At 48.0% G+C, this 131,926-nt stretch overlaps 2 protein-coding genes and 1 long non-coding RNA gene across 3 annotated transcripts; 2 read left to right on the top strand and 1 right to left on the bottom strand.

Moving 5' to 3' along the window:
- Positions 1-32,916: 32,916 nt before the first annotated feature.
- On the top strand, positions 32,917-72,071 carry SLC25A33 (solute carrier family 25 member 33). The gene is made up of 7 exons (XM_074975397.1): positions 32,917-33,041; positions 51,544-51,723; positions 61,747-61,824; positions 63,371-63,471; positions 65,955-66,021; positions 67,576-67,859; positions 69,932-72,071. The coding sequence occupies exons 1-7, from the start codon at positions 32,992-32,994 to the stop codon at positions 70,132-70,134; spliced, it is 963 nt and encodes a 320-aa protein (XP_074831498.1). The 5' UTR covers positions 32,917-32,991; the 3' UTR covers positions 70,135-72,071.
- Positions 62,271-65,657, bottom strand: LOC142000813 (uncharacterized). The gene is made up of 3 exons (XR_012642325.1): positions 65,161-65,657; positions 64,998-65,063; positions 62,271-62,499 (listed from the first exon to the last, which is right to left on the bottom strand). It is a non-coding gene; the product is annotated as an uncharacterized LOC142000813 (long non-coding RNA).
- Positions 72,072-77,352: 5,281 nt separating the features above from the next.
- TMEM201 (transmembrane protein 201) lies at positions 77,353-127,427 on the top strand. The gene is made up of 11 exons (XM_074933975.1): positions 77,353-77,477; positions 88,752-88,872; positions 91,125-91,319; positions 97,907-98,083; positions 98,931-99,316; positions 100,014-100,217; positions 113,343-113,566; positions 119,449-119,520; positions 122,027-122,317; positions 122,899-123,030; positions 123,487-127,427. The coding sequence occupies exons 1-11, from the start codon at positions 77,365-77,367 to the stop codon at positions 123,582-123,584; spliced, it is 2,013 nt and encodes a 670-aa protein (XP_074790076.1). The 5' UTR covers positions 77,353-77,364; the 3' UTR covers positions 123,585-127,427.
- The last annotated feature ends 4,499 nt before the right edge of the window (positions 127,428-131,926 follow it).

Below are 131,926 nucleotides of genomic sequence, written 5' to 3'. Positions count from 1 at the left end.
GAAAAGCCTCAGAAACAACCATAGAGAGATTTTCCAGCTGCACAGGGCTACTGCTGGGCCATGCTCAGGGCAGTAGCATGACAGATGATGTCCCTGAACAGAGAAGGGCCTGATCTCCACTTCATCCTGGGGCAACGTGGCAGGACATCCATGTCTGCAAGGGCTTCAGCTGAGATGGAGGTATGTTCTTGCGGTTAGGACACTGGCCTGGGACTCTGGAGACCTGGGCTTAAGTCCCTTTGTGACCTAGGGCAAGTCTTCACTGCAGAGTTAGCCATGGCTCTTACTCAGGGCTCTCTCCAGCCCTCCCTTTGACATGTGTTTAGTGGTGTTCTCAACCCAGGCTAGCTGAGGGACTATAGGCTTAAACCCAGTTGAGTGTTTCAACTGGGCTGGTAACACACTGACTTTTCAGGCTAAACCATGGAGTGCTCAGAGTCCTCCAGTGTATTCCCACAATTCCCCATGTGCCCAGACACATTCTTCTGCCATTCACTGGGAAAGAATCAGAGCATCTTGGGTTTACTGCAGCACAAGGACCCCTGGGAGATGCCCCCAGAAGTCCTAGTGACACATACAGGGGAGAGCAGCACCAGTGAACACACAGTAACTTGGGGCCTGGTTTTGCAGTGTGGCTGCTCTTACCCAGGGTAGGTTGACCTGGGTGCCAATCACCCAGGCAAACTCTCCATGGGCAGAAGAGGCTCGAGTGTCACTCAGGCACCTTTTGGGTCTAGTCTAGGTTGCTGAGGGAGTCTGGACTAGAGTCACTGTTACGCTCTGATGCACCCCAGAACAGCAATCCCAAAACACAAGAAAATCGAAGCCAGACACACAGGTAGATGGTTCATCAAAACATGTAATAACCATGAACCAATTAAGTCATCAACAGCCTGAACAAAACATAACAGCAGTCCTGATGGCAGGTAGGAAGCAGCAGGCCCTGAATAGCTGCTCACACCCAATGCTACCCCCCCGCCACACACACACAGGAAGAGGACTTGGAAGACTGAGTTCAGGGAGCGGGAACTAGGCAACATACAGGAACAAGAACAGGGAGCAGGAAGCAATAATCACGAAGGCAAGACACATATACCAGTCATCACAATCACCCTGACTCCTCCATCTGAGCAGGGGAATAGCATGTCAATGAGTCAAAATGACTCTCTTCCCCTTTAAACATGGGGGTTTTCTCTGCACGGCTCTCTGCAAGAGTTTCAGGCTGAGTTAGTTACAAAGCCTGGCACACGAGCATTCAGGCTGGAAGCACTTACACATCCCCAGATGCACGCAGACACGCTGCGGGTCGGTGACTCACTCAGCCACCCTGCGGTGGATAATTGTGGCTCAGCGTGCAGGTGCACAAGAGCCTCAGCTGACATGCTCCCAGCACAGCTGCTCTCTTGGGGATGGGAGCTCCCGCTCCCTACAAATGTCTCTCTGTGCATCCCTGACTTGGCACATGTGCAATGCTAAAGGAGGCATGTGGTGCCCTCTAGTGTATGTAGCAAAATGTCACAGGGCCTCAGCGGCATGGCCAGGGCTGGTGATTTCTGCCCCCTGCAGCTGAATAACCTTTTTAAGGTGGTAGAGAATTAATTCTTCCCTCTAGTGCCTCAGCCCACTGCATGGCTTATGGTCCATGGGGAAGGTTGCCAATCCTCCAGGATTGTCCTGGAGTCCCCAGGAATCAAAGATGAATCTTTGATTAAAGATTGTATCATGGGATGAAACCTCCAGGAATATTTCCAACCAAAACTGGCAACACTGTCCATGGGCCAGAGGCCGCCTTTGACCCATGAGATGCAGGGTTCCTGTCACTAATCGTGAAGAGTCCCCCCGCTAGTTTGAGATGGCCCAAGTGAAGTTCATGGTTATACACAACTGCCACCATGCCTGAGCTCCTCACAGATGTTCATGGTGCAGCTGCGCGTTCGTGTCAGGGGGCGATGAGGCTACAAGTCTGACAAAGTACCTATAAGGAATGCCAGCTGCAACAGGGGATATTCGCCCGTAGAGATGTACCCCTGTATCTGTCCCTGCATCCTCGCAGTGGCAGAAATCCCTTTAAAGGAATGTGGGCTATTAGACCTAAAATACATAGCTGAACAGTGGTTAAACGATGCCATCCGCAGGCATTGGCCAAGGCAGCATCATTTGAGACCTGGGATTGAGTTCAAGTCCCACACAGGGTTATGGTTCGGAATTGGAGTATGTTTCAAAGGTACAGCAATGGCGTGTGAGCTGCTTGCAGTAGATCTTAGCTTCAAGTTGCGGAAGTCTGAGATCAACTGTTCTCGGGAGACTTCAGCAGGATCTGAACTAGGAAACAGACCTCCCGCCCCACACACACTTCTAATTTGGGATCTGACAGAATGGGGGTCAGGTTTGAACCCAAACCTTTCGTGCTCACACAAACTCCCGCGTGGCTGGGACTGGAGGTTCTGGTTTTGGCACATCTCACAGAAACAGTGGCAGGGTTTAAGAAGGCAGCATGATTCTCTCACCCTGACCAAAGCAGGGCTGTAAACTGAGGTGCAAAAGCACATTTTTATGCAGTCACACTTACACAGCATGCCCTGCCCTTCGTGCAATTAGAAGTTATCTGGTGACTGCCGTGCTGAACAGCCAGTTCATAGGCGTTCACTGCTTGCTGGCAGGCATCCTGAGGCATGGTTAATCCTGTTGCTGTGCTCTCCAGGAAGGTTCTAAGCAAGTTCCTTCTAGGTGATGTGGATGGAGGATGTTCTTGTGGTTAAGGGATGGGAGTGGGAAAGACGATTTTTGGGTTCTGTTCCTAGTACTACCACAGCCTTCCTCAGATGCATCAGTGAACCTCACTGTGGCTCAGTTTCCCTATTGTAAAAGGGGGCTAGTACCCATCTCAGAGGGGCGTTGTGATCACTGATTGATGTTTGCCAGGTGCTTGGAGATCACTGGATGGTGAGTGCTATGGAAGTGCAAACCATTGTCACTACTGTATATGCCCACTGAAAGCTGGCAGAAGTCTCCTCTCTACTCAGCCAACCCAGCAGGAGGTGCATCTGCCTCCCCAGCTCCTGCTTGCCCCCTTTCCCTTCTGGGGAATGAGACATCAGTACCCTCCACTCCCAGGAGAGGCCCTCTCCTCCCAGCAGATGCAGAGCTGCTCCCTGCCCTGCCTGGCCTTTCTGCTCTCCTGCCCGTGTATCATTGCTGCCACAGGGCCGGTTCCTCCTTGCCCCTGCTCTCAGCTGCCAGGCCCCAAGAAGGGAAATCTGGCAGTGGAGTGGGTCGGGATAGGACTGTCTCTGTCCTGTCCCCCTCTAGTTGGAGACCTTCAGTGTTAGAATCTCGATATCCAGTGGGGAATACTGGAAACAGGCCAGTCCTTCAGGTATAAACCTCCGCCCCACCACAAGGTTCCCAGAGCAGCTGCCAGGAGACGGAGCCATAGTCTTTCTCATGCTGAGTGACTTGGAATTGCTGAAAGGAGAGATCAGCCCTGGCAGGGTGCACAGGGGAAGGTTCTGCAGGTTTCAGTTACTTTCTGGCCCTGACTGTTGAGCTTTTAGGCAGGGCTGAGTCTGGCTTCTTGTTTGTTATTGAAATGCAAGGATTCCAGAGGCCTTGACTGGATGCTCCTCTTGCATTCAGGGGAATCTCTCTTTGCATGGAAGATTGCAGCAGATGAGAGTGCATTGCTGCATCCAAATGCTGCTCGTCCCCGAGCACCTGCTGCCTGCTCCAGCAGTCGGAGCTGGAGCTAGCCCCTTTGGTACTGCTCAAAGCTGCTCCCAGTCATAGTGTTAAACATTGCTTCAGAGCAAGGATTCCAGCAGAGGGACAGTCAAAAAGAATTGCATAATAGTTCAAATAAGAAATACTTTGGAGCCTCACCAGACTCGGATGCTAACGCAATTGCAGAATTCCCCAGGTTTGCTTTGCCAATGACTGATTTTCAGCATTCAGGCAGGGACGGAGTTCCAAGCAGTGATGATTTTTGTAGGTAGTGGAAGGACTTCAATGTGTATAATACAACAGGCGCTGTCCTACATTCCCTGCACACCTAAAACTATTGAAACCAGGGCATGTCTTGTCTGCAGTCTCCTGCCCTAACTAGGCCTGGTTGCTATTTCACATGTATTGTCTAACCTTAAAGATGCAGGCCTCAGTCTTGGCTAGTGCAGCACACAGCTGGACAACCCACAGCCAGCAGCGTGATCGTGGACCAGAAGGTAGCTGATGTTATTTGGGCCCCTCTGTAACCTCACAGGGAGGCCACTACATGTGTTCGCTGGGCTGGTGCTGTAGAAGGACATGCTGGGATGTGGCTTGTTCATTTGCCTGGTGCCTCATTTGACACCACCACTCCCATGCTCGTTATGTTTACCCATTTGGGGTGAGGAGAGGGAAGAGGAGGAGGAGCAGTGTGGGGTGGAGGTAGGTCACAGCCAGCAATTGACCCAAGTGTAATTGTACTCTCTCTCACATGCACCACAGTTGTCCGTTTCCAGACATCTGCCAGAAGCCAGCTCCTGGCACAGGGATATTAAGAAGCTATCCCTCCGTAGGTGCTTGGATACCATGATGGTATGTGCAGAAGAACCTAGACCAGAAGATGGTTGTGTCTCTTCCTGTGTACTCCTTGCCTGGTCTATTCTTTGGCTCCAGGTGCCGTATAGCACCAAGTGTGCCAGTCATCCCAGAGCCTTCCCCCCCCCCGGCACCACTCCTCCCCCCAAGTTCTGCCCGTATTCTGGCTTGATTTGTCTCCCTACTTTGGCTAAAGTAATACCCATGTGTTGCTGGTGCTAGTGTCGCACGCAGGACCCTGGAGGCACGGAAGAGCAAGCCCTGTTCTTATCCTCTGACGGCATCACCTCCTGCCTCCTCTTTATCGGCAGTGATGTGATGAGCTCAGTTCCTGATAGCAGGCGGAGCATGCAGTGCTGGAAGATCTTTGTTTTGACTTGCTAGCAGAACATATTTGATATGGAAACCTTGAGCCTGACCCCAGTCTCCTTACGCAGGCAGGGCTCCTGTTGACTTCAGTGGGAGTTTTGTCTGCGTTAGGAGTGCAGGATTGCTGAGGGATTGGTCATAGCCTGTGCCCAGGCTAGATAACCCCTCAAGTGAACGGAAGGGTTGTGTATTGGGTTCATGCCAGTTAGCGGTGTGTGTCAAGAAGAGGGGGACGCATTGGAGGTTGGATGTGCATGCATGTGAGAGGAGTGCAAGTTGAGGCTCATGGTGTGCGTATATCTTGGGGTGGTTTGTGCCTCTTAAAGGTGTGTGTTGGGGTTTGTTTGTGAGTGTTGCAGGTTCATGCCTGCTAAAGAGGTGTGCTTTGGGGGGGGGGGTTGTGTGTGTGTGTGTGTTGGGGGGAGGTCACGTGCTACAGGGGTTGTGTAATGGTGTGTGTTAATGGGATCATGCCTACTGGGGGGGGTCACACCTTCTAGAGGCATATGTTTTGGGTGTTGCATGTGTGTGTTTGTGTTGGGGGGGTGTCAGACATGCTGGAAGAGTGTGCGCTGGGAATTGTGTGTGTAGGGGGATGGTGGCGTCCACATTTGCTAGAAGTGTGTGTGTGTGTGTGTGTGTGTGTTGGGGGATCATTCGGGCTGGAAGGTTGTGTGTGTTGGGGGATCATGCCTGCTAGAGGGGGTGTGTGCATGTGCTGGGGATTGTGTGTTAGGTGGGCATGCTGAATGAGGTGACTGCCCAGGAACCTGGCTGGGGATGTTTCCCATCTCAGGTCTTTGCCCGGGGGAGGCTGCCGAGCTCATTTCCTCGGCGCCTGGCACTGCCTCTGCTTCCCAGCTCCCCAGCAGCCCTGTGAGGCTGCAGGGAGGCCATGAGGTGAGGCATGTTTGAGCCGTTGCCTGGGTGACAACTAAACATTTGCTTCAAATAAGAATTGTAAAATAACTTTGCACTGGGGCCATGGGCAGGGGGCTTATTGTTCTAGGGAGCCCCATAAAATCCTGAGTGAAAAGCTACTGGTGCGAGCCAAGTTGTCTGAGCCTCAAAGCTGACTCAGAGCCCTTTTCCTCTAGCCTTCCTCCTGGGCGGGAAAAGACAAGTAGAGAGGGAAGCACATCTCTGAGAGCTCCGTGCAGCGCACCCGGCAAAGCACCAGGCTGCCCTGGCTCTCATCCCCCAAACTCAGGGCGGGGGACCCTGTCACTCTGGCTCTGGAGACACATGGCACCCTGGCTCATTTTCCCCCCAGCCTGGGTACGGTACAGCCTCTGGGCAACCTTCTCCCTGCCTCTGGGCACCCATTGCCCTCTGGCCTGGCTCTGGCCAACTGCAGCAACCTGGGGCACTGCGATCCCCAAGAGCTTTGCCAGCTGTTCACTCTTTTGTTTCCTTCTCTGGGGCTGCACAGGTGTCACTCAGATTGGTCCCAGGAGGCTGTGTGTGATTGTGGGCTGGAGTCCAAGCCTGCCCTTGCTGAACCCAGCTTGGATGTTGCACATCCGGCTCAGCCGACACTTGTCTCACTGTGATGTGGCAAGAGAGGGCTGGCTGGGTGGGGAAGCAGCAGGCTCTTCCTGTGCTTGTGTGCCCTGGATACGCCTGTCTTCAGAAGTCAGGTGGCAGGGACGTGGAGGAGAAGCCTTCCTGGGGAGAATGCGGCCATGTCTTCTCCTTGCCCTTTGTGGATGTATTCCTGGACAGACAGCGTGGAGCCTTCTTGCAGCTCTGACTGCCATTTATGATGCTTTCCCTCTGGCCGTGGGGAGAGCTATGTTCCCAGCAGATGCAGCATTGCTCAAGTAGCTGGATGCACCCTGGGCATGGATTACACCTTCCTCTCTAGCACAGGGTGCTGGAGGCATGATGCCAGGCTTGATAGGATTTGTCAGCCCAGATCAGACTGTTATGGGGGATACCCCTAAAAGCCAGCTCCTCCCAAACACTAGTATGTGGGATCATGGGCCACCAATTATTGAGGTGTCATTGCAGGAGTGGGCAGGGATCATCTCTGTGTTCTTTCTTCGTACAGCACCTAGCACTGTGGGGTCCTGCTCCCTGGCTGGGACTTCAAGGTGCTAAATAATAAAGGACTATAACAGTATCACCAGGTAACATACTTGTGGCTGACTGAGCCCCACGTGACTTTGCATCATGGGTGAACCCTGCAGCACAGGACCCAGCGTTTGGGGACTGTGGCTATTTTTGCTCCTCCCGGCTAAGTGAAAAAAGTCTGTCCCTCCCTGACCAGAGTCAATGTCAAAATAGATAGCCAGTACAAATTGCCTGCCTGTTCTGCTTTGTGGCAAAGCTGGCCCTGGGTGTGGTGTATTGTGGGGGTCATGCCTTCAGGCAGACAGAGCTGCAGTAGTTTGTAGTCATGGGATGGACTGGGCTATAGCTCACAAGTAGCAGGCAGTTACCCACCTTCCTTCCACCCTGTTGGGTGAGATGTATCAGCAGGCTGCCATTTGCCCTGAATGCAGCGATTCATTTCTCTTTAAAAATCCACACCTGTTGCTGCCCCTTCCAGCTTGACTCCTGGTCCCCACAGATAGGCCCTTTCCCTCCCTGTGTGAGCCCATGCTGGGCCAAAGCTGGAGCTACAGACCCCAAACTTTGGGGTTCAAATAAACAAGAGGGGCCCGAATCACCCACCGTTTGAATTTAACCAAATCCCAACTGAAAGCAGCTTTGCAAGCCCCGCCCGCCCTTCCCTCCATCTCCCGTTTGGTTGCTTTCCAGTTTGAATCAGTTTCCAGTCTCCAGGGCTAAGTGCTCCCCAGTTACACAAAGGCAAAACCACTGTAGATAAAGTGGTCCTCAGAATAGAATGGATGCCCCAGAGGCTCTCCTGGATAAGGCAGCACCAGCAAGTGGTGCTGTATGACTGACTAGAGGAAAAAATAATGTGAGAGGCAGAGGCGGAACCAGAATCCACCCCACACTCTGATCTTCTCTTGGCCTCATGTCAGCTCCAGAGCCACACGGTGGGGTTGCAGGTAGGGCGGCCACCTCTAAGAGTGTGATGTTTGCATGGTCACAAGTTGGTGTGATACTGTCACATCATGATGCTATGTTGAATCTACAGGTACTCTCATGTCCTGCACCCTGGTTGTAGCGTGTGTGGCATAGGACATCCTTGTCAATACCAGAACTGTCCCATAAAGAAAAGGAAGACTTGTGGCACCTTAGAGACTAACCAATTTATTTGAGCATAAGCTTTTGTGAGCTACAGCTCACTTCATCGGATGGAAATCCGGTTGGGTCGCATCCTGAGGCTAGAAGATCCCTAGAGGTCCAGCTCAGATAGAAGGGGTGGTCTTGCATTGAAGAAACTGGGCTGGGCCTTAGGAGACCTGGGTTCAATACTTGGCTCTGCCACATGCTCCCTGTGCACCCTTGGGGCAAATCATTTAATAGCTCTGTTCCTTGTCTGTAAAATGAGGCTCCTCCTTCCTTTGCCTGTCTTGCTTATTTAGAATGTAAACTCTCTGGGGCACAGACCGATTCTTACTGTCTGTATAATGCCTAGAACGGTGGAGCTCTGATCTCCGTTGCCACCGCTAAGGACTATTATCATTCCAATAACGAGGGATCAGGATACTCATGGAATTTGGAGCCCATCCAGCATTTCCTTACCTCTAATTATTGAACATCTTGGTGAGTGAGTTTGAGGACAGAGTGTGCATTAAGTGACCAAGTCTGGAGGAAGAGCAAGTTAATTTGAATTAGAGCTTTAGAACTCCCCTAAGGGCTGGTCTACATGAACACTTAGTTCGCAAAAAGCTGGGGTGTAAATCTACCCTGCACTAGCCTGCTGCACATTAAGTGTCCGTGTGGACCCTGCTGCTGCCCACTAAAAGTTCCATAGTGCACGTTGCTCCTCCCCACTTTGAAATGGGAGTAGATTAAAGCATGCTATGCGACTTCTAATGCACGACAGCAGGGTCCACACAGGCACTTTGTGTGGTGTAGATTTACACCCCAGCTTGGGTAAGTGTTCATGTAGACAAGCCCAAAGACTCTAGAAAGCCATGTACAGAATCCATTTACAGCTGGGGCCAGAGTTCAGAGAGTCTATGGAGCAATTTTGCGGGGGTGTATGGAGGAAGGGGAGCAGGAGGTGGTTTGTGAGGCTGCTACCCTAGCAAATTCCGGTGAGCTAGGATGGTAACTGGCATCACCTCGTGAAGGGATGATTCACTTTGAATTGCTAGGAGCAGAGCCTGAAATGAAGACCAGTAGGGCTGGGAGAATGGGAAAATGCAAAAGTGATTGCAGAGCCATGAGTAAAAGCACATTCCTCTCCACCTGCACCTCAGCCCTAGTTTGGAGAGAGAGAGATAGAGTGTGCGTCTCTCTCTCTCTCTCACTCATACAGACAGAAACACCAACAGGGTAGCCCTGAGCCAAACTGCTATGGAAATAAACCCCAACTCTTCTCCCTGGAGGGCTGGGACTGAAGTCTGATTTGTGGATGGCTGACAGCATCTTACCCCAGCTGGATTGAGACAATAGGTACCAGCTGAAGTGGCGTATTGAGGTGGCATATACTGCGAATAAACCCACTATGAATCTCTGCCTCTGAACAAGACATTCTTAACATCTGACTGGAGCTTGTCCTACTAGGTCTCATTAAAATACAGCTATTCTGCTTCTGTGTAAATCATGCAGGCTCCCTCCCTGGGAGTGGATGGCTCCCAGAATTACACCGGGTCATGATCTCTGCTGCTGAGTCCTCCGTATTGAACTACTTGTGGGGAGGAGAGGAAGAAACCTAAGTTAAACTCTAAAGTTAACCATTTTCTGCCTAGCTGGCAATGTGATTTCCAGTGAAATTCTGAGTGCTGGTGAAGGGCTCTGGACTGACAATTCTGGAAACTGAAGGCCTCTGCCCCCAGAATAGGTAGTTAGGGCTGGCTAAAAATTTCCCATCGAAAAGTGCCTGCTCTCTGTGGAACGTATTGATTTTTTTTTTCCAGTGAAAAAATATCAAACACCTGAAAATCCAAGTGTCCTTGCTCCAGTGTCTCATGGAAGTTGCTACTCAGTTTCCTTGTGTCTCCATTCTCTTCTAAGGGCCTGGCTCCCCAGCCAGGCCACATCTCCCATGATGCGCCATGACCTGGGCCTCCACTCACCAGTAGGGGAGACTGGTGCATGATGGGAGAGGTAAGCAGGTGTGCAGTGGGCTGGGCTCCTGGGTTCCATACTCAGCTCTGCCCCTGCTGTACAATCTAAGGCAAATGACTTAACCTTTTAGGGCCCAGTCCTGCTCCCAGTGAAATCAATGGCAAAACTTTTGTCGACTTAAATGCTGAGATCAAGACCTTAGTGCTTTAGTTTATCCAACTGTAATAATAACAGCATTCATGTCACACTTTGCATCTTCAAAGCATATCCAGGCACTATCTAATTAAAACAAATTAACCAATTAATACTCAGTACAGCTGCTTCGAAGAGTCACTGTGCTGCAGCAAAAGACTGAATTCTCCGTTTGTTTTCATTGCAGAAATCTTCAAAGCAGCTTTAATGGTTCCTCCCTGGTGGGGGCCAGGGAATGTGAGGGTTAATTAATGTTTGTAAAGCGCTTTGAGATTCTTGGAGGGAAGGTTTTGTAAGTGTAACACACTGGCCAAGTGTGTCTGTGTCCCAGTCTGTAGCTGATTCACAGGAGAGAGCCATCTGCTACTGCCATCAACCCTTTAGCTCAAGTGAATGAGGTCTGTGCATTGGAGGTCCTGTGATTAATCCCTGCTGATGCCCCAGCCAAGGGGTCATTATATAAATATTACTGTTAATTTTGAATTACTCAGGTAACTGCGAGTGCAAAGAACTCTGCCCCAAGTGAACGTCTCTTGATGTTCTCATGCTCTCTGCTCTGCTCTCATGAGGAGAGAGAGCGGAGAGGATCTGACAAAGGGATATAGGAGTAGGAGAAGTGCAAATATAAAGGCTGCACTGTGTTCCTCCTTGGTTTGATTGCTCACCAGAAGGGAATGTCTTGCCCTGGGTGGGGGGGATGATGAGTGGGAGGTGTTGTGGGTGGGCGGGTGGAGAAGCCTCTCCCACCAAGAATGTGTCTGTGTACCCTATAGAGTTCTCTACTTTTCAGCCAGCCTGTGAGATGGGAAACATGTGAGAGGCTGCTCAGCAGAGCAGGGATTTAGGGATTGTTTTATGGGAGATGATATCAAATGCTTTCATCTGGAGTTCTCTGATGTCTATGTTTCCTCCCTCTATCTCTTTCCCCTTCCTCTTTAACCACATACACTCAGAGGAGAGAGGAGCAGGGCCAGCCCCTTTGCAGCCGCAACATGAAGCTACCGACAGATCCCATGTGGCCTGTAACTCGCACACCCCTTTGATCACGTGACATTTACATTGGCCATCTGATAAAGGAGACAGAACTGGGTTATGTGTATGCTGCTGCCTCTTCAGCCCATGCTGTCTCAGCAGTGTTCCCAGTGGTTTTGTATAGATGTTGAATAATATGAGGAAGAGGATTGAGCCTTGAGGGACTCCATTGGTGTGGAACCATCATCCACAAACATCCCTTTGGGTTTCAGGAGAAAGATCTGAGCCATTTCTGGCTATTACTGCTCACCTGTAGCATGTTGGAGGCAGGATGGGAATATCCAGTGATCAGATGCACAGGATCAGAGGACCAGGATGAGTCTGGGTTGTTTTCCCTTGCCAGTCTGTGCATGCAAGGTTAGCATCCACCGGAACAGCAAGTGTTACCTCTGTACCATGCCCTGGCCTGAAGATTGACTGAAACAGATCCAGGATACTGGCAGCGGGTCCTGAAGGCCTCTTTTTGGCTAGCATCTCAATTTGCTTGCTTAGTAAAGGGGTTAGATGCTTAGAGGTGGTTTGATGCTGTGGCTGGATTTTAAGGGACACAGATAGGACTTTTAAAAATTAGCCTTACTTGTGTTTAGAGTTGGTCAAGTATTTTATTTCTGTTTTAAATTCTTTTAAAATGATAAATTGACTTCAAAATATGAAAAAAAATTCTACTTTTTTTTTCAAAACAAATATTTTTCAGTTTGAGTTTTGGTTTCTCCTCTTTTTCAGTGGAAAAAAGGTGGCAGAGGAGGAACAAAAAAGCAAAACAAATGTTCTGTTTTAATTTTTTTTAAGTGGCTATTTTTGGTTACATTTTTTTGGTGAAAAATTTTGCAATACTGAAAAATATTTCCTTTTCTAACCCCGTGGAAAAACAGTTATTTCACCGTTTTCAAAAATGTTCACAAAAACTTAGTGCTTTTCCATCAGCTCCACCGGTATTACTTAACACCTGCGAATATTGAAAAGTAAAGAATTTTTAAAATAGAATTTACTTCCCTCCATTTGTGCTTTTTGTTTCCTTTTCCCATCACACTCGGCGTGGACAGTGAACCTAGCTTGATGTGTTTCCCTTCTTCATTCCTATATACAGACTCAATGGGGCTCAAGCTGTGGGATGTCTAAATTAAGTTAAAATAAGTTAGATTTTCTGAAACAACATTGAAGCATTTGCAAATAAATAAATAAAGTACATGCAAATAAACTTGACCTCAGGCAGAATCCCTTCAATTTCCCTTTTCACCCATGGAGGGAGCCAGAGAGCTTCACTTCCCCGCAATCCCTTTTGCTGTAGACTTGCATGTGCTACTGATGGTAAAAAGAAAAGGAGTACTTGTGGCACCTTAGAGACTAACCAATTTATTTGAGCATAAGCTTTCGTGAGCTACAGCTCACTTCATCGGATGCATACTGTGGAAAGTGTAGAAGTAGCCCACAACCAGGTGGACCACACAGGTTAGCTTCAGCATAGTATCTGGATAAGAGCCCATTGTAAGTTTAACTAGTGATGTTATAGATGTGATGCACCAAATCCTTTGGAGTCTGAGATATAAAGGCTGAGAACAGTTGTGCTAACTCATTGCTGCTGTATTTAAGTTGCAGTGCGTCAGGGGAATTTTTAAAAATTCTGCATTCACTGAAGAAAAACAAAACCTACCTACAAAAACATGTCTGTTAATAGTAGCTATTGTAGCTCTTATTTCCACAAAGCTTAATTCTAGTCATGGACTATTAGGGAATGGCTTTTTAAGCCATCTTGGACCGGTAGGTTTAATAGCTAAATCATAAAGCCAAACACAGGTTTTGGTACTCTGATTGGATCCTCATTTTTCAGTGGGTATCTACCTGGGTTGGATTGCAGGACTGGCACCAGGGTGGGTAACTAAAACAGCCCCTAAATAAATCAGTCTAACAGCTGGCTAATAAGGAATCTGAATGTGTCCTGATCCATCTTTGACTTTGGATGCTGGAGCCAGGGCAGAAAGAGTCAAGAGGATGAGAAAGGTGGAGGGTCCTTTCAAGCTAAGCTAATGATAATAAAAAAGCAAATGGGCAGGGTAATAAATCTGATGGGATGGGTAGCTATTTCACGGAGCATTTTCTGCCGATATTAGCTAATAAAAGCAGCAGAGTGCTTGGTAGCTGAGGTCATCCCCTTAGCACATTACACCCATCTATAAATGAATTTTTTCCTCACTTTAAAAAAAAGTTCTTTTTTTTTTTTTAAGGAAACATTTCAATCGAGTGGTGGTGTGTAAATTCATTATGAAGGGCGCTGTCAACATGAAGCACATTTTGGCCTGGGAGGATTTCATTATTTTTTAATTAAGTTGCAGTGACACAATTGGAAAAAAAAACTCTTCAGATCATTGTTGCATCAAAAAAACTATCTCTTGCACAGCTTGTTGCTGTTATAATTACAGTGTGATGACGACAACAATTTGTAGGATGTCAATCACCATGACATTTAATTGAACTGTACATGGCTTAAATTGGGAGCAAGCCACATTATTAAAGTCTTAGGCCTAGGGTGGCCAGACATCCTGATAATAGTGGGACCAACTCAATATTAAGAGGCTTTGTCTTATAGTTGGAATTATCTCCCTCCCCCCCCCCCCCCAAAAAAAAAAAAGGTGTCCTGATTTTTCGCTCTTGCTATCTGGTCCCCCTGATTAGGCCTGATTAATTTGTATTACACTGGCATCTCAAAGCCCCCACCAAGATTAGGGCCCCCTTGTGCTAGCCGCTGGACAAACCCATAATAAGAGACAGTCTCTGCTCCAAAGAATTTACAACCTCAATAGACAAAGTGTGGGAGGGGAAACTGAGGCAAAGTGTCTTGTCCAGGTCTCCACAGAGGGTCAGGAATAGACCACAGGCCTGCAGAGTGCCCGGCCAGCTCTTTAACCATCGGACCACACTGCCTCATCTAGCCCTTAGTCATGTGAGTAGCATTGCTGAAGTGCTCAGGTGAGCAAGCATTTGAAAGCAGTGTCAGGCCAATTATCTGCGTCTGTATTACAACATCCCTCGCATCTATCACCACAGCTTTCTGGGACGGAGATGGGAAAGGCAATAGCTTAAATGCCATGGATTCCAGAGCCCGCAGCAAGAGGGAAACTTGGATAAAGAGATGTCTCCTGTGCTGGTTTGTCAGTGTGGCCAGGACTTAGGCATAACAGGTGCTGGATAAAGCCCCTTTTTCTCAACCAAGTCAAGCACTAGGATTTCAGTTCAAAGATGTTTGAGTCTAGGATTCCGGTTTGGGCCCACTGTAGAAAGAGGTGTGAGCTATGAAGTTTAGATGTGGATCCAAACAAACTCTCCCCAAGGTAGGAGACATTCGTACAGTCTGGGCCTTTCTCTGTCTCTCACCCCACTGAGATTTAGTAATTCAGGGCCTGATCCTCATCTGGTGTAAATCAGTGCAGCTTCACTGCTGATTTACACCAATTGAGGATCAGCCCATCAGACTTCAAGCCACTTCTCTTGCCCCCAAAATATCCATGCCACCACAACGGTCCTGGTCTATTGAGTGGCAGCACTTCCGTTGTCACCTGCATGCCACATCCGATGCCCCGCTGGATTTTATTTATTTTTATAGCACTGTGCTTTGTTGTGGACTGGGTCTCCATGGCATGGGGAAGGGGAGAAATTGGAAGGAAAAGGAAAGAGGAGGAAGAAAGTGATGGCGTGGAAGATGAGGGGGAGGCACGTATTGGGTATGCATGCACGTTGGCCTGTTCTACACTTCAGAGGTACGTCGACATAGCTACGGTGGTCAGGGTCAGGGTGGGGGGTGAGAAAATCCACACGCTCGAGAGCTGCAGCTATCTGAGCCTAACCCCCCGCGCAGACACGGCTAGAAGCATTTGGCCTTGCTTCTGGCCCATCCCTAGCACATACAGCAGCAGTGAAGCACCCTGAGGATGGCAGGTCTTGAGGGAAGAGTGGATCAGGGGATCGGAGCCCTGAACTGGGTATGAGCCTGGCTCTACCTGTTTGCTCTGAGTCTACAGTGAGAGCTGGGGGAGGGCGGAGGGCATTGTTAGTGATTCTCATTCTTTCATTGTTATGGACTTGGAATCCTTTCTCCAGACTGGATTATGACTAATTATTTCAGCAGGAGGGTGGGGAGCACTGGAACTGGAGCCACGTACTTTTTAATCCCTCTCCCCCCCGCACCCTCCAAGCCCACTCCCCATTCATGAGCTATTTGATCAATTAACACATTCCTGAGTGGGTGCCAGGCTGTTCCTCAGTGCCTCAGCTGCAGCTCCTGAAGCCCTGGGTCACAGGCTCTCCTCCCATATGCTTTCTATTAGTCCAAGCTTTGCCTGCAGAGAAGCCGACTATGGGGATGGGGTGGGGCAGCTATGGGAGATGCTGCTCCCCTTCTACTTTGCCACTGCCCCTCATTCTCATCCAGGATTCACTCTGCCCTTTGGGGTCTGTACTTGCAATGCACTGTCTTCTTTGTGAAATCTGCTCCAGGGAGTGTATGTGAATGACTCGTTCTAGATCAAACTGGGTGTCATTTCTGCCCCGCTCTGGAGGATGACGGGTTTAGTGAGGTTTGATTCAGTATAGTAGCTAGGCTCCAGGTGCTTCTCACAGACCCACATGAGCATGCCCTTTACCTGTAAAAGAACGTTACCCAAGGGCAACTGGATTGATGAAACCCAGAGCAGGTGCAGGGAGCATATGCTGAATACAGTGGTGCCCTTTGTTTGTGGAAGCTAATGGTGGAAAATGTTAAATAATGCAGGCCATTTCCTCTTGTGCCCCCTCTGCGTCCAGTCAGTGTCCGATTGCTCCCTGCAGCACATTCTAAAAAGCTTTGCCCAGTCTAGTTTCACAAGTCCCAAACAAGAGGGTTTCCAGCACTCCCTTGGAAGATTATTCCACAGCCGAATCCCTCTCTCTTTTAGACAGTTATCCCTCCTCGTCACCCCACATTTTCCTTTTCCTAGGCTCAGTTTCAGCCCATTGCTCAAAGTTACACCCCCTTGCAACACGTTGACCAACTCCCCCCGCCACCATGTCCCTGACCAATTAGTCATAGCTGAGCTATATGCATTAGCCCTTTGAAATTTTCCTCATAAGCCAAGTCACTTGGGCTCTGTACTACACAAATGTAGTTATCCATATAAGTCATTAATCTATTTTTGAATCTTACAAATTCTTAGCCTTAACAACTTCCTGCAGCAGTGAGTTCCGTTGCTTAATTGCACATTTAATGGAAAAAGCATTTCCTTTCATCAGTTTCGAATTTGCCACCTTTTAATTTAATTGAACGCCCTCTTGCTGACAGCGTGCTGCTCCCAGTGTCACATCAACCACTCCTAGGCAGGGTTAGATGATACAATGCTTAAAACACCTGCAGCTGCCTGGACCACTGTGTGTACTAGAACTTCCTTCACAGGTGGAACTGAACCTATCTTAGCAATGGTAGGAAACTGAGTGCACAGCATCCAAGTATAGATAGAGCCACTGGTATTTAAACCATCATCAGCAACAGGGCAGCTGATAATGGGTGCAGAACATGCTAGCATAAGCAAGGCTTGTATGCCCTTTGGATTAGTTATTCCAGCCCCAGCCTTATCTGTCCTAACTCATTTTGTGCCTGTTGGCTCTCTGCCTCAGCTTTCCCATGTGTAAAATGGGAATAGTCTATAATCACTCTGCTTGGCAGGCTTGTGCAGTTTGATTTATTCAAGCTTGCAAAGTGCTGTGAGATCCCAGGAAGAAAGGCAGCTATAGGAGTTAAAATAGTTTGTATTAAATAAAGTCCTGAGTGATTTTTATTAAACCATGTAACGTGGCTTAAAAATGATACATTGACGGAATCTCTAGATGACACACAACCCCCTTCCTGCCCGTAATACTCCCCACTATTCACTGTGCTTCCATCCTCCCAGACATGCACCTCTCCCCAAAAGTGGAAGCTGCCCCCAAACTGACAAGGAATGACCTCAGTCAGCCATTCCCGGGACAGTTGAGCTTTATCAATTCCTTCTTCACACCATGGATGTTTCCCTGCTGCTGCTTCTGGCAGGGATGCAGTTTGGAAAAGGAAGGAGAGCTTCAGATACACATCAGCCTCCATGATACACATCACTGGCCAGATTCCTTTCACCAGGTGCTCTGGCTACTTTAGCTCAGACATTCAGTGTCTTCAGGGAAGCATCATCATTCCGCTTGCTCTCTCCTGGCTCCACTGCTGATTTGTCTTTGAATGCCAGCAAATAGCTGAGCCGCAGCCGTTGATCTGTTCTGCTGTGTGAGTGTTTTGTTACAATAATCCCTGTGTTTCCGCTAACTGAGGTCTTGAGACAGGACTGCTGTGGAAAGGTCAGATCCAGCTCCCATTGAAGTCAATGGAAAGACTGCAGTTGTCTTAAATGGGAATTGATTCTAGCCCTAAAACAGTAAGTGGAATGGGGGGATTGTAATGGGGTCGCTCTGCCTTTCAGCTGTGTGTGGCTGGTTTGAATCTAACCCAGGCTGGTAGTGATTGAAAAAGCTGCCACCTGGTAGCTGAGGTGAAGTGAGTTGCTGAGTTCTCAGTGTAGTTCCCACCAATCCACTTTACAAAACTGCTGCCTTGTTCCAGCACAAGGACCAGAAGTCTGAATAGGCTTGGAGAGCCTGAACTCCCCCTGGTTTCTCCTGATCAGGTTTCAGGCACATTCTGTACCTGTTCTTTAGATAAACAAGCTTTAAGGTCTCTGCAGGGCATCTTTACTGAGCATTAACTTCACTAGAACCACCCCCAGCCCTGCCATAAAAATCAGCTGGAATACGGTGTTTTTCCATGGATGCTGGTTCTGACCCACAATGCTGCTGCTTTGACACTGTCCTAGGATTACTCCAACAGCTCTCTTAGTTCCCTGTCTCTTACCTTTGATTGCAACTCCTTGAACTGCTGCCTGTGGGCCCCAATGTTTCCTGTTTCAAGTTCTGGGTGTGGCACTCAGCATGCCAGAATACCAGATGCTCCTGAGCACGGAACTCCACAATAGGCCAAACCCACTCAGAGTGTCTGGCTGGCGCAACAGAAAGATTTGGGCACTGTGGACAGTGCAGGAGTCTGGGGCATGCCATGCCTATGGTTGCAAAGAGACCCTACAGTTTTTACAGATCCCTCAATTTCAGAGCAATCCTGAAAGAGGAGAATGGAAAAGAAAGGAGAGCCAGTAGGTAAAGCCATATTTGCATCTCTGGGGTGTGACATGAACAGTGACAGAAAGCCAATAAATACAGGCAAATGCAGTAGCTTGTTCTCACCATGGTTAGGAAGAGAAAGTGTGGGGCCAGGATACTGATCTGAAAGGGGCACAGAGGAAGGCTGTAATGGGATCCTGATCGCTAATGAAGCGGAGTGAGACGCTTGAGGAGTGATGGGGGCTCTGCACTCCTGATTTTCAGATCTACTACTGTTATCACCTGAATTTTTATGCTGATATCTCTGGCGTGTATCTTGACCGGAGCAGTGGCCATTAGGGAGGATGCATAAGGAGGGCTCTGAATCCATGGAGGCTGGTGAGACCTGAAAACATGCAGATAAAACTGACCCAGAGAGGTACAGGCAGAGCTAATTTACAAGATCTGGTAAAGATCCTCCTGCATCTGGCTCTAACTCCTACACTGCTCTGAGTTGTCTGTGCTCCTGACTCTGGTCTTAGAGTGCTCTCTGGTGGTGACTGTGAGCTAGAAGGCAGCTGGATGGTAGACATTCTTCATCGGCATGCACACTGGGCTGGGAAATGAGCAAAGGAGCAGTGTTTAAATTTGGCTTAGAGGTTGCTCCAGCTAAATTGTTCTGCAGTATGGTTTGGCCAGCCAGCATGGACTGGGCTGAACTGTGTTTGAGAAACACATTCTAGCCAAGGTAAGGATGAAATACATGAACATCTGCAGTAATTCTGAATATAATTGCCAATCTCTGCTAGCTTTTAAGTCAGAATGGTGGTGATCTCAGGCAAAACATGCTTCCAATGCAATTTGGCTACATTCACACTGACCAGCCAAGCCACGTTACAAACCACTTAGCTGGAACCATATGTAAATAGGCTCCTTGATGAGATCTGAAATCCAGTGTAAGATATGGCTTTAGAGAGCAGGCAGTGATTCTTACCTGAGCACCCTACTTCCTCCCTGTGCTGGTGACAAAGAGTAATTGAAGTGAAACGAATTAAAGTGATCAAAATATCTGCTCCAGTCAAGATCCCATTATAGTCCATTGTTCAGTATATTCCTCCCCTCTATTTAGGGATTTAACTCCGGAAATAAGACTTCAAACCATGGAGGGAAAAGCAAAAATCCTCCAGAATCAGCTGGGCTGGGGGTTTGGTTTTGCGTTTGTTAATGCTGAGAATCAAAGGGTGACTTTAGAGGGACAGGATGGCTCAGAGACTTGCTAATAATAGCTGAACCCTCTAGGCCATGTGTTTACATCCACGTCGGGCTGCTGGTATCTGAAAATGGCTGTGGCATATATGAAATGAGTTGGAGTAGCCCAGTTCTGTGGCCTGGGTGTCTAAATCACCTCTTACTATTTGTTTGTATTGGGGTCGTATTTAGGATCCCAAGTCATGGAGCAGGATCCCCTGAGGCTATTCTAACTTATGCTTGGAGCTGGGTATGTCTTGGGTGACTCCAGAATACAATCAGCACAAAGCTCACGAAAGCTTATGCTCGCATAAATTGGTTAGTCTCTAAGGTGCCACAAGTACTCCTTTTCTTTGCGAATACAGACTAACACGGCTGCTACTCTGAAACCTTACCTGTATGTGCCCCACTGCATTCCTTCCCAGTGCAGGAATGGGGAAACTGAGAATCAAGCCTACAGCTTTTACTGAGTATGTTGTAACCAGACCTCCCTGATGCATTTCTAGCCCATCCACGCTGGTCAGGCACACCATGCATGACAGATCTGTGTCCAAGAACAGTTCAGTTCTCAGTGCAGACAGGGCCTCCCCCTCCAAGTCCCAGGATCACTTGCAGCCTGTTAGGACCCCTGCCCAGGGGCTCTTCCTAGAGCTGCTTGCTGAGTGGCTGTCTTGAGCCTACGCCTTCTTCACGCCCTGCTGCACCGGGCTGTGCCGTTCTCCTGGGCAGCTGGTGTTCTGGGCAGCTGGTGTTCTCCTCATTCCTGTCCGTCGCTCTTGCTCCTGTTTGGCCACTTGCCATCATGGCAGAGCTTGCTGCCCAGTGAACTGAGTGACAGCCATGGTGGACTCCCCCTCAGGCGTACGGTTGGGACAGAAATACAGCAATGGGGTGGCTACTGAATAAACTAAACTGGGGGAAAGACCCCGCAGACTGAGCCATAGCCCATCTCATCCACGCACCCTACTGGGACCCTTAAGCTGGGCATGCTTCTCCCATCCCCCCTGCAGCTGCAGCTTCTGCTCCCCCACTCCACCCTGCATCCCTAGACATGAGCAACTTCATAATCCCCCTCCCCCATCTGACAACTCCCTCCTTTTCCTATCAGGAGAAACTTTTCCATCTTCTCCTCCGTGCCAGGGGAGCAGCCATTTCTCCCCCATCCCTGACCTGCCAAGGCTGGCTCCTCTCCCGCATCCCCACCCCATCACCTGGGTATCCCCGCTTCTCCCTCTCTCTCCCCACTCCCTAGTCAGCTGCTTGGTGTGGCTCCTCTCCCCCACACCCTCCATCACCTGGGCATACTGGCTTCTCCCTCCCCTCTCAGTCACCTGGCAGAAGCAGATTCTCCCCCCTCTCTCACAGCTCAAGCTAGACGATCCAATTTCCTGTTTCCAGCTTGTGAAAAGGTTACTTGGCACCTCCCCAGGCTGAGCAAACCGGTTCCATCCAGGAGCTGCTCTCCTGAGCTAGCTTCTGGGTTATAACTAATCTCTTGGCACTGCTCTTGGCACACACTGGTGTGTGTGGGGCAGGGGGACCTTCCCATCTTTGTGGGGGGTGCTTGAGGGTGGCGGGGATGGCATTTGTGCCTGAAATTGGGGCTTAAAAGGGGCTGGTTTTTTTTTTAACATGGTTGTATATGTAGAAAGGCTAGCCCTGCTCTGTGTATGTTTGTGTGTCTGTGTACACATCTGTGGTTGTGTGTATATAGGAGAATAGCTATCCCAGCTATGTCAGCTTTGTGCATTTGTGTGTACTGGGCACGGGTGGGAGGGAGGGTTATGTAGAAGAGAGCTTATTCCACAGTTGTTTGCATCAGTGTGTGGTTTTTTTGTATGTATTTGTGCACATTTGAGAGCTGTGCACATCAGTGAACTTGGTGCCTTTAGCTTTTTCACCCTGTAGCCTTTGTTCTGTGGCAGTAGCTTGAGCTGAGCTGTAATTAAATGCCAGGCAAGCAGTGGATAGTGAAAATGTCCATCTAGTTCTCCTGGATGTTGATGGTTTAGTCATTGGGGATGATGTTTTTCTAAGGTTGGCCCAGAGCCCAAAAAGTCATCCCAGCAGAAAGAGAGGGTTGGAACTCCATTAAACTGGTCCCTACTGGCTCTTTCAGAGCCCAGGGGATTCGAGCTGCTTGACGTTTTTTTGCCAAAAAAAATGTTGGGGGGTCAAAAATGCAGATTCAGCAGCTCTGAAACGTTTTGCAAATTAGTGTTGATTGCACCAAATTGTTCACTTTGGAAAAAAAAATTCAAATTTTTTTTTTGGACATTTTCTAAATTAAATCTTTTGATTTTTTTAAATTCAGAATGACTTTTTGTTTCAAAATGTCCTTTAATTGTACTTTTAAGTAAAAACAAAAAAGTTCAAAATCAAAACAAAACTTTTCATTTCAATTATTCTTTTTTTTTACTTTTCAGGTAGATGAAAAATGTAATTTTCAGTTCAATCCGAAACTCTTTTCCCCCCATAATTTTTTGGCACTGCCAGCACAACAAAAAAATCTGTGATTCACACAGCTCTACAGGGCACTGCAGCAGGTTTCTCATATGGAAGCAGCTTTATTGCAGCTCTTCGCACAAGCTGTGTACAGTGCACCCTCCCAGGGCCGTCCTTAGGATTTATGGGGCCCTACGCAGTATTATTAAACTGGTGCCCCTATGCTGGCGCATTCAGCTCTGTGAATATGGCCCCTGGCTTCTGCCTAGTAAGGAGACCGCAGCGCGCGCTGGGTGTGTGGGAGCCGACCTGCTCTTTCCTGCTATCCCAGTTATAGGCACGAACTCCGTGGGTGGGTGCTCCGGAGCTGGAGCATCCTGGGGAAAATTTAGTGGGTGCAGAGCACCCACCGGAGCCAAGCTCCCCCTCGCCCCCCGTGCCTCTCGTGTGCTGGCGACCCTGCACTCACAGTGCTTCTGGAGAGTCACGAACAGCTGATTCACAGCGTTCAAGCTCTGGGAGGGAGGGGGAAGAGTGGGGATGGAGCCACTCGGGGGAGGAGGTGGGGAAGAGGTGGGGCAGGGGGGCTTGGGAGAAGGGGTAGAGTGGGGGTAGGTCCTGGAGCAGAGGCAGGGGGGGTCGAGCACTCCCTAGCAAGATGAGAAGTCAATGCCTATAGTCCCGGTGGTGCCCCAAATTTTTGGGTGCCCTATGCAGCCGTGTATGCTGTGTATGCCTAAGGACTGCCCTGCACCCTCCACCTTTAGTTCAGTGTTTTCCTCTCGATAGAATTGCTTGTTGACTTCATGGGCAGCCAGATGAGCACCTGGGCCTCCCTTCTTGACTGGACAATGGGCACTCTTCCTCATACCCCCATCCTGGAAGTTGGATCCTTCTTTCTGGGCAGCAGGCACCCATGCCCCTTGGGAGTCATTCCCTTCTGGCTGCATACTCACAGTCCCCACCTCCTTAGGAGCCAGTCTCTTGTCTCTGGGCTCACACATTCCCAGGAGCCAAGAGATGGAATTAATTGCAAAGTGTAGAGGAGAGCACTGTCCCTGTGATTAGATGGCTGTTACCAAGTGGCATAGACACATGCTCTCTATGTGTTGATAGTTAACTGCCAGGTTAGGAAAAGTCTTATCAAAGTTAAAGGGTTTATTAGTTGATCAGAGGCTGTCGACCCTAGGAAGATCTTCAAAGATCACATGATGGTTGGATCAATACTGTCAGCAAATAAAAGGGAGAGACACACTAACCAGGCTTGCTTGTTCACCTACATTCTGATAAACCTGCAAAGGTCACCAGATCAGTTCTGAAGCTGAATAAGCTGCCTCTTTCCCAGACTTTCCTATCTCCATACACTCACATGGCCCATCAGGGTCACTCATAGGGAAAAGCACTCCATTGTTCTAGCTGATATAATTCACATAGTTCAGCATTCCCAGCACTGGTCCTTAGATATATTTGGGACTGGCACATCTACAGAGCTCCATGGACATACCCAAGATAGCTACACAGAAGATGCAGGAACTGCATGGGGTCTGGTGGGAGCAGAGAGAATACCCAGGATCCTGAGTTGCATGGAGACCAGGCCGTCAGTGTGTATCTTCAGGAGTTCCCTCTCCTTGTGCTCACTTGTCTGCAACCTCAAACAGGCATTTACGCATGCAGGGAGTGAGTCACTGTGCTTCAAAGTACCCAAGTGACAGCCATGGGTCCTGTAGCCACTGAGAAGGCACAAAACAATGCAAACCTTCACCCAGTGCCCCGTTCAATCCTTAGGGTATGTCTAGACTGCAATCACTAGGTATGATTGCTGCTCGAGCTGATATACCTGAGCTAGCTTTAATCTAATCTAGAGAAGCCATGGCAGCATGGGCTAGCCCCAGGAGTACTGTGCAAATTTGGACAGCCTGCACTGAAGCTTGCACTGCTGCAGCTCGCTCTGGGACTGAGCTAGCGAGATTAAAGCTAGGTCGGGTGCGTGGCCCTGAACTGCAATCACACCCACTGATTGTAGTCAAAGCAAACCCATAGGGCTGGTCTACACGGAGAAGTTACCCTGGCGTACCTATGTCTCTCAGGGGTGTGAAAAATCCTAACCCCTAGCGTAGACAGTGCGAGGCCGGTGGAGCTACCCACTTCCTGGGGAGGCGCATTAACGGCAGCAATGCTCCCATCTCTGTAGTGAGCATCGACTCTGACCCGCTACAGCGTCACAGCTGTAGTGCCGGAGCTGCACCACTGTGGTGGTTTAAGTGTAAACATAGCCACAGGCCATGTCTACACTACCACCTACGTCGGCAACATTTATGTCACTCAGGGCAGTGAAAAAACCACTCCCCGGAGTGACATAAGTTTCACCGGCATAGTGGCAGTGTGGACAGCGCTGTCGGCGGCGGAGCTTGGCGCTTGGCGGGGCTGGCAGAGGCGTCTTACCCGGCTCCTCATCCCTGTAGCTCCTAGGCGGCGGAGGCAGGGGCCATGGCTGAGACTCTGCTGCTCCCGCCACATGCACCGGCTGCCACAGTCCATGGGAGCTGCGTGGGCAGGGCCTGCAAGTGCAGGCAACGCAGAGACCCCTCCCCCGCCCAGAGGAGCTGCAGGGGGGCCATGCCAGTGGGAGCTGGGGAGCACCCCCCACCCTGAGGTAAGTGCCTCCTGCACTCCCCCAACCTCCTAGCCCTGAGCCCCCTCCCACACACCCAAACTACTGCTGCTGGCCCAGGGGCTGCCTGAGCTCTTCAACCTAGCAGACAAAAGTGTAACAAAACCCAATGGCTGGAAGTTGAAGCTGGACAAATTCAGATTAGAAATAAGGTGCAAATTTTTAACTAAGAGGATAATTAAACCTTGGACCAATTTACCAAGGGTTGTGGTGGATTCTCCATCACTGGACATTTTAAAATCAAGATTAGATGTTTTTCTAAAAGAACTGCTGTAGTTCAAGCCCAGCTATTGGACTTGAAGCAGGAATTAATTCATGGAAATCCTATGGCTTGTGTTAGGGAGGTCAAACTAGATGATCACAATGGTCCCTGCTAGGCTTAAAATCCATGAATGTGTTGAAGACATCTCACGCAAGCCACCAAACAAGGTAGTTAAAATCTAAAGCATTTTTCCAAAATAACTTCTGACTTTTGTGAGCATCAGCAGCATTGTCAGTGCAGAGAGATACAAAATGGCCTAACATGACTGCTCTTTGGAGTTTGAGGGGCAGGGACAGGGCTACAAATTTGGAACCCCATCATACTGGACTGATCCATACTCTGGATCCAGATAATGGTTCTGAGTTCACTACCTGAACCTTTTTGTGCAGTGGGCTGAATCCTGAAATTTGGGGAAGTTCAGATCCAGATCTCAAACACCCAAGTTTGGAAGCATTCAGAGCCAGCGGTTTGGTTTGTCCCGTGAGGGCGACATGAAGTTCAACTCTGGATTCAGGCTGCAGGGGCATTAGTTCCGAGCTATTGTCAGGAATAATAGAAAACCTGTGTTTATGGAAAATGTGCAGAGTGAGGGTCTTTCTGTGGACTTTAATGTTTTCCCCAGGATTAAAACATCTATGTATAAAGCCAGACATTCCTAGCTCAGTATCACCAACCCTAAATGTTCAAAAATCATGAGTCGGTCTCACCAAAAATCATACGATTATGTAAAAATAATCTATTTGGGGTTCTTTTTATTTGCCTTCTGCGTTTTGAGCCTTTAGGGTGCACATTTTGAAGCTTTCTCCACAGCCACAAGGGCTAGAAACTTACTTTTCCTTTAAGAATGAAGGCTGAAAGCATCACATCTCCACTTGACTCCAGGAGCTGGGGCTTTAAGGAAAACAATAATTATCATGTGACTCATGACAAAATCATGAGAGTTGGCAACACTGCAGTAGCCCTTCTGGTTGTGAAGTAAACCCGCAGCATATAAACTGATGGCATATTGTGTCTGTCTGTGGAGAGCTGGGTGTAAACCATTGCACTAACATAAGGACAAAGTTCCTCCGTTGAATTCAGTAGGATGTAAACTTTGGAGCTTAATATCATGTGTCCCTGAAATATAAACACTGTTAATCACTGTTGATATTCCTCTCAGAAACATCCAGCTAAATCACGTGGCCAGAATGCAGCTGTCTGAGCTTTCCCCAGGCACATCAAAGGATGGGGATAAAGCTGCCTGGTTTGAATAGGTAAACAGAACTGTTGACTCTTCCTTGAATTATTCAAATTGCTGAGATGCTTCCCCTTATTCTTACAATGTACATAGATGCAATAAGTCAATTTTGCAACATGAGACTCTGATATCTCTGAAGTCCTCTGGGGACCTGGAAGGGTTCGGAAGGGACCCACTTAGTGGAGTTCCACCCCAGGACAAGTGGCAGCTACAGTTTTGTCAGGAAAAAAAAAAAGTGTTGGAGATTTTTGTGGTTTTTATGTAAGATTTGGGCCAGTGCTGGCAATTCACAATAACATGCTAATACATATTGCTAGTGATTCTTTGATAATGACACATGATACTAAACTGTAAGGACCAAGCAGACTAGGAAACACCTCCCAGGTAGGGCTGTCATTCGCTCAGGATATTCCTGATTGTGTCGGGGCGCTCCTGCATTGGCTGTGTCAACGCTAGACTTTTTGGGGCGATCTACTAGAAACAAATCATCTAGTTTGACCTGCATCGCCACCTGTGCCTCTCCACCCGCAGGAGCGATGATAGGGATTCTAGTGTAGACGGGGCCCTGGAATTTTCCCCACTGTGTTTTCTAACCCTCCAGTCCAGAGCCTAAGGCCTGCCTGCATTAGGCAATCCCATCATTGCTACCACCGATGTAGCTGTACATCTACAGGACAGTGCAACTTGGGTGAGTTAGTGAACACAAGGCCATATTTCCAGCAGCATTCATATTAGCTCTGCATGGATCCCAAAATATGTCAGTGTGATGAAGTGGTTTTCACTGCACTATGCTGGTGGTTTGGATGCAATGTCGTTGCAGCTCATTAGGTTTGCCCCAGGAGATAAGAGTAGCTGGATTTGTTCTGTTGGACAAATTCACCAAGATGGCAACCCTGCTTCCCCTGCAGGAATTCAATACACTGCAATTAGACACCCGGGCTGGCCCATGTCAGCTCACTCAGACTCACAGGGCTCAGGATAAGGGCAGTTTAATTGTGGTGTAGATGTTCAGGGCTCGGGCTTGGGACCCTCCTCCCTCAGACCCTGGGAAAGTCCAAAGCTTTTTCAGACCCTGGGAAAGTCCAAAGCTTTAGCACCATTCAGGAATCTACCCCTATGATTCTATAGTGAAAACAGAGCCATCCTTTCACCATGTTAGATGACTACTGTTGTAACCAGGTTCTGCAATGCAACCACGAGTACAGAGAGGGCCTCAGTCTTGGGACATGTCTACATGAGCACTTACTGTGTGGCAAGCTGGGGTGTAAATCTACAATGCTCCAGTGTGCCACACACTACGTGTCTATGTGGACCCTGTAGCAATCTGCACTAGGGAACCTATAGTGCACACCAGCAGGGTCCACATAGACCCTCTTTGTGGCACGCTGGAGTACTGTAGATGTACACTCCAGCTTGGTGGGGGCACAGTAAGTGCTTGCATTGATATGCCCTAGGTCTCAGGCTAATGCGCTTTTTAAAAATCTTGGGTTGGCTGCAGATACAGAGCAAGTGGGGGAGGGCAGGACAGAGACTTTGGACCCAGAAAAAGTGTCCCTCGTAAATTGCAGACTGGAGGATGCTGCCCAAAAATCAGACCAGAAAGTGCAAGAACAGTAGAGCAGGGCCAGATCATCTGAGCCAAGGTAAGATAATGAACTTGAATGGGAGAGGAAAGGATGTCACATTACCTTTGACATTAAACTGCTAGATAGCATCGTTCTCAACAGGGCTTCTGTGGAGCTCTCCTTCATTTTGGGAATCGGAACCTAAGTCATCTTTCCTTGTTATCCATCTATCTATCACAAACACATGTTTCTACTAGCTGCAGTGTCTTTGCCTATATATAACATGATATCCTGATTAAACATTTTTCCTGGATTGTCTGTATTGCCTCTTCTCCTTCCCTCTCCAGCTTGGTCCCTCATTTAAAGTAAACTACTTCCAAAATTATCCCTGTGCAAGGCTTGTCCCATGACTGACAGCTGCCTGTCAGGAACCATGTGAGAGAGGGCATGATTTTCTGGGACTGCAGTTGGTGGCTTGAAACACATGAAACTGAGATCCCTGCTGCTGACTGGTATTAGAATGCGAGCAAAGTGTGTCACAGGTTGGAACTGGAATGGGACCGTTTATAACACAGACATATAGTATGGGCATTTCAAGGATGACTTTTAAACTTCCCCACCTACACCTTTCCATTCTGCAAAAAACATTTACAGTCAGCTACTCCCTGAATAACATATACATAGTCCTCTTCATAGCACTTGAGTATAGTTGTATTGGTATGCAGGCTTACTCTGCTGCATAGATTAGGTTTATAATTGCTAACAATGTATGGATTCTTATTTCTTATGATGACATGGACTGAACCAAAGTGCAAATATAAAAGTACTGGTAAAATCTGATGGCACTTTTTGTAATAGTTGGGTTTTGCCCCCTATGTGCATAGCCAAAATTTATTCCTGTGTTCAACTTATTTGCCTGCCTCTGCCCCAGAGGTGGCTGCATTCCAATGGGTTGTATGTAGTGTGTGTCTGATCCTTTGTAATGAAAGACCCTAATTATTACCCTAGTAAGAAAATCAATGTATCATATGGGCATTCCAGAGAAAACATGCAGTTACTGACCTGAGAAATACCTTAGTCTTTAAACCACAACATTCCTGTGGGTGAGTGGTTTGAAATATTTTTGGCAGTGAAAGGGTAAAATGAACTAGAGGCAGAATTGTCTGGTGGGTAGATCAGATAACTGGGCTACAAGAGAACTGGATTTTATTCCTGACTCTTCCACTGACTCAGCATGCAAACTTGGGCAAATGGCTGCCTCTCAGTTCATCAGTTTCCACATCTGCAAATTAGGGATATACCTAGCATTTTGAAGAGTAGCAGCGTGTTAGTCTGTATTCGCAAAAAGAAAAGGAGTACTTGTGGCACCTTAGAGACTAACCAATTTATTTGAGCATAAGCTTTCGCGAGCTACAGCTCACTTCATCGGATGCATTCAGTGGAAAATACAGTGAGGAGATTTATATACACACAGAACATGAAAAAATGGGTGTTATCATACACACTGTAAGGAGAGTGATAACACCCATTTTTTCATGTTCTGTGTGTATATAAATCTCCTCACTGTATTTTCCACTGAATGCATCCGATGAAGTGAGCTGTAGCTCGCGAAAGCTTATGCTCAAATAAATTGGTTAGTCTCGAAGGTGCCACTAGTACTCCTTTTCTTTTCACCTAGCATTTTGAAGAGTTTGCAGTTAGAGTGCTGTTTCCTTTGGTTGATGGTAGACATTCACAAGTGGTCAATTTGTTCCATAATCTAGGAGTACTCTTGGATTCCTTGCGGATGCTAAGATCTCACATAACAGAATCTGCGAGTAATACTTTCTGTCATATCCATCTGGCTAAGAGACTCCGTCCCATCTTGGCGGATGATGATTTGGCCTCAGTTATTCATGCCTTCATCACTTCTCAACTGGACTACAGCAATGTGATAAATTTTCAGGGCATGAAACCTTCAGCACTTGGGAAACTCCAGCTAATACAGAATGCTGCAGTGTTTCTCCTCATTAGCACAGTCTGCTGTGAGCACCTCAGACCAGTCCTCTGCTCTCTGCACTCACTTCCCCATACAATTTCAAATCAGTTTCAGAGTCTTCTCAGTCCTCTTCAAAGTGCTTCATGGCCTGGGCCTAGGATATCTAAAAGATCACCTAACACTCTGGAATGAAGACCATGGTTCACAACTCAACTTCTCTCCACAATAAGGGTAAAGCCTGTCTGTGCAGGAGACAGAACTTTCTCAGGGGCCAGTCTGAGACTGTGGAATGAACTCCCCCACAAGAACCAAAGACCATCAAAAACCTTATTGCCTTCCACTGCAAGGCACATTTCTGGGAACTGCCTTAGGCAACATAAACACACAGCAACAGGCCTGTTTAAAAATAAGAACAGTAAAAAAACCTACCAAAACAAGACACTCCACTGCACGTGCTTCTTCCCCTGGGGACAGGATGAGACAACAAACAACCCATGACAGATGTGTAGTCACGTTGCTTTATGCGCTAGTGAAAAGAGCTCAGACACTACAGTGATAAGCGTGGTATAAGAACTTTCATAGAACAGGATAGAATAGAATGCCTTGGTAAGCTGCTTTGAAGTCCGTGGAAGAAAAGTGCAACATAAATGATCATTAAAGTGATTCAGACCCAAGTTCCTAGCTCCAGCTTTAAGGGTCAGGTTATAAAGAGGCACAATGTAGATGTTTAAAGGAAGATGTGGGTGCAGGAGGTTAATAGCACTGCTGGCTTGTACCCCCTGAGTGTCTTCAGTCCAGATGCTACATTGATAAGCACTTTAAAAATACCTGTTATAATAATAATCCACAGACTCCCGGTATATTTGTGAAATAGTTCTGTGTTGAATGACAGTATTAGAAAGCATGCTGACTCTTTAAAGAAGTAAATGTGTGACGCAGGCGGAGTTGTTAGCTGTTGATGTGAGCTGATATCTGAGCCAGGTGCCCTGTGTTTGACATCTGTCTAGAAATGCCTGTGTTTTTGGCAAGTCTCTGCTTCCCCAACTGTATCTGGCAGGATACAGAGTATGATCTGATTATTAATTACCGTTTACATATGCCCAAGATACTTAAGCACACACCTAGCTTGAACCAAGTGAATAGTCCCATTACTTTGCTGAATCAAGGTCGTAGCTCCACATGGCTCACAGTAGGTATCACAGGAGGCAAGGGCCCAGCCCTGAGTAGCTTCCATTCTGATTTATACAGGTAACACAGTCAATAAAGACATTAAGGATCCAGATCAAGTACCTGTGTGTTTGCTCTGGAGGGGTTAATAGGATAAAGGGAGAAGTTTTTAAAGGATCATAGTTTGTTTTGCATGCCCACATTGTGAGTTACAATCATTTGAATAGCCATGTTTTTTGGGGTGCGACAGTGTGGCCAACTCTTGTGATTTTGTTTGGTATTTTTCTTAAAGCTGCAACTCCAGGAGTCAAGAGATTGTGAGAAAGTCAGTGTACTTTTTTTTTTTTTTTTAAGTTGAAAGCCTCTAGCCCTCATGCCTGTGGAGAAAAGCTGGCAAATATGACCCCTAGGCCCCTTAAAGATTCAAAAAACAGACTGGAAATAGAAAGAACATGAAATGTGTTATCTTTAAGCCAAACTCATGATTTCTGAATTTGGGGAAATTTGGGCTGCCAATACCAAGTAGAGGGTTTCAATCCTGCCAGGTCAGGCAGATGAATGACCATAGAAAACACCTGGATAGAGCATGATGGGAAGGGGATGTCAGCTGACAGTTTAGTTGAGAGATTTGAAGGATAGGTGAGGGAGATATTAGGTGTGCAAAATATGCTGACATTACACTCAGGGAAAAGATGCAGCGTTTAGTTTATTTCGTCTGAAATATGTCAGTAGCAAAATACCTTTAGGACAAATTGTGCCACTGCTTTCATCCCCCCCACCGACTTCACCCAGGTATGGTAGCTAGCAGTATAATGCACTCAGCTCTAATACCCAGGAACTCCACTCAGCAAGGCAATCACAAGGGAGGATCAGATAAGATTTTCTTATCTCAGGAAGGCTCTGAATTTATAGCCTGGAACTGTCCTATCAGACACTATCATTATGCCTCTGATCTCAAATCTCCACCCATCTCAAGGCCTAAATATCTGCAACCTGGTCACCACATTGTAGCATCAATCTGCTTGAAAGACTGCAGCCAACACTTTGCACAGTTGCAAACAGTTGCTCTATTGCACCCTAGGTTCCAGCTGTCCCAACAAGCCTGCCCCATTGAACCTCACAATCCTGTTATACGAACTGATTTGGCTGCTTCCTTAATGTAATCAAGCCCCACTGCAAGAGCTGCCTCCTTGGTGTACACACAGCTTCTGTGCACTGCCTACCTGCTTGCTGAAACCCCATTCCCACTGCACAGTCTTCTTGCTGCATATCTAATTCCAGTGCACCCCTACCTGATTGCCCCTGCAGCCCTACCTTTGCTGTGCTTCCCAGCCCCAATGTGCCAGCCCTAAACCCATACCCTTGCATACCCCTTCCAATCTCACTGCACCAGCCCCAAGTCTTCACCCCCATCCAATGCACCCCCATTGCACCAGCCTCTGGGCTGCACCCCCCATCTCCCTACACTCCCATCCCATTGTGCCCCCAATCGCCCTGCACCCCTATCCCATTGCACCCCCCAATCTCCCTGCACCCCCTATCCCATTGCACCCCCAATCTCCCTGCACCCCATCCCATTGCACCCCCCAATCTCCCTGCACCCCCACCCCATTGCACCCCCCCAAACTCCTTGCACCCCCAAGCTCCCTGCACCCCCCATACCATTGCACCCCCCAAGCTCCCTGCACCCCCCATCCCGCAATGCTCCAGGCTCGCCTCCTCCGCATTGTAGCACCAGAGCTTTCGTTTCCCCCTATGACGTCAGTGCCAGCGCCCCCGCCCCGCCCCCGAAGATCCCGCCCCACTCAGTCCCTGGTTGGTGGCTTCACATCCCGCCGGCTTCACGTGATTCCCGAGGCTCCGCCCCCGCCAGGCCCTGGTCCCGGGCCCGGTCGGCGCAGTCGCGGTGAGGAGGCAGTCGCGGAGCCGGTAGCAGGAGCCGGCGGCGGAGCCATGGCGGGGGCCCCGCAGGAGAACACGCTGCTCCACCTCTTCGCCGGGGGGTGAGTGCCCGGGCCCAGCCTCCCCGGGGCTCCTCCCTCCCCCCATTCCTTCCTGGGGTGTCCTGGGACCAGCCCCCCTCCCCCCTCCTTCCCCTGTTGCCCCCTCTCCTCCTTCACCCCCATTCCTTCCTGGGGTGTCCTGGGACCAGCCCCCCTCCTCTCCTCCTTCCCCCCTTCTCCTGTTGCCCCCTCTCCTCCTTCCCCCCATTCCTTCCTGGTGCCTCCCTGGGGTGTCCTGGATCAGCCCGTGCCCCCCCTCCTCTCCTCCTTCCCCCCTTCTCCTTCCCCCCATTCCTTCCTGGGGTGTCGTGGATCAGCCCCCCCTCCTCTCCTCCTTCCCCCTTCACCTGTTCCCCTCTCCTCTCCTTCCCCCCATTCCTTCTTGGTGTCTCCCTTGGGTGTCCTGGATCAGCCCCTCTCCTCCTTCCCCCCCCATTCCTTCCTTCCTTCCTTCCTTCTCCCTCAGGTGTCCTGGCTCAGGCCCCCCCACGTCCCCAGCCTCCTCCCCCTCATTCTTTCCTTCATTCCCCTTGGGTGCCCTGGATCAGCCCCCTCTTCCCTTCCCCTGCTCTCCTCTCTTCTTCCCCCCCATTCCTTCCTTGCATCTCCCTCGGGTGTCCTGGCTCAGCACCCGTTCCCCCTTCACCTGCTGATATCTCCCTTCTCCTTCTTTCCTGTCCCCCCTTAATTTTTTCTGCCTCATCTTCCCTTCCTCTCCTGTTGATATCTCTAGATATTCTCTTAAAAGGTTTCGGTTATAAAGAGATTTTGTATGGGGAGGGTGGGACTTGAATAGTCTCACACGTGGGATGGGGGGGGGAAGGGGAAGTATCGCCACCCCACCCCCCCATGTCCACCGAAATGTGCCTCAGTTCAGAGAGAAATACGACTGAGGAGCGGGGGGAAGTGGTATGGGCAGGGATGGGGTTAATGAGGTTCACATGACACACACACACGGTAGAACATGCCTTTCAGCAGCAGCCAAGGCTGGGGTTAGGGCAGACTGGCTCATTCTCCTACCTGTCTTTTAAAGCCCTGGCTGTGTGGACGTGGAAGGCACAATCCATGACCCAAAACGTTCATGCTCTAGTGCAGGCACACAGGATATACCTGCTGACAGCATAGGCCAAAGTGGCGGTGATATCTGGAGGTGCTCTGGATCACAGTGCATGCCTGCTGCTACCATTGCAGTTCTGGTTTGCACTGAGTTTGCATTATAACCTGTTTTCAGCTGCTCATAACCTCACTCGAAACTTTCCCTTTGGGCTGCAATTGCTCATCCTTTTATACATATTTTTTGATAGTGCAAACTCTTGATGCTACGGTATTGTTGCTTTCTCTGTCTCCTGGAATCAGATATTGGGTTGTTATTGATCTGCTGTTTTTTTTCCCCTTCAGTCTTTTAAATCTCCTTGTCTCATCTACCTCCTTCCCCTGTATTCTTGTTGTTTGTGCCATTGCAATAAGGCTGTGTAAGGTGGTGCTGCTGCCTCCCTGCAGTGGAACTGTATTGCATCTTAGCAAAATAAAACATCTTTTCCAAATATTGCATCATTAGGGGCAAGCAAGTCTAAAGCCTTATGACTGAGAAGGAAATGGGGGTGTTTTTGGTACAGTATTGATGGTGTTGGCAATTGAGAAGGTACTAGGGAGGTTCTTAGAGCCCTGGTCAGCCTTTGGTGTGGACTTTGTGGGCATTTGATACTGTGGCCACTTGGCTGGAAACATGACTGCACTGGAGTGCCACATCCCAGGGATACCCTGAGCAGCAATTGCCATTAATCTGCAAAGCCAGAAAGAGCCATGGAGTAGCAACATAGCAATCTGTGTTCATTCCTCCGGAGGCTGAATGGTTTAGTGCTTCTTCCCCCTCCCACACCTCAGTGACAAAAAGTGTTTCTCTTCCTTGTGAACGTCCCCATAAGAGTGAAGTTTGGACTCTGTGTAAATGTCACTACCTTCCTGGAAGGGTCAGTGTAATAATCTATTCTTTCTAGACCCTGCCGTTTGTGGTGCATATTGACTAGTCCTGGTAGAGGAAAGGAGCCTTCTGAGGACCTGTATTATGCATTCATGCTGTAAGGCTGGTGCAGCCTGCGGCAGGCAAAGGGAAAAGAGCAGTTTGTGATGGAGTCACTAGGTCCACATCTGCAGTATAGAAGAGACCATGTCCTGAAAAAGTGCAGAGGGTTTATGTGGCAGGGCAAGAATTTCCTTTTAATACTATGATTGAATGCCTGGAATCCTCAGGTTTCTTTCATATACAGGTGCAGGGATGTCCCGGTGGGGTGGATTTTGTTTTTCTTGATCTTAGCAGTGGGGATTAGCAGTGTGTGTTCTATGAGGATGACTTGGGAAGGGTAATGGCAGTTGATAGTTGTGGTTGACCACATGCTGGAATTCAGTCTTGTCCGAAGCGAATTTCAATAGCTTTAAGGCTTTGTGTTTTGTTTCTTGATTACATAAGAGCACAGTTCAGAGGCTTTTGCTTGAGACATGAGACTTAAAAAAGCAGTATCTACCCAGTTGTGTGTTTCTGTACTGACCTGCTAGGTATTAACACTAAAGCCTTTTTGTGTGTGTATTGATCAGAATTATGGAAGTGTTGTTTTCCCATTGTCTTCATAATAAAAACCAATGGATTCTGTGCCAGGGCTGGCAAATTATGACTGGTTTGCAAGGCTGCTCTAAGGCAGTAAAGGTAGAAGTCAAAGGTCTTGTCTACGCTGCCACTTTACAGCGCTGCAACTTTCTTGCTTGGGTGTGAAAAAACACCCCCCTGAGCGCTGCGAGTTTCAGTGCTGTAAAGTGCAGTGTAGACAGTGCACCAGTGCTGGGAGCTAGTCCCCTCATGAAGGTGGTGGGTTTTTTAACAGTGCTGGGAGAGCTCTCTCCCAGTGCTGGTGCCGTGACTATGTTGCTAGTGAAGAGAGACCCTAACTTAGTGGGTCCTGGGACCGGACTGAGGGCTCGTCTACACTGGCAATGCTAAAGTGCTGCTGTGGCAGTGCTTTAACGTGGGCCTTGTGTGGTCGCAGCGCTGGGGGAGAGCTCTCCCAGCACTCTAAAAAAACCCACCTCAATGAGGGGTGTAGCTCCCACTCCCAGTGTTGGGGCACTGTTTACACTGGCGCTTTACAGCACTCTGCTCGGGGGTGTTTTTTTCACACCCCTGAGCGAGAAAGCTGCAGCGCTGTTAATTGCCAGTGTAGACAAGCCCTTAGGAAAAGTGAGTTGTGTTCGCTATGATATCCAAGTGTGTGTAATTACAAAATCATATATAACTGTGACGTTTTGCTGCATTTGTTAAATGAATGACTTGAGGCTAAATCCTGCCCTTATGTGTGCCTCCTGTTGAAGTCAATGCAGGACGCCATACAAAGGCAGAGCTCAGCCTGTGGTCTTTAGGCAACTTGCCTGAGCATCAATTAACTGAATTCGGGGTGGGGTGGGGGGTGGGAATGTTTGCAGAGCATATTTAGAACTTCTTGCATAGGCTGCGATTAAAAAGTAAGGCTGTGAAACTGCATAACCTAATATTCCAAAAGATGCCAGAAGACAGTGGAGACTGAAGTCCTCTATTTAGCAACAGACCAATGTTCTGAGAGGTAAGCAAGGCTCCACTATTAACTAGATTAAGACCAGCGATCAATTTCATATAGTCTACTGAAGTACTGTCAGTTGGCAAGTACTTTGGAAGAAGGTTCTGTAGTGCAGACAGATGAACTATCCAAAAAGATGGGCTTATAATGGAAATTGACCAAGCTTCATGTAATTACTTAGTGCTAGCATTGCAGGATTTTTCTCTAAGAATGTCAACCATAAAATGAGAGAGACACACCATATTTTTAAATGTTATTGCAGGAAGTTATTCAGGAGGAGAAAAGAGAGTGTAGCCTTTTCATCATTTAGTCACTTTTAGAATATCTAGGATCCTACATGTAGTATACTGAACTTTCACATAAAAATAGGGAAGAAGTTTACAACTCTTTAAAAGGTGGAGCACAGAACTCTCTGTGAAGGTTATTTACTCAGAAATGCCAGGAACCATTACAACTTTTTATACTCTGTTTTTCAAGTTAGCAGTACTGATTCATCCAGTAAATTAAAACCCACAAAGCTGTTTTCTGAAGGCACTACCTCTTCTCCTTCTGGCTTGGAGTAGTACATGTTGACTTAAGTACAGTAGTATCTGGATCCCGCCACTGAGATGTGGGCCCTATCAGTTCATTTATGTAGATAATAAAGATGCTTATCCAAGGTTCCAGGTGTCCCAATGTAATTGTACAATAAATATAATTAAATTGATCCTCAGCAGCATTAAAATCAGTTCCACAGGACCTGAGCCATCCCCTTCACCACCTAACCTTAGCTTCTCCAGAGATCCTATTGAACAGGTGTCTTTGGCAGCGTACCTAGAAAGTCACCAATCTTGGGCTGTCACAAGAAACACCCTGCCAACCATCCCCTCTTTTATAATGAGGGGATCTAGTTCAAGCACCCTTGAGACCACAGGTTTGGCAGTAAGGCACAGGGAGGTAGATTTCAGGTAGGTTAGGCACTGTACAGACACACTAATAGAAGAGGATCCCTATGCTGAAGGTCTCCCATCCATCCTTGCTGTCGGTCATCCATGTTTCATGACTGACTGTTCACAATCAACAGCAGTAATGGTACTGTAACAAACCAAGCTAGTGCAAATGTGCACCACTACCCTGTATTGGATTGGGCTGGAAATTGCTCAACTGTGTGCTTGGTCCCTGTTTTGCGAATATATGATCGTGATGAACACCACAGAAACATCTATAAAAATGAAAATAACAAAGTAGTCGTGGAGTCTTTCCTTCAAGCTCATAGCCTGCACTCTTGAGGCTAGAGGATCTAGGTGAAATTCATAAAGCTGTTTTATGCAGCATAGTGGTGACAGTGAAGTGCCTAGGTGGTCACAGTGTGGTTATGCTATTTAACAGTTACAGCTCTTAACCATGTGACCAACCACTCCTCTTCTGCTGTGCCGGAGGCTCCGTCTGCCCCTGTTCATTTCTGTCTTCCTGCTTTCTTCCATGTGAATTCTTAATGCACTGAACTTAAATTCTTCCTCTAGACCTGCTTCTACTAAGATAGCCGAGAAATTAGCCAGCTCAATAGGGAGCCTGTTGGGGATAGCTGATATGTCTGAGTTGTGTGCTGTATCTTTCTTCTACCCATTGTTCGTTGCTTGAGGATATTTACAATGAAAGATTGTTAGGTGCTATGTTACTATGGTGATAAAGTCCGTATGAAAACCTAAGACACGTAGATAGTTATGGGTGCTACTGTGCTATCTGCTAGGCATTGTCCAAACTGTTTGGAAGAGCTCCTAATCCAAGGTCCCAATCCTGCATACACTTAAGCATGTGCTTAATTTGTATGCGTTTATCCCCATTTTTGCAGATGGGGAACTAAGACAGAGAGAGACATACTTGCCCAATGCGACATAGAAAGTCTGGGGCAAAGCAGGAATTTAAATCAAGTCTTCAGTGTCCTGGACTGGCACCCTAACTACTGAATTGTTCTTTTTCTCTTCACATATGCATAGGAAATCTGGTGTGTTTTGGAACAGTGACAAGATACATAAACTTGGGAAACCAACATCACCTTGGATTAAGTGTTATAAACCCTGCTATCCTTATGGGGTTTTGCTTTTTAGCAGTATAATAAACTTACAGCACATTCCCTTGAGAGACAAAATCTGGTTAAAGGAAAACTTCAGTGATATTTATTTTGCTAACTATATTACGCTATCAAAGCAATTTTTGTAAACCATTGTCACTGCTTCAGCTCTTCCATTCAAGTGAGGGGCAAAGTTTCTTGTTTCCCCTCCATGTAAACTCTGTGGAGGAGGGACTGTCTCTTTGTTCTGTTTGTACAGCTAGCACAATGGGGTCCTGGTCCATGAGTGAGGCTCGTAGGTGCTACCTCAGTACACACAAATAATAATAATTCCCATCAGGGTCTCTTTGATGGTGCAAACTAGGACTCCGGTCCTGCAAGCGCCTCCACCTAATCAGATCCTGGCATGATGATCCACTGAAGTCAGTGGGGCTCCCTAGATGTAAGGGTCAGCCCACACAGAGTTGGTTGTAGTACCAGGGCCAAGAACAAAAAGGTTCCACTTTGCCAGTGGAAAGCATTAGAAAGTGGGAACAAATAAAGTTTCTGTAAGATAAATTCTGAACTTAAACCCCCTTTTAATGACAATTTTGCAGTTGCTATAAGAGCCACTCCATCACTTAAAACAATGTTGTTGGTGATTATGGCGATGGCTGCGGGGCCCTATTGTGCTAGGCACTGTGCTTATACAAAACTAAAATGGTCCCTGCCCCAACCAGCATGCAAGTTTACCTAACCTTACAGCTTTGAAGCTATCCAGCACTTAATGCAGATTAGGAGTGAAAGAATGGACTTTGACACTAGAAAGCATCTTTAAATTGTAGAGAGGTACCTTCCTATTAGCTTTAGTGTATTTATAGGCAGTCACAGTGGTTCTTGCTGATTTCGTCTTGTTCGTTAGATGGAGTGTTCCTGTTAAGGATCACACTAATAACAGCAAAGCAAATCCTCCTGTGCTGTGGATTGGAAAGATGAGTCTGAGGCAAGAAGGATTTAATCAGCAACAAACAAGAATGAGACCTGGTAACGCCTCGAACACCTTGAATGGGTGATCTGTGTGACATTGCCGTGATCGCTCACGCCTTCTGACGTGCCCGGATGCCACGGTGAGGAACATCGCGGAGAGTGCTCTGCAGGATGCTGTCAAGAAGCGAATCGCAAGGACCCCCTCCAAACAAGATGTCGCCACCTACCTGAGCGGCTCACTGGAAAGTGAATTTGGAAGAGATGGGGAGACTTTGCTTTGCTCTGGACTCATGCCCGCAACGCTATGTGATGACTGGAGAAGCGTATCAGCTGCCACTGGATGTGCGTGCAAGTGGGACGCCAGCAACCACTTCCTCCCTGATTTGCCGACTGGAGGTTCATCCACAAGACCTGGCTCAACTGCATCCCACTGAACGGAGCTGTCCACCATGGGAATTGGAACAAGCGATGCAGGAAGTGCGGCTATGCCAACGAGACGCTACCCCACGTACTGCGTAGCTGCAAGCCCCATGCGAGATTGGCGGCTGCAACACAACGCCATCCAAGATCACCTGGCCAGAGCCATTCCGCGACCTGTGAGGAAGGTTGCTGTAAACTCCGCCATCCCTGGAACTGACAGCCAACTGCGACCAGACATTGTCCTCACCAATGAGGACTGGAACAAGACCATCATGGTGGACATCACAGTGCTGTTCAAGAACAGGACCCCAGCCTTCCACGATGCCCGAGCTCGAAAGGTAAAGAAGTATGCCCCTGTGGCCGAAACCTTGAGTGCTAAGGGTTAACAGGTCTAGACATGTGCACTGATCATCGGAGCCTTACGCTCATGGGACCCCAGTAAGAGTGAGTGCTGAGAGAATGCGGAATTGGTCAATGCTACGCCCAGCTGATGCGGCAACTCATGGTGTCGGATGCCATCAGGTGGTTGACGGACATCTACATAGAACACATCACTGGACATCAGCAATACCAGGAGGAATGAGCTGGAGTGCTGATGAGAAACACAGTCAGGAAAGGTTTCAGAGTAGCAGCCGTGTTTAGTCTGTATTTGCAAAAAGAAAAGGAGGACTTTTGGCACCTTAGAGACTAACCAATTTATTTGAGCATAAGCTTTCGTGAGCTACAGCTCGCTTCATCGGATGCATTCAGGAAAGTAACAAATACTGTTCTCATGGATTGTATTTTCTAAATGGACAACCAACCTAATTCTCAATTACTGAGGGACAGTCTCCCCTCATTGAGATGTGCTTTCCATAACCAAATCTCTGTACAACATTTCATGAGTAGTGTACCTGAGTATTCGGATTCTAATATCTAAACTGTATTATTCAATCTATTCACCTAAATTTGGGTTATTGCTGATTATGTATTCTCTGTATCATGACTTTTAAAAACTAACTTTGTGTTTGTGGATACTCTACGCACTATACCTAGATGTATAGACGCTCTTTCCCCAACCTATGTATTATATAATTTTTTCAACATTCGCTTTAATAAAATTTTTAATTTGTGTGTGCGCTTAAATGTTTCAAGGATTGGGGCCCAATTCAAAACCTCCCCTGCTTCGCAGATTCCAAAAGGAAACAGCCAGCAAAGCCCTCTTGAAAAGCCTGCTGGAAAAGATTGGGTTTGCAGTATGCCCTGGAGGTTAACCAGCTCAAGCTATTTCAGACCAAAGGTGTGGGGGCAGATTCCAAAGATGAGGAAGATACAAGGAGTCCACATGGAGAACCTTCCTGGCTGCTCTCAGTTGCGTCCAAAGTTGCTCTAGTTTGATCGCTGCATCTGCAAGAGGTGTTTCAAACAGGTGAGTCCCAGGCCATTTAAGGCTCTATTGATCAAAACCAACACCTTTAAACTTCACATGGGACCACTGGGTAGCCAATGCAGGTCACAAAACATTGGTGTCATGTTTTTATGGTGAAGGACTCTATTTAACAAACAAGCTGCCACTCTCTGCACTAGCTTCAGGATTTAAAATATTGCTCCATGTAGAGCACTTGCAGTAGCAGGTAGATTTGTGGGGTTTTCTGAAATCAATAAGGAATAGGGCAGAGGAGACCTCCTAATAAATTGCTCCAGCAGAGGTTAATACTTGTATAGTGCAGTGCAAACACTAATCCTTACAACACCCTCTGGGAGGAGGAGAATACTAATTCACCTACCTTACAGATAGGGGAAACAGAGACTTGCAGGTTAACATGACTTGCAGGGCCACATAGCGAATCATGGGCAGAATCTGGATTAGAACTCAAGAGTTCCTGGCTCCCAGTCCTATGCTTAGTCCACTGGTCTGTGTACACTCTGATAAGAAAAAGGTCTTTCTATTTCCTGAGTAGTGTCTAAACACAGCACTGATCTGAACACAGGAAAATGCTTTGCAAGAATTCATGTACCTGGTAACAAAATTATTAGTTGGAACTTTATTGAATGCTTAATATAATTAAGGGGCTTGTCTGCTTGTCCTTATTTCATTACTTATTTTAATACAAAATCTGCTTCAGTCCCTGAGTTTGCATCCACTTATTTCACTTAATGCAGTGCTCAAGCATTGAAGGCATGACCTGCTTAACTGTCCCCACTGAGTATTCATTGCTGGAGATTGTGGCATGCTGCAGAAAAACGGACAAACTTTCCACCGCAAAATAAATCTGGGGAAAAGCTCTGTAAAGAGCATTCACTTCAGAACCCCCTAACTTTGAGATGATTCAAAATTCAGCTGTTGGGGACGCTTCTCAGTGCTTCCAGTTCTCCTAGGACGAAGATGGGCACACAATGAAATGTTAAGAGAGAGATATTGAGCCCCTTACTTGTGTAAATGAGCAATTATTTACCTGAGTGGTCCCACTGAAGGGAATGATTCTATTCCCGACTGCGCCATTGACCTGCTGGGTGACCCTGAGCAAGTCATTTCCTTTCTCTGTGCCTCAGTTTCTCAATATTTAAAATGGGGGGTAAATAATACTGACCTCCTTTGCAAAGCGCTTTGAGATCAACTGATGAGAAGTGCTATATAAGAGTGAAGTGTTATCAAATGCTTGACAGCATGAATAAGGGGGCTTCCAATCTGGTCCTCTCAAATTATCCTTCATTATAGCCTTGGCTAGGCTCGTAGCAGTTTTTGACCCATTCTATGTCTTCTGGGATTACACCATTTACCATTCTGAATTTTCCCCAACAATTATGCTTGGTCTAGCAATGCTGAGTTTGGGTTTCCTTTCTAGTTGAGTTTTGGTTTTAAGTTTTGGGAGTCGTGCACATAGACTAGGTTGTTGGGCTGCTGACAGCTTCTTTAGAATAAAGTCACTGTGTACTGGGGCAGACATTAAGTATGAATGTCAAGGTCTTTGCAAATATAGAAAGTGGGAGGTAAAAAGAGAAGCACAATCAAATGTTGAGCCTAGCAACCAGGACATGATTTTTAAATAAAGCTTTTGCATCTACAGTAAATAAACATGCTTATGTACACAGAGGTACGGGGGGTGCTACTGCACCCCCTGGCTTCAAGTGGTTTCCATTATATACAGGGTTTACAGTTCAGTTCAGTGTCTCTCAGCATCCTCACTATACAAATTGTTCCAGCTCCCCTGTATGTAGTTACATAGGGCTTCCCATCAGTTCTTGTCATAACTGCTTACTAGCTGCTTTGTGGCCCTTCTGGCACTGATGGGAATTCTTGCACATCATGGGAAAGATCCATTTCTGTTGCGATCACGTGTTTCTGCTGCCTGTAATTCTTAGGTGAGGGTGGAGAGAGTAGACGCTACTTTTAGCTACCTTTAGACCTTTCTGATTCTGGACTGCTTTCTCTTTCCTAATGAAGAACAAATCGATTGTGAAACCCTTTTATTTTGATTTTACAAGAGGCTGATGCAATAAAAGCTGTGTATCTTGTCGTGAGAACTAAAATTTTGCAGCTGGTACCTCAAAGTAATTTTAACCAGTATGGAGTCTTGGTGGACACGATAGCTGTAACTTTTACTTTGGAAACTCTGATCTGGCTGCATATTCATAATCCAGTACTGCAAGGGTTTGGCTTTGTTTGCGTAGCTGTTTAAGGTTGTTGCTGTTTTTTTTCCTTTTCCCAGATGTGGGAGTATGAGACACTCTGGGAATACTAGAAAGTATTTCCTTTATGTGCAGCAGGCTATTTTCAGCTGTCTTCCCAGGAAATAGAACATCACAGGGAGAGATGATGCAAGGAAACCTCATGTGGAGGAAAATCAGCTGATCAGAGCATAGTGTTAATATACTGAAGTATTTACTGGAGCTGACCTGCAGAGAAGTCCAGAGATTTGCTGTGCTAGATAGTGTTGTGTTTAAAGTCATGCTGGTAACATTTGCCCTGAGCGGTTAAAGCTGATTATGTGGATACTAACTCGTGCTGTGTATGAAAAGGTTACACACTTATTCCAGGAGGTACTTGCACTTAAATGGTAGAGGCTGCATACGTGTCTGAGGTTACTGAATTGCAGGATGGAAGGGCAGTCCCTGTGTGTGAACAGGGCAAGATGGCAGAGGAGGTAGCTAGTGGCTGGAGGAGAATGGCCAGGTTTCCGAGAAGGTTGGAGAAATTGCATAACGAGATGTCACTCAGTGTAGGAATCGTAATGCTCTCCTGTCAGTCATGAGGGCTGTGGTAGTACACATACTCACGTAAAACCCTAGACCGTATATTTTTAGAAGCAAGCTGCACAAAATAATCATAGAATCGGAATACCTTTTCGTATTGTGTAATCTATTGTCTGTAAGTAGTTAACTTCGTTTTATCATGTATATGAAATAAACAAGATGTAACTAGATGTTTGGCATGGTGCAGTGTGGGCTATTCCTGGTTCTAGTGCAGACTTCCTGTGTGACCTTGGGCAAGTCACTCGATCACTCGGTGCTTTGGTTTCCCCATCTGTGAAATAGAGATAATGGCTCCTTTCTCACACCCATTACCTGTGTTGTATGTTTAGATTTGTAAGCTTCAGGCAGGGAAAGTTTCTTACAGTCCCTGTACGATTGGGCCCTGATCCCAGTCTAAGTGCTACTGTAATATAAATCAAAGCATAACATTGTGTTTTTTATGTTTAACTCTAACAGCACGAAAGCACAGATTAGGCAGCAAGTGCTCATGTTCTTTGCACTGCCACCTGTTTGCTTCAAGATGCAATTCAGAGTTTTGGCTACAGTCCTAGGGCCCTGAATAAAAAGGGACCCCAGTAGCCAAGATTGCCTTTTGCCTAGCACCCTGTTGTAGCAATTAAGGTCTGAAATTCTTGGATGGCTGGTTAGTTGCCAGGAGCAGTGAGAGGGCTTTCTCTGCCCTCTTTGCAGCCTGCCAGAATCCTAAGGGCATTGCCGAGCATATAAACTCTGGTTTTGGGGATTTTTTTTTTTTTAAATATTTAGTCTCACCAGCATCTGGTTACATAATGTGGATGTGGGTGACACACTGCAAAAATGGTGGTTATGAAGCTCTGCCTTTTTTGAGTGGCTTTACATATAATTTTGTGTATCTCCATTTTTCCCCCCTGTAATAGCACCTAGCAGTTAAGACACTCTATAAAAAGAAAGCCAGCAAAGAAGCTTGTATGACTAAAGCATCTGTCCCATTATTTATGTAAATAGGGAAGGATGACTTTCTTTGGTGAAAGCAGAAACCTACTACTATGCTTATATAATTTTTCATTTCAAAGGGAATTCATTAATCGCTTCGGTTTCTGCTCTTGGATGATAAATTCTTTAAGATGGGGGTGTAGACAGGCTGAGTCAAGTTCTCCTCTCACGCCATTGATTTCAGCGGAGTCACGTATGATTTACACTACCATAAGTGAAGGTAGAATCTGGTTTGTTGTGCCAGTGTTGGATCCAGGCATTCAGGAGCAGAGGGAAGGACTTGAGGTAACTGTCAGATCCATGCCCAGAATGCAATTCCAACCCCAAACTATTTTAAAGTCTGTACTCTGGGACCGGACAAAGGTTTTGTTGTGAAGGGTTTTCCCTGCCCAGGGCCCCAGTCCCTTCCCCCTCCACCCTCTCTGTGTTCAGGCAAGCACATGGGCAGCACGCACAGTTCATGCTGTCCATTGAGGAAGATGTGCTAAAGCCTTGCGCTCCAAAGCTCTATTTGCAGAGCAGATAGCTAATGTCAGGCCCAGGTTCTGTACACAAAGTGAGCAAAGTGCTGATAACAACCAAGCTGCTTGTTCAGTCAGTCTTGTGTCAGTTTTTCTGTAAATGTAGCTCAGCCTCCATCCACGCAACAGAATTTCAGCTGCTGTGTGTGTGCCTAGCTTCCTAAGCAGCTTCAGTGCTTTATTCTACAGCCAAGGTCAAAATCAAGTGGATTAAAATGTCTGGAGGCAAAGCTGTTTCTCAGAATACCTGTTACTGTAAAATGCATGGATTGCCACTGGTTTAGGATAAGCTCTTTTTGTTTGTGATAGGAAGGAGCAAGAATCAAGAAGACGAAGGAAAACACACTTGACTGATGTTATTACTCATAGTTGAAGGCTCTAAAGTTCTCAGATTTCACAGGGGGGCTGTTTGCATGGGGGAGAATTATTAATGGTAAAGGGAGGAAGAATCTTGCAGCCTATCCAGCAAATGCAAACAATAATGGGGAAACTGGAATTAAAGTACCCTCTTTGTTTCCAAATAGTCCTGGATGTTCTGATCATCTTTACAGTAAGGCCTAGTCTATCCTTAAGTTTTACTGTCAAAACCCCTATAGTGTAGATAGATGCAGCTTATACAGGCAAAAAGAAATGCTTTTGCCCTTATAGTTTATATCAATTCAGTAAGCAAAATTAGCTCTACCAGCAAAAGCACATTTATGGCCAGCTTTTCTCAAATGCGGTCACCAGGGGATTTTTCTGTGGCCTGGGTGGAGATTGGGTGGAGGGGCGCAAAGCAGTTGCTCCTGGCTGCCTTGGTGTTTGCTAGCACTGCCAGCAAGGGATCAGCGCTCTTCACCACAGAGCCTCTTGGGGGCTCCGGGCAGCGCCTCTGCAGACATGTGGGGCCAGTGTGCGTGCTCAGGGGGCTGCAGGCTTCAGCCTGGGGCAGTGGGGCTTAGGGTTGGAAAAATAGAGCAGCCACCAGCAGGGGTTGGTGGCCGCACTCTGAGGCCACCAGAAAGAGTTGTTCAGAAAATCCCTCGCTAGGTAGGGGCTTGCGTAACAGGGGGCAAGAAGTGGCACAGGCCCTCCTCCAATCAGCAGGGGCACAGAACTCCGCTGGCCCCCGGGGCGGGACGGGGAGAGGCGAGTAAGGTCCACTGACTCAGGGGAAGGGGGGAAACCAGCCTCTCGAGCCGTGGACAGCACAGAGAGTGCCCCTCCAAAAGCGACCAAACTTTTATTCTTGTGCATGCCCCTAACACTGGGGCATTTGCCTGCATAGAAATGTCAGAGAAAATCACCCCTAACCAGCCTGGCTATAGCAGCAAAAGTTCTTCGTGTGTAGACCTGGCATTAGACTTTACTCTGGTGCTTATGAGTTTTTCCAGCAAGTTCCTTGTAACTCTAGCAGGCACTGCTTGGCCTGTGAGTAAGATGAGGGGCAGTTTTTTGCTTCCTTCTCATGGACAACACCTAAATTGCAATTTCGCCATAAGATCCACTGAATTAAATGGTGCTCTCCAGAGGGAATCTCATAGCATGTTATCACTTCAAGAAATGCTGAGACGCTTGTGTAAACAAAGAAAATGCTTCCTTCCATTGAGTTTAGCTGTGGAAGATCTCTCCTATTGTAGAAAGTTGAACTTTTCATTCTACATCCTAGCTAACACCTATAATAATATCTTACAACACACTTCTTCAGTAGATCACAAAGCACTTCACAAAGGAAGTATCCTACTGAGGTACACAGGGGCAAAGAGTCTTGACCAAGGTCACTCAGCCAGGGCAGTGGAAGAGATGAGAATAATACCCAGCTCTTTTGAGTTTTAGTTCGGAGCTCTATCCACTTGGCCACACTGCCTCTGTTGATCATTACTGGCAAGGGTTAATTCTGGAGCAGAGAGCTTCAGCATGATTGCAAGAAGCAGCATGTATGTAAGGTGAGGTGCAACACACTAGTTCAGGGGGTCTCACACTCAATTTACCTTAGAGCCAGTGCCAGTCCTCAAATCCTCCCAGCAGGCCAGTAATGTCACTGACAACGGTGTTCAGAAAAGAAAATGTTTATATTTTGTTTTTTATTTTGAATTTCTTAGCAATAATAAAACTGTCATACAACTTTATACAATTCTTTGCCTGCCAGAGAGTTTTTAGTGTTTGCCAGTTTGTTGATGTTTGGCCTCAGTGACTGAGCCGTTGAAACCTTCAGGATTACGGCAAGGTGTGCATCAGATAGTTGTGGTCGGTATTTTGACTGGGGGGGGGAGTGACTCTGCCTGGCAACTAATGATGCTGCCCCCATGGCTGATTCTGCCCAGTGATTAGTGATGATATTTCTGTCCCTCTCCCCCAGCCAATGGGAGCTGCAGGGGGCGGTGCCTGCAGAAGACAGAGCCGGCAGCGTGGCTATATGGGTTTCTCCTCTATGGGCTGCAGTGGGGAGGCCACTTACATAGCAGTACAGGAACTCCTCACTTAACGTTGTAGTTCTGTTCCTGAAAAATGTGACTTTAAGTGAAACGATGTTAAGCGAATCCAATTTCCCCATAAGAATGAATGTAAATGGGGGGGGTTAGGTTCCAGGGAATTTTTTTTTTTTTGCTCTACAGTACAGTACAGTACTATAGTTGGGAGGTGCCCCCGCCTTACCCCACACAGGCACAGCCCACTGGCACTGGAGACAATGAGGCAGGCAAGGAGGCTGAAGGTGCTGTAGGCTAGGAGAAGCATGTTGCACAGCTGCAGCTTCCCCTACTCTGCAAGCACCAGGGGCAGGGCACTCAACCCTCAGCCTGCCCACTCCACCCCTTCCCCCAAGCCCCCACCCTTGACCCGTCTCTTCTACCCTCCCTCCCTCCCCCTTCACTCCACATGCCACATCCTTGCTCCTCCCCTGCCTCCTGCCTGCGGCAATCAGCTGGCTTGCGATGTTCAGGGGGCAGGGGAGGGAGGGAGGGGGAGCCTGTGCACCGAGTCCTCACTCCTCCCCCCTCCCTCCTGAATGCTGAAAGCCAGCTGATTGCCACGGGCGGGAGGAGGGGGAAAGCGCTGATCCACAGGATCTGCCAGCGGGTGGGAGGTGCTGGGGGAGGGGGGGGCATAGGGGAGCTGATCGGGGGCTGCCAGCTGTGGACAAAGTAGACAGCCAAACGACGTTATAGCAAAGCATTGCACAACTTTAAATGGAGCATGTTCTGTAATTGAGGAGGGGCGTAAGATCGAAACAACATTAAGCAAGAGGATGTTAAGTGAGGAGTTACTGTAGAACCTCTCTGAGCCACAAACTTGCATATTGTCCTAACCAGCGGCGTTGCCGCACTTCTCAGCACAGCTGTAATAGCAGAATGGTGTTGTAAGCTTACTGGAAAAGTTATGCGTGTTACTGAAGCTTTACACAATATGTACTATGGGAAAAAAAACATTTACTAGCATGTAGTGAACTGTTTAAATCATTGTAAACATTTGTCAAAATAAATGAACCAGCTACATCTTGCAATCAACTATCCTTGTTTTTCAATCATGTTTGTTTGTTTTTATTAATTTCCAGAGGGTTTCCCAATCAGTAGTGTGAGTTAGCATTGTTCATTGCTCAACGTATACACAGTAGTTGCTAGCCCTTGGGGTGGGGTGTGCATGAGCAGGTTTCAGGGGGTCTGCCGAGCAGGTACAGCATTAGACTTTCTGGGGCTCATGACAGAAAGCTGAAGCCCCACCACGTGTAGCCCAGGGCCCCAAGCCCTGCCACCCGGGGCTGAAGTTGAAGCCTGAGCAACTTAGCTTCACAGGGCCCTCTGTGACATGGGGCCCCGGGCAGTTGCCCTGCTTGCTAACAACTAATGCTGGTCCTGGCTTTTGTATGCAGAAAACCTGTTGTTGTGGCATAAGTGGGACGTGGAGTTTTTATAGCATGTTGGGGTGGGGGCTCAGAAAGGAAAATGTTGAGAACCCCACCCCCGGACTTACGGTATGCCTGCACTGCACACTAAGCCCAGGCTCTGATTCAGGTTCAGCCCAAGCCCTCCTTTCATCTGCACACACAAATCAGTCTAACTCATGTCAGCAAGCACTCAGGACCTGGGTCATAGGACCCTGCTAGGGCTTTGGGCTCTCACCCACCCCCCGAATGTTTTGCACTGTGGATGCAGCTCAAGCTGTAGACCCAAGTCAAAATGTCTGTGTAGTGCAGTATTGACACACATTAGCATGGCTGTGATACCATGGTCCAGCAATTGCAAACCCAGGTGTACAATACAGTGAAGATGCTTGAGCACAGGCTTGGAAGCACAGGTCCACAAGCCTGGATCCCACTGACCTGGATTTACGATGCCGTGTGTAGACACCCTTAAGGGCTTGTCTACTCAGGGACATTCAGGAAAGAAATGCACACTTTTAGTTAATTTGGAATTAAAAGTGCATTAGTTACACCACATTAATCCCTGGGTGGACACTCTTTCAGAATTTAAATGGCCTTATTTCGGTTTTGTTCACTAGTGAATTAAACTAAACTGAGATAAGATCACTTAAATTCTGAATGAGTGTGTCCACTCAGGGATTTAATGCAGTTTAACAAATCCACTTTAAATTCACACCATAAATTAATTCACATTAATTTTTCCTTTGTCCCCAAGTAAACAAGTCCTCTATACCATTTGCTAACAGGAAGAAGCCATTAGTCAAGAAAAGGAAGGCGAAGAAGACTAAATTGGGTTTTGTCAGCATGTAGATAATGGTGGGGAAAATAAGAGTTGAACAACAAGAGCAGCAACCATAGCACATGGTGTTACAGTTGAGAAAACAACAGACAAACTGAAATAAAACTAAATGCTTTTATTACACTTTTTTGTTTCGATTCTATCAGGTGGCAACCGTTTGTGTCAAGGACAAGATTTTCTTGACCCTTGTGAGTAGGGGCTAATGCACAGACTTGGAATTCATGGTTTGTTTCTTTTTAAATTGTTAGTAAAGGTGTTATAGTTTTAATATATAAATTACACCTGAGCTTCCCATATCGGAGTCAGTGACCCATCCAATTTGACCACATAGCTTGTCCTTTTGCCCCCCTGTCTTGTTCTCAAATATTAGCTAGTTTTTCAGGGCAACTAACTTGGAGGTCTGAGATTCCTCCACCTACCACTTCTCAGAAGAGAGCGTATGAACTGCTTTTTAAAACGACTGACTGAAGGAGAGAAGGCTTTGTCACATCCCTTTCGGCACAAGTCCCCTACAATTGCTATTTTTTACCTTCTCTAGCTAGGCTTCCTTGATGGAAGAATCCCCCAAGGACATAAATCTAGAGCCTTCTTTGTAATAGGGCTAGTGACCCACTAAAAACTGGAATTACTCCACTCCATTCAAGAAAACCAAATTCTCTTGCACAGTAAGATCAGGTGACCTGGACAAACAGGAACATAGAACACGGGACTAAGAGCTGATCAGTTGCTATTGATTTGGGCGTTTTGCTGACCTTCAGAATCCTCCTGCCACTGGTAACTTATGCAGGCATTGAGTAGAAAATGATTCACTAAATCTTTTTGAGACAAGGAAGCATTAGTGCTCCTGAATCTCTTTCTGAACCCTCCTCTTTTACCTCATGCCAAAAATTCCCCTTTCCCGGTATTGACATAAACACAGTTGTAACTCTTTCTTGCAGTGGGAGAAGGGAGGGGAAAGAACTTCACTTGTTATATAACGGTGGTGTTTCGATATGACCTTCTTTTGCTTACACTGTATTCTGTTTGCATTGTGCCATACAGGTGCGGGGGTACAGTTGGTGCCATTGTTACATGTCCCTTAGAAGTAATAAAGACCAGGCTCCAGTCTTCAAGGCTAGCTTTCCGGACTATCTACTATCCTCAAGTCCAGCTGGGGACGATCAGTGGGGAAGGAATGGTCAGGCCGACATCTGTATCACCCGGACTTCTCCGGGTTCTAAAGTGAGTACAGCTCTTGTCATTCATAGCATCCTGTGCAACCAGTGGACTTGACTCTGATTTCATTGGCACTGGTTTTACACTTGAATGGTGTCATTCTGGACTCTCACTGGTGTGAGATGGGAATTGGGCCTTATGTATTCAGCATCAACTGAAAAGTTGAATTAACCTTTAAAAATACATCTTGTGGAAGCACCTCTGAATTTTCAAAGGAACTTATTTAAAACTGCACTGAGAAGCTTTCCAAAGAGTATTGGTTTGGATAAGTGTCTGGAGGTAGTATTTTTAAATAGACTTATTGGCTCTAAGCTTTCTGGTAAGTATGAAGCCCCAAGGATCAAGAGACGGTAGTATTCTCTTGCTAGGTGATATGTATGTCTGCTTGCAGGAGAAGTTTTAAAAATATGCCTTTCCTCCGTAGCACTTCCTGTAGCTCAGAACATGTGGATTCTCACCCTGTTCATCCTTTTGGATTTCTCATGTTTCTCAGTCTTTTGCACTGGAGCAGTGTGATGGGCAAGTCCTGCTGGCTAGGCCCCTGTCTTAGCAGTGTGACTGAAAGACTGAGTGAGCCACTGAGGCAGAACTCCTCCCTCTCATCTCTGGAGCTGGTGACAGTCCTAGTTCAGAGTCGGAGCAGCATGGGAGAAAAACTTTTCATTGCTGCTGTCTGTGCTGTGTACCTGTTCTGGGGACCATGGACTCCAAGACTGTCACTCTAACTGGGGTCTACCCCTCCACCTGTTTCAGGGAGCCTGGTCCCTTTTGTTTTGATGGGCTGTACCCACCTTTCTAAGGTTTTGTGGGCCCCCCTCCCGCCTGTGTGGGTGGGTGTTCAGTTGCTTTGATGGGCAGAATCCACAAACACCAGTCATCAAATAGTGTGGGGCCTTGGCCTAAAATTCACTTAAAAAAAAAAAAAGAGAGAGCCAAAAGCCCATCAAGTGATGAAGAAGGGAAGAGTGTAAAGGCCATAGCGTGTGGTGTCTTGCATTGCTCGACTGGCACTGTGTTTTAGAGTATTAGACTGTAGTTTAATAATATTGGAATGGTCCAAACTAACCTCTGACACCCTCTGTGCTGGAGGGTGAAGGGGTGTGTAACACACCACTGCTCTGGGTTTGCAGGGCAGTAGCGCAGTGGTGTACACTTGGGATTGCTTTTCAGAGCAATCTATCCATGTCTTTCTTTTAAGGCTTAGATTCTGCCAAAAACTGCACAATTGGCAGCTTCAAGACTGAGCTTTTCCAGTGGCGATCCGGCTGCCAGGTATCCTGTTCCCAGCTTCTTTGAAACAATAGATTGATAAAACTAACAATCCATTTTATACAAGCTTCCTATCTTTCATGTTTGCCACATCATTCATTGCTGTCCCCCTTCTTACATTCCCAGCTACGTGCTACAAATTAGATGAGACTTGGTTTCTGCCCAAGAACCTGAACTGATGCAAACAGGATCTACATGATGTAATCTTTGCTCAGTACCTGGGGTTGGAAAGTCTCGGGCAGAGGTGGGCAAACTACGGCCCACGGGACCGTCCTGCTCGACCCTTGAGCTCCCAGCCAGGGAGGCTAGGCCCTGGCCCCTCCCCCGCTGTTTTCCCTCCCCCGCAGGTGTGCCGCTGCGCGGGCAGCACATCTTGTGCCCGCCCACCTCCGAGGCTTTCCAATAAGCCCGTCCCACTGCTCTGAGCGGCATGGTAAGGGGGCGGGGGGAGTTGGATACGGGGCAGGAGGTCCCAGGGGGCAGTCAGGGGACAGGGATTGGTTGGACGGGGCGGAGGTTTTGTGGGGGGGGTGGAGACACACACTGGTCAGGAGACAGGGAGCGGGTTAGGGGATCCCAGGAAGAGGGGGGACAGGGAACAGGGGAGGTTGGATAGGGTGTGGGGTCCTGGGGGGGCAGTTAGGGACAGGGGTCCCAGGAGGGGTCAGTCAGGGGACAAGGAGCCGGGGGGGGGGGGTTGAATGGATCAGGGTTTCTGAGGGGGGCATTCGGGGGCGGGAAATGGGAGGGAGGCAGGGGCCAGGCTGTTTGCGAAGGCACAGCCTTCCCTACCCAGCCCTGCATACTGTTTCGCAACCCTGATGTGGCCCTTGGCCCAAAAAGCTTGCACACTCCCGGTCTAGGGTGATCTTTTGAATTTGGAGGTCTTTCTGGTACAGGTAGGGCGCTGGTGAATGCGTGTGAATGAGGGCTTCTCTGCACTGTTATGAAAGGCGCTGATTGTGACGTGCCACACGGGAACTCATGGGGGAGGAGAGGGAAGAGGAAGGAGACAGTGTCTTTCACAAAAGCAGTCCCTCAGACAGCCCTATTCTTTCCTCCTCTTTTGCTATTTCTGACTGAACGAGCAGCCTTCTGCCTGCTACTGATGTGTGGTTTCAGGCAGTGCACATTATATGGTCATTCCCATAAATCCTCAGCTGGGAGTTTGAACTCCCCCCTGCATATCCCTGTTGGAAAATCTCCAGGGCTCGTCAGATGCCTCTGCAGACGCCTCTGCAGACAGGTAGGAGCAGCATGTGTTCAGCCTAATCTTTTCATGACATACATCCAACAAAAGAAGACTGGATCGAAGGCAAGCCAGTGCTCCCAAGTTAATGGTTTTGTATGGCCTAACCTGAGGCCTAGGTCTCTGCTGCTACATTTCTGAAGAAAGCAAAGGCAAAATCTAATCTGCACCAGGTTTATGTGGATCTTTGCAAATAAATATTTGCACTTTATTTTCGTGTAACGATTTTTTGTTTACATCAGGAATTTTGGTCCCCCCCCCCCCCCCCAACAACAAAAAAAAGCCCAGCAAAACATGTTGGTTGATTCATGTAATACTGATAAATTTGGCACATTGCCCAGTGAAGTTGCGTGAATTAGATAACAATACAGTGGCAATCAAGTCCTCTACAGACTGTGTAGCTTGCGTCACGTCACAACTTGAATCTCATATTATAGATAAGCAATACTTCTCTCTCACCCTATCCCCCAAATGCCAAGCACTCCTCTTTATAACATTTTTTTTTTTTTGGTCAGATTGAGTCTAGAGCAGTACACGATGCACAACCAAGGTAACTGGAGCAAATCAGTGCATTTTGGATGCATCTAACTCCCCTCCCTCCTGCGACACAAGGCAATCCTGATTAAAAGGGAGTCCAATAAAATCATTTCAAGGTAGCCAGCTCTTGTGACAGTATTCACCCGCTCTCTCTCATTTTCAGGGTTGTCCTTTGTGGGGAGATAGAAAGTTGGCTAAAACTGGGTGCCCTTTTACCATCCTTATAGACTCATTAAAGTCAGCGTTTGTGGTCTCGATTTATTTAATCTTGTTTCATTTCAGCAACTGCTCAAAGTCTGTAGCTTGCCTGGCTCCTTTTCCAGATGTCTGTGAAGCAATCTTGCAAATCGATTGTACTGTTTGTATTTCACAGACAATAAATTCTTCGGAGTCTATAATTGATTTCACACGAGACCTCAGTACACTCTCCTAAAGAGACAGTGTACGCTTGCCACTGGCTCCCCTTTCCCATTTTGATGAAATCAGACCCCCTTGATGCTGCAGTAACCACGACTTTGTGTAAATGGGCACATTCTCCAAGGAAAGAGTAAACGCCTTCCTTGCTGCCACCTCCACCAAAGAAAGTTTTCAGAGACCACATTTGTAGAGCGTTCCCTATAGATAGGAGTGCACTTTCCTCCCAAGACTAATTGCCTTCTCTATAGCAACATTGGATGAAGGGGTATAGAGGGAGCATGGGCTCGTTCAGCATTTTTCTTAGTTATATCATTGGAGTCAACTGTTCAGAACCTGATTCTTCATGATTAAGGCTACATTGAGGTCATGGAATCCCTGACTTCCAGAGTCCTCCGTGACCGTCTCTGCTTCAGCCCCAGGGGCCGAGGGACTGGAGCTGGCAGCCAGCGGGGCCCCAGGAGGGTTCCAGCAACAGGTGACAGCAGTGACGGGGCCCCCTGCAAGTTTCCAGCAACAGGCAACAGCCTCCTGAGGGGGCCCTCCTCAGGGTTCCAGCGATGGGCAACAGCCTCAAGTGGAGGGGTGAGGCGGGGAGGGGGCCACCTTGGGCAAGTGGCTGGGGGTGTCCCATTTTCTCTTTGACAAATATGGTCATCCTGCAGCTCCCAACATCTGTGGGTGAAAGGGGGGGTTCCCCTGCAGCTGCCGCAGGCAGAGGGGGTTCCCCACAGCTCCCAGCTACCACAGTGGCGGGGGAAACCATGGAGCCGCAGCAGCAAAAGTCACAAAGGTCATGGCTTCCCTGAAGTTTTGTTTATTGCCCGTGACCTGTCCATGACTTTTTTTTTACTAAAAATAACCATGACAAAATCTTAGCCTTATTCATGATTGATTCTTCAGAGAAGATGCTGTATTAATAGCTTTCGACTCAAGCAAGCCTTCTAGAGGAGGCAATGAGCGGTGATGACTTTTTGGGGCTCCTCTTACTGATGTCTCAGTGTGTTCCAGGCTGCAGAATACTAGGGGTTTGGGGCATAGATTGTCTTTTTATTGTTGTAGATGCTGTGCAAACACACAACAACCTCAGTGGGGTCCTGGTCCATGATTGGAGCTCCTAAATGCCACTACAATTCAAATAATGCTGCTGGTGGCGATCCTTCCTGTTGCTGTGAACTTGAAACCTTAAAGCAGGATGGAGAGCAAATTGGGTCTTTTGCATTAATTCCCTCTGCCCTTCTCTTCTGAAACTGCTGAGCTGGGGGCGCGTGAACTAGGTGCTTTGCGTGGTATGATAATTCCATTGAAAGGGAAAAAGCCTTCAGAGGCCTCTGTCAGATTGCTCCCAGGGAGTTGTGTATTGGCTATGAAAACACTGACTGTTAAGGCTAGAAAGAAAATAAATGCCCTGGACAGACCTGGTTAAACTTGCCTGTGGAACCTTTCAGAATGGAAAATGGTCCCAGAAGGGCAAGCTGCTTGTGTGTAAACCAGATTTTGGTGAGTCACCTCAGCTGGAAGCCACAGTCGTGACTATTAAAGTGACAAAGAACAAGCAGTCACTGGATCTGTTTCCTAGGAGACACTTAGCCTTGGAGTTTACAGAGAATATTCGGCTCCGCTTTGGGGATGCATTTCAGAAGCTTTCTAATGAGCTTGTTTTTTGGGCTCTGCGGCAAACATTGCCAACAGCATTAATGACCTGGAAAGTAAACTTTGCAAAATGGGAGACTTAAACCAAAAGAACAGGCACGTGTGAAGGACCTTTGGAAGCAGGAGCTGTTTGAATTTCCTCGCATGTTTTTCACACGCACTTTTTTTATTAAATAGGAGGGCTGCTACTGCCTTGCAGGCCACCGTACTGAAATCCAAAGCAGCTCCATGGCAATAAAAGTGGCTTTTGCTGATGGGTGAAATATGGTCCATGGATACTTACTAGGGCTCAACCATTATTTTCTTTCTTGTAAATGACAGGTTTCAGAGTAACAGCCGTGTTAGTCTGTATTTGTAAAAAGAAAAAAGAAAAGGAGTACTTGTGGCACCTTAGAGACTAACCAGTTTATTTGAGCATGAGCTTTCGTGAGCTACAGCTCACTTCATCGGATGCATGGCATATTGTGGAAACTGCAGAAGACATTATATACACACAGAGACCATGAAACAAAACTTCCTCCCACCCCACTGTCCTGCTCGTAACAGCTTATCTAAAGTGATCATCAAGGGAGGGCCATTTCCAGCACAAATCCAGGTTCTCACCCTTCCCCCCGCCCCCCCCACAGACACACATACAAACTCACTCTCCTGCTGGTAATAGCCCATCCCTCTTTGAAACCTCTCTTTATAATGCGCATGATAATCAAGGTGGGTCATTTCCAGCACTAATCCAGGTTTTCTCACCACCGCCACCCCCCCCCCCACACACACACACACCCCCCTCCAAAAACCACACACACAAACTCACTCTCCTGCTGGCAATAGCTCATCTTACAATGTGCACAGCAATAATCCAAGTTTAACCAGAACGTCTTGGGGGGGGGGGAGGGGGAGGGGTTGTAGGAAAAAAAAAAAAAAACAAGGGGAGATAGGCTACCTTGCATAATGACTTAACCACTCCCAGTCTCTATTCAAGCCCAAATTAATAGTATCCAATTTGCAAATGAATTCCAATTCAGCAGTTTCTCGCTGGAGTCTGGATTTGAAGTTTTTTTGCTTTAAGATAGCGACCCTCATGTCTGTGATTGCGTGACCAGAGAGATTGAAGTGTTCTCCGACTGGTTTATGAATGTTATAATTCTTAACATCTGCTTTGTGTCCATTTATTCTTTTACGTAGAGACTGTCCAGTTTGACCAACGTACATGGCAGAGGGGCATTGCTGGCACATGATGGCATATATCACATTGGTGGATGTGCAGGTGAACGAGCCTCTGATAGTGTGGCTGATGTTGTTAGGCCCTGTGATGGTGTTCCCTGAATAGATATGTGGGCACAGTTGGCAACGGGCTTTGTTGCAAGGATAGGTTCCTGGGTTAGTGGTTCTGTTGTGTGGTATGTGGTTGTTGGTGAGTATTCGCTTCAGGTTGGGGGGCTGTCTGTAGGCAAGGACTGGCCTTTCACCCAAGATTTGTGAGAGTGTTGGGTCATCCTTCAGGATAGGTTGTAGATCCTTAATAATGCGTTGGAGGGGTTTTAGTTGGGGGCTGAAGGTGACGGCTAGTGGCGTTCTGTTATTTTCTTTGTTAGGCCTGTCCTGTAGTAGGTGACTTCTGGGAACTCTTCTGGCTCTATCAATCTGTTTCTTCACTTCCGCAGGTGGGTATTGTAGTTGTAAGAATGCTTGATAGAGATCTTGTAGGTGTTTGTCTCTGTCTGAGGGGTTGGAGCAAATGCGGTTGTATCGCAGAGCTTGGCTGTAGACGATGCATCGTGTGGTGTGATGGAAATTGTTGAAATCATGGTGGAATTCCTCAAGGGCTTCTTTTCCATGGGTCCAGATGATGAAGATGTCATCAATATAGCGCAAGTAAAGTAGGGGCGTTAGGGGACGAGAGCTGAGGAAGCGTTGTTCTAAATCAATTTCCATCCCACCATCAACCTCAGCCTGGTCCAGTCCACACAAGAGATCCACTTCCTGGACACTACAGTGCTAATAAACGATGGTCACATCAACACCACCCTATACCGGAAACCTACTGACCGCTATTCCTACCTACATGCCTCCAGCTTTCACCCTGACCACACCACACGATCCATCGTCTACAGCCAAGCTCTGCGATACAACCGCATTTGCTCCAACACCTCAGACAGAGACAAACACCTACAAGATCTCTATCAAGCATTCTTACAACTACAATACCCACCTGCGGAAGTGAAGAAACAGATTGATAGAGCCAGAAGAGTTCCCAGAAGTCACCTACTACAGGACAGGCCTAACAAAGAAAATAACAGAACGCCACTAGCCGTCACCTTCAGCCCCCAACTAAAACCCCTCCAACGCATTATTAAGGATCTACAACCTATCCTGAAGGATGACCCAACACTCTCACAAATCTTGGGTGAAAGGCCAGTCCTTGCCTACAGACAGCCCCCCAACCTGAAGCGAATACTCACCAACAACCACATACCACACAACAGAACCACTAACCCAGGAACCTATCCTTGCAACAAAGCCCGTTGCCAACTGTGCCCACATATCTATTCAGGGAACACCATCACAGGGCCTAACAACATCAGCCACACTATCAGAGGCTCGTTCACCTGCACATCCACCAATGTGATATATGCCATCATGTGCCAGCAATGCCCCTCTGCCATGTACATTGGTCAAACTGGACAGTCTCTACGTAAAAGAATAAATGGACACAAAGCAGATGTTAAGAATTATAACATTCATAAACCAGTCGGAGAACACTTCAATCTCTCTGGTCACGCAATCACAGACATGAGGGTCGCTATCTTAAAGCAAAAAAACTTCAAATCCAGACTCCAGCGAGAAACTGCTGAATTGGAATTCATTTGCAAATTGGATACTATTAATTTGGGCTTGAATAGAGACTGGGAGTGGTTAAGTCATTATGCAAGGTAGCCTATCTCCCCTTGTTTTTTTTTTTTTCCTACAACCCCCCCCCCCCAAGACGTTCTGGTTAAACTTGGATTATTGCTGTGCACATTGTAAGATGAGCTATTGCCAGCAGGAGAGTGAGTTTGTGTGTGTGGTTTTTGGAGGGGTGTGTGTGTGTGTGTGTGGGGGGGGGGGGGGTGGCGGCGGTGGTGAGAAAACCTGGATTAGTGCTGGAAATGACCCACCTTGATTATCATGCGCATTATAAAGAGAGGTTTCAAAGAGGGATGGGCTATTACCAGCAGGAGAGTGAGTTTGTATGTGTGTCTGTGGGGGGGGCGGGGGGAAGGGTGAGAACCTGGATTTGTGCTGGAAATGGCCCTCCCTTGATGATCACTTTAGATAAGCTGTTACGAGCAGGACAGTGGGGTGGGAGGAAGTTTTGTTTCATGGTCTCTGTGTGTATATAATGTCTTCTGCAGTTTCCACAATATGCCATGCATCCGATGAAGTGAGCTGTAGCTCACGAAAGCTCATGCTCAAATAAACTGGTTAGTCTCTAAGGTGCCACAAGTACTCCTTTTCTTTTTTCTTGTAAATGTCCCTCTGTGCCAAGGCTTCTTGCTTGGAATCGAACCCTCCACTAGGGATGCTTTTGAGCCAAACTTGTACAAAATGTGCAGGGTCCCCAGGGGGGCATCCAAACCATTTACCCTTTTTTATATTGGTGCCAGCTCATCTCACCCATTTGGGTTTAAACCATGGGAAGGAAAAAATGACACTCAAGGTCAGGAATTTGGACTGATCTTCAGCGGTGTTGCCAACTCGCACTATATTTGGTGGCTGTCTTAAAGCCCCAGCTCTTAGAGTCTAGTGATTGTGACAATCTCAGCTTTCATTTTAGAAGAGTACATTTCTAGCCATCATAATTGCAAAGAAAAGCTTGAAAACGTGATCCAGGTGTAACCTAAAAGCTCAAAACCCAGAAGGCGAAGAGAATGAATCCCAACATTATTATTTATTATTTTATTTTTAAATCTCATGAGTTTTAAGGCCAACTTAGGCTCTGCTATATCAAATGCATGATTTTTTTTTCAATGCTCGGAATTGACAGTACTGCAACTGCAGTGTTCTGTGCTTCTGCTTAGGAGGCCTAAACCAGAATTTGTAATGCCTGGTCAGACTAGACTCCAAGCTGCGTAACAGGGAGTGTATGCTTCCCCTTGGTAGGAGGAATGTGTAGGTTCCTACTTCTGGAAACTAGTCCTCACCCTCCCTCCATGCTCTGACCATGTGTTCTCCTGTCCCACTTTTCCCCAAAAAATACTCTCGCAGTCCTCCAAAAAGAGTGTGTGGGGCAGTTCCACTCTAGTCTTTATCTCCCCATTCCTCCCATGTGGGGAAAGCTGCATGGTTCTCTGATTCTCATAGGGTCCGGGCAGCCCCTGCATCAGTGACTCAGGACTAGGAAAGCTCAGTCTCGCGCCCACTGCAGAGTGGGCAGGGAACACCGCCTCCTATGCTCATTAGCCCCCACTGGTGACCCATTTGAAGGGGTGCACCATTTAGCAAGGCCTCTCAACCCCACACACCTTTGCTTCTCAGTGAAATCTCCACTTCCCCTCAAAAGCTTCCCCCTGAAGGAATAGCTGTGATAGAATGAATGCTTTTTTTGTCTTTCAGAACTGACTTCTCTTGTGATCTCCATTAACTTTTTTAATAACCCAGCTCCCAATAGTTTTCAAGCAATTGAGCTATTAAGCTGCTCTCATATGACACAAATGCAGATTTGTCTGTAATACCCTTAAGTTCCATTGCGTTAGCTTGCTTTTTCAAGTCAATAGCTAAATCAGCCAGCTTTCTACCAAAGAGCACAGCCTGATTGCTAATAGGTTTGTTTAATACTGTGTTATCTTTTACCGCAGTTTTCCTGATCTGTGACTGATGGTTATTGTCTACCAGGAGAGGTAGTTGGTGATCTTGCATTTTTATTTTTTTAGGTCAATTTTGGAAAAAGAAGGACCAAGGTCGCTCTTCCGAGGATTGGGTCCAAACTTGGTTGGAGTGGCACCATCAAGGTAAAGATCTTAAAGGGTTCAGTTCCATAATAATAAAAAAGTACATTTTAAGGCTGTGGCACAAAGATTGTACTAAGCATATTATAAATGCTCTGTTTTTATTAAACTAGTCTAAAAACCACCCGAACAGTTCATTTATGAACTAACTGCTGGCCAGAGCACATAGTCCTAGTAGACAGGAGACCTGAATTCCAATTCCAGCTCTGTCACAGATGTACTCAGTGATTTGGGACAAGTTGCTTAACTTCTATATACCTTAGTTACCCCATCTGTGAAATGGGGTACTGAAGCTCTTTCCTTTTCATAAAGCAGTTAGAGATCTATGGATAAAAAAAGTGCCATGCAAGTGTGATGCAAATATATATTAAATTCGAGGCATTATTTTTGAGGTGTGCAAATCAAAACTGAATGTGAATTAATCTTATTTAGTAGTTGCCTAGCACTTTTCAATTCCTTGTCTGTTTCCTTCTCCTTCTCCCTGGGAAAAGGTGTACGAGCAGACTGAAAGCAAGTGCCTGTTTACAGCGCCTAAAAATCTGGCTTTCTCTGGCATATTTATTGGCTTCTGTACATTTTGTTTCTCTGTGTGCGTATCCAGGTTGCTACTTATGATCTTTGCTTTTCATTATCAGTTTCCCAGCACTGTCTTCACATAACTGATCTGCAGAGAGGGAACTTGAGATTGGATAAAAAGAGGGGTTTCTGTTAGTACAAGCCAGTCCTTTTTTTAAAAAAAAAAATATGTAGACTGAACCATGTATTTAAATGAATATCAGGAATGGGTGACTCGCTGGGCATAGACTGGGACAACAGAAATAAAGGGGTGCAAAAAATGTGAGACTCGCATTAAGATAGAAAGACCAAAAAGAGAGGGGGGGGGAGAATGTGGGCATGCACAAAGCTCTGGCATGGGGAAAATGGGGCGCACACAACACCTGGTGGAGGGGAAATTGGGGGTTCCTAGTTTGGGGGGATAGGGGTGTACACAGAGCCCCTGCCATGGGGGGATGGCACTCTGAACCCCTGGTGGGGGAGAGTGGGAGGAATGGGGGGCATAGCTTCTGCCAACGGAGGAGTGGGGGGACCCTCAGAGCCCCTGGTGGCAGGGGGGAGATTGAGAGAGGGAGGAATGGGGGGCAGGCAGAGCCACTGGCATTGAGGAGGTGAATGAAGGACGTGGGAGTTAGAGCCCTGTACGTAAGGGAGCAGTGGGGAAGTTGCAGGGGGTCCCTGAAATACAGGGGGTGGCACATGGGAACATGTGGGGTGGAATGGAGGAATGCATGGAGTTCCTGATGTGCACACTGAGCTTGGCCCACAGAAGCTATGAAATGCACGACACCCTAGTTCTAACCATCTGGCTGTAAAGGCAGACATCCTGGTGCAGGTTGGCAGGCTGAGCCTTTGCAGATGGAAACAATAATGTTGAGGCCCTTCTGAGATCTACCTTGTTGGTCAGGACTATGGGAGGAAAGCAGTGACTGGTTTAAATTGCATGTCTGTAGATTATCCTCTGTAGCGATTTCTTCTCTTCTTCCTGGCACAGGGCGGTCTACTTTGCATGCTACTCCAAAGCCAAGGAGCGATTTAATGGCACTTTTGTGCCCAACAGCAACATTGTGCACATTTGCTCAGCAGGCTCTGCAGGTATGTTATCACATGGAGGGTGTCCCTTTGTCTCCCAGGCTGTCTTGCCATAGTACAAAAGAGCCCAGCCATTCTGCTTCCAGTAATGGGTTATCCGTGTTGATCCTACTCCAGAATCAGTCACGCACCATTTCCTTTCCACTCCACTCTCAAGAACCTCTCTTTATAGAGGGCAATGAAGAAGTTTTATCTATCAGATGGTCCATAATTCTTTCAACGTGCTACTCTGTATGGTACACGTACCATCTAGGGCTGCCTAAAGCACATTTCCCAGCTAAAGCAGCGGAAAATGTTGGCAATGAAGCATAAAACAGGGAACTGTGTTTGTATTAGTACCCTGTACAATGGCACCTGATCTGATTGATACCTCTGTATGCTACCATAATACACATGAAGACACAAGCTGTGTATTATGGTGCAGAAATGCCCAGATCTTTCTGAAAATGTTCATTTGGTCTCCCTGGGTTTATACACCCACTGTGTTGCTGGGCCTCACCATGGAGAAGGGCATTCTTTTTCCAAGGAACATTTATCCAGCAAATGATCTCCATAAAAGATTGAGATCAGGAGAGGTGGCTGAGTTCATGAAACAATGATGTTGGGAAGGGCACCTCTCGGGAATCAAAGTACAGGGACTGTTGAAAATCAACTCTGCCGGACCAGAAACTTCCAGCTCTCTTCAAAACAGGGAGGCAGGAGGCAACTTGGCAAGCTCCTCTATGGATTCTTAAGGAACCCCTCTTTGCAGAACTAGAAGTTAATGTTTATGGAGAGGCTTAATCAAAACCTTACTTCTGCAGCTCTCTACTTACACAACTAAGTATCCGTTTCAACCAGGGAGGAATTAATTCCAAACCAGGGTTGTTTTTACCAGTTGTATAACATAGTTGTGGGACGCTTTGACAAGGATACTTTCAAAGTCACCGTAAAGCATTTGGGAGGTGAGAAATAAAACTCTAGAGGAGCCTGCCAGACGAATAGCCACATAAGATTTGTACATGCTGTAGTCACCCCACATAAAGAAATGCCTAACAACTGGCATACCGCAGAGGATCCAATATGTCACAAATTCTGAAGCGTACTGGATGGATTACCCAGTGGAACAAGGAATTTAAGCTGGGATTTTCAAATAAGCCTATGGGGCTTTCCAAGGGAGTTGGGCACACCAGTCCCTTAGGCCTGCTCTGTCGACATAGTTACACAAGTAAAACAATGTTGGGGAGGGGGGTTAGGGGGTGGGGAGTAGTTACTATTTACTGAAATACTTACACTGTTACAACTCCTAGTGTTGGCACAATTATACCAATATAAAGGTGTCTTATTCTGGACTAGTTTATTCTCCTTCCCATACAGGAATAAGATTTACCAGAAAAAAAACACAAAACAAAACACTTTTGTGCTGGTATAAATGCATCCCACTAGGGGGCTTGTAGTGCTAGACTATACCGGAATAGTTCAAGCAGTACAACTAGTGTATAGACAGGGCCTTAGGCTCCTTTGACATCCTAGTCTTAAAGAAATCTTACCCTGTGTTATACACCAAGCACTGCAGTTCTTGAGCAATGACCAGCAATGTGTCGTCATTCCCTCAGCTGGGGAAAGAAACCATTTGCGTGTTGTTATAATTATAAGTGCCTTTAAAACTGAGACTTAAAGATTTAAGGGGTGGGAAGAGGTGAAGTTACTAACATCTCATGCAGCACTATATCGAGTGAATGTGCTAGAGCTCAAGTGTATTTCATCTTGCTTATGTAGGAACCCTTTTAATATGGAAAACTTTGTGTACGTTTCTTCTGAAAATAAGTTTGCTATTTCCAGACCAGAAGGAGGAGGAGGTTATGATGATGCTCCTGTGAACAATAAGGAAAGGTGCAATTTAATTGAAATCAGCCAATCCCCAATCAGAATGGTTTTTAGATCAACTATTCTTTGTAGTCTCTCTTTTTGTCAGTGTTGGGACTTTGCTATTCTGGGAGAATTTACCTCAGGATGACTGCACCAGTTTACTCAGACCTAAGTCACCTAACTGCCCATTAAAAAACATTCTCAAATGATTTCAAGCATGGATGGGTTCAGTTAAGGAGATGGCTCAACAGCACCACCTAGAGTCTTGAACCAATCTGGTATGGATGATTGGTTCATGGACAAGTTAATAAATTATTCTAAAACCAATCAGTAAATATTAAATCTTATAGAAAGGCTGTTTACAGCAACCCGGGCTACATAATAATACCAGTGCTGAGTGCTACACAAAATCCTACGGTAGAGAGAATGAATACCTCATAAGGGGAACTTGCTATGATTCTGTAGCAATGTGTTGATTCCAAACTGACTACCTCCCTCCCTACACTTCCTGTTCTGAAATCGCTAAATAGAATCTCGCCTATGGGACTACAGAGCATTAAAGCTTAGCAATTGTCATGGTTATTGCAGCAACCAATCCCTCTTAATTACGCTGTTTTTTTGTTTTCTTTGTCTTTCAGCTTTTGTCACAAATTCTCTGATGAACCCTATATGGATGGTGAAAACCAGAATGCAGCTGGAACGGAAGTAAGTGACTGAAAGAAATTGGGTCATCTTAGTTAAGAGGGGCTCCAAAACACATGTTCTTGCCCCTTCCATCTGTGGCTCTGGCATCCCTGACAAAGCACTTTTCCTATTCCCTGTCCCAGTCAATCCCCCATACCCTTTAAGTCCCCGTCCTGTTAGATGACCAGGGTACAGCTTAAGCCTATCAGTTTTGTACCTTAATTTGACAAGAGGGGTCACTACTGAGGAGGGGAAGGATGGTCCAATTGGTGCTAGCTTGGGATTCAAGACCCACGTTCAGTTCCCACCTCCGCCCCAGACTTCCTGTGTGGCCTTGGACAAGTCACTTAGTCTTTTTCTCTGCCTCAGTTCCCCATTTTTCCCACCTCACACACAGTGGTGTCGAACCTAAGTACATGAAAGATTGTGCGGCACTTGTATGACCCCCATTACCGAAGTATCCAAGCACCGAAGAGAAATGCTCAGGGTGGGTTCAACGAGGTAAAGGTCAGGACTGAGGATCCAATCTGTGTCCCCTCTACAACAAAAAAAAAAAGGCACTAATATTGGCCCTAAATCGTACAGAAGTGGGTTCTATATTCTATATTTCGGCTAGTTCAATAATACAAGCCCCTCCGTAACTGCCCATTAGCTACGCTCTGAACAATGTGAAGTTTTTTTTAAAAATCCTATCATTGAGGCTGTTTAATTTCATAGAACACTATAATGGCAATAAAAGGGTCCCCTTCAGGGGTTTAAAGTGCTTTGGCTCCCCCTTCAAGACTCTCTTACTCTTGACCACATGTCCTAGAGACAGGATAGTCTTACGTAAAAATTGATAGTAACAGCTTGGAGCTGAATGATTCACAGTCACCGGTGGATGTGAAAGCCATGAGGGATTCTAGCACAGTGAGAGCTCTGCTATAGTTAAGGTTACATTAATAATGTGACTCTTTAAAATGGCAATTTTTTTTCCCAGGGATATGTTGGGTGATAGATCAGAAAGATCCTTAAGATACTGAGATTACTCACCAAGAAGTACTTGAAAATATGTTGGTTTACACCGTTTATAAATGATTTAAAAAGCCTAACTCCAGTAATTCACTAGGTGGCACCTTTGAACCTAAATGCTGCTTGTTACCTGAAGAATCATTCCACAGACGGACCTTTGTCTCTGGCCCCGCCCCAACCACACAAGAAGGAAATTGCTAGTTCAATAAAAAGCAATGCTCCCTCCATAGTACTGTTATTAAAGCACTAAACTATGACAGAGGAGCCAGGACTGGCGCTGAAAAGATTAGCACAGGCATGTATTAGCTGACTGTAAAAGCCAAATGTGCACAATTAGCAGTACAGTCCTGCTACTGGCATTTGAAATGTGACTACAATGCCAAAAGCAATGAAAGGAACATTAAAAGTCTCTGCACAGCATTCCTAGAAAATTCCTGCAGCTACACTTAGCAGAGAGCTGTTCTTGTTTCTCCTGGGTCACTTTTCATTTGTAATGTCTGCGCAGATTTTTGAACCTCTTGAGTTTTGCCTTGTTCTAACGCTGTTTTAATTTGCTCCCTTTAGAGTCAGGGGTTCAAAGCCGATGAATGCTTGGCAGTGTGCTAGATACGTTTACCAGACAGAAGGGGTCCGTGGTTTTTACAGAGGCTTGACGGCCTCCTATGCTGGGATTTCGGAGACCATTATCTGCTTTGCTATTTATGAAAGTTTAAAGAAGCACCTGAAGGATGTCCAGCTGCCCCCTTCCCCTACTAATGGGACCAAGAGGAACTCCACAAACTTTTTTGGACTGATGTTTGCTGCCGCTGTTTCTAAGGGCTGTGCCTCCTGTATTGCTTATCCGCATGGTATGTTAAAACTCTCCATTTACCAGTACAGTAGAACAGCTGTTGCCTTTAGTCTCTATTAATCTATGGCTGACAGTGCTGTAATATTCTTATTAATCTGGATGTCTACAGATGCCATGTTACTGCAGTGACTGTCTATGTACCCAGATCTTCAGCATTGTTCCCCTTACTCCTTGCTAGCTAAACAGCTAATTGCTGGGACTTCCCGAAGGAGGTTTGCTACAGAAAGCGAACTCTTCTCCCTCCCTTCTCTTGTTCTTTACTACTAGCCTCATCCAGCTCCTCACAGGTCTTTGGAGCATGAGTGTGTTTGTTTCATTTTTATTAGCTCACTTTGAGTGCCGCATAAATGACTGGAGGTAAGTGCTTTACAGAACAAATAGACTATTGTTTCTGTCCTGAAGAGATGCATCAAGGGAGAAGGGGGCTGGGGAATGACAAGGTTGCAGCATTTGGATTATGCTTGTCATTGTGGTTAAATAGATGACGCATCCCACCTCTTGTAGACAGCTCAGTAGAGGGGTTTAGCAGGGATTTGGCCTAGCCATCACCATCCCCTCAGACAATGAAAATTGATGGGAGTTCCATACAGAAGGGGTAGCATGGAGAAGGCTGCTGAAGGGAGAGACTGAAACAGGGCAATGAGGCTGGTCCTAAAATGCCAATGATTCTCTCTTCCTTATCCGGCAGTATTTCTTTACTCCGCTATATGCTGTGCTTTATGGAAAAATTATTCTGATTCCCTGCACATCTCTCTCTGCCAAATTCTTTCCTTCCTTTTAAAATCAGAGCCCTAGATACTGGCTGTTAACATGGCTTGAATTCTTAGTCTGATACCTTAGATGCTACCATGAAAATGCCAATCTGGGCTTTTACCTCATTCTCGGCACTAACTTTTAGGCAACAGATCACATCACAAATGGAAGAGAGCCAGGGGGGAGAAAAGAACATGAAATCCGAATCACCAAACCATTGACTAATTTAGTTTTAGTCAGAAACTAATTCTATTCCAGGTCTTCCTCTTCCTTTTTTAAATTGTCCTCGGTACCTTGTTTAATGAATGCAGCTCCATAGAGATTTCATAGTGCCATCAATGCTCTGAATCTATAAGAAGCCTTTCTCTGCCATAGCTCTCCAGACAGATTAGATGAGGCCAGTTTTTCATTGCAACTGTACAGAGACTGTTTTTGACTTCCATCATACCTGAACAGTGTATAAATTTATGTGCAAATGAGTCAGGTAAGAAAAAAAATCTAGGGTGACTTGTCCAAAGAGAGCCTGCTTCTTGTATAAATGTTTTGATTTATACAAATTACAAGTGGCTCCTATCTAAGGCAGTAGATGCCACTGCCATAAAGCTAAACAGCCCACACACCATGCAGATCCCCCCACAAATCTGATTCCTTTCCAAAGCTGCCCGCCACAGCAGCCCACACAAATTGATGCATCTTGCAAGATGTTCTGAAGTTCAATGGAGCCCGGCTATTTTGGAGCAGAGGAGGAAGCTAGTTTTAGAGTGGTGGGCCCCTCACAGAAAGCACTGTACTGCAAGCCGCCTCTTGTTCAATCAATTGGAATCCAGCCCAAGTGCATCTGTCGATCACAGCTATGGCCTTGAACAACACCGTAGTTGTGCCAAATCAAAAGTGGCTTCCCTCCGTTTCATCGTAAGTAAATGCCACCAAGCCACAGCTCACACCATACACCAGCTTGAGGAGACCACAGGACCTACTTAACTGTGCACCCCCTTTCCAAAGCACAGTGTGGGGAATGTGAGCAGAAACAGAGGAGGTAGTCAGCTGAGTAACAGCCCTCATGAGCAAGCCATCCATTTTTTATGCAGTTTGGTGTTTACATGGAAGTGGAAAGCCAATTTTAACTTCCTGGCATGCAGTGCCTGCAGGACTCCAGGGTTTGTAGGTGAGCGGATTATCCAATAGGCATCTCACTTGTCCAGGGTAAGGTTCTGGTTGCCCTAAGCTATGCAGGCTCTTTCTGAAACCTGTACGTGTTTCTGCGCTGGGGGATTTGACCGGAGACACTAACCTAGTGCTCTGTTTGTTCCCCCCCAGAGGTCATACGGACAAGACTGCGAGAGGAAGGCACAAAATACAAGACTTTCTTTCAGACGGCTCGTCTGGTAGCACGTGAGGAAGGCTACCTGGCTTTCTATAGAGGACTCTTTGCGCAGCTCATCAGGCAGATACCAAACACAGCCATTGTGTTGTCCACCTATGAGCTAATTGTGTACCTGTTGGAAGACCGCACTAAGTAGCAGAGCCAGGGAACATCCTTTGGAAAATAAAAACTGACTTGAGCAAATAGCCATTTAAGAGACTGATACAGGTGATGAAGAATAGCTATGAGTCTCTGATCACCTGCTGGACACTTTTTTTTCCTTTTGGATTCATGCTTTCTGGAAGGGTTCAACTCATTAACGTTAATAGTTAATTAAACTTTTTAACTTAAGGAGAGATGATTCAGAATTAAACTGCTACTAAATTAAATCATGCATTTAATTTATGTATGTTTTGTTTGTCCTTTTCTTTAAGCACAGGTATATGTGGCATATATGTACCTGTGCTATTGAGATGTCTCTTGGATTGATAGGCATTAAAACTGTATTGAAGTGGGAGAGGAACTGGTTTGGCGTCTGAAACTGAGACCTGCCACTGGTGTCACACACTATCGTTTTCCAGAAGTATTGAGGCCTGAGACCTTTCAGTGTGCTTCATGGCTGATTCGTGGGTGTAATATTCATCATTCCTGTGATCTTTCAGAATGGGGTACTGAGCACAGTGAGGCAGCTTTGTAACTCGCAACTCGACCAGTATAAAATGTTCATGCCGGAATTTCCTGGATGAGCCACTATGTTGGAAGACATTCCTGTAAAGGTTAAGCAAAATAGCTCCCCTGAGATAAACTTAAACCATACTTGGGAGGGGCACCTCATTTAATGTTTGCATCATTTAAGTCTTCTCTAATCTATTACTTTTCTCATCTCCAGTGGTGACTTCTTTTCTGAATGGCATGGGGGAATCAGTACAAATTCTTCAAGGTATGAAGCCAACTCTAGAGCTCCACTTTCTGGTGCAATATCTAGGAGCTAAACAGTTTTAATTGGTGATAATCAATAATTATTATTATTCTGATTTGCCCCTGGGAAACAGAAACTTGGGGATTGGAATGCAATCATGCGCATTTTACCTCCTGATAACCCTTGCTACCTCACTGGGCTAAGTAAAAACCATATAAAGTTATGTAATGAGACTTTAAGGAAACCATGTATGAAGTTAAAAATGGAGAGATACAGATCTCCTACTCTAGTACAACCAATTGGACTGTTCTCACCCCCACTTCATGTAGGTTCAGTAATCTCTTGTGTGCTCCAAAGAGACCAGATTGAATGGCTTCTCCCCCTCAGACTTTGGTCATCTTTCACCACTAGTCAGTGACATAGCTCCTGCCTCTCAATTTTAAATTACACACCCTGCATAACTCAAATCCTTTCATGGGGCTCTTGAAATGTGCTTATACTTAAGCAGTCATGTATATTGTTGTAGCACCAGCGGCCTAGATATCACTGTCCAGGTATAATTGCTGGGTGTTTCTGGATTATTTTGCGGGGACTTAAAGGGTTACAATCGGTTTTGCCTTTTTTGACTGGCCACTGTGTTCTTGTACCCATTAGTGTAATTTGCTTTGACAGCTGAGACAAATGCTACAGTGCAAGAAAAATCATCTTCTGTCTTTTCTACAGCGGAACTGAACAACTGAGCTCCTCGTGACTTCAGCAGGTGTTGAATTCTTGGGCATGTACCAGTGTTTACTTCTCTAACTTCACCAAGAAGCAAACCCAGACTTGGGAGTGTGTTACAAATAGTTAGGAAAAAGCCCAGGAGTGAGGCTAGGGCTCTAGAATCCTGTCTGCTTATAAAAGGCTAATGAGAATAACCATGATGGTTAGAAATGTACTTACTGACCCACTCTGTCTCTGTACTAGAATGCCAATCTGGATGCTAACAGTTAAGCCCCCATTGAGGACAATTGCAGAGGTAGGAGGAAGTGAAGCATATGTACCCTATAGATGAGGCCCAATGTAACTATAGAAGAATTTATTAAATCCTACAGTGGTTCACTGGAAAGGAGAGAATGTAACATTTAATTTGAATTTAAAATTAAAAAAATTGAAAGTTGAATAAACTAGAAATTGTGAAAGGACTCTTAAAATAGTTTTGCTTCTTGTCTCTCTTTTAAAACCTTTGTGGGAATCTAAACTGTCAGTTTTGAAAACCAAAAGATTTTTGCTGCTTATTCCTTCAAAACTTGAATCTGAGATCTGCTTTCTTAAATTATTCCTGTTTTTCATGTACATTGGCTCCCTTTTACAGCACTGGTCAAGCGTCTGAGCTGCTGGTGCTTCCCTTTTAGAAAAAGGGAAACTAGTGGTTTGCTTGAGGCTCAAAACTTGAGATTACAAACAGGGTTTTTTAAAATACCTAAGCCTGTTCAATAAGGTGTTTTGGGTTTTGTTTTTACTAATGACCTTGGCAAATAATTTGGTGGTGATTGAAAGTACCATATTGACAGCTGTTGGAAGATGAATTCAAGTTTAAATTATTCCCTCCCCTTACACTAAAATCCAAAAAGTTCAAAAGTCTAAGGCCCTAATCCTGTAAAGATTTATACACATTTAATGTCATGCTTTGTGAGTAATCTCTCACTGAAGTCTGCTTCAGTAAGTCTAGGCCTAACTCCATTATCGGAGGAAAGGACTGGAAATAGTTCAAGGGACATTCATGTTAAAATACCCTAAAAAGGCAGGGGAGTCCTTTTTATGATGAGATGTTTGTGTGTTTTCACAATTGATGTGGTCTTTTTAAAAATTCATTCTGTTTAGGTAATGAAAATATACTAGTCAATGTCACTTGTGTTTCACTTCCAGGTTCTTGCTTCCTAACACCATGTTGCAAATACTGGGTAATATCCTGGCCCCATTGAAGTCAGTGGCGAAACTCGCATTGACAACAGTGAGGCCAGGATTTCACCCATTGTAGGAGAATGGTTAAAACAAGCCGTACAGTGGTTCAGGATACCAGTTTCTATAAGTCTAATTTTTGGGGTAGCTCTGATGGAACTGATGGTGAGAGGATGGATCAGGTGTAGTGTCCTGGCTCCTCAAAGGCTGTTTGCATGACTGGTTATATATTATGGTCGTGCCTAGAGGAAGTGGTGCAGTCTTGATTTGTCTCTTCTTTTTCCTCCTCCTGAAAAGTAGCTGATTTCCTCCAACTTTGAAGAGTTTGTCTATATTCACTCCATTCTCTATTCCCCTTTTCTTTCATGTTCTGCCTCATCCCCATCTGTCTTTGCGGTCCTGTTTCATTTTTCGTAAGTACTCATGGGGAAGCAGCCTTGCTTCATAATTATGAAGTGGATAGATATCTCTTGTACAGGTGGAAGTAAAGGAGGCAGAAATTATAAGTGACTTGACCAATGCCAGAAGGAGGGAGTGTGTCAGAGCTAGGATTAGAATACAGCTGTCTCAGCCAAATTTTCTGATTGTCCATTGATTCTGGGGGCCCAGGTTTTGAAACAGCTTGGTCTTTGGTTTTCAGTAGTACTCACACCTGGAATTTCCTTTGATGTCAGTGGGAACTGTGGGTACTTAGCACCTCTGGAAAATTAGGCCAAATACAGGTGTCCAGAAGTTGAGAAACTTAAAACTAGTGCTGGTTTCTTAAAAGCAGCCCCTCTTGTTGATCCTAGGCTGCACCTCTCTATTGAACTGACCCTCTTTATAGCCAAAGGCACATGGTTTGTTCAGCCAATGAGCTGTCCCACTTCCAGCCAGCCAGAAGCTGCAGCCCAGGTGCCACTTCTCTTTCACAGCTGTGTACTGGGCAACATCATCTACTAAGTTCAGGGGGGAGGGGTGGGGGGAAGGGAACCAGCCTGCCTGTATCTGAAGGCCCCTCCCCCAGCCTGAGGGGAGGAAGCACTAAATCCAGGGTTCAAGTCAAGCAGGGGACAAAGAATGATTCAACAGGGTCAAAAGCAGGGGGCCAGAGGGGTGCTGGGAAATAGCAGCTGAGCCAGCACTTTGGTCACTGCGGCTCTAACAGAGCAGACCTCATTAAGAGGAGCTGTGCCTAACTGCTGGGCTGAGGAGGACTGAGAGGCTAATCAGGCCGTTAGGCAGATGGTACAAAAGGCACAGGAAGAAAGTGGGATGGGAGAGACTGGTCTTCCCTGCTTGCCTTGGGAGCTGAGGGCTCCATAGGACTGTTGGAGGGAGGATATGGGGGTGGTGCAGACTAATATTGCAAATAAACAGCACTGGGTGTTTTACCTGAAAAGGCCTCTGAACTGTCTGTGAACTTGAGCGGGGGTTGGGGAGGGTTGCCACACGTGGGGGCTTGTCTGGGATCGTAGCCAGCGTGAAGGTTTGGTGGCCTGGATGATGGAGGAGACCCTGCAATGGCTGGTGAAACAGAGAAGACCCTGCAAAGTTTCCAACAAGCCTATCGCATGAAGAGGCAGGCCTCACAGCAGAAAAGCTTGCTAACATGTCACAGCAGCTCCTACAGAAAGTGGTGAGTCCTGTGATGGGGGATGGTAACCAGACACAGGGCCTACGGCCTACATAAGATGCATCCTGGGTACTTTTGAGAGGGTAGGTATGGATGCAGGTTGGGATAGGGGAACCTGGGCCCTGAGGCTGGCTCCCTATCTGTGGGGAAAGCCCAAGCGGCCTGTATGGCTCTGAATGAGGCTTAAGCCAGGAATTACAAGGCAGTGAGGGCAGCCATCCTGGAGCAGGTGGGGCTGCCCCCTGAAGTTCCACCGAAAGTTCTGATCTGCAAGGCGGGCTGGGGGTTTATGGCCCTGGGCATTCACCCAAAGGCAGATGGACTAGGCCATCTGCTGACTGAGACCAGACACCCACACTGGGGGGGAAATAAGGGAGCTCTGGTGCTAGAATAGTTCCTTCAGGGCCTTCCTGAGAATAACCAAGTGTGGGCCAGGAAGCATCTACCGGGTCTGATGGATGCGGCCATAATATTAACTGAGGAATGCACAAAGATGGACTTTCCCAGGAAGGGAGGATTACTGTATAGGGATCTGGAGCATGGGAGGCAGACCAGAGACCCGCAGCAGGAAGGGGATAGAGAGACAGGTGACAGGGACACACACAGGGATTGCCTGTACATGGACTGTGGTTTTGCTGAGTTTTGTAGCTGGGCCAAAACTAGAGAAAAGCAATGGACAAACTGTCCATACTTCAGTTATGGTGGGAAGGAAACTCTCTGGAGGGGACTTGTGGATACAGCCTCAGCTTGCTTTCTGGTCTGGAGGGGGCTGGTGAAGTCTTACTGGATGATTCTAGGAGCAACTAGGAATATAGTGAGTCCATGGGGATAAGAAATGCTGCCCTATGGCCTGGGTGCCCCTTGAGGTCAGTGGGAGGTTTTGTTGGAAACAGGTTGGGGTAGTGGACGGGCTGTCCTATCTGGTTGTATTGGGCACTGACTGGAACCCCTTCCCAACAGGGAAACAAGACGGTATAAGGAATCCCAGGGTGGGGAAAAGGAAGCCAGAGGGGAGAGAAGAGAATGAGCCCGAAGGAAAGCAGTAGAAGCCTCTAGACAACAAAGCCTAAGTCAGAAGGAAAGGAGAGTCCTTCAGGAAACTGAGGGTGCGGGGATAGGAATTAAGGAAGGAGGTAGAGGGCAAATAGTCTGAACTCCTTAGTAGAGCCGGATGGACCTATGAAGTCCCCTGCCCCACAGCCCCAAGGAGAAGAAACCCAGGCATGGTTTTGAGGATTTGGAGAACCTGAGGCCCCGAGTGATCAGTGGGGATAAAGGGAGTAACCTTGATCAGTTGCCAGATACAAACGGAGAGAATCTTGTGAGCCATTCCCCCAGGTGCCCATGCTGTGAAGACTTGTGGGCTAAGCTTGAGCTGTGGGGGTATCCTCCTCCCACAAAGTGTGATTTCTGTGGGTGGAAAATGAGCAGACTCCGCAAGGGTGACTCAGGTGATCACCCTAGGGAGAGAGAGAGACTCCTACATGGAGGCACCTCTGGTAAGGGATGGTGGGCGGGGGCAGGGGCAGGAGGTGTGTGACAGACTGCTGGGCACAGCAGCTCTAATTCAATACTTGAGAGCAGACCTCATTAAGAAGAGTTGTGCCTAACTGATGGGCTGAGAACTGCGAGGCTAATTAGGCAGATGGTACAAAAGGCACAGGAAGGAAGTGCAGGGAGGCAGAAAAAAAGAGTGCTCTTTCCTGCTTGCCCCAGGAGCGAAGGGTTCTCCAGGACTGTTGGAGTGGTGCCGTGTAGAGTATATGGGCGGTGGAAACTAATATTGTAAACAAACTGCACCCAGTGTTCGTCCAGGCAAAAGGTCTCCGAGGTGTAGGTGGACTTGAACAGAGGCAGGAGAGAGAGGGCCCTGCCCCAGTTACTCTTCCATCAAATTACTGACTCCAGCCATAGGCTCGGAAAGCCAGTGCTGGGCTGATGTAGAGGAGACCTGTAACTAACCTGCATTTGTCAAGCAAAACTAGCATACTTTCATGTCATTTTTCTCTCAAAGACCAGAAACTTACTGAAAAACCGAGATTTACCTTGCCAGTCTGAAAACCGGAGGGGGTTGCACCGCTGGGTCTTTCCATTGTTTACAAGCCCCAGGGTAGTAGATACGATGAAACATTTCCCATAAGGAAAGGGAACAGGGTCACTCTTCACAGTCCAAGCTGAGGGCAGTGCACAGAATTAGTTCGTGCAAGCCGCAGACGGGATCTTCAACATTTTCTGACTCTCACTCCCCTAGCATCTGCACGCCAGGTAGGGAACCTGCTTGGACTTGGAGAGGGATTGGCACCCTGCCCGTCCCTCTAACACGACCTTCGCCGCCGCCTCCCTGGCTCCGCACGATCTTAACGTTTCACAACCCGTCTCTCCCCCGGTGCCCTCCTGGTGCGTGCAACGACCAATCCGTGCGGCTGTCTGACCACGGCCCTCTTCTTCCTCCCTGCCATGCCGGCCGCTGCGCGCTTGAATCACACACACGCCGCCTTCCCTGATTCACAGCCCCTCCTGGCACGACATTGGCCTTTCACGCTGCATCCTCCACTCCTACGCCCACCTCCGCCGGCCAGCCGCGGCAGACGCAGGAGCCGGGGGCCTCCTCCGAGGCATGAGTCACTTGCACGCTTCCCCCTCCGCCAAGGCTCCGAGATCCCCGCCCGCCCCCTCTGCCCGCCGCTGATTGGCGGATCGGCGGGCGCGCGGCGGGGCAGAGGGGCGGCCGGCGGCGCTTACAAAGCGCGGCGGCGAAGGTCACGGGCGGAGGATTGGCTGGCGAGGGAGCGCGTGGAGGGGCCTGGGCGCGTTCTCCGCGCGGCTGCTCCGCGTTCGGGCCGGCGTTCCACGGGCCGTTGCCGGGCGTTCCGCCGGCGGCTGCCGAGCGTTCCGCGGGCCGCTCTTCGGCCATGGAGGCAGCCAGCGCGCTGCTGGCCGGCTGCCCGGTCGCCGGCCTGGCCGGGGGGCTGGGGGTCACCGTCTGCGCCGCCGCCGGGCTGCTCCTCTACAAGATCGCGCGGAGGTAAGGGGCGGCCTCCTCTTCTGCCGCATGGGCGCGGGAAGCGGAACCGCGCCGGCCCGCTGCCGCCGGGCTCCTCCCGTGGGCGCTCCGCCGGGGAGCGGGGCTTTCCCTGCTGCCTCGCTTTCCCCCCCCCCCCCTCCGCGGGGCTCCCTTTGTGCGGAGGCGGCGATGGGTGCCTGGGTCCTGCCGCCGCAAGAGGCGGGGTGCGGTCGAAGGGGGAATCCCCTAGCGGGGGGGAAGCGGACTTGGACCCCGGGCGCTGCCGCCGCGGCGGGTGGCGCTCTTGCGGCCGCGTGGTGCGGCCGGCTGGCCGGGCGGGAGGAGCCGGGCGGGAGGGGGGACGACACGTGGAGGGGACCGTGCTTGCCGTGCGGGTGGCTCCATAGCGGGGTGGAGCGCGGGTAGCTGAAGGGGAGAGAGAGAATAAAGGGGCAGGAAGCCCGGGGCCCTCTGCTAAGCCAGGGAGGAGACGTAGCTCTCCCCCGGGCTTGTCACTGGCGCGCAGGCGGCAAAAGAGGAGAAAAGACCCCGGCCGCTGAGAGCTTTGGCCCAGACCGGGCTGGAGCAGGAAGGGCAGCTGACAGATGCTCACGAGGAATAGGCGGTCCATAAACCGTCGGAGCTGGCTCCTGTTCGGGTGCCGTGGCCCTGCCTGACCCCCCAGGTATTTAGGTTCTAAAGAGGCTTGGGAGGATGAGATTTGATCGAAAAATGGCTATAAAGGTCCGTTTCACCGTAAACCGTGGGGGGGAAATATATATTTCCCTGGATTATCAACATTTACAGCTAAGGAAGATGCTGCTTCAGCACTTTTTAGTTTGATTTAGTAGCCGCCTGCTCCGAATATTTTGACGTGATGTTGACAGCTTGTGCTTTAACAGTTATAAAGCTTTGGCAGTCCACAAATAGTTATGCCCCCTGCCGTTAAATAATTAGTGTCTGACCCCCCCCCCCCGTTCATTTTCCACAACTGTAAAAAGTTGAAAACATGCTTAAAAATGGGTATTTGTCCAAATTCTTAAAAAATAAAAAAATCCAATTCTGTCCAGTCTGGTTGTAAGCTCTTTGCGGCAAACACTGCGTCTTTATGTGATTGTTCAGTACCGAGCATGGGGATGCCTTAGTTGCTACTGGGACTTTTGGGTCTTATGGTAAAATTGTGTGTGATTAAAATATGTGGAATGGGTAAGAGCAACTGACAAGGGCATTTCTGTCTTTAATTTCTTCCATAATTTTAGTATCTGTCTAGGAAACAAAATTCTGAAATGGGCAAAAGTTTGAGCTGTTTGGGAGCAGTTATTTGTAGGGGGATAGCCGGATACATTTTTTCCCCGTCCCCAAAACTATTTCCTGTCTTTGTGTTCCATAACTGAACACCAGGCACTTGGCTCTTACAGGAGATACATAAATTCATAACGTCTGAAGTGTCTTCCCTTCCTTCTGTAGATGTGTCAGTGGCTGGCATTTTTTGTGAACTATATTATAATAAGTTATTTACCCAAGTCTCATGGCAGCTCGATGCTTAAAAAGCTGCAGCTGCACGGTGCTTAAGGGCTACTCTATACTAAAAGTGCTACATCTGTGCATCTGCACTGATGCAGCTGCTCCGCTACAGTGCGTCTGGTGGAGATGCTCTGTGCTGATGGGAGACGGTTCTCCCGTTGGCATATTAAATCCACCTCCATGAGAGGCGGTAGCTATGTCAGCGGGAGAAGCTTTGCTGCTGACATAGTGCTGTCTACACCGGTGCTTAGGTGGGTGTAACTTACATTGCTCAGGAGGGTGGCTTATTTGCACCCCTGAGCAATGAACGTTTTGCTCCTGGCAGAATTCTGTGCCAAAAAATTAAAAATTCTGCACGCTATATTTTAAAAGTCTCCATGTTTTATTTGTCAGAATAACACAATATAATCCCTCCAGTTTCAGTTATTTTGATGATTTATTTCAAAATATCTGTCAGCAAGTATGTCTGTAGCAATACAGTCAACAACAAAAGATTTCCCCATGAGTAGAGAATTAAAGAAACCTCTGTGCTTTTGTTGAGTGCTTGACTCTGGGTGTGTCTCACATGCCAGCTGGACACGTCTCGTAGTTGATTCTCACTTTTTTGCCTTGCCCGCCTAGTGGTACCATATTTTAAGTTCCTAAATAGAGGACAATGGCAGGGGGAGGGGCAATTGGAAGGGGGGTGTACAGTAGGGGAGTACTAGAGAGGGTATTTGGAGCATGCTGGAGGGGTGTATACACTGGGAGGGAGTATTTGGGGGGTGCTGGCCCAGACACCTGCACCTCTTCCCCCCAGAGACCAGCTGCGGGGTGCCCGCAGGCCCAGATGCCCGCACCCTCGTTCCTCCCCTGAGCCCAGCCACAAGCTCCTTTCTGTGCAGCTTCGTTACTGTCCCTCTGCGGAACGCGGTGTGACCTTCCCTTCCTCACCGTTTGGGAGAGATGGCGCAGCTGGGTCTGCTCCCATCCCTGGGTGGATGAGGATCAGGCCCGGTAGCCCGTGTGTGCAGTCTCCATCCCTGCTGGACTCGGAGCTCTGCTTGCTGCAAGGCTGTGGCCCACACAATGCTTCCTTCGTTCAGGCCATGCCAGCAACTGCAGCCTGCCCATGCCTCCCATGCAGGCACACTGTGAGCTGGTAAGCCGGACTCTGCCAGGTCCAGCAGCTCTGCAGCGCCTATTTTGCAGGGGTAAAATAAAATTCTACAAAGAACATTAATTCTGCACAAATTCTGCATTGCACATCGGCGCAGAATTCCCCCAGGAGCATAAATTATACCAAAGTGAGTGATAGTGTAGACCTGGCCTTAGTGAAGACAGTACTATGCTGATGGGAGAGCTCCCATTGGCATAGCTACCGCCACTCACAGAGGTGGATTAACTATGTCAATTGGAGAAACTCTCCCATATCATAGTGCTATCTGCACTGGGTGTTAGGTCAGTGTGTTGCTAAGGGGTGTGGATTTTTCACACCCCCTGAGCAACCTACTTATACCGAAGTAAGTTTGGCCTCAGGCTTTGAGATTTTCTTTCCAGCTCCAATATTTATTTTATTTTTATTTTTTTAAGCAAATGAACAGTGCATTATAATGGGGAAGGTGAGAGATACTTACTTGGTTTGCAGACTTTTGTTTGGTTCATTTGCGGCATTTGAGGCAGGCTTGTATAAGTGCCATGAAACAGGATCCCACTAGGGAAAGCAATGCCAAGATGGTACACTCATGCCATACAGTGGTGCACTATAGCAACTTAGAAAGGTAAGCAGGGGTTAATGCTGCTCTTTAGGCTTTGGTTATTTTTGGTGATTCCTGCTGAATCGAATGGAGTTGTACTGGCCTAAGGAAGCTTTAAAACCTTATATACGCTTCTATTAGTTATCTTTTCCCCTTTTTCAGGCTTATTCCTTGAAACATTATTTTCTATAGCCTCTTGTATCTGGGGTGGAGTCAGGATTTGAATTGCACAGTGGGAGCTGAGTTGAATTTGAGAAGCTTAGAACTAGCATAACTTAAAACCAATGTTTGATAATGTGCTTTTTGACAAGACACACTTGGTGTAACAGAGCAAACTTGGGCCATCCTATCACCCATACTGTGCTTCACTGGAGTAGGAGACAGTCCCCATGACCAGTGTAAGGTTCATTTACAGTTTGAACTTTCAAATGGAAATAAGGCACGTACAGCAGAATAGTTCAGGTTTCTTCTAAAACACGTAGGCTTTATATAAATGAACAAATAGGACAACAATCAATGTTCCCCCATGTAAAGGACCTGACATTTCCATTTGACATTAAGGGTAGATAAGAAACTGATGGCCTGCAGCTATCTTCCATGAAATAAGCCATGCTTCCATGACCATTCTTGGTGCTGATTTAGCCAAAGTGCCCCTTTGCTTTGCTTAAGTGGCTCAGGTGGAATGTGTTTGTGGAATCCAGAGAATCTTAGAGTTTTTTGAGCCCCTTCTGTACAGGGAAATTACCATTGTTCTGAAAACATTCTCAGGGACTGGTCTTCATAACTGTTTGGGGGGTAACATAGTGGTGCTGAGCACTGCCAGGACAAAGTACTGTTAAAAATTAGGTTTCAGAGTAGCAGCCGTGTAAGTCTGTATCCGCAAAAAGAAAAGGAGGACTTGTGGCACCTTAGAGACTAACAAATTTATTTGAGCATATGCTTTCGTGAGCTACAGCTCACTTCGTCGGATGCATGCAGTGGAAAATACAGTGGGGAGATTTTATATACACAGAAAACATGAAACGAAATCTTATGCTCAAATAAATTTGTTAGTCTCTAACGTGCCACAGGTACTCCTTTTCTTTTTGTTAAAAGTTATTCCACCAGCGCTTCCCAGTCCTCCTATACTTTGCTAACAGCAAAGGGACGATGGGGTGGCAGTGACACTTCCCTACAGAATTCTCTACTGGGCTGGGGGCCTGCAACAGTACCTGGAAGAAGTGTGAATTGTCCAGTACAAATTAATGGGTAGTTAACTCTGAAACCCCTGCTACTAATGGGCCACCCCAGAGCAGCCTAGGTTTCTGAGTGACCCCATCCCACTGAGATGAATGGGGTCGTTAGCCCTTATAATGTCTGCAGACCTAGATTACACTCACTGGGCATGTCTACATTTGCTCTCCCTGCAGCAGGAAACAGGTTCCTAGCTGCAGTGTAGACATCCCCTTAAGGAGTTTCTGGTGAAGTTACGGTACTCTAGAGTATATTTCCACTGATGAAGGACAGTTTTTCAAAGCAATTTCAGGAGTGGGATGGGTTGGTGTGGAGTGGGTACTGAGGAAGACTGGTGTAGTCTAAGGGATTGAGAACACTGATTTAAGATGGAGCATTGACCCTCTGATCAGAGGGGTGTGGCTGCCTCTCAGAAAGATTTTTTAAAAAGGGTAAATTTGTTAAATACATTTTAAAACTTGATCAAACCTTGTGTTATTCTAGAACCTTGGAACAGATCCCTTGGAGTCCAGCCTAGGGAAATCTCTCCATACCCATGCTTTCGTCCCTCACTCCTGCCCTGCAATTAGATGGGTAATATCCCACCCACATGCTCTCACCACAAACCATCCTCCCCTCCATGAGGTTGGGATCTTCTGATTTTTGAACCCATTTCCATGGCAACAGATTACAGGGTCACACCAGGGGGATTATTGCTTCTTATCCTGAATAAGCAGGAGCTGGAGAAATCCTGATCCTTTGTGTGAAGGAAGGGTTGATATTGAATCCTTTGTGGCCATTCCGCCACCCTGATAAGGATGCAAAATCTGGAGGGGAGAAACAGAAGCATGTTTGTGGGAATAGGAGCTTCCATGCTCTTCCCACAGTAGAAAGTGCTCTTGTACCTATTAGTCTAGTTCTCCTGTGTAGTCTCTGGTACCAGCAAACCTTTGGACGGGACAAAAGCACTCCTTTTCTCCTAGTTTCTCAGAGGCAGACCCAATAGACCCCACCGCCGTTTTGTGCCCGTGGCATCCAGTACTATATCATCCTTAAGGGGCTGGGGAGCGTGCCCTCTAGCAGACCTGTCTGGAGGAGCCAGAAGTAGACTGAAGTGTGCCTCAAATGGACCTCAGACTCCTGTATGGTGGTCTGCTTGGCTGCTGAAAGGTGAATGCCGGTAGCCCGTGGCTTACTTGGATTGGCCACCTAATCTAAAGGAAGGACATCTCTCTCTCTCTTCTCCCCACCCCCACCCCCCCCCCAAATTTTAACAGTGTTCTTTAAGTATCTGTCTTGAATTGAGCACGTTGGGCATTTAAAATAAATCTTATTGCCTTAGGATTCTCTCAGGGGGATGGAGGGAAGGGCCTCTCTTTCTTATGGGTCTCTTAACCGCTGAAGATTTTCTCTGTGTGGTCTTGTCTTCACTGTGGGGGAGAAGATTCACTCTGAACTAGCATCAACCAACATGAGCTAAAATCCTAGGGAAGACAAGACAGTGCATAGTTTTCACACAAGTTAGCAGGTCCAGGTAATCCCTAGGCTCCCTCATAGTCTTTAATTGGACCTGCTAATTCATAAGAAGACTACAAACTGCCTTGTCTTCTCTAGGATTTCCACTGGAGTTCAGAATACGCCTTTTTTCGTGAAATACCACCGTGTGTGTGTGATATTTATGCTCCGTTCTCAGCCCTGGGGACCAATGACCTCATCTTAACCATAAAGCAGGTATAGCACAACAGCAGCTAGGCACGCTTGCTCACGAACGTTTTAATGTTGTGGTAAGGAGACCACCTGCTCGGGATCCAAGTCTCATGCCCACTTACTTGTTGCGTGCTCTGCTGAGATTGCCATGAAGGGAACCAGCTGGTGCCAGTTATGCTGGTGTTTTTGAGAGGTGTGCACCTGGGAGCTGGGCTGAGACCATTTAGTGATAACTTAGGCAGCAAATATCTGACTGTTTACTGTATCCAGGGTAGCCAGCTCTTGCAATTTTAGTAGGCGTTTCATGGTATTTGGTGTGGGAGGCATGGATCTGCGCTCGTGTCTCACTCCCCGTCAGTACCCGGCCTGGGCTGGGGAAGCTAATGAGCCAACCAGCGGACCAAATTCAGCGATGAATCCTGATCGCATGCCACCTGAGGCACATTGCACAAAGGCTGAGATACATGATGTATTTCTTCATGTTCCAGTTCCTGGAAGTTTGTGATTACATGAGAATCTGTTTTCATCTTTAAAAAATCCAGCCCTCTTGATTGCAAAGAAAAGCTTGAAAATGTGACCGGAGCATACCCTACAGACTCAGAAACCAGAAGACAGAGTACCTGTGACTTTTGGAACGCTTGGGGTTAACGTTGCTGTGTCTCTGATCCAGAATGCTCACCAGTGAGGACGAACATCTTTCTCTGGCCCCAAATCTCCAGGACTCTCCCACTCATACCTGCTAACTAATGGACCAGGGGTGGCCAACCTGCCCCTGAGAAGAAGCCAGAATTTACCTATGTACATTGCCAAAGAGCCCCAGTAATACCTCAGCAGCCCCCCATCAGCTCCCTCCCCACCCCCCACCTGCCAGCAGCCCTGCCGATCAGCATCTCCCTCTCCTTTCCTATGCCTCCTGCAGCATGCAGGCTCGAGGGGGAGGAGCGAGGGCATGGCAGGCTCAGGGAAGGGGGCAGGAAGGAGCGGAGGCCTTGGGGGAAGGGGTGAAGTAGGGGCAGGGCCTGTGGCAGAGTCAGGGGTTGAGCAGTGAGCGCGCGCACACACACGCGCGCACACACACACCCCCCCTTGGCACATTGGAGAGTTGGTGCCTATGCAAGGAGCCACATATCAACTTCTGAAGAGCTGCATGTGGCTTTGGAGCCACAGGTTGGCCACCCCTGCAATAGACTCTTGGTTTCAATATGTGTTTGTTTCTCTCTCCTTTCTTTCTTTCTTCTCCCCAACCCACTCTATTGCCTGCCGTAGAGCCCATGGGGATGGGTATTCTGGTGCAGGGCAGCATTTTTATCCCAGCAGTATGACTTTCCACGCCACCTTGAACTTCACTGGTAGAGAGCGGCAGCACTGTTGGGCAGGGTGGGAGAAACTCAAGAGCTGAAGCTGACCCCTTTATTTATGGTCCTGCCAAGTCTCCTGTCTCAAATAGGAGTGTCTTGCATTAGGGGGTGTACCCACATCCCTACCACACTCCCTTTAACTCCTGCCGTCCAGCTAGCATTCTGTATCCTGGCATTTATAATCTCATCACTGGTGGTAGCGGTGGCTGCTGCTTCTCACTGGTTCTCTGAGATTCGCCCAAGTCCTTCAGTCAGTAGCTTCCCTTGCAGCAGGGTCCTTTGTGGATTGTGGAGGGAATAGTTCCCTGACAGCAGAGAGTATGTAGAAGATCTTTAACAGAACTAGTTCTGCAACAATGCCAGCAGCTCTGCCTTTGACACAAGGCCAGGGTGGGCAGCAGAGCGCTCCTTGCTGTGACTGATCCCTGGCCATGTCTTTTAGGCAGGAGTAGGGAAAGGAGTCTTGGGGGCCCTGAGGGAGAAGTGTGGAGAGAAGATGGACAGGAATCACAGGACTGGAGGCTGAAAGGGGTGTGAAGGTGGGAAATGGGACAAGAAAAAGGAAAGCTCCCAGCCCTGCCATCTGTACCTAGTTGGTATCCTCAGAGAAACTTTCTCAGCTCTGATCTCTTGGCATAGACCCCATGCTAGGGCCCTGGGAGGGTTTATAAGCATGTTATGTGCTGGCTCTCTGGGTTGCAGTTGTCAGCATGATCCCTCATCAAGGGCTGCTGGATAATCCAGGACTCAAAGGGAGCTGCCATGTGGGTCCCAGCAGAGCTGGCCACAGTCCACTAATGAACGAGTGCCATTGCTCTGGGTGGGTTGGCTTCTGCCTCTGTCCTGAGGGCTTGTGTGAATGAGATGCCTTCAGATGGGCATTTCTCCTCCTGTTCTTACCAACAGCTGTAGTTCAAATGGGCCTTTGTGGCCAGCTGACTGACTGCATAGGGTGGCTGCAAACGGAGCTTGGGCAGATTTTCAGCTTCATCTTTAAGGCAGCTTTTTGTGGGGGCCCTAAGGTATCCGTGTCTTGCAATGAGGCTGTGTTGCAGAGGCCTTGGGTATGTGCAGAGCAGTGAGAAGCCTTTTTCCCCTTTACTTGCTTCCAGTGGCATTTCTACTGCCCAAGAGAACTGAAGTAGTTACTTACTGCTTCAGCTTGCCCCAGCATGGGGTGGCCAGGCAGCTTCCGTTTTCGTTCACAGTGAGTGCAGGATATGTAAACGCAGAGGTGGGTAGGTCAGTTAATCTCAGACCCTCCTGCGTCCCCTTGTCATTGGCTCTTCCTTGGAGCTGTTTTTCTGAATCTTCCATCCTCAAGTCTGTTGCTGTCACTCAGCCATTGGATTGATTTATTTTAATTGCAGCTTTCCGTATTTGTTTATAGAGTAGCCATCTGAGGTGGGCAATCAAAGGGGAGAAGGAAGATTGGCAGTCCCTGCTGGAGCTGTCAGATTGGCATTTATCAGCAGACCAAGCCTCTACCCCTTTCTTTGAGTTGAGTATCTAGCCCAACCATCTTGCCCACCTCCCAGAAGAAGGGCAGGGTCAGATAGGTACTTCACGTTGTTATATAGTCCCAATGGCCAGTGAATGTTTCTTGAGCTTAATCATTCAAGCGCCTGTCCTGCATGCTTGTCTAGCTGTAGCTGCACAGATACGGTGGTGAGGAGAGAGATATAAGCACCCAAGTAATATTTATAGGCAGAGCCAGGCATCTGTGTAACGCAAAGCAGATTTGAGTACCCACTAAGCACCAGGACAGAAGTCCTATTGATAAAATACCGAAAAGGGCAGAGATTGGAGGCAGAGAGCAGATTCCACACAGCAGGAGGATGGGAAGTTTCTCATAGCTGCTGGAGCTCCTGTGGGTTTTTTTTCTGAGTTCTAAGCCCGTGATGTGCTTGCATGCCCTGCTGCTGCAGCCGTATTGGACAAGCGTCAAAGGAGAACTCCACCCCTCTGCCTCCCTGGCTACAGATGGCCGGTGTTTGGGTCTTATTTTGTCCCACAGGGTCAACATGTAGCAGCCACTCACCTGTCACACAAGTGTTTACTGCGGTACGCCATGGAGAGCCCTTTCCAGCACGCTGTCCATTGGTGACACGGCCATTGCGTGGCATAACTAGAAACTGCTATTCTTGATTTGGGTAGCAGCTGGCCCTGTCGCTCGAGACAGCTGTTGTACACAGTCACTGATTGGCTGTTGGCTTGAACAGCTGTCCCTTCGCTCCCAGACCTGGTTGGCTGGTTTTAATAAACCCAAACAGATTAACTCTGTTCTTTGAGCTACGATGAAACTTGTTTCTTGGCTCGGTTCCTGGTGGAAGACCAAATCAGAGAATTTTACTTGAGAGATCCTAGAGGTCCAAATGCGGAGACTTTAAGCAAAGTCTTTGTTGTGGTCTCCTCCAGTCAGGCTGCATCGTGAAGGAGGCTAAACTTGTTGAGATTCCTATTTTATCAGGATTGTTTTAAAAAAGGGGGACTAGTGGGCTCAGGGGATTGGGCTGATGGTTCAAACCCAGGCACAGAAAAATGGGGATTGGAAGTGGTTTCCATCTGAAAATCAGTGGCTTGTGTGACATGAGTTTGGGTCTCAGTCTAGTTCCCAGTGGGCAGGAATCCATATCTCAAAAATCTCACTACTGCATTTTTATTGGCAGAGAGATCACAAGTTGAATAGGGCACGAGAATTAACTCCCCTGTTGCCTCTAAAGGAGATGTTGACAAAGGAGCGGTGTGGGGGAAGGCCCCCCTGCCCAGTGCTTTAGATCTGCCTTGTGGGTGGATGATTTTAGTCTCCAGGGCTGCCAATCTAGCACCTTGCCTGACAGTCTAATTAGTTGTTCCCTGTTTATGACAATGAATTCCTTGCAGCAGCTCTCTGCTTGCACAATGACAGTAGACCAGTCAGTTTCATTCTGTTAAGTCTCTCTGATTTTCATGCACTAGCCCAGTGTAGTGGGTTTGGATTGTAACTACAGAGGTCTGGTAAATAGCTGGCTTTTGAGCAAAACTTGCCTTCTCTGGCTGTTGTTTTAAGATTATGGGAACACTGTGTAGGAATTAGAAATGACCTATTAATCCTTCAGTCCTCCTTGCCAATTCATTTGTCTAGTGCTGTGTAAAAAGCTTCAGTTTACAATGGCTGAACTTGGGGCCAAATCTGATCTACCCATGTCCCTTTAATGTGAGGTGCGATGAGCCATTTGGGCACACAGCGATTATCAGCTAGTCTCTCATATTTCTGATGTCCCCACACATGGCCCGATAGAATGTGATGGTCATGGCAGCTTTCAATACCACCAAGGCTTCCCTTTCCCGTGGCAACTGGAGCACAAACTTGAAGGTGTGCCAGGACCCTGTAGCCTAGGCAGGTACTGTCATGCACCCTCCAGTTGCATTGATGCTAGCCACACTGGGGATAGCACATGAGACAGTTCTGGGGGTGCAGAAATAGCAGAGCAGGATTCCAGGCAAAGCCATCATTGTGCAAGCCCCAGGGAGACTAGCCAGGTGCTGGAATTGCCTTTTCTCATCTATCCAGTCTTCTGCCCCATCCTAAGAAGGATCATTCAAATCCTGATGTTACTGTGAGGCTGCATGGGGTGCGGAAAGTTGGTTACTATTCTCAGACTCGTATGTAAAACGCACCTGTACTTTCCGATTTGAGCAAACAGGCTGCTGCCCTGTTTCCTTCTAGCTCACTGGCCCAGCTCAGTTTGACACCCTTCTGTTTCTGTTTCTAACAGGAAGAAGCCCACACACATGTCTGTGAACTGCTGGTTCTGTAACCAGGACACGGTGGTGCCCTACGGGAATCGCAACTGCTGGGACTGTCCCTACTGTGAACAATACAATGGCTTCCAAGAGGTACCGCAGGGGCTACCTGGCCAGAAGGCTGATGGGAGTGGCTGTGCCCTGTGGGAGCAGCAATTGCAGGGAAATCCCTACTCGATCCCACATGACAGAGCATGCTCGGTGCAGATGAAATCTGCAGAGAATTTAGCTGCTGTACACTAACAAGTCTCTACTGAGCATGTGTAAGCTGAGATTTATCATTTGGTCAAGTCTGAGTGAATTTCACAAACACAGCGAAAGGGAGACCCCATCAGATTTCAAGTCCTTGCTCCAGAGCATCGAGGCACTAGATTTTTCTCAACAAAACAGCTGTGGGAATTTTTTGACATGGATAAAATGATGTATTTTTTCCCCCTAACCTTGTTTTCCAAAATGGCTGTACCGTTCTAGCTTTAAAAAAAAAACAAAAAAAAAAACGTAAATTCAGCCGGGGGTGGTAGGCACCGCATGGGAAACTTCAGCCCAAACGGTGAGCCTTTGCAGGAGGGTCTGTCCGCCCAGCAGCGGGGAGGTGCAAGTCCCAGACGCATATACGCTAGCGCACACAAAATAGCAGCATGGTAAGGGGGTGGGGAGTGGGGGGTTGGATACGGGCCAGGGGGTCCCGGGGGGCAGTCAGGGAGCAGGGGGCTGTTGGATGGGGCAGAGGTTTGGGTGGGGAGCGGTCAGGGGATGGGGAACAGGGGGAGGTTGGATAGGCGTGGGAGTCCCGGGGGACCTGCGTGGGGGTGTGGATAGGGGTCAGGGAACAGGGGTGGTTGGATGGGGGGGCAGTTAGGGGGTGGGGGTGTGGATAGGGGTCGGATCAGTCAGGGGATAGGGAGCGGGGGGGGGGGGGGGTTGGAATGGGTGGGGGGTCCTGGGAGGGGGCGGTCAGGGGACAAGGGGTTGGGCAGGGGGGTTGGAGGGAGCAGGGGTTCTGAGGGGGGCAGTCAGGGGGCAGCAAGTAGGAGGGGGCAGGGACCAGGCTGTTTGGGGAGAACAGCCTTCCCTACCCGGCCCTCCATACGGTTTCGCAACCCCGATGTGGCCCTTGGGCCAAAAAGTTTGCCCACCCCGACCCAGGGGTTGGGTAGGATTGAACTTGACCGGCTAGCCCAAGCCACCGCCTGTGTTGCTTTGGTCATGATGGTGTTTTAGGCACTTGCTCGATCTGAGCTTGTGCATATGCCTACCGGCGCTGGGACTTAACCTCCCTGCTGCTGGGTAAACATATCCGGCGTAATAAGCATCAGAAAATGGCTTCATCGTAGCCTTAACTGCAGGGCCTTCTAGCCAAGATTCCCAAAGTCTCTCTCTTTACAGAGAGAGATTAAACCCCACCCTCCACTCCGTCGGTAGGGTTGTGCCCAGTTTTCAGGTGGGGAAACTGAGGCACAAAGAGTTTGCTCGAGGTCCCAGGGTGGGTCTTTGTCAAAGCCAGGAATAGAATCCCAGTCTCCTGATCTCCAGTCCTTTGCTTCTAACCACACAACCATCTTTCCCCTGGCTTTATGTCCCCAGCCAGGATTTCCTTAAAGTCTGACCTCGAGGCACTTTGGCTCCCTTCCTGCCCTTCCATGTATTCCCTTCCAGCCATTCCCCTATAAAAGCTCATCAAACGTACGGCAAAAGAAGCCAACTCTGCTGCATCTTCTCCTCCTTCCAAACCTCTCCCACTTCTGGGGTATGCACACTTTGTTATATGTTGACTGGCCCTAAAATCTTGGTAGAAACTCTGCCCAGATGTTAGTCTGTGGCCTGCACATCTGCATGCACAGGGTTATAGCCCGATGCTGTTCTCTGCCGTGGGAGACTCGTCTTCTGTATTGAACCTCGTTGTTTGCCAGCTGTTCGTTGGTGGATGCTGGGCTGCTGTAGACTGAAGGGTCCGGAGGTGCTGGGCTAATATGTTTGTCACAGGATATGCAGTGGCATTTGATGGGCATGGGTGCTCGGTAACCTTTAGCTGCTTAAGGACATTTTTAATAGGACCCTTCTGTCCCCTGCTGCAGCTCCTGGGCAGTTTAGTGAAATGCGGGGTACAGTGCTGATTTTGCACCCCTTAGTGGTGTGTGCACTAGACAATCCATGGCCCAGGAGTGTGCACGAATCTCTGCAGCGCGGCCTGTAAAACAGCTGGGAGTGGCGTATAGAATGGGGGGAAGAGCAATGGATCTTACTCTGGTTTTATTTCTTCCTCGTCGTATGAGGCAGGGAACTGAGAGTGGAACCCCTGCAGAGGGTGGACTCAAGAGCTCATGCTTTTCTTTGCTGCTTGGCAGAATGGAGACTACAACAAGCCCATTCCTGCCCAGTACATGGAGCACCTAAACCACGTCGTGTCAGGCGCCACCACCTTTTGCGACCCCACCAAGCCACAGCAGTGGGTGAGCAGCCAGATCTTGCTGTGCAAGAAATGCAACAATCACCAGACCATGAAGATCAAGCAGCTGGCATCCTTCGCACCCAGGGAAGAGGTAGGTGCTGGCTTGGACAGACTCTCTCTCTCTCTCTCTCTCTCTCTCTCCTGTTAGGGTAAAGATAACATCCAGGTGTCCCCAGGTCTATCCATGAAGGCATCTTATGTTCCCACTCTACGTCGCTGGAGGAACAACAGCCTTTAATCCTGATCTACCATTTCGATAAGCTCTGGGCAATTGTAAGATGACTGAACTAACAAGACCCTTTCTGTCTGCCCACCCAGCCCCCTCCTGTGTCTCCAGAGAGTGGTGTGTGCCTCGGAGCTGGAGGGCAAATCTGTTGATTTGATCCCTGAGCAGGGCATTCAGCAATTCCACTGGAGCAGCCTCCAAGTTTTTCTCCTGCTGTCCCTGCCCTGGATTCTTCCATGGATTGCATCCTCCAGACAGCAGGGCTGTTTCTTGTCTTCTCCATGCCATGCAGGCAGCTCATCCTCTGCTCATTCTAACTGTGAGCGCAGCCCATGTGTCTGTGTGTGAAGTGCCTGCCCCAGTTATCTGGGAGGCCATGGCAACTGCATGATGTTGCAGATAGGGAATTACTGTCCCACCTACACAAAGAGCTTTTTGTCCAGGGCCTTAAGAAAACTGAGTCCTCCGAGCTGATGGCAGAATCCTGGATGAACTCTGAGCAAGGAGCCCCTGAGTGCAGCCCTCGGAGTCTGTCTTGGGGAGGAATTTCCCCGATGTTAAACTCGGCCCCACGTTATACCTTCACTTCCCTTATTATTCAGAGTCCAGACTGTTGGGTCCCCTCTGCAAATACAGCGTGGTTCCCTGTTGTCTGTTTTGCAGACTGTGGTCCTGTTCGGTTTGAAATGAGGCAAGCCAGGATACTTCTATCACTTCCCTATGGAAACTGAGCCACAGCCTGGAACAGTGGTTCTAATCCTTTCCCAGACCAGAACCCCACTGACCCAGTTAGCAGTATGGAAAGAGCAGTGTGTTTGCAACCCCTAGGCCTAATAGATTTCATTGTTTACATGGAGGGGAGGGTGTTCTTTATTTTCCCCCCCAATCTTCAGCCAGAGTCTCTGAATTTTAGCTCATTACCTCTAGTTTTTACCCGCCCATTCATTAGGCCAGTTCCTCTCCCTTTTCGGTACATGTTACTCGGCTGGTTGTGTCTCTCCCCTCACCCTTAGCCAAATGGGTTTTGTATTCTTCTTTTTAATCTTTCCTTGAGTGAATCCCGCCAGCCTCCCAATTATTTCTGCAGCTCTTTGAACTCCCTCCCTTTAACACTTTGCACGAGTAGCCTTTTGTGTAGGGCTTTACAAATGACACCAGGCCCCAGGAGGCTGGTAATGGGGGGAGAGGGGTTCTTCGCTCAGCTGGAGGGTGGAATGCTGTATTCAGTGCTGCCCAGGGACTTTGTGCAAACAGTTCAGGAGGGGGAGTGAAGAAGACTCTCCATCCTGATTGGCATTGGCGAGGGGGTTTGTAGAAGGGAAGAATTGAATTAGCGGAGTTAGAATGTGGCCAGGAAACTGGAACCGCCTCTCCCTAACCTTGCAAAGGTTGCTGTGGGATCGCTAGCGTAGTTAGGACTTTTAAGGTTTTGTCCAGCCTGCCAAACAACACCATGTCAGTCACGGAAGGAAGAGCGCCACCTACTGAGCAGCCAACGTAACTTCTGGCCACTAGGCTGGGTTTCCGGGGGAGGTTTCCCATCTCGATACTAGTTGGACCTCGCCCTGCTTAAATTTGTGGGATGCGATGGGCAGAACAACACAGTGGTAGTTCTCAAGCGCCCTGCCCTTTTCTACAGGGCCTCAGCTGAGCTGCTCTGATCCAGCTACTGAGGTTAAAAAGAATAACGCAGCCCAGTTGACATTTCTCCTGGGAGTAGTAGGTTCATCTTCGTGCTTGCGTAGGACAATGAGGCTGCCACTCGTGCAGCTCTCGGAAGCTCTCCTGCTGATTGACGTCAGTGCTCTCTACCCAGTGGAGCGCAGGATGGTAGTCCGCTCTGGTGTGGGCTTCTCTCCCCCAGCTTCTTATTTTAACTGTGTTCCTGCAAAGTATCTAGGGCAGTAGGTCTCATCCTGCGCCATGCAATGAGCCCCCTTATTACAGCAGAAAAATTCTGGGCCCCCTGGGTTGCAACCCCAGGACCTAGTGGGTTAGTTTTACTCTGTAGGCTTTTTCTTATCCAATCTATTCCATGTAATTGGAGCCTGCTTAATCAGGATGTCTCCCGGGGAGCAGATTTGAACCCATGGATTGTGACTAATGAGGATGCCTTCTGGCAGTTTCATGGTGTTTGAGTTTCTCTTGTGTCTCTGTCTCATGCTGATTCTGTCCACTTGCTCCTGAAACAGCAGTTTTCGCTTCCTCTGTGGTTGATTCACCTCTGCCTGACCGTTTGCTGGTTCCACACTGGCTGGACATGTGGGGTCAGCGTATAAACTGCTGGCTCAGTCTTTACTCCCCGCAAAGAGCAGCTGTGCGGTAATGTGAATAGCCTGCTGCAGCTGAGCAGCTCCTCAGAGTGTCTCTTGGTGGCAGCCCAAAGCATCTCAGTCCAGAAGGTTGTGACTCTCGGTGATAATACGTGGCAGTTCCTTTGTGTTTTTCATCCGGCCATTACAAATTGCTTTGCAAAGGCCATGGAGGTATCATTACTGCTGTCTTTTAGACAGAGAGGTGAAATGACTTGCCTGAGGCCAGGTAGCATGTTAGTGGCAGAGGCAGAGAGAGAATGTGGGTTTCTTGGCTCCCTGGCTGGGTCTCAGCCCTTCTGGACGGTGCTGCCTTCTGTAGAGATGCCTGGTCACTTGGCCCTCCCAAGATCTTTGTCAATGTAGTAACATTGTGAGCTGCAGAGTTGTCTTGTGCCCGCTAGCCTGATGCCCAAATCCTCAAGACCTCCCACAGTTCATGCCTGTGCAGTGACTCTCTTCCAGAACGCTGTTCCTTTCCAGCTTAGAGAAGAGAAGCAGGGTCCAAAGGTGGCTGCCAAATTCCCAGCCCCATCCCTTAGGTTCCCACACTTGCAGAGCACTCTTATCCTATGTAATTCTAGCTGGGTGCCAGCAGAGGGAGCCCTCGGCACAGCGCTCCAGCGAGCAGGCCCTCGATAGCCAGGGAGATGGGCCTTTCCTCCCTTACCCCCTGGATAAAGCTGCCCGTGTCCGGCACAGTAATAAGCACCTGCTCTGACCTGACCGAGCAGTAAACTGCAGCAGCTGGCAACCTCGCTGCTGTGTGAACAAGGAGCATTAAACCTTCCACGCAGCCTCATCTTGGCCATGGGCCATTTGCAGTGAAGTCTGCAGGGCCCTCGGTGCACATGGGTTTCTAGTGCTCGGGCAGCTGTGCCTGGGGACGAAGCCATCCAATAGAGGTAGGGAGGGAATCCGGAATGTTTCCCGTTGTTGCTGAAGACGTTAATGAGGCAGAAGTTTTGGGAGCATCTTTGGAGCTGGGAGCTGTGGCTCGCTTGTGAACGTGGTGAAGTGCGAACAGGATACAAAGTCATAATAGCATTGTCCCCTCCGGTTTGGCCCTTCACATGCACCCCACACACACACACTCCATTGCTGTGGGTCACTGTTAACAGGAGTAGCCAGCCCAAAGACCGACTCTCCTATACAGCTTGTGGCTTCCTTCCCAGTGTCTTGCAACTGTTGGGACAAAGGTGCCCATCTCCCCTGGGCAAATCCCAGGGCCATCGAGAACCTTGTTTGACGTCAAGCAAATCACTTTGCCTTTCATAGAATCATTAGAATATCAGGGTTGGAAGGGACCTTAGGAGGTCATCTAGTCCAACCCCCTGCTCAAAGCAGGACCAATCCCCAACTAAATCATCCAAGCCAGGGCTTTGTCAAGCCTGACCTTAAAAACTTCAAAGGAAGGAGATTCCACCACCTCCTTAGGTAACGCATTCCAGTGCTTCACCACCCTCCTAGTGAAAAAGTTTTTCCTAATATCCAACCTAAACCTCCCCCACTGCAACTTGAGACCATTACTCCTCGTTCTGTCATCAGCTACCACTGAGAACAGTCTAGATCCATCCTCTTTGGAATCCCCTTTCAGGTAGTTGAAAGCAGCTATCAAATCCCCCCTCATTCTTCTCTTCCGCAGACTAAACAATCCCAGTTCTCTCAGCCTCTCCTCGTAAGTCATGTGTTCCAGTCCCCTAATCATTTTTGTTGCCCTCCGCTGGACGTTTTCCAGTTTTTCCACATCCTTCTTGTAGTGTGGGGCCCAAAACTGGACACAGTACTCCAGATGAGGCCTCACCAATGTCAATAGAGGGGAACGATCACATCCCTCGATCTGCTGGCAATGCCCCTACTTATACAGCCCAAAATGCCGTTAGCCTTCTTGGCAACAAGGGCACACTGTTGACTCATATCCAGCTTCTCGTCCACTGTAACCCCTAGGTCCTTTTCTGTAGAACTGCTGCCTAGCCATTTGGTCTCTAGTCTGTAGCGGTGCATGGGATTCTTCCATCCTAAGTTCAGGACTCTGCACTTATCCTTGTTGAACCTCATCAGATTTCTTTTGGCCCAATCCTCTAATTTGTCTAGGTCCCTCTGTATCCTATCCCTACCCTCCAGTGTATCTACCTCTCCTCCCAGTTTAGTGTCATCTGCAAACTTGCTGAGGGTGCAGTCCATGCCATCCTCCAGATCATTAATGAAGATATTGAACAAAATCGGCCCCAGGACCGACCCTTGGGGCACTCCGCTTGATACCGGCTGCCAACTAGACATGGAGCCATTGATCACTACCCGTTGAGCCCGACAATCTAGCCAGCTTTCTATCCACCTTATACTTCATTCATCTAGCCCATACTTCTTTAACTTGCTGGCAAGAATACTGTGGGAGACCATATCAAAAACTTTGCTAAAATCAAGGAATAACATGTCCACTGCTTTCCTCTCATGCACAGAGCCAGTTATCTCGTCATTGAAGGCAATTAGATTAGTCAGGCGTGACTTGCCCTTGGTGAACCCATGCTGACTGTTCCTGATCACTTTTCCTCTCCTTTAAGTGCTTCAGAATTGATTCCTTGAGGACCTGCTCCATGATTTTTCCAGGGACTGAGGTGAGGCTGACTGGCCCGTAGTTCCCTGGAGCCTCCTCCTTCCCTTTTGTAAAGATGGGCACTACATTAGCCTTTTTCCAGTTGTCTGGGACTTCCCCCGATCGCCATGAGTTTTCAGAGATAATGGCCAATGGCTCTGCAATCACATCCACCAACTCCTTTAGCACTCTCAAATGCAGCTCTTTGGCCCCGTTCCTCCCCCCAGCCGCCTCAAAAAAGACCTGCACACAGAGGTGACCCTCGTGCCTGGATTTTTCCTCCCAGTAGAGTCAGTGCTCAGCAGCCTCCACACAAAGTTGCACGCTCCCATCCTCGAGATCTCTCTGTAGGTCCATGCTGGAGATGAGGTCCAGATGAGGGGTTGAGGAGAGGAAGGGACAGGCTGGGGTAGGCATGTTGTCCTGCTGGAGTTCAATCAGAACAACCTGGGTCTGCTCTGTTTTCCAAGGCGCTGTTGCTCCTGGGGTCCTATGGGCAGTGATGCCCATGCTGGGTGCTGTCGAAAGCTCGGGAGCTGTCCCTTTGGCTGCTTAGACTCAAGCCAGCAGAACATCCGTGTGATGCTCCCCTTGAGTGCAGGGGCTGTGGCATTGGAGGCTCTGATCTTGCGGTGTTCAGGGTCACCTATGTTTCATCATAACTGAAGCAGGAGTTCTGAGCCGCATGGGGCTGGTAGACAGCCCTGGGGAATGGAGGCCCCTGTTTGTTCTTGGGGCAGGGTAAGATTTCTCCCATGCTGCCCCGCTACCTGAGCTGCTTCTGAGCTGTAGGGTTCAGATAGGAGCCCAGCCTGCAAGACTAAATAAAGCATGTGGGAAGGGGAGGGGCTGGCCCATCCTGGCTGCCCCCTGGTGAAACAGGAGCCAAGTTTGGGAGAGAACTGACCTTCTGATGCCATGGCTGGGGCAGGGAGCCCAGAACAGCCTGGGAATTGAGATGGTGTTGAAAGAGCCCTGGGATCTGCCATGATGAGTGACATCTCCGCTCCAGTGACAGTGATAAATGCGCCCTTCGCACAGGCTGTTTTGACAACCATTGATGATGATTTATTGCACTGATCTGAGTGGGGGGTTTGCGCCAGTGACTGCTGCTGAACCTAGGCCAGAAGGAGGAAGCAGCTTGGCTGGCTGGCTTGCCTGGGCTGAGTGAAAATCTCTGTGGGCAGGTACCAGCTGGGGTACCTGCTTACAGATATGGGACACCTCTCCCCCTAGATGTGGTCCTTAGCTGATAAAATCAGCAAGGTTATGGCTGACGGCGTTCCATATCCCATAAACCAGCAAAGGCTGCTGTGGCTTGGTTCTGCTCCATCAGCACTGTCTGTCTCTCCCAGGCTGTGTGGGGCTGAGAGGCATTTCCCACGTGCTAGCTGGGTGTTTTGATCCCAGCTGACCTAGAATTCTGAGCTGGTACCCAGCTGCTCCTTAGTATGGAGATCGGGATCTGTGCATTGGTGGAAGAGCGATGGTGCCCTCTGACTGCTGGGGTTCGGTGCCTCTGATCTGCTTCCCTGTTCTCTCCCAAGGGTAAATACGACGAGGAGATCGAGGTATACAAGCACCACTTGGAGCAGACCTACAAGCTGTGCCGCCCATGCCAGGCCGCTGTGGAATATTACATCAAGCACCAGAACCGGCAGCTCCGGGCGCTGCTGCTGAGCCACCATTTCAAACGCCGGGAGACTGACAAGCCCTATATGCAGGTACGTGGCCATGGGCAGCAGGGTGAGTGGCAAGGAGAATGGTGCAGTGACCCAGGCTCATCGGCATCCGACCCAGGAGCGGGGCTGGAAGTGAGTGTGTCTGCCCGGGCGGCTCTGATGGGTTCCGCTTTTGAGTTAAGTGGGATGATGGGATCACATTTGGCTTAAGTTGGGCCCAGGGCTAACATCTGGTCTTCGGCCAAATTTGATGTTGTAGCTGTAAATAAATCCAGAGGGGTGAATAACAGTGAGTCCTCTGTGATCACAGTCCCCTGCCAGCTTGTCTGTCCAGCTGATGGTGCCCTAGATGTCTGCCCAGATCTCTCTCAGTATAATTCTCCCTCTCGGGCCCTGATGAGCTGGTCTCTAATGTTTGGCATTGGGTTTGTGCCAGGCTGGGGGATTGCAACACCCGTCACTGTGCGATGCTTGCATCTTGCTGGGATGATCTCTGGGGCACCATTGAACTGGAAGGAGTGAGGGAGGGGTGGAGCAGGGGTGGGAAGAACCAACTCGCCCTGCCGCAGGGGAACTGTGAAGTATAGGGAAGCAAGTGTGGGACTGAGTAAGGGGCGGGAGTGATAACTTGAGGGACTGGCCCTTCTCCTACAATCCCCTGCTGTTCCAGTCCTGGGCTCTCCTCCTTCTTCCCCCCCCCCCCCCCCCCAGCCCACTGCGGTGCTGATACCCCTCTCTCTTGACCTGCAGCCCCCTGTGCAGTTAGGTCAAGTTGCTCAGTAGGTCGATACGATGTAGAAATGTTTAGTTGGCACCAGTCTGAGGATCCTCCCCCGCCCCCCAACTTGTTTTGCTTGTGACCAGAGATATTTCTCCTTCCTCTTTGCAGAGCTTTTGCTCTTCCTCCTCCTCCATGAGCACCCCGACTCAGGTGATAATTCTGCGGTTCCTGACTTTCCTCAGCTGTGCGTTCCTTGTCCTGATGGCCTTGTATGGGTCAGGTGACCCCTTCTCACTCAAAGTCACGGCCCCTGCTCCTATGGAAACTGGCCCCACGGCCATCGGGAATGGGACTGCAGCGAGCCCAGCAGCGGCCTCGGAGAATCGCACTCTCCTGGGAATTGCAGGCTGGTGGGAGCTGCTCCACCTGCTGCCAGAGCAAACGGTGAAGAACTTGAGTGTCGCTTGGACCTACGGGAGGAACCATCAGATTGCGGTCGTCCTCCTTGGGCTGTTCACCTGCCTGTTAGCCATGCTTCTGGCCGGACGGATCAGGTGGGTCTCCTGTGTGCTTTCTGTGTCCATCTGGGGGCTGTTTGAGATCCAAACCGGGGGCTGTTTGAGATCCAAACCGGGGGCTGATTCTCTGCACAGGGCTGAGAATGCAGCAATTGGCAGCACTGGCCTCCTGTCTTCTTGCGGGGCTCACAAGCCATCCTCCAAGCCAGCTGAATCGGGAGACCTGGGTTCTAGTCCTGCCTCTGTCTAGGGCACTAAGTGAGCCTCTGTGCCTAGAGTGATGCCTACCTGCCTGTCAGATTAAAAGGCCTATGTATATTGTTATGAGTGGTGGCGGTCTCCCATTCAGTGCTCGGATTGTGGGAGAGGATTCTTGGGATGCTATTGAGGTTGCAAAGGACTCTCTGAAAGATATAGATTGTGGGCGGGGGGAGTTCTTAGATAATCCCATTGGATTATAACCATGGCCTGAATTATCAAGGATGGACAAATCTCTTTGTTGTCCTGCAGTCTAGTGAATGGAGCAGTAACTGATCAGGGCAGGTGGGGGGCCCTGCAGATGACACAACTTATTGGGAGGTGGCCTATAGCCTGCTTCAGTCTGTTCATCCCAGGCTGCCACCTCCTTCGCTCCTCAGCGCCGCCCTCCGGGGCTGCGCCTGGCTTGGCTCTGGGTGGCCAGTTTGTAGGCGTGTTGCTCTGACGCACAGCCTCGTTTTTTTTGGCATTCCAGGCTGCGGAGAATCGATGCCTTCGCCTCGGTCCTGTGGCTCCTGGTGATGGGTTTGCACTTGGCTGAAAAGTACCTGAAGGCGGACACACCCAGCTGGCTGGACACGGCCAAATTCGGCACCACGTCCCTGTGCTGCCTGGTGGGCTTCACCGCAGCAGTGGCCACGCGAAAGTCAACGGGCCAACGGAGATACCGGCCCCGAAGGTCAGAGCCAGAGCAGTGACCCTGGGGGAAGGAGGAAAAAAGCCGTGCGAACTCTGTGCGACTGGTGCTTCTCTCTCCTCTTTTTTTTTCCCCTCTTTTTTTCTTTCTATTTTTTTTCCCCTAGAAGCGCAGTGAAGACTTTTCCTCCTTTTTCCACTCTCGCTTCCTACCAAGCCAGCTGCTCATAGCGTTTCTGCCGCCTCCGTTAGCCAAGGAAGCCGCTTCTGCCGCCTCCATTCTCCCTCCTCCTGAAACCTCCGCCAGAGGTGCAAACACCAACCCCTGCGCAACCCCAGAGCCAAATCTTCCACCAGCTGCTTCACAGACTGCTCTCATCCCCCATTCTGCGCCTCCGGCCAAAGAGATTCTGGCTGCTTCTGTCCTTCCAGCTCCACTCACTGCGTGTCCATCCCTAGCTAGTCCTGGAGGGATCCTCTGCCCTGAGCCTCTCAAGGGCTATGCCACGTTGTCTCCTAATGGTGCTGATCATTTTTAGTTTACACTGACGGGAATGCACTCCTGGATTCTTTTCAACCTCTCTGTACTTTATACTGCATGGCTGATCCTTAATGGGGAGGGGGGATGAGACACGCTTGTTAAATAACCTGCTTCCACTCACCCTCCACTGTGTAGCCCCACCTAACCGCATGTCCTTTTGCCGTGCTCTGGCTTCTACTCTGAATAGGAAGAGCTCCTTGGGTGCTTTTACTGGAACTATTAATAGCTTGAAAACAGAGGTGCTTTTAAAGATTATTTAACTCAGGGTATCTTGACTGGTGCAAAATCTTCAACTGTTTTAAAATTTTATCTCCAAATTTCTGTGTTGTGGTGGGGAGGGGGAGGTTGTAAAGAAGATCTAAATGGAAGCACAGTTTTTATTTATGTATTCATTAAATCGTTCTCCTCTGCTCCTGTCGCCTTAGCAGTGGAGGAGGACACGCTAGGCCACAAATCACAACTAGGGGGTGCTGTGCTGTACAGTCAGTCTTCCGGCATACATAACCATAAGCCTTACTCCATTCAGTGTCGTCTTTTGTATTCAAGACATCTGAGTTCAGGACATCTGATGGGAGGAAGTGCCAGAGAGGTGGAACCCAGGGGGATGGTTACTAATTAGATGGGACTTCATGAAAACAGATCTGGATTACGTGGTGTTACCTAAAGGAAAGTGCTTAGGTTTTTTGGAGTTGTGGCAGTTGGGAGGTGAGGGAGGGGTTACCCATGCCAAAAAACGAGCCCACGAAATGTGATCGGCGGCGTTCTTTCCAGTAGGGTCGCAATGAAATCTTGAGACCCAAATGCTGAGGTGCGTTGGGGAAGGGAGGATCTTTCTCTTGGCTGAGTGTTTCCAGGAGGAACAATTTGGGCACCCACCATGGGTTAGATGGTCTGGTCTGGGTTCCCCTGCATTTGGTTGTGTAGGACATTCTAGCCTGGACACAGGCCTTGCAGCAAAAGGTGGGCTCTAAAAGGGAAACTGCAACATTACTTAAGATTCTGCTTACTTATTCTTTTGCATTATATTTATGAAACAGCACAGGGAGCTGCCATCCTGACAGTAGATTAAATGGTCTTCTGCTTTACCATGTGTTTGTTAAATCAAAATGGAGCTCCTGCTAGAAAGAATCTGTGTGTCCCACCCAGGAAGTCAATGGTGCTACTCAGAGTGAGAGAAATGGTGAAACAGAAGGGAATATCTGAAAGCTTGAGGTTTTTTAAAACAATTTTTCATGTCTAACTATTCACTGCAGTGCCGCTTGTAACCGCTGTTCACCAAGACAGCGGAGTTGTAATGCTGAGCTGGTCTGATGAAATCTCCAGTAAGAGCAAACAAAGTCAGCTGGCTGCAGCCTGGGATGTACAGCCATCCTCTTTCCTATAGAAACAGCAGTGCAGCTGTAACTTAGGCAGCTGTCACAGCAACTCCTGTAACCGTGTCCGGCGACTGTTCCAGGAAGTCCATGCACAGAGCCTGACCATGGAGCTTTACCCTAAGATCCCTCTTGTTGGGATTTTTTGCTGGTGTCTTCAGGTAACTTTACTATCCAAATCCCTTCTCTGCCCTAAGACAAACACCCTCACCCACTCTCTCCACACACATACAACTTTGGTACTTGTGAAAGGTGTTGCTCTGGAGAATCAAGACCTACTTATCCACAGTAGCCCCAGCATTTGCAAAGGCAAGCTTCTCCCCACTGCTCTGCCAGCCTTGCTCAACCCGACCTATAGGGCCACCTGCCAGGGTGAGGGCCTCGCTTTCTATTACCAGTTTGACTTTTGGGCTCTAAGATTGCCATACAGGGCTTCAGTTGTGATGGGGAACACAACCCTTTGTATTAAAGGGCTTCTTTTTAAAAGCAAAGGCTGCAAGGCATCACACGGTTTCCTGGCAGGGGAAGAAAGGAGTGAAGAAGCTTGCCCAGAGCAGCCATCTTGTCGTCCCCCCCCCCCCCCCCCCCCCGGCTGGAGATTCCCAGAGACATGGTGATTTCTCTTTGCTCCTTCTCCTTCCAAAATGGAATCGTAGCAGAAGGGAGTTTGATCTAAGAAACGGAACAGGCCACTTGTCCACTCACATGTCCTTTACGAATGTGGTACTGTCCCTAGTACCACATGCACACCTAACGAAGTGGTCATTCTCAATTAGTGCCATTGCCTGGTCACTTGCAGGCCAACTGGGTTGCCTAATAAATCCTTGCAAATGCATCAGTAACTGGCGCTATATTGACCATCAGAACTGTCTTGGGTAAAACCATATAATAAATTATCTGGCAGTTGAGCCAGATCTGACTCAGGTTCACTCCATCCACAGCTAAGCTGCACAAAAATGTAAGTTCTGTTGAGCTGGATATCCAGTATTTTGCTTTTCCTTTTCCCTGTTTGGAGGTTTTTCAATCTCCAGCAAAGTCTGAGTGGTGTGAGACCCAAGTTTTCACTCTGCTGTGTTGCCGCCTTAGCTGGATAGAGACCCATAGCCTCTGTCCTTGCCTTGCTGAAAGGTTCCTTCTAGCCTTGTGAACTTGCTCATCTCCTCTTGTGAGGCCGCTCTGAGCCAGAGGACCTTCCAGGTTCTCAGATTTCCTCTTTAACGAGCTGCAAAGGGAATAATCTCCCTTCTTCGTTGCTCAGATCTACCATCTCGTGGTCACGTCTGGATCTCTGATGACACTAGCGGGTTTTGGTAGACTTGCCAGGTGTCCGACTGCGAGCTCTTTGCATGAGCAGCATCACTTTTGCCTCAAGGCTCTAGCTGCTTTGCAAATGCACTTCTCATCTATCCTCTAAAGCTTCTTGACTTCTGTTCTTCAGCCCACAGCCATCTCCAGTTATACAGGCACTTAAAGGAGGTTGCCCTGGCACTCTTGTCTCTAGCTGTCTGCAGCTTCCGGCTCATTTGCACCTGAACACCTTAATCAGGGCTAGTGAATAATGGGTGCTCCATGCTCAAACAAGCGCATGGTACTCGCATTAAGATACTGTTGTTCATGGTGGAGATGGGGTTGACTAAATGGTCAGCGCTGTGCATGGCCTCCCCTTTATCCCAGTAAGGCCTGTAGCTCAGGGGAGGCCAGCATAGTGGGTAGCCATCACGCGTGTGTGCAGAGGGGAACAGGGCAAGGGGGAGGAACCTTTTGAGAAGAGTGCAGAACAAGGTGGTCAGTGAGGAAAGCACTGTAGCTTGCAGGGTAAAGAGCTAATTCCTCCTGTTCATTTGCTGGGTCACAGTTCCTTCTTATCCTCCACAGTGTACCAGGGCCCCTCTGCTGGTGTAAGCAGGTGACTCCTGGGTGTGCAGAGGGCTGGCAGGTCAGGGATCAGATCATTTGCCTGTGCATGTTTCTGCCGGCTCCTAAGAGGCAGAGTGCTGCACAGAGCTAGGTTTCTCCTTGGTGTCAGTCAGCGCCTGGTATGGAATTGATCCCCTTGTGGTTTTGCCAGGCACGCTTAGCTGGGAATGCAGAGCCATTAACAGTTCTTCACTCTAGGTTGCTTGTCCCTCTCTGTCATCCCTGTGTAACCACAGAGGTGCGCTGTGCATGGCAGATGTGTGGCTGTCCACGGGGGGCTGGCCCAGGGTCAGGTGGAAGCATGGGTGCTGGGGAAAGGCTGTGATGTGGGGAACCTTGTGCTAAGGGGAAGTATCAATTCCATTCCAGGAAAGAGGGCTATGAGCTCTTCCCAGGGCATGCAGTTCAAGAGCTAATAAAGTCCTTGTAGGAGTTGACGCTGGCCCCACATGAGCTGAAAGGCTCCGTGGCTAATGATACACCAAGTACCTGCTGGGATGGAGCTTGTTTGCTCAAACAAGACGAATCTTACCTGTTTTGAGCCCGTCCCAGGGTTGCGATGCCAATCAAACCTATTGCTGAGCCATCAGCCACAGCAGCTGATCCAGACCACTAAAGGGCAAAGGCCTCTTCAGTGCTTCTGCAATCCTTTTCGCACTGCTGCTTGCAGCTCTCTGAAGGGTGGACGTTCTTTTGCCCACCCGTCCGTCCTTGTCCCCTTAGGGGAGTTGTCTTCTCTGGCGCTGCTTCAAACTCCTCCTCTGTCCAGGAGCCTGCCACGCTGCCAGTGGGAGCAGGGAAAGTGGCTGAGGCTGTTCTGACCAGTGCCACGTCCCTGTCGGTCTCACTCCAAGGATCAGCCTGGCTGACTCCCCAGCTGGCAAGAAGATGCTCCACGGCAGCTCAAGCAGCAGTCCTTTGAGAACCATTTCACCTATTTTCTTCTTGGTGCCCAAAGGTTCGGCGGTGGTTTTCCAGCTGAGGTTTTGCTTGGGTCTCGGTCAGATGGCAGGCTTCTTGCCCTCTCGCTTCCCTTTGACAGTGCCTTAGTTTCTAACTGTTTAGATGTGTCCTGCCTCTAGCCATTAGGTCTCTGGCACCTTTTCTAAAGAAACGCATGCCAGTTTGCTGGCTGTGTTATGTCACCCTCCATCCAGTGTGCTTGATCTCTAGCTCTGTTATCTTTCCTCCGATATGCTGCTGTGGCAGACGGGTGGAGGTGGGTGAGGGTGCAGGGGAAGTTAGGCACCAGAAATAAGCAGCCAAGACAATAATCTATCTTTAAACTGTGGACGGCCAGAATCTCTTGATCTGGATAGTCTGTTACTGCAGCTAGGAAGCATGAAATCAAACTGGAGTTCATGACCTCACCTCAAGGCAGGGGGAGTGTGAAATATACATTCCCTGACAATTTAACATCTTGGTTTACCAAGAGGTATTTTGGGTACCTGCTAGGCTGTACTGCTGAAGGGATAGATCCCAGGGTGCTTTTAGCCAATTTTTTTGGATCCCTAAAAGGTTTCTAACCAGAACATTCAAAGGCAAGACAACCTTCTGGAAAATACTGGAAACAGTTTTATTTTAGCCTCAGAGGCGCTCGTCAACACACTGTCATGTTACTTTCACGCTTCTGAGTGCCTTGGCAGGTGCGTGCTGCTGCATGTGGCTAGAAATAATCAGTAGAAATAACTTTTTTTATGGAATCGCACAATGCAGGGAAATCAAACTGGCAGTGACTGACTCACTGGAAGACTCTAAATTAATCTGTCCTGTCCTCCTTGTGCCAATCTTGTCTAACTCACTGTAGCTCTCGGATGTAGGATGCTTGTTTCCATACCCAGGGTGATCCATACAGGGTGTATCAGTCAGACTGGGGCGTTGGTTGTGTGTTTTTGTGCACTTAGATCTGGGTAGAAGGTTCTCGTCTCTTGTTGCAGCCTGACTGCTTGCAGATGCTTTGACTGTCTTTGGAACTGCAGTCACCAGAGCTAATAAATAAACCACAACACTGCCTTGTCTTAGGGTCATTCTTGAAACGCCCAAGTCGGAATGCCATCTGGGCTGTTCACAACAGTGTGCCAGACCAGGAATTAAGGTGCTTTGCTCCCCTAACCTTCCTGCTGTCTCTCCTCTCAGCTGGACTGGAGATCAGTCAGCAAGGAAGCTTGTGGTCTGTTTTATCAGCCACCAAAGCAGGGCTGTTGCCTGAAGATTCCCAAAGCCTTGCAGGCTTGTGCATACAAACATAATTGAGTGCCTGTACCCAGCAGTATAGATGTTCCCAAATTAAAAACATCCTGCCCCAGGTACTCTGTGCTTCCATCGGCCTCGTTTTGGTGGTCCACCAGCAGATCCAAGTGCAGGATGCAAACTGGGGCAAGGACTCTGCCTTATTAGCATGATGCTACAAACATGAGGGATAGTGGGTGGTGAGAAATGGTGGCTGGCTTTGTCCATCAGTCTAAACATGGCCACCATCTGACAAACTCTGTCTGTGAACTCTGCTCCTTCTACAGGGAGCCAGTTCCCTCCGTTCCAAGGCTGAGGGAGGCAGCTGCCTGTCAGCAGGAACAATCACTTCAGTGATAGAAGTGGACTGATAAGGAAGGGGCAGAGACATGCCTTTCCCTGAATACACTAACTTCTGCAACACTAAATGGCTCTGCCTTAGTTGGGACTGAGCTAGCTGGCTTGGACAGAGAGCCCATGCTTCAGCTGAGCTATTGCTTCTGTCCTGTTACCTACCAACAAGGCTGGCTGGGGCTGAGAGGATACTTGGATGGTGCTTTATATTTCCAAGGTGCTTTGCCGACCTTGGCAGGGGAAGAGGGAGAGCAAAGGATTTGCAGCAGGGAAACCCACTCAGCTGCTGCTCCTCTCCTTCCAAAACGAGTCTTTGCATGTAAATTGACCCCCTTGCAGTTTTTACTTCAGCATATTTATATCCCATCTTTCCCTTGCTATTAACCCTTCCTTTCCCTCCCTGGTACAAGTCTGTGGTGTGCATGAGCTGGGTGTGCCAGATGGACGGGGAAAGGAGGGAAATTTAACCTTTTTTTTGTTTTTGTTTTAACTTGTGCTCTTCTTTACTTTAAAGCAAGCTGAAATTGTGTGATGCTAATAATCATGTTAGACACTGCAGCAGATGTATATGTGGCTGTAATGTAGAGGAATTATTTATGTTCTTATTCTAAAAAATTATATTAATATAATAGCTGATGCTGTTGCCCCAGCTTGTTTGACTCTGTCTTTGAAATTGGGGGTAGGGGGTTGGCTTAATTTGTAAGAGCTGCTTGTGACCAGCATCCAGCATGTGCATAGCTGGGGTGAAATGTGCGGCTTAACGCTTGAGGCTTTCGTGGTAGTAGCGGAAGTTCTCCAAAGGGACAGTATTCAGTTCTGAAGTGCACTTTAAATCGCACCCCCTACAGAGCAGCAGTGAGAAGGTGTCCGATGGAGAGGTCACCTGCACCCTCCCTCCCCAAAGGGGCCATTCCAGGGGGTGGCGACACGCACACACTGACTCACTGCACCTCCCACGCACACTGTAAAATATCCAGTGCTGCTGGTCAGGTGGGAAGCCGAAACTCTCCGTGCTGAATGTGAGTGCTCAGGAAGGGTCCTGAACGAACATGGGGCAAGTGGCTTTCTGGCCATGCTCCATCTGCCCCCTCCTCCCCTAAAGGAGGGTGACTTCTGGGAGAAAGGAATCCTTGTAGGTGGACCTTGAAGGGATGTGAAATGTGTAGGGATCACTTATGCCAGGGCAGATGGAGCCCGAAAGCTGACTGTATATGGCCCTTTCCAGTGGGCAGAGCAGGCATATGTGGAAAAAGCAGATTATCTGGTCTTGACTGCATGTTGCCTTGGTTTTTTCCCCCTCCGTGCTAGTCCAGTCACTGGAATGGGTCCATGTGGGCCCTGCTGGCACGTGCTAACACTGACTACTCCTATCTCCCTCTCTGCCCTGGGGATGACAAGTTGTCCCTGTGCAGTTCCCTTAGATGGCATTCAAAATCCACCCTTTGTGGCCCTTGTTCTGAACTAAGGAAAGGCTTTGGCACAGAGTAGGCCCTGCTGGTGGGAGGCAGCTCTTCCAGTCCTGCATACTGTCCCATATCAGGCAACATTTTACTTAACCACTATTTAAAGTACCTGTACAGTAGAATTGTGGCTGACTGTCTCGTAATTTTTAGAATCACTGTAAACACGACTCGAGATACTAGATTATTGTTCATGACACCGAGTTTTAAAATAAACGGCTTCGTGGCCCTGACTATTTCCAACACCCGTTTGACTCCAAAGCCTTTTTTCATCATTTCGCCACTGCTGCTCAAGTGTTTATACATGCACAACGTGGAGCAACGCAGTTCAGAGCCCGTTTTTAACCCCCTGGGGAGGCAGAGAGAAGAGGTCACAGCTCCATCCTGCATTGCTGTGTTTTTAGGGGCTGATGTGGCTGCTTCCTGCACAGTGACTCTGTTCTTCCTCCTCTTCCTTTCCACCTGCTTCTATAAACTGCTTAGGTGAGCGCTCTACTGCTCAGGCATGGAAACCCGTTTCCATGCTAGGCCCTCTGCTCTAGCTCCTAAGCAGTGCTGAACTCACTCCTCACTATAACTGAGGGGAAGAAGGCACCACTGGACAGGCCACAGAGATGGGTGTTGTAGAAGGGGAAGGCTTTTGCATACACTAAGCTGTGCTTGTTGACTTAAAACAGCCAGAGGACTTAACTTTTTTTACAGTCAAACCAAGAGTCCTTCAGAACTCTCCTCCCCGTCGGTCAGTGCCAGGGGCCTGCTGCGCTCATGTCCTCTACTCAGATTATCTGGCCGCTCTTGTCCTTCTTGACCGTAAGAGTTCTCATATCATTCTGGTGCAAGGGGAATAATTTCCCTCCCTGCTTCCACTGTCTGGGAGACAGGAGACCCTCTGCCCAGGTGAGGTTTAGGGCGCAGTAAGGCTGGAGAGCCGCATGGTCTACAGGAAGAAAATGAGGGAGAAATCTAACTCAAACAGTAGCTTAAATCCCAGTCATGGACTCTGAAAGTGATGAATGACTGTAAAATCTTCAAATTTCTCAAGTGAGAAAGCTCCAACAGCCCATGAACTGGACACAGTGTGTTCAGGCACAGAGAGGAGCTGTCCAAAATCAAAACTTTTGCCCCAAAATGTAGCAAGGTATGGCGGTAGGAGAAAGCAACCTGACGAACCACGTGTGAGGACTTGGATTTGTTCCTTGCTGTTCTGGCCTCTTTGTGTATGGTGGGTATTTCTCTGGGATGGGCGATTTCCACTGACACATCATCTTGTTTCATTTCCATCCCGTTCCAGCTGTGTACATCCATTTCTGCTCCACAGACAGAGCTTGGATCTGGGTGTGCGGGTTCGGGGAGTGGGTGTGCGAACATTAAAGGGTAAAGCTAGACCTGAGAAGCATGGCATCTTGTTCTAGGCCCTCTGGAATCTAGGCAGAGGGAAGATTTTGGTTAACTGATAAGCTGCTTGCCTCTGTTACGAGACATGTCCAGCCTGAGTACGTTACTGTAAGGTTGGCTGATGCAGATCTTGGTTAGCCTGATAGGTGAAACTAGTTGGATAGTTTCTCCCATATTTGCAGATTGCTTTTAGAAAGAGAGGAAAATTTCAGATGTTGACTCTGTCCTTTAAAGTGCAGTGATCTTTTAAAATTAACCTGCTTGTTGTAGACAAATTTGTCTTGTTGCTTCCATTGTGTCACTGTATCACCCCATTATCCATGAAAGAGAATGGCATGTGCTTCATTTGTTTCAAAATGCTATGTAGCATAAATCACCATAAATCTGAGCACAGAGTCAGGGAATTCTGGCAGCTTCTCCCCATTCTGCTTCCTGTATGGCCTTGGGCAAGTTACTTCACTTTTCTGTGTCTGTGTTCCCATCTATAGTGGGAGTAATACTTTACCTCCACAGGGATGTCAAAACTAGATTAGATGTTTCAACGTTCTGAGGTCCTCTGCTATCAGGCACTACAAAAATGTAAAGTATTTATCTAACAAGTTGATGCTCAGTCAGTGTAACTACGGGGCTACATCACTTCGCTCTGAAGTCACTTTCTTAAAATCTGAGAGTCCCTAGACGTCTGATAGTCTAAGTAATGGGAACAAAGTATGCAAATAGATTGTTTTGATGTCACACCATTGCACTGTCTATCCCATTACTCCTCCACGTATTGGCAGTTTGCTTCTCACCACCCCTTGCTTTTCTCTCCTGTAGTTTTTAACTGTTTTACAAATCCTGTAATAGAACATGGGGATATCTTGTATAAAATTTAAATAAAGCAGGTTTTTCCTGTGACATCTTTCAATAATACAATTTAAAAAAGCCACCAAAAACTAAGCTTGTGCCTGCCCCATGATTCTGATGTTGGAGCCTGAGTAAGCATTGTTTTTTGTAGTGTCATTAGAACAGAACTGTCTGTCTGCTGTGTAGATCATCTGAGCTATGTGTACGTGTCCAGGGGCTCTGATGACCATGATTGCTTCAAAATTGCCAGGAGGAACAGAAGAGGGCGGCAATGGGAGTAATCTTTTGATAGATCGTTTGTTAGGGCTATGAACCAATGTCAATGTAGGTGGTAGAATTGTGACATCTAATGCAGCTCTGCTAACTGCATAGTTTATTTGTATGGAGTAATCCTGTGAGTAAAATGCTGGGAAAGTTGTCTTGTCTTGCCCTATTTAAAAAAAACAAAACGCATCCCTGTGGCATGGCTGTCCCAGCTATGGAATAGAACCCTGTTACACAGTTGTGAGAGCTTTATTTTACAGTATCTGACACAGGTATTTTTGGTATGTCTTTCTTTAAATCTACATCTACTCTTTTATGTTCTTATGCCTGGAGCACTGTCCTCTAGCCCCCTCCTGAGACTTGGTTGGGAGCTTTCTGAAATGGTCCAGGGAACCAGGCATGGGTGGTGCGTGAACTGCCAGCTGGGGGAGGCTAGTCCTCAGTCCCAGCCCTTCCACCCAAGGCTCCGCGCCTGGAGCACCAGGAGGGTGGGCAGCACGGCCCCAGCCCTGGAGCACCAGGGCGGCAGCCGCAGCCCCAGAGTGACGGGACGGCGGGTGGCATGTGGCCCAAAACCACACCACCCCCTCCACCGGAAGCAACGTGAGGGCAAGGAGCGCAGCCCCAGTTGGGGCCACCCCACAGGGAGACTGGAGCAGCGACCGCACTGAGCAGAAGCAGGAGGGGGGAGCCTGGGGGCAGAGCATGGGCGGAGCCCCACCTGGCTGTTTGGGGAGGCACAGCCTTCCCCAGCCTGTGGTACCCACTGCCCATGAAACCAGGGCTGCTGTTGCTCTGGATCAGTGGTTCTCAATCTGTGGTCCAATCAGTACACAGCTGCGGCCCATGTGACATCCTCAGGGCAATACAGGTGGTATATATACGTTGTGTGGATGCAGCCCACTTAACACAGACAGAGCTGCATATGCGGCCCCCAGTGGTAAATAGGTTGAGAATCACTGTTCTGGAATATAGGCAAACTTTTAAATTTTCTAAACTTTTCCACGTCGAGAACTCCAGTATTTTGTGTGTGTGTGTCCATGAAAGTAAGAGAGACTAATAAAGCGATATGAGCCAATCAAGCAATGTGCATCACTGGGGAGCACAGTTCCCACTGCATAGCTTTGCTAGTGCACATCTGTATGAACTGCAACCCCTAGAGAAGGAGTGGAGGAAGGATGATTCAGGCATTAGCCTAGGACTTGGGAAATCTCAGTTCAAGTCCCTGCTCCTCCATAGCGTCTCTGTGTGCCCTCAGGCAAGTCCCTTCATCTCTCTGTGCCTCACTGATCCATCTGTACGAGGAGGATAGCAGCATTTCTCTGCCTCGCGGGGTATGTTGTGAGGTGCTCAGATACTACAGTCGTTGGGGGGGGGGGGGGCATAAAAGTAACTTGGCTAGAGAGCAAGCTAGAGAACTGAGGTGCTAGCGAACAAGAGCCCACCACGTTAATGTTCAGTGTATTAGCAAGACCAGAGGTGAGATTTTTAACTCTGAACTCTAGAGATGGAAGCTATTCTATTCACCACCTAGCTCCCATGAACATCATGGCAATCGCAAGCGCACACCATTGGTACTGTACTTTTATGCATTTCATAAGGCATTCTAGTTATCAACATCTGGTCAGATTCTTAGCTGATAATTAAACCAGTGGAGTTACACCAATGTATACCAGGGGAGAATCTGGCCCACCAACTGCTTTGAGCCCGAGGCCTCAATGTAAATTGATGGAATCCCCTGAGTATTATTCCATTGGAGTCTAAACATCAACTTCTCTTTTAGATCTTCCATTCCGACGTTGAGAAACTTAAGTATTGATAGATACGTGATGATGGAGCAGTAGACACACCAAAAATGTGTAACCCCGTCAGTGTCCTGGAACCAAGAAAAATACTAGCTCCCTTGCTCATCAGTCCTAGACTTGCATGTATTCTGCAAAGGCCTAAATAAACCAGTTAGTCAAATTGGCTGCTGCTGCGTTTAACTGTAGCAAAAAGCAATAGTTGTACATACAAGAGGAGCAAACTGGCAGCTGTCTAATTGAACCTACTACGACTGCTATGATCCATGCTGGAAGTCAAGGGAGAAAGCTGACGGGCAAAGGTGACGGGACACTGCTGAAGCGGGCAACAATGGTGCTTTACTGTGAGATCCTTTCCTGTAGAGTAAGACCTTATCCACATGAGTCGGTTGCACCTTTTTAACTGAAGTTGCGATTTTAAACTGGTTTACTTAAAACCAGTGCAAACCCCTGTGGTGGACACTTACTTCAGTTTGAGTGGTTTATTTGGGTGTTGCTTGAGTCTGTTTTTAATTAATTTAGGCTTAACTGAAGTAACTGTCCACACTGGTTCTAAGTAAACCAGTTTAAAATCACACCTTTAGGTTAACAGGTGCAACTGACCCATATAAACAAGGCCAAGCATCTTAGCTTGTTGTGAACTCCTTTAAATGGTTTGTAGCCAGCCCCTGCACTGACTGGAGGTAGATGGACATGGTGGTTTTTTCAGTATTGCTGGAATAGAACATCTGTGGGACACACTTGTTCACATTGGCACCACTTGATGCCAACTCCTGATTAATTTGGTGCTATGTTCCCTGTGTAGACTGACTAGGCATTGGCACAATCCTGGCATCCCCACCAAGCATACCAACCTATACTTAGTTGCACTACTGAGTGTGTGGAGATTTGTCGCTTTGCACTTTTTGTGCATCTGTGAGAGCTCAGTGAGCAGTTGATGCTGGAATTTATCCCTTGCTGAATATTTGTCATGCATATCATTTACAGGTTTATTTCCGGGGATTCGGTCACTCTGTTCCCCAGTGGCTCTGGGATTGGTTTCCCTTGTTCCACTGGCTCGCCGTCTGTTTTTATCCCAACGCCCCCCAGCATCCTCCAGCTGACGAACCAGCAGTTCTTCAGATCCCCACGCAGAGCTTCCTCTTCCTCGCTCCCTGGACGTCTGAACAGGGCCCTCTCACTGGGCACCATCCCTTCCCTAGCCAGGACAGGTAAGGCATGCACCACATTTCTACACCTGATGGAAATGAAAGTGTAGCTGTGTTCATACTCGAGTGGGAGTGAGTCATGGAATCCCACCCACTGTAATGTGCCTGGCCTGTTGCCTAATAGACTAGTAAGTCTAGTTAGAGGTCATTGTTGTGCACTGTATGATGTTGCTTGTAAAAGTGCAAACTGAGTGGTGAGTACTAGTTATTCGGAATAAGTTGCTGCACGCTGGTGGGCAGTGACGAGTTGGGCATGCACACACGTTCCTTGCAGGTCTTGGACGAGGTATCTCATAGATACGGTAGGCACAGCATTTATAGCATAGGGCTTGCTTCTAAGATGGTCAGCCTGCCGGTTCGGTATAACTGATTCTTCAAAGGCAACAGAGAGTCTGTAAGCTGGCGCTCGTGCACATAAGCTAATTCTTATTGCCCGTGTGGCAGCTATTGATAAGAGTTACGTGTAAATGCTTTTCATTGATCCTTGGGTGGTTGCAGTCCCTGTAGTGCAGAAGAGTACCATACAATGCTCTTCCATGGCTATTGGTCAAGCGGTTGATTTTAATACTAGACAACTAACTTTGGTATTGTCACCACCTAGGTAGAGCAAAGAAGCTCTTAGGTTGGTAGGTGAGTAGCTGTGGGTGGAGTTTTGTGGAGCTGGGAAGCCAGAATAAAGAGCATTGCCCCCAGTGACTGACCAGCTTAATGTTTCCAGTCAGAGGTTCTCTTTGGGTTTTCCAGAGAGTTCCATTCCCCAGCAGTGGACTAGATTGAAAGTTATTAGTTCTCAGGAACTGTAATCACAAAAATCATGTGAGGAGAGGATCAGTCACTCAGATTTGTCTTTCAGGTGTGTCACTATGTCTCCTTTAGGGCCTTTCAACCCAAAGCTCTCCATGAGCTGCAGACACAGGGCTTGCTTTGCCCACTGCTGACACACAAGGCAGCGATTGGAATGCCTCAGCCCCACAGCACAGCTGTCACAGTATCAGGGATCACTGCCCCTGTATTCCTCCCTCCATGGTCCACTCCAGGCGTGCCCAGTCAGGACTCAGAACTCCTGCCATTGCCTGTCTCTGGGTAGGGACCCTGTTTCCACTGCCTTCTGACCAGGGGTTTTAAGGCTGCACAACCCCTGCCTTACACTGTGATATCCCCAGCAAGCCAGACTGCCTAATGGCCAGCGCTGATGCTTTGCTTTCTCTCTGAGGGCTATGACAGATGTGATTTACCAGTCATATAAATTGCTGTTCTAAGCAAGCACATTTATTCCTAAAGTGGAAACATCACTGAGAAAACATAATAAAAACAATAAACACATTTAAACATACCAGGAGTCACCCATCTGTCTTATGGGGCCCTAAGAGGTCAAAGTCTTCCCAACTCTTCCGCGATTGCTGGGACCCTCCCTTGGACAGAAGATCCTGCCTTATAATCAGTGTCTGTCTCAGCAACAGGCCAGTAGCAAAGACCAGGATGGCAGAGTCAACCTTTCTGGGATTTGAACCTGTGGACTTAGGGAATTGTGTTTGCTGCAGATCTGATCCTTAGACCATTGAACCATCCCTCCAACGGGCGTTTGAGGTAGGCTGCAGAGAGCAACATTGCAATGTTAACTTGTTACCAACTGTCAGATTGAGCCTGTCTTTGAAAAGTGACTCTTGCTTAACAATCTCCTGGTTTTAAAGCCCCAGCTGTCCCTGACTCAAGGCTCATCTGCATGAAAAATTCTATAGTGGCCTAGCTGCACCATGGGTTCTCTCGTCAGCCTAGGTAATCCACCTCCTCGAGAGGCAATAGCTCTAGTGCAGAGTACTCTGATAGAAACACTGCCTCAAGATGTCTGGGTGGGCTAGATCTTGTCCTCAAAGCCTCCTAAGAGACTCTGGTCTCCAATTCCTAGTAAAGGGGCATCTGGGTCTCTTAGGGCAGCTTGGAAAAGTTTAGCCTCCACATTTGTGAAGAGAGGGAAAGATCAATCATTGAGGATGACCACCAATGTAGTGTGGATCCTTGCCCTCGGTGGGAGTCCTCTTCCAAATGAGCTGTCATGGGAGATCAAATTGCCTTTGTTTTGAGGGTGGAGGAGAGAAAGCAAATATTTTACCCACAGGTGGTTGTGCAGTGCGTTAGAAGTATTTTTTGGCCGGGGGGAGATAGGAAGCTTAATAAAAGTCAGTCTCTTAGAGTGGGACATTCCCGTCCTCCTCAGCAACAGAAGCGTAAAACACACTGCTCAAATCTGTCATCTGGACCAGTGTGCTGTACCTGGAGCCAGAAGTGTCTGGGGAGAATTTACAGCCATCAGCAGGGTCTTGTATTCCATACCCTGATTCCAGACCTGCTCTGGTAGTAGTTCTGAGTGTCTCTGAGGTCTTTTAAACACCCTAACAAGTGCCCCAGCCTGTGGTCTCCATTTCACTGTCGAGATCCGGGTCTGTCTCAATTTAAATGTACACTTCCAACACACCCACTCTTTTCCTGGAGGGCTTTTTTTTTTTAGGAACGTGTTTAGAGGAGGCAGGTGAACAGAGCTGTTGAGTTTAAATAATAGTAATTGCAGTTTAAATCTCTGCATGTGGGGGAGAACCAGGCTGCAAAGCTGCAACATTTTCTGGTGGTTTTTTTTGTTTTTTGTTTTTAAATGTGAATTCAGTGCCAGTCAAAGGTACAAACTTGACCGCTCTGGAGCTTGAAGACATCTAAAATAAGTGCAACCCAGGCAGCAATGATGCAAACATCCCCTGCACGCTGCCCATCCAGCATGCTCAACCTTCACCTATTGTGGTATCTTCTAGGCGTGAAAGAGTTCAGTTCTTGGGCCAATGTCGGGTGGGGGGGAGGCGTGAGCTCATTACGATAGTGGTTGTGGGAAGAAGAGTGGAGCTGTCTTTGTCTTAAAGTAACTGAACAAAACGGGCCTGAGTCACTACGTTAGCTTCTCCTAGTCTGAGACCGAGGTCTCGTCGACATAACTTACTGCATGGCAAGGCGAGCGTGAATCTGCAGTGCACCAGCTTGCTGAGCAGGAACTTGTGTAAACTAGCTCTGATTTATCTGTTTCTCACTGGAGTACATCTGCTTGTGGGTAAGGCTGCTTTTTCTCACTACAAACTGATGGGGCAGAGGATTGGGCCATCTTTTAAGTCTGATTTTATTGTGCACAAACACAGCTGCAACCCCCCACGCTCCCGGTTTTGTACTGTCTGGCTGGGAGGGCCTCTGACAAGAGTCTGTGCAGTGCAGGGAAGATTTATAAGGCTGATGAAAGATTCTTTCCTACCAGTGCGTTAAACCTCAGCCCTAAATTTGTTCTTGAAACCAGCAAGCACATGCCACTCTCCATCCAAAGGAAGCGCTGACCTGCCCTGTCAGTGAGTGATTACCAAGGGTCAGAGGCCAAGCCACTGATGGGTTCTAGAATAACACCACAGTGGTAAGAGCAGCCAAGCCTTTTTTGTTCAGTTTGGCTCGTGCCACCAGCTGCTCTCCTGGATCCATCAGGAACAGTTGAAAGAACAGCCGTGCAAAACCTTTCAGCTGGACGGTGGCTTTTTGGCACAGCATTCTTCTTCCTATTCCTTTACAACTGGGGACAGCAGGTGCAAATCTGCCATGCAGCTGTGATTCCCCCCCCCCCACCACCACCACCACCACCCTCCCGCTCCACCATCCTTGTGTGGTCCATACTTTTGCTTGGCTTTGCAGCTCCAGGCTGAGGCACCAGGGCTGAGCAGTGCATGGAAGCTTGCCCTGTCTGTGCCGCATCTCTTCTGCGCATAACAGGGCTTTCAGTCTCCAAACCCATTTGGCACCTCTAGCAATATTTATTTAAATAGCTTTGTTCCAAAGGACAATGTCAGGACTGAGGTTTTGGGGATAACGCTTGGGTCTCCTGGTTCTTGCAGCTTTATCTGAACTTTACCATAGGTTCCTCGCTGCACATCCAAAGACGCAGATGGAAATTCATGTGATTCTGTCACTAGAATGTGAGAGAGAGTTGCATGCTCAGTCATGCAGGAGAGGGTGGAATCTTTTCTCTACCTTCCATCCTTTAAGATCGTGACAAGCCACCCCATGGTGCAAATGCATGGCAGGAAATGTGCACCTAATGGCCCTTGTCTCCCTGGTGAGGGAGATGGTGAGGGAGCCACATGCAAGCGACTGCTGGGAGCTGGTACTGATGCTTTCTAAAATAGCACTGAGCCCGCAACGCATTTAAGGCGCTGTGCGGTCCAGACCCATCGAAATGCTGAAGTCCCTGCCAAATCAGGGGAAGCTCCAAGCACAGGGCTTAGAACCTAAAGATCCTGGCTCGGTTTGTACTTTTGCAATCAGAGAGAACTGGAAGGGTCACTTGAGCAGAGGTGGGATCCTGAAAGTAATGGGCACCACAGTAAAGTCCCGTAAGTTACTGGCTGCGCAGCACAGAGTGGTAGAATCTTCTGCTGGTGTCGGTTAAACCACAAGTCTCCTTGCCAGCGTCTTCCTTTTTCTCTTCCTGCTGCCTTCTCAGACCCTCTCCCTAGCTCTTTGTCAGGCCAGCAGCTTCTTAGTTCATTTAAAATACAGAGCAACTCAAACAAGGATAAAGATCCTCTTGGTAAGCACCAAGGGTCATAGATTTGTCCATAGCTGTAGAACGAAGGAGCAGGCTGTGCGCAGCACCTGCAAAGGCTGTCTGGGGAACATGGGAGGGGAGGGGGCGAGTTCTTCTCTCTCGCTGCTGTGGGACTCTCAGCCTGCCTCCTACCCAGAACTTTTTTGAAGTTTGCTGGCTGCTTCTGTTCCCCTGCAGCCAGGCAGAGAAGGGATCCCTTTCTGCACACAAGGCCCGAGGGAGTACTTGTGCACTCAGTGTGCTTGGATTTGCCTTTGCACTTCTCAAGCATTCAGTTGGTGCTGGCTCCCCCTACAGCACTGAGCATTTCCAGCTCAGGCAGGAGAACTGAACCATAAAAGGCAGGGGATGCAACTCCGAAATAGTTACTGAGCAGCCTTGGTCGCCAGAAACGCTCTCACACAATGCATCCATTGCTCAGACTCTCTGAGAAGCTGAGACATATGGTGTAGTAGTAATACCGTATGTTTCTCTCTGTGTGTCCTCATCCCAGATAGTTTAACCCTAGTTTTGCCAGTCAATGAAATGCAGCCACTTCTAGGGGCAAAGGTGACAGTTCAACACCACACTGCACAGTAGGGCAGGGAATAAGAAGGGGGAATGTTGAATTGAAATGGAGGGCCCTTCACTTGGCAGTGGGCAGGACCCTGGGGTGACACCCTATAGGGTCTTAAATTGGGCTTTTGGTCTCAGCCGCATCTTGTGAGGGGGGTTCTATGGGAGCCAGTCACGAAGGGCTTTATCGAGGATTTAAGGGAAGTTAGGAAAGGAGGCGCAGGGAAGGAAGCAACAAATGGGGCCAGAATCACGCTGACTATGGAACTAGAGCTAGAAGTGGCTTAGCCTTAGTCCATGCAGCTTTACTTTGGCAGTGGTGACTCTTACACCGGGTCCCTGAATGCCACCCGGCTGCCTGGGTCCAGGTAATTAAGCTGAGTTTGTCTTCAGCAGCTTGCCCTCTGGTCGCCCTCAGTGGGGGTGGAAGCCAGCTCTGTAGACAGAGGGGTGATCTGGATGACTGAACTCTCAAACCCCTGTGCACCTCAGGCCTGTCTCCCCTTAGCCACGGTGTGACAGCTTGGGGTTATGAAGAGCCCCTTTTAGCAGAGCACACGACAGTCCTGGGAGGAAGTTGCTGGAGCTGGTATATTAACCCTGGTACATTAACTTGTGTTAGCGAGGCTGGACAACACAGGTGCTTTTCTTGGTGCTTGCTACAGTATTTAGCACCTGTGCTGAGTTTCTTTGGTTTGCTTTTTAGATTCTGGCTACTTGTTCAGTGGAAGCCGCCCGGCGTCCCAGGGATCTCAGTCTAAGGAGTCGCCTGCATCAGGTAAGGGCGAGAACTTGCAATGCCGAGACTCCCAGGGGTTGAAATGACTTGCTTAAAACATGTGGTAGAAGGTTAACCCTATTTCTTCCCCATCTCTTCCCTCCTGCCCACTTTCCAATGAAAGGTCAGAGTAATCATTAGTAAGATTGCAAGTAGCACCTTGTAGCCTGAACTGAGGCTCAGACCCCCATCACGCTAGGTGCTGTACTTCCACACAATAAGGAAACCCTTGCCCACAAAAGCTTACAATTAAGTAGACAAGACAGACATAGAAAGGATGGAGCAGTTATGTGACTTACCCAGTGGGCTACAGCATCTGCAGGGGAATCAAGAATTGAACCCAAATCTCGAGTGTCCAGTGCAGTGCTTTAAACACAAGACCAGCCTTCCTTGGATTTGGATCTGACCTTAACATGATGCCTTCTGAGTGGGTGAGGGTCAGAGTGACTTCCAAACACTATTATTTTTCCAGATCATACGGCTCCAAAGGTCTCTGCAGTGCAACTCCACTGCTAAAGTCCTTCCCTGTTCCCTCACCCACCAAAGTCAGGATCACGGTTTGCTAGTGTAGTGATGCATCAGCAGTGCTATAGCTACAAGTGCTCTGCATCGCCCTTTATAAAACCTTATTGCAAATGGGAATACAAAATGGGCTGGAAAATCTAGTATTTCAGAGAGAGAGAGAGAGAGACACACACACACACACACCTTTTAAAGTCTACATTTAGTGCCAGAGAGAGCCCTGTAGGCTCTAGGCAGCTGCATTGGCAGCAACAGTGCAAGTATGTTGCATTTCAACCCTGATCTGGAGGGCAACACCTCAAACCTAAGAGGGAAACTTGCTCTCCATGCCCGCTCAGTCCTTGGCCTCTTCCCAGAGACTGGCCAGTTGCAACAGTTTTGTTGCCCACTGGGGTGTGGTCTGAGACTTCTGCTATTGCTCGGGATGTTACACGCACAACTGGACCTTGAATTGGCTCAGTCACTTCGTGGCAGTATAGCTTGCTGCCATGGAAGAGTTCAGGTTCTCCATTTCTTGGGCCAACAGGGACGGGGAATGCTGCAGAAGTAGCATCATCCTGCCTTGAGGCAGAGAAGAACAGGAAGAGGGTGCATGTGTGGGCTGGAGTGCTTTATCCCTGCAACAAGTGTATGCAGTTACGGTTACCTGGCTTTGGAGAGAGGTGAATGTTATGTAGGGCCACTGAGGAAGAACTGAAGAGTAAAGGGTAAAAGCTACTCTGTGGTATCCCCAGGCTTCACGGTCTTTTGATAGCTGCAGAAATATTGGAAAACATGTAAAAGCTGAGATCTCGCTTAGTGATTTCAAGCTGTCCATCTGCAGCTCTTTTCCTCTTTCTTTAGGTTTTGTTTTGTTTCTTTTCCCCCTGTCCAAGGAACTGATTATCAAACTTCCTTGTCTGCTGTGCCTGTTCGCTGCCCCATCATACCGGTGACCTGTCTGTTGCACTTCTGACCCCAGACAGACCTTCTGTCCCCGTCTGGATCCCTTGCCTCTGCATCAAGTTTGTACTGCCCGTGTTTTAACAATCCGAATGCAGCTGCAGTCTGGGTTAATTCCCTGCCCACCCCCCACTTTCCTGGTGTACTCTTCAAACAAACGGTCTGAAAGTATCTGCCAAAATCACTCCTTTAAAAATAAGTTGCATGCAAAATGTAAACTCCACTGAAGGAACCCAGCGACCAGACCCAAAGGGGGTGTCGGGCCATTAAAAACTTACCTTCTCTCTCCTGTTCTAAGTGTTCTTCTCCCCTCCAAAGTTACCCCATTGTGATGCACCAGCATGAACCATGATGTGACATCGCGGTTACAGTACCAGAAAACCCAGCTGAATTTGCTCCATTGAGTTCCATGATAGATGCTGGGGTGATGGTGCAGTAGAAGTGGCTGATCTATGGCTTGGGGAACCTTAAAGGGTGGAAAGGGTAAGAGGGGGTTGAACCTGGGCTGCATGAGGTGAAAAGTTCAGTGAACGGAGAGGAGAGTTGACCTTCTAACCTCCTGTTCTGTTGGGCAACAGTGAATTTAAACCATCTCCATTTAAATGGAGCAAAGTCTTGGGCCTTTTCCTAAGACAAGTTGCACAGATCTAACGCATCATTTTATAAGTCAGCTTAGTCAAATTGCTGCAATGCTTGTGTATAGACACAGCCTTAACGGAGTTAACTGAGGACTACTATGATATGCCTTGTTTCCCCAAGTTCCTTTGCAAAGATAGAAGTTTTTGGCTCTGACCCTAGGAAACGGCAGAGAATTACTTTTGAATCACACCCCCACACACACACCCCCGATCTTACAATGTGTGTTCTCAGAGTAAAGAACGGGCATAGACAAGATGCTCTGGTCATTCATAGCACAGCAAGGATTTTTTGAAATGAATAGGGACACATACACACCCTCCTCTCTGACTGGTTGGCGAACACACCCACCACATTTCCCAGCCTAAATCCCCTCTCTCTGCCCCCCGGCGCGTCTCCATTTCAGAGTACTACTCCCTGCTGTCTGGAAGCTGCGCTCCATCCCCCATCCCATCTCCAGCACCTTCGGTGGCTGGCTCCGTCACCTCCAGCTCCGGCTCATTGCATTACCGCCGGCCCCTCATCAGTCCTGCACGCCTGAACCTGAAAGGGCAGAAGCTGCTGCTTTTCCCATCTCAGAGTGACGCCCTGCACTTGCCGACCAGCTTGGATGAGCCTCCGCACCCCGACAGCAAAGTCTTCGCTGCTGAGCTGACCCCGTTCCCAAAAAAGAACCTCCGTGAGCGGGGAATGCCTGGTACGTGCCTGACCTCTTCCCCAGCGTCCAGTCCAGTCGCAGTCGGTCAGCTTGCAGGCTAAGCAGTTGGCAAAAGGAAGGGGAGACGATCAAGGAAAACCCAAGTGGTACCGATGGTTCGGTAGCTGAGAGTCCCTATTGGGTCCAGTGGCCCTTTGTGTCATTAGGGGACCACTGTACTACTAGAGGCCCTGTCCTTCAGATTCGAGGTGAAACCAAGATCCTCTCCACTTGCCATTTAAGATCCCATTGTTATTATTTATTTTTATTATTTGGATGATCATAGGTGCTTTCACATGATTAAGGGTGTTAGCCCAATTGTCCTGACCGCATTCTAGCTTGAATAATTACATTCTGACTTCCGAAATTCATCCAGCCATTGCAGTTGTGGTAGGATTGTTTGTTTCACACTGATGAATTATGCCAAAGAGCTCCTGGATTTGTCTTTTGTCTTCACTTCCAGTCCTAACCTCTTGTGCAGCACTGCTCTGCAATGTTTCACCATCCAATTCTGGCGACAGGCTTATAATTTCCATTGCATCTGTTTTTTTCTGATGGTGCCTCTTCCTCTCCTCTCGCAGATATGAGGTCAGTCGGGGAAAGAGGGAGTATTTGCAGTAATAATTCCATCAAAAAAGAGGATAATTCGTCACATTCATCCACCTGTGTGGTGGACACAACCACCAAAGGAGAAGACCCAGCAGGCTGGAGAGGTGGGTGGCAGGCTGTGTGTGTGTCTCAGAGAGAGAGAGAGAACTAACTGTTCATTGTGTCTAAGTGACTTGGCAATAATCAAACAAAAAATAATTGGCAGAGACAGGAGAAGGCGGCAGATCTCCTCTGTGCCAGTCCTGTGCCTTTACTACAAGGCTCTCCTTATTCCTCAGACTGTCGGAGAAACACTGAGCACTACAGTGTTCTCCTGGGTCAGGAAACGGTGGGCGAGATTAGAAGGGAATGGGAAAGAATTGGATGGAGAAGTACATCAGAGTCTTTCCTGCCTGGATTGTGGCTGGAAACCTGGTTCACCAACTTCTGATCCGAATAAAAACATTGGGCCTGGAAAGGGAGACTTCTGTTCGTTATTTCATCAAGTTCCTTACCAGTTCTTACTGGCATCTTCTTTTCTTTTTTTTTCCCTCCTCCCTCCCATCTCCGCCCCTGCAAAGGTCATTTTGGTAACTCCACTATCCGAGGTCTCCTTGCCGTGAGCCTGACAGCCAATGCGATCTTCACATCAGCCTACCTCTACCAGAGCCTGCGCTGACCTGCGCCACCCCGGCTCTTCGTGGCGCCACCTACTTCCCAAGAGACTGCCACGAGAACAATTCAACCGCAGCTTTGGTGTCTTATGGCCGTGCCACAGGTGCATGCTCCTTATCAACCACTGCCTGCCAGGCTGCCCCAGGGACACAGAGCCAGACAGCTGCCGCTGCCACCTCGGAGCAGAACGTATTGAAGGGCTGTTGTGATGCTGGAGGTGGCCAGCGGGACTCTTCGTAATACCCAGCTCAAGGTGAGAGGTCAGCTAACGTCCCTTGCACCTTCTTTCTAAAGAATCTGTCTGTGGCATGAACTGGAGAAGATGTAAATGACCTGGTTGGCTTTGTCTCCTCCCATCTTTCCCACCTATTAACCAACCTCGGAAGGACGGTCATGATGGAATAAGAAGAATTTGAACAAATAAGTTGGAGACAAGAAGCAGGACCTGGTCTTCAATTATTGAAATGGCTTCCCTAGCCTGGTTTCCTTGTTGACACCTATTCTCCCTCCCTCTCACTCTCCCCGGTTCTGTTCTATATGAATGGTTTTATGTCCTCCTTAAGGTTTCCGGAACCCATAGCGGGGACCTTAGCTGCTCTGTGATTCTCTTGCAGAGTGAGTGTGTGTGTGCGTGCGTGCGTGCAATCTGCTGTCTGAGGTCTCTAGCCAGTTGCCTTCCTGCAATTCTGGCTCCTGGTAACCATTCATGTCCATTGCTCAAACCAGTACAGTTGCTGTAGAGCTGGGCACATCTGCATTAAAAAAGCAAATCCATGCTTTTCGCCTCGCCAGGAGGTGCCAATACTACTGTAATATGTGCCCTGATGCACTTGCATCGGGCCTCAGGAGCTCCAGGCTGCAGCTCTGACTGCTGATGTGTTTGCTGACATTGGGAGCTGCACAGCTTGTTCTTACTGTAAACCACATAAACATACTGTTTTGGAAACTGTGTGAAGAACGCTTCTAACAGGGAGGAGTCTGATAACATGCCCCACTCTAGAGGCCTGGCTCCTCATGGTTGGTGGAGGCCTTTATCATTCACTATTTAAGGTATTGTCTTCTTGGCTAAACTGCAAGTCTGTCTCAGCTAGAGATGCACCAGACCAGCTAAACGGCCAGGATGTCGCTTAAAATTCATGGTGCTAGCCCAAGACTTTCAAAAATAGTTTCTAATTTTGAAAGTCTCAATTTTTTGGGTGTCCAACTTGAGATGTCTTAAAGGAGCCAGGTAATTTTTTTCCAGAGGGTGAGTGTTCAGCGCTCCTTGGAAATCAGGTCCCTTTAAGGTGTCAAGTTGGACACCCAAAATCATGGGTATGTCTGAAAATTATGGCCCCAATGTCTAAATTCCTCCATGCCAACCACATGGCACAAAGGGAGACCTGGCTAACACAAAGGATGAGGCCTCTGAAGCATGACAGGACTCTGCCCAGAACCTTCCTGTGGTTCTGGTCCTGTTCTCCTTTTGGTCTTGAATCCTCTTACGTCTCCACATCTTCTTCTGTTTTGGAACTACTGAATTGCGCTTGCCATGTCTCTTCCCCTCTGCATGCCCTGCTACTGTCTACTTTGGGCATTCCTCCTCCTCCTCCACACCCAACCACTGTGGTAGTCTGCTGGCGATAACAGACTTCCCTATTAATCTGAAAATCTCACCTCATAGTGGAGATCTGGTGCTTTGAGAAACTGCTTTTCCTTCATGTTGCTTATTGAGCCATCATGCCCTCTCCTAGGACAAACAAAGTGATAACCAAACACTCTAATCAATGTGCTGCCCATCCAGGTGAATGGCCTTTATTGCTGGTGACTCAAGTCTTGCTCTCCCTGTGTCTCTGCACCTATTCTTGCATTATCTTAGCAACCTTCTTCTAGCCCCTATTGGTCCGGGAAGCCCTCCTACTACCTTCTCCTCTCTCTCGTCACATGCAGGAGACTGACTGCCACGGGCTCTTATCAAGAGATTGTGGAAGCAGGATCTCTGACTCTGTAGCTTTGTCTGGACCCTCCTTTGGTGTTCTGGCCTGGCTGTCTACCAGGCAACTCCTTCCCCACGGCCTAGATTCAGACTAGCAACTGTATCAGAAATAGTGGGCCATGCCGTATGCTGATTAGTAACTCTTTGTAACTTGCATTAAATGTTTCCCATGTTTGGGCTAGTCTGCGACCTCACAGTGGTGAGATGTGTCCCTCTGACGTTTCTTTGGGTTGTATTTAGTGTTCATACAGGCAAAAAACTGGTAGTGGCATTCCATAAGCATTCTCCATACCGCTGTGGCACTGTAACTCACTCCTGACCCGCAGCAACCCGTGGTATCCTGGTCAGGGCCCCTTGTCCTGACTTTTGGCATGCCCACATGCTCCTAAGGGGAGACTGGCATGCCGTAGAGTACGGTGGCCTTGTATGTCTTATTGTGATAGATGTGCACTGTGACTTTGCTTATGCCACGAAATTCGTTTCACTTCTCACCTCACGGTCTGTGCTGAATTTACCCACCACCACATCTAGCACGTGGCCCCGCTTCACATGGTTTTTATTTGTCCCCACCAAACTCCAGTGCTGGATTTGCCCCTGTCTAGCATTTCTTCTTTGTTCCCAGCACCCGCGGCTCTGTAGACTCCCAGCCCCTCCTTTCTTCCTCTTGCATGTTTCTTGTTTCAGGAACTCCCTGATTCCATTTCTGAATCTGCTGCTAGGAGGTTGGGCTCCTGGCCAGGTATTTAGGTGACCCTGTCTGAAGCCGTTTTAAGACTTTTTGGATGCTCTCACTTAAGAGGAAAATCACAAGCCCTTTCAATCTGGTGCTAGAACAAGGCAGGAGCGATGCTATTGCTGATGCAGAGCCTTCACTGTTGTTAGTGTGTGTGTGTGCATGTGTGTGTATAAATGTTTGAAGAGTTTCTTCATTTTGAAAGATCTGAGCCCATGTTTGTCACTATATTGTCAGCCTTAATCCAGCTACTGGACACTATGTCCATCCTGCTGCTGTTCTATATAATGCTGGTTTGGAGGAATCAAAAAAATGGTTCCCCGGTCAAAATCTTTGTGCATGAATTGCTGGTGGCATGGGTCTTCGTACAGTATTGTTCAGGGATGGAATTTTATTTTTCTAATTGTTTTTGCTGTAAAAGCCTTTTAGGGGTGGGGATGGATGTAAACTTTCTGTACATTAAACAAGATTTGAGCTTTATTTAAATAAGGTCATGGTTGACTTAGAGGTGGGACATAAATGAACTCTTACCAAAAGGAACTTCAGCCCTGCTGCTGAATGATCACCCTCTCCTCCCCATCGTCCCTTAAAGATGCACACATCCTTCTTCTCTGTGCCCAGATTTATTATTCATGTCCCAAGACCCTGGAGAGTCTTCCCATGATGATGTCAGCTCTGAATTAAGAGTATCTTGGATTCCCAATGCTACTTTTCAAGGGCATAGCTGTATCAGCAGGTGTGATGTATATTGTTCAGGGAGTGAAGAGAGTTTGGAGAACGAGTTGTCATATCCTATAATAGCCCAGACCTAGAAGTAAGCATTCCTGGCACATAAGCGGACTGAACTCACTGCAGTTCAGCCCGCTTACTCAGTGGCAAATTTTGGCCAGTGAACGTCCAAATCCCACTCCCTATTCCTGGGTGACAGTAATATTGTGAAACATTGCTGAACTAGTTGGGGGTCTCTAAAGTGATGCAGCTGGGAGCCGGTGCTGCCTCTGGATATCTCTGAATACTGCTATATTTCCCAACCACCCTTCCTGGAAATATCCTTGTCTTAACTTCTGTCCTAGATGTTTGTAAGAACATCAGAAAGCACCTATTTCGTCAGTGCAAGGAAGCTGTTTCCACAAACGCTGCCTCCAGAAGTGACTATCAAATCCTCTGTGTCCTTGGATGGGTGGGGAGGGGTTTGAGGTACCTGCTGGTAGAAGCAGGTATTTGCGGAGGGTGGGGAATGATGATAAAGCGGAGTCCTAAACCTTATCTCCTACTAAAGAAATGTTGTATGTTATCTGTATGCTTGCTTTGGGCTCTGACGCTGTACAGTTTAGTTATATTGTGCTCCAGTTACGGGGAAATCTGTCCCTGGGAGGTTTTTAGTTCATGCTCGGTGTTTAAAGAGGATTATTTTTCTTTAAAAAACAACAGAAAAAAATACCCCCAAAAATTTGAAATTATAAATCTCATTTTAAATGTCTTTTATTTCTCTGTGTGTGTGCGCGTGCGCATATGGGTGGGGGGGAGACCGCCGGTGTGTGCGCATGCGTACCTTGCACTCAAGCTGTGATCTCAAAGCTACACAGAGTTAGCAGACAACTCAAGGCAATGCAAGTTGCCCCCATGCAGTGCCCCACCAATGAAATGCAACCCTGACCTGGAGGGAATCGCCTTTAGGGTGAGTGAGAAACTTGATAATCTTGCCCATTCGATTCTTTCTCCTCCATGGAGACTGCCAGTCAGGGTGTCGGTTGTGAATGGGGATTTTGTGATGTGGACAGGTATCTATTAGAAACTAAATTGAGACCCACCAACAGGTACCATGTCAGCCACTGACCTGCCACCGAGCTGGTGGTAACTTTCATTTCTAGTTTGCTAGAACATCAGTAGTGAGAGAGAGAGAGAGAGAGGGTCTGTTTCCCATTATCAGTCATTTAATCGTCTAGACTCATCTCTGCTGGACATATCAGGTCCATTCATTCACACAGAAGGTGTGATAGATAAGGTGTATAGAAAAATTAGGGACTTCCCCTTTCAGTGCTTTCTTATTGATGTGTGTCCATCAAAGAAGCATTTTTCAAATTCTCCTTTACTGTTCGGTATTCCTGCTGCCTACCCGTGGGGAAATGGACGAGAATGTCTTTTTAATGGGGAGAGTTTGTTCCTGTTAGCCCTGTATGGTCTTTTATTTATTCTCCATTGCCAGTCCGGACACCCAGTGGTAAGTAACTAGCCTATGAACCCAGTGCTAGTCTCACACTCCAGCTAGCTAGCTGGGATGCACTATGCACGTTGGGTTTCCTTGTGCCAAATACAATGCAACTTTAAGCATAGAAAAATTAGACTGGTGGATAGATACTGACATAACTGCCTAGCACAGTGGGGTCTCAGCACTGATGGGAGCCTTTGGACACTATTGCAGACTACATATTAGTTGATAAACACTGGTGTAATGGGAAACTGCTTTATAATCCTACTACCTAATGTGTTGATTTCATAGATGTATTCATTTTAAAATGTCTTTGGTGCCTGATGTTAATTTAGAGGAAGTAAGTAAAAATGTGTGTCTTGGTGGCAGCACCACATGGTAATTCCCAAGATTTGTGTAAGATCAGGCCACTTGCTCCCTGCGCAGGCTGGGGCTCTGGAAGGATGACTTCCAGCTGGCTGGGTGGAATCCAAACTGCACGCCTCATGAGCCGCCCTCCCTTACCTCCATTCAGAGCAGTAGCTTGGAGGATGGGACTTCATGACAACCCAGAATGGGAGCACTACAACTCCAACATGGACTAAGCCAGTATCTTTGCATTACTACTGGAGTGTCCTGAGCCTCATTGTCATGGGGCCGGGCAAGATGAGGAGAGGCCCGTGATTCAAGGCAAGGAGGAGGCCCAGGTTAGAGAGCAGAGATGGGGAAGACTGAGAAAGATCATGCTTGGAAGCCTGAGCCCCTCCAGGTGAAAGGAAAGCCATTTCCTGCAGCAAACTTAATGTTCTTAATTATTAGCCACATTCAGTTGCCTCTTTCAGTAGACTTTGTCATTTAATCTCCTTTGAGGCAGGGACTCCTGCTATTTGTAGGTAAAGCCCCTGGCACCAATGGGCCTGATCTCAGCTGGGACCTCTAGGCAATACTGTAATACAAATAGTAATTTGCCATTATGTCTTCCAGTGTTTCATAGGCAAAGATGTGTTTGAGAAAGAGAGTGAAGATGCTTAGATCCTGATCCTGCAATCCTGACACATGCAAGTAGTGCTATTTTCTTCCATGGCACTACTTTGCATGAGTAGGGATTAGTCATGTGAGAGCATAAGGACTGCTAGATTCAGCCCCCCAAACACCATATGTGCAAGCTCTTCAGTATCAAGGTGGTCCAATTATGACAATAGCCTTGTGATTTGTGTTCTCCTTTGGCAGGGTTTTGCTTATACTTGTCAGGTAAGCTTATGTTTTAATTTTGTAGTGGGAGTTAAAATTTTGGAAGATCTGAGTGGGTTAATCAGAGCTTCTTGTTTGAATGTAGACTTTAAAGACTACCACTTTTTTCCCCCCTCCTTTTATTGCTAGTGTTTTGCTTTAACGTGTCCTGGAGGTTGCCAATGTGTTTTGTCTTTCTGAAGTTTCTCTGAAAATTTTTTCTATTTATTGTTATGGAATGGGGATGCTAATTTCCAAAGACACTTCTTCTTCTGGTGTGGGAGACTTCTTTGTTCTTCAGTCTCTTTATTTTGTATGTTTTTCCCTTCCATTTAATGCTAGAATCTACTGGATAGTTTTCATTCCTTCTCCTCTTGAGGGGGGTGGGGGGGCAGGGAGTGGGGGAGTTGGATAGGGGGTGGGGTCGGGGGGGCAGTTAGGGACAGGGGTCCCGGGAGGGGGCGGTCAGGGGACAAGGAGCGGGGGGGGGGGGGATTGTATGGGTCGGGTGGGTCAGGAGTTCAGAGGGGGGCAGTCAGGGGGCGGGGGCCAGGCTGTTTGCAGAGGCACAGCCTGGCCTTCCATACCGTTTTGCAGCCCCGATATGGTCCTCAGGCCAAAAAGTTTGCCCACCCCGATCTAACCTAAATCTCCCTTGCTGCAGATTAAGCCCATTATGTCTTGTCCTACATTCAGTGGACAAGGAGAAGAACACTTGATCCCCCTGTCCCCTTTATAACAGCCCTTAACATATTTGAAGACTGTTATCAGGTCGTCCCTCCCTCAGTCTTTGTTTCTCTAAACTAAACATGCCCATTCCTCATAGGTTAGGTTTTCTAAACCTTTTATCATTTTTGTTCCTCTCCTCTGGAGACTCTCCAATTTGTCCACATCTTTCATAAAATGTGGTGTCCAGAATTGGACACAGTACTCCAGCTGAGGCCTCACCAGTGCCAAGTAGAGCAGGACAACTACCTCCCATGTTTTAAAAACAACACTCCCGTTAATACATCCCAGAATATTTGCCTTTTCCGCAACTGCATTGCATTGTTGACTCTCATTCAACTTGTGATCCACTATAACCCCCAGATACTTTCCAGCAGTACTACCACTGAGCCAGTTATTTCCCCTCTTTCTAGCTGTGCATTTAATTTTTTTCTTCCTAAGTGTAGTTCTTTGCACTTGTCTTCATTGAATTTCATCTTGTTGAATTCAGACCAACGTTGCAATTTGTCAAGGTCATTTTCTATTCTAATCCTGTCCTCCAAAGTGCTTGCAACCGCTTGAAGCTTGTTATCATCTGCAAATTGTATATGCATGTTCTCCGCTCCACTATTCATTAATGAAAATATTGAATAGTACCATTCCCAGGACTAACCCCTATGGCACCTACTACTCTTGCTCTCTCCCCCACCCCCTCAGTTTGACATCAAACCAATGATAACTACTCTGAGTGTGGTCTTTCAAACAGCTGTGCCCTCCTCACCTTACAGTAATTTCATCTAGACCACATTTCCCTAGTTTGCTTCTGAGAATGTCATGTGGGATTGTGAAGCCTTACTAAAATCAAGATATATCACATCTACTGCTTCTCCACTGTTCACTGAGAAGGAAATTTGGTTGGCATGATTTGTTCTTGACCAATCCATGGTGGCTACATACAAATTAATTGTTTAATAATTTGTTCCAGTATTTTTCCAGGTATCAAAGTTAGGCTGAATGGTCAATAATTCCCTGCATCCTTTTCATTCTCCTCTTTAAAAATAGAATGTTTCAAGTTGATAATATTGCATCCTTGTCTGTGAAGACTTCTGTACCTGGCTTATAATGATACAGCTGAAGAGTGATGTTTTGTTCAGTTTCTCCTTTTCAAATGCACCAAACTGCACCAATAGGAAGATATCAGAATAGCCCTAGAAGAGAATATTGCTGGACTCCCTAAAAGGGCTGCATTGTCCTTGTACCATGCAAACTTCTCATTTCAAACACTGTCAGGTATTACTGGAATTTCATGGGTCTACAGTTAAGAGCAGTGGTAGTGATGTATTCTCATTGCAGTGTGCAAAGACTTGAACACCATTGCAGAGGAGATGTACCTCCATAATCCATCCATACTTCCTTACAAACCACCCTCAACAGAAAAAAGAAAAGGAGTACTAGTGAAGCCTTTTCTTTTTGCGGCTACAGACTAACACGGCTGCTGCTCTGAAACCTCAACAG

Source organism: Natator depressus, chromosome 18 (genome assembly GCF_965152275.1).
Source record: "Natator depressus isolate rNatDep1 chromosome 18, rNatDep2.hap1, whole genome shotgun sequence".
NCBI classification, from domain to species: domain Eukaryota; kingdom Metazoa; phylum Chordata; order Testudines; family Cheloniidae; genus Natator; species Natator depressus.
This window is presented reverse-complemented; position numbering and strand designations above follow the sequence as displayed.

Excerpts from the sequence above, each read along its gene's own strand:
- SLC25A33 (XM_074975397.1), top strand. The coding sequence starts at position 32,992 with ATGGCGGGGGCCCCGCAGGAGAACACGCTGCTCCACCTCTTCGCCGGG. Across the intron at positions 61,825-63,370 it reads GTTGGAGTGGCACCATCAAG|GGCGGTCTACTTTGCATGCT; the intron begins GTAAAGATCTTA and ends TTCCTGGCACAG. Across the intron at positions 63,472-65,954 it reads TTGCTCAGCAGGCTCTGCAG|CTTTTGTCACAAATTCTCTG; the intron begins GTATGTTATCAC and ends TTTGTCTTTCAG.
- TMEM201 (XM_074933975.1), top strand. The coding sequence starts at position 77,365 with ATGGAGGCAGCCAGCGCGCTGCTGGCCGGCTGCCCGGTCGCCGGCCTG. Across the intron at positions 98,084-98,930 it reads CTGACAAGCCCTATATGCAG|AGCTTTTGCTCTTCCTCCTC; the intron begins GTACGTGGCCAT and ends TCCTCTTTGCAG. Across the intron at positions 113,567-119,448 it reads CCCTTCCCTAGCCAGGACAG|ATTCTGGCTACTTGTTCAGT; the intron begins GTAAGGCATGCA and ends TTTGCTTTTTAG.